The 140347-nt window shown below is 43.1% G+C and overlaps 4 protein-coding genes and 1 long non-coding RNA gene across 7 annotated transcripts in view; 2 read left to right on the top strand and 3 right to left on the bottom strand.

The window, feature by feature from the left end:
• Window positions 1–33823: 33823 nt before the first annotated feature.
• Window positions 33824–119344, bottom strand: LOC110378086 (tau-tubulin kinase homolog Asator). The gene is made up of 30 exons (XM_064042560.1): window positions 119186–119344; window positions 85763–86039; window positions 69240–69310; window positions 67682–67767; window positions 65786–65847; window positions 64134–64272; window positions 63381–63531; window positions 63116–63257; window positions 62462–62534; window positions 61915–62044; window positions 61290–61429; window positions 60641–60838; window positions 58225–58299; window positions 57660–57788; window positions 57134–57211; window positions 56700–56790; window positions 53789–53878; window positions 53285–53356; window positions 52432–52520; window positions 50740–50841; window positions 48113–48235; window positions 45529–45769; window positions 44887–45041; window positions 44105–44234; window positions 43345–43435; window positions 40413–40487; window positions 39824–39893; window positions 38832–38958; window positions 38391–38502; window positions 33824–37576 (listed from the first exon to the last, which is right to left on the bottom strand). Exons 2-30 carry the CDS (start codon window positions 85819–85821, stop codon window positions 37393–37395), a joined length of 3285 nt encoding a protein of 1094 aa, XP_063898630.1. The 5' UTR covers window positions 85822–86039; window positions 119186–119344; the 3' UTR covers window positions 33824–37392.
• LOC135119083 (uncharacterized) lies at window positions 77811–79398 on the bottom strand. Its single transcript, XR_010277973.1, has 2 exons — window positions 78685–79398; window positions 77811–78598 (listed from the first exon to the last, which is right to left on the bottom strand). It is a non-coding gene; the product is annotated as an uncharacterized LOC135119083 (long non-coding RNA).
• On the top strand, window positions 87930–89561 carry LOC110378064 (lipase 3). Its single transcript, XM_021337150.3, has one exon. The coding sequence runs from the start codon at window positions 88105–88107 to the stop codon at window positions 89500–89502; it is 1398 nt and encodes a 465-aa protein (XP_021192825.1). The 5' UTR covers window positions 87930–88104; the 3' UTR covers window positions 89503–89561.
• Window positions 119345–124021: 4677 nt separating the features above from the next.
• LOC110378079 (uncharacterized) lies at window positions 124022–132486 on the top strand. 3 transcript variants are annotated; one of them, XM_021337186.3, is made up of 6 exons: window positions 124022–124085; window positions 126271–126359; window positions 126835–126932; window positions 127664–127839; window positions 131678–131844; window positions 132266–132486. In XM_021337186.3, the coding sequence occupies exons 2-6, from the start codon at window positions 126271–126273 to the stop codon at window positions 132462–132464; spliced, it is 729 nt and encodes a 242-aa protein (XP_021192861.3). In that variant the 5' UTR covers window positions 124022–124085; the 3' UTR covers window positions 132465–132486. The 3 variants fall into 3 exon arrangements, with proteins under 3 accessions (XP_021192861.3, XP_021192862.3, XP_049707391.2); XM_021337187.3 differs by having other exon boundaries at window positions 124045–124192; XM_049851434.2 differs by lacking the exon at window positions 124022–124085 and adding an exon at window positions 124990–125139.
• A 2619-nt stretch (window positions 132487–135105) lies between these two features.
• The window catches only part of LOC110378068 (glia maturation factor beta), a 5366-nt gene continuing 124 nt past the window's right edge, over window positions 135106–140347 (bottom strand). Inside the window, exons 1-4 of the mRNA XM_049851461.2 lie at window positions 140260–140347; window positions 138486–138595; window positions 137251–137338; window positions 135106–136547 (exon numbers count right to left, since the gene is read on the bottom strand). The exon at window positions 140260–140347 is cut by the window's right edge and continues 124 nt beyond it. Coding sequence (XP_049707418.1) covers window positions 136428–136547; window positions 137251–137338; window positions 138486–138595; window positions 140260–140347 — 406 coding nt within the window. The 3' untranslated portion in view covers window positions 135106–136427. The remainder of the gene's footprint in view (window positions 136548–137250; window positions 137339–138485; window positions 138596–140259) is intronic.

Below are 140347 nucleotides of genomic sequence, written 5' to 3'. Positions count from 1 at the left end.
GGCCTAACCTGGCCTGGCCTGGCCTGGCCTGGCCTGGCCTGGCCTGGCCTGGCCTGGCCTGGCCTGGCCTGGCCTGGCCTGGCCTGGCCTGGCCTGGCCTGGCCTGGCCTGGCCTGGCCTGGCCTGGCCTGGCCTGGCCTGGCCACGGCCTGGCCTGGCCCTGGCCTGGCCTGGCCTGGCCTGGCCTGGCCTGGCCTGTTACAAGCCTGGCCTGGCCTGGCCTGGCCTGGCCTGGCCTGGCCTGGCCTGGCCTGGCCTGGCCTGAAGGCACAACCTGGCCTCAACCTGGCCTGGCCTGGCAGGCCTGGCCCGGCCTGGCCTGGCCTGAGCCTGGCCTGGCCTGGCCTGGCCTGGCAACAACCTGGCCTGGCCTGGCCTGGCCCTGGCCTGGCCTGGCCTGAAAGCCTGGCCTGGCCTGGCCTAGCCTGGCCTGGCCTGGCCTGGCCTGGCCTGGCCTAAGCCTGGCCCCTGGCCTGGCCACAGCCTGGCCTGGCCTGACCTGGCCTGGCCTGGCCTGGCCTGGCCTGGCCTGGCAACCTGGCCTGGCCTGGCCTACAGCCTGGCCTGGCCTGGCCTGACCCTGGCCTGGCCTGGCCTGGCCTGGCCTGGCCTGAACCTAACCTAACCTAACCCCACAACCTGGCCTCTTCAACCTAACCTGGCCTAACCTAACCTGGCCTGGCCCCACAACCTGGCCTAACCCCAACCTGGCCTGGCCTAACCTGGCCTAACCTGGCCTGGCCTGGCCTGGCCTGGCCTGGCCTGGCCTGGCCTGGCCTGGCCTGGCCTGGCCTGGCCTGGCCTGGCCTGGCCTGGCCTGGCCTGGCCTGGCCTGGCCTGGCCTGGCCTGGCCACAGCCTGGCCTGGCCCCTGGCCAACCTGGCCTGGCCTGGCCTGGCCTGGCCTGGCCTGGCCTGGCCTGCCTGGCCTGGCCCTGGCCTGGCCTGGCCTGGCCTGGCCTGGCCTGGCCTGGCCTGGCCTGGCCTGGCCTGGCCTGGCCCACAGCCTGGCCTGGCCTGGCCTGGCCTGGCCTGGCCTGGCCTGGCCTGGCCTGGCCTGGCCTGGCCTGGCCTGGCCTGGCCTGGCCTGGCCTGGCCTGGCCTGGCCTGGCCTGGCCTGGCCTGGCCTGGCCTGGCCTGGCCTGGCCTGGCCTGGCCTGGCCTGGCCTGGCCTGGCCTGGCCTGGCCTGGCCTGGCCTGGCCTGGCCTGAACCTGGCCTGGCCTGGCCTGGCCTGGCCTAATGGCCTGGCCTAAACCTGGCCTGGCCTAACCTGGCCTGGCCTGGCCTAAACCTGGCCTGGCCTGGCCAACCTGGCCTGGCCTGGCCTGGCCTGGCCCAACCTGGCCTGAACCCTGGCCTGGCCTAGCCTGGCCTGGCCTGGCCTAGCCTGGCCTAACCTGGCCTGGCCTGGCCTGGCCTAACCTAACCTGGCCTGGCCTCTCAACCTGGCCCAACCTGGCCTGGCCTGGCCTAACCTAACCTGGCCTGGCCAACCTAACCTGGCCTAACCCTGGCCTAACCTGGCCTGGCCTAACCTACCTAACCTAACCTAACCTAACCTAACCTAACCTAACCTAACCTAACCTAACCTAACCTAACCTAACCTAACCTAACCTAACCTAACCTAACCTAACCAGTCTGCTGGCAGCCACGACCGCGCCGCCGTTTTTCCACGCTCCGCGACTAAAAATCCGAAAAATAGGTTTTTTCGCGCAAACATATAAGTGCTTTATATCAGCGTACGCGTCTCAGTGAGAAGAACACGACTGTGAAAACCGCCCGGAAATTGGAGAAAGTGAGAGAAAGTTGTGCTCAAAAAACGTGATTTTTCGAAGTTTTTGTGAAACGCTGCACGAACGCGATCGACGACCCCCAACTTTTTTGGAGTCAAAATACTCGTCTCAGCGGGTTCTATCTCCTGGATTCTTTCCCGGATTTTTCCGGTGAAAATTTGCCGAGATAATCTCGGAAAACTCGTCAACACGTGCCACCTGCTTCAACTTCCAGCACACCTGGAAAGGTGTGCTATAGAAGCGCCTTGACAAGACGAGTCTCCTGACACCTCGACCAGGAAGATCGGACAATCCTGGACGGAGCTGCAGCCCTTCAAAGGTCGGCAAAATTGTGGTTCTCTTTGGTGACATTTTTCCAAAAAAGTAAATCGACAACCCCCCATTTTTTAAATTTGCCTAGATAAAACAACACCTTCACTTTATTATTCCACATTTTTAGATTTTTTCGCGAAGTAGTTTTTTCAAAATTTTCTTTTTAAAATACAGTGTAGAATCAAAACTTATCAATTGTTCAATTAACCCCAAAAATTATTAAAAATCTTATAATTTCTTGTACATTTATCATAGCCTGATAGTGACCTTATCGTTCACGATCGTCAAAACCCACCTTAATTTAAATTTAATATTAAAACAAGGACCTTTGCGGTCAGACTGGGAAAGTGTCACCAAGAAAACCCCTCAGAAGAGGGTGAAAACATCCCTGCGCGCAGACGAAACTTAGACAAATAGTTAGCTTAGGCCTTAGCAAATAAGTTAGTGTTTGAATCATAATTTTCCAAGCGAAATTCGGGTCGTGGTGCTTGTTAACGTGTTTGTAAACAAACGGTCTAAACCGCATAACAACGTTAAGAACGAGATCGCGATCCGAAAATCGACTTTGTTAATATCAAAAAATTTGCAATTTTGACACCGGGATACGATAGGACGTGGTTAAAAACCACCCCCTACGTTTTCAAACACTCAAAAAATCCCCTGGAACAGGGAATAAAATTAACAAAAACTTTTGTAAATAACAAAAAATTAACTTCGCCCTAGGGGTAGAAATTTAAAAACTAACTAGTTAATATTGAATGGGGCACCTTTATAGGTTATTTTAGTACCCTTGAACCGACCTCACCACACGCCAGCCTAATCCACACCCAAAAAACCCAAATTCTTATAACTAATCTAAGGGTAGTTATTAAGGGGTGAAAAATTTTGGGCGCATTCAAGGTGTACCATAAGCGTCTCGACGAGAGCTTTAAAACAAGCCCACCCACGTCAAAATCGGTCCAGGAGAAATCGAGCTATTTTTGTTTACACATTTTTAAATTTACCCGACATATCAGGTGGTGACTAAAAGGGAGGTTATGCTTTTTATAATAGCATATCTCATAAACCAGGGGAGATAGACGATTTTTGACTTCAAAACCGGCCTTTGTGGTGTCGAAGACACCACGGTTAAAGTTGGGTATAAAACGTCCATCCCCCCTTGTTTGGACCCCCTCCCCCGCACACCCTGAAATAACATCTTACAAAATCCGATATCTCGGAAACTAAGGGAGATAGCTCGATTTCGACCTCAAATCCTGCCTTTGTGGTGTCGAAGACACCACGGCAGAAGTCCTATAAGAGGAACCCCATATATTTGACCCCCGTAAAAATTTACTTATTATTTTATTTTACTTTTGTTATTATCTTGTTGTTAAACCCTAGAACCGAGCTAAAATTGTTGATAAAGTAGAAATCTACATTTATTAACATTACACTGACTTTATATTTTTACATATATACACATATTGACTCTGACCCCTCTATACAGGGTCAGACCAAACATATTGACAACGTTCCCCGTCTCACTCGCTAGGCCTACCGCACACATACACTATACATACACACACAATCCGCATAACAACAAATACACATTACACACGCAACACTATGTACCGCACACCGACGACCTCCGGCGCCGCCACAAAACCAGCTACCCCCAGCCCCTCTGCAACTACCACTGCGTCAGTACCAGCACAGGATGCCGCCAGAACCTTCATCCGGAGACCAGACCGGAAACGGAGATCACTGGATAATATGGCGGTATACCAGACGCAAACAGAGGATTACGCAACAAAAAGCACGAACACACTCCTTCAGGAAGTCATGAAAACCTTTGAGGACATTCCCTCAAAGGTGAAAGAATATCCTCAAATGAGGAAAGATATCAAGACCTTCCTGGAGGTACAGTCTGACAGGGGCCTCCGCGTCCTGTTTGAGCTGAGCAAGCGGGTAACAAGCTTGGAAACAGCGGCAACCAGGACGCGGGCGCCTAGTACAGCCGGACTGCAAGATAAAGACGTTCGCATCATTGAAAGGCTGGAGGATGTCGAGACTGAGCTGCAAACGCGGCTGAACAAGCTCGAAGAGAAGATGGTGCTGTGCTTCGACCAACAGACAGCTCTTCGAGACGACGGCGGATCCGACATCATCGACAAGATCGTCGATAAAATCGACGAGGCTAAGGCGGCCATCAACCAGACGACGCAAGGCGTCATGGTGGTGAGCCGCACTCAGATAACCCTCGACGAGAAGCTCGACGGTATTGCCGGTGATGTCGCGGCTGCCAAAGCAACGCTGTCTGAAGTCGCCAAGAAAAGCAGCCATCCGAGCCTAGGTCGTACGCGAGCGTCGCAGCAGCCAAACCCGGGTACCGGCCGGCACTTCACTCGATGGCCGTCACTCTCGAAGGCAATCAGGAGACTGCCGACGAGGTGCTCGAGCGAGTGAAGAAGGCGGTCGATGCCCGGGGTACTGGCCTAAAAATTAATAAGGTGAGAAAAGCAAAAAATCAAACCGTCATCTTAGGGTGCGACACAAGAGAAGAATTAAACAAGGTGAAACAAAGAATTGAAAGTCAGGGTGAAGGTTTGATTGTATCTAATATGAAAAATAAAAATCCGCTCGTCATTCTAAAGGACGTCTTCCTGCCCAGCGACGACGAGGACATAATCAGGGCGCTTCATATTCAGAATGAGGAGATATTCAGAGATCTCTCTCAAGAAGACAGGGAAACAACGATTAAATTTAAAAAACGGACGAGAAACCCTAAAACCGCGCACGTCATTATCCAGGTTGGTCCCGTGGTATGGCGGAGGATGACGGAGGCTGGAGCCCTCTACCTGGACCTGCAAAGGGTCAGAGTGGAGGACCAGTCTCCGCTCATCCAATGCACGAAATGCTTGGCATTCGGGCACGGCCGGAAATTTTGCACGGAAGGTGCGGACAGGTGCAGTCACTGCGGCGGCCCGCATCTGCGCGAGAAATGCGCAGATTTTATGGCAGGCAACGAACCGCGGTGCTGCAACTGCTCGCACTCTAGGCTGCAGAACACTGAGCACAATGCCTTCAGTGCTGATTGCCCCGTTCGCAAAAAATGGGACTACCTGGCTCGTGCAACAACAATGTACGTTTGACTCACCACACATCACCCACACAATTACACAAATAAACACACAAACCACATACAATTACACAAACCGGGAGTACAAAAAACACTGGAACACAATAGTGGTTAAAACAGAGACATGGAAACCGGACAAACAAAAAACAATTAAAACACGATATGAAAAATATATAGTGAATATATATACACATATCAAAAACACACAGAAACATCTGACACATACCCCAACAAAGACAAAAAAGTTCCAAAAAAAAATAACAGTCAAAGAAAAGTGAATAAATATATATAAAATGAGTTTATATATATATTATTAATACAAATAAATAGAGCAAGTAAACATAAAAGTAAATACATGTGAGCAAACTACAAAAGAATATAAGACCATAACCCTAGGGTTGCATCCAATTATAGCTACGTATGAAAAATTATAACTATGTAAGGTATAAACACAAAAACACTACAAAAAATATAAAATATTAGGTAACGAAACTTAAAAGAAATGCAAAATTAAAACTTTTTCTACGAAAAATTTAAAATTAAAATTGTAAGTAGAATAAGAAAGAAATAAGAATACCATCATATAACTAGAGTATACTAATGAATAAAAAATTAAGTACCCACCCACCTACTAAAACATAAAAGCGCCCAAAACCACCTCCTTGTCACTGCGACAGGAAGCGCGCCAGGAATACCTAAATTTTGTAACAGCAATGTAAAAGTTGTCATGTCATCACACGCTAGAAATTATATTTCAAATGTGTAAATAAGATAACAAGTAAAGTGTCAAATAGCTTAATGTAACCAAGTAGTACCTAGATTGTAAGAACAAAAATGTTAAATTAAGAAAAATAGAAAGTAAGTAACCGAACTATTGTTATGTTATCATAAGCTAAAAGTACAGTGTAAAACCATCTGTAAGCAATATAAAAATACAAAATAAGTTGCAAATGTCGTATAATTAAGATAACTAGTAATACTAAGAACATAAGGATGTGAAATGACAAACTGCTGTCAAGAGATAAAAATTAGAGTAAAAGTTTATGTAAGAAAAATAGATGTTAAGATGCAATTGTAAAAAGTTTCATAAAATACTGTTGAAAGTACATAGAATAAGGATACAAAATGTAAAATTAGAAAACTGTAAGAACATAATAATATAGTGTCAATATCTTTATTTGAAATAAAAGCCAGAACCCGAATATTAATCCCTGAATAAAATAAATAGTAGAGATTAGCGGGAATCCCACCCGGCAAGGAATAAAAGACGACGAATGAATGAGTAAAGTATGCGGCTTGAAAGTGCAGAGAGAATATATGCGAGAACTGGTATGCATGAGACTCTAGAATAAAAGATCCTGCTGTTCTTATGAGCGGAAAAGCAGCAGAAAAAAAACCTAACCTAACCTAACCTAACCTAACCTAACCTAACCTAACCTAACCTAACCTAACCTAACCTAACTAACCTTTTTTTTTTCTCGGGGAAATCCTCATGGACTTCCTCCGCCTGGGGAGAGGCGGAGGGTGTGCCGGACTCTTACCGGCTAAAACCCCCTGTCCTCCTTACGTGGGCGCGGGGCCGCGGGAATCCAAATTCTTCCGCAGCCGCACTGGTGCTGGCCCGCCTTGCGGGCCTCGCCTCAGGCACGGGGGTGAGGTGTTAAACTCCCCGTGCAACGCCTCAGAGGCGCGCGTCGACACCCGCGCGCGCCTCCGCCTCGGGTCCGTTGAATAGGGGCGGGGACTTCCCCAAGTCCTTCGCCCTGGACCCGTTCATGGGGGCGGAAGAGGGCGTTGTCTGCCCTCCTCCGGCGCCCGGAGCGCCTGCTGCGGGCGGGATCGGCAGTTGAAATCTCCTCTCCCGTTCCGCAGCTTCCTTCTGCGACATCACGTCCTCGCAGAAGGACACCACTGCGTCCCACGACTCTGCGCTGCCGACCATCTTCCGTACCACGGCCGGCAGCGACAGATCGCCTCCTACTTCATTTGTGAGGACACGGCGCTGCTCCTCCCAAGCAACACACTGAACGAACGTGTGTTGCGCCGTGTCCCCGCCATGGACGCAGTGGTGGCACCGAGCGTCCGGCTCCTGCCTATGCGACACAGGTACTTGCCGAAGCAGCCGTGCCCCGACAGCACCTGCGTCACCCTGAACGACAGGGAGCCGTGCCTTCTCCCGAGCCAGTCGTCGAGCACTGGCCGGATCGCCTCGACGGTGGCGAGGCCGGCGGTAGGGCGCAGAAGCCTCTGCCGCCATTCCGCCACCAAGACCTGACGGAGCTCTGCTCGGCGCTGCGCTATCTGCCGCTGCACCGGCCTCGAGTCCCGTGCCCGCTCTTCCTCGCGCCACCGATACAGCGACGCGAGTACTTTAGCCTCTAGGTCCCAGGGCGGGGATCCGGCCAGGACGCAAGCCGCCTCGTAGGAAATCGTGCGATACCCGCGGACGACTCTGACGGCCATCGCCCTCTGCGGTCTGCGCAGAATGGCTAGAGTGCTGGCCGCCAGGTCCATCGCCCACAGGGGCCCCATATAGGGCCATGGACCGCACGATTCCACGTACAACCGCCTACAGGCGGCGCTCGGGCCCCATGTTAGGAAGCAACGTTGACAGCGCGCCCGCTGCACCCATCAGCAGGCACCAGCCGCCGGAAGTGGGGCCGAATTCCCATCGGCTGTCGAGCACCAATCCCAGATACTTCATGGTGGACTCGACAGCTATCCAGCTCCACCGACCACGATGTGTGATCCCGACGGCGGCGCGCGTCGGGGGCCATGAAACACCATGGCCTCCGACTTGTTGAGGGCCACCTCCAGGCCCAGGCGCCGGATGCGGTTCACCACCTGTGACACCGCAGCCGTGGCTATCAACGCTGCTTCCCTGTGCGAGCTCCCCCGGGCAGTGACAAGCGTGTCGTCCGCATAACACGTCAAGTCGGCGCCCGACGGGAGTTCGCCTCTCAGCAATCGTAACCGATGTTCCACAGGAGCGGCCCCAGCACCGATCCTGTGGAACACCGCACGTCATGAGGTGCCGACCGGCACCGTCATGTGATATGTGACGCATCTACCTTCTAGGTAGGCCCCTACTGTGCGACGGAGGTAGGGAGGCACGCGGTGATATCTCAGTGCCTCCCGAATACAGCTCCAGGGCAGGGTGTTGAACGCGTTGGAGATGTCTAAAGACACCGCCAACACCACCCCACCCTGGGACACCGTCTCCTCCGCCAGGGCTCTCACGCGCATTATGGCGTCTACGGTGGAGCGCCCGCGACGAAAACCAAACTGGTTGTCGTCCAGGTCCGGCCCCTCTCTGCACAAGTGGCTGACGAGGCGATCTGCGATGACACGCTCAAAGAGTTTGCCCGCCTCGTCGAGCAGCACTATGGGCCGGTACGCGGACGGCGAGTCCGCGGGGCGCCCCTCCTTCCTGAGCAGGACCAGCCTCCCCTCCTTCCACACACTGGGAAACTGACCCTGCTCGAGACATGCCGTGAAGAGCCCTCTCAGCTGGGGCTCTAGCTCCTTCAGAGCCAGGACGAGAGCTCGGCCAGGAACTCCGTCGGGTCCGGGCGCCGTGTTCTTAGCCCGGAGCCGCGACACGGCCGCTCTCGTCTCTGCTTGCGTCACCTCGGGGACATCGGTGCTCTCCTCTTCGGGAGAGTCTGTGGCCGAGGGTGAAGCCATCGTCGGGGGAACGTGTCCCGCTCGCTCAGGGAAGAGCGCCAATACGACCGCCCCTAGCAGCTGGGGCTGCATGCTCTGCACCAGTGGAGGCGCCCATGCACGCAGCTTGCCCCGTACCCAACGGTAGGGGCGGCCCCACGGATCCCGATCCAGGGACCCCAGCAGCTCCTCCCTGGCACGCGACTTAGAATCGCCGATGGCCAGCCACAGAGTCTCCTTGGACGCGCTGTACACCTCATACAGCGCGTCCTCCTCGGCGGAAACCCGTCGACGTCGTCTCCGGTATCGTGTGTACTGGCGGCGAGCCGCAACGCACGCGATGCGCAACTGCGCAATCTCGGCGGTCCACCAGTACACCTGGCGCCTTGCGGACTGTTGGCGGACGCGGGGCATGGACGCGTCGCAGATCTGCGTCATCGCCCCGCGAAACCGCAGCGCCACCGCTTCGACGTCGACGGGGCCGTCCGTCGCCGACTCCCAAATCCAGGACTGGACTAAGGCAGCTTCCTCGAGCAGTTCCTTGTCGATGCACTTAGCGCCCAGCGCGGGCCGTCGTTGATCGGGGCTGTTGGATGGCGGCCGCTCGCGGTCTGGGCAGAGACGTCGAACCGGATATACCTGTGGTCCGACAGCGTCTCCACCTCCACGGCGACACGCCAGTCGCGGACTCGGCTGGCGACAGAGGGGCTAGCGAACGAGACGTCCACTATCGACCCGCCCGCTGCCGCACGCACGTGTATTCCGAGCCCCGATTCAGGACGACCAGACCGGTCGTCACCGCCCACTCTTCCAGCACCTCGCCCCGAGGGTCAGTGACCGGAGATCCCCACGCCGATGACTTGGCGTTGAGATCCCCGAGCACCAGAACGGGCGAGGGTGATGGCGGCCTACGACGGCGCCCAACTCGACAAGGAAACCCTCGAAGTCGGCGAGACTCTTGTTGGGGAGAAATACGCCCCACAATGACGATGCCGCCCGAGACCGCAGCAACCCAGCCACGGCCCCGAGACGGGTCGGTCAGAGTCCCGCCAATAATGGCCACCAAACCGTCAGCGCACCCCAGCCAGTTGTCACGGGCGGGGATGAAGTACGGCTCGGCGACCACAGCCACGTCAATCGACCACTCTGCCATGCTCTGGAGGAGAAGATCCTGAGCTCTGGCACAGTGGTTGATGTTGCCCTGGAGGAAATGGAGGTGCCCTATTATTGACACTCCATTCCCTCGGCAACGGTCCTGGGCCGGGAGTCGGCCGCGGAGCTACTGGCCTGCGGGGTGGCGAGGTTCCCGGCAGGCTTAGAGCTCCTCTTCTTTTTCTGGCCTTGCTGGCAGGCGCGCCACAGGCCCTCCGCCCACTTTGTGTCCCGCTGGCTTCCCCACAGCCGAACACAAGCAGCAGTTTGGCGCCGCGGAACACTGGGCCGCCTTTGGCCGGGCTGACCGCAACGATAACAGAGGTCGCTGCGGTCAATCTCGGCGGTGCATTTTGCCCGGACGTGCCCTTCTCCAGGCACCGGAAGCACCGCAAAGCCCGGGGCTGCAGGAGTTTCACCCTCGCTGCAACCCAGCCAACCAGCAATCTGCCACTATCGGCGATCTTTTCGCCGACGCTACAGGGCACCGAACCCAGACTACGCCGAGTCCGGTAGCGTCAACGCGTATGTCGCCGGCCCGCACCTTGTCCGGCGGACACTCTCCGCCACGAGCAACGGCCGCCGCCACCTCCTCAGAGGTCACGGAGTCGTCCAGGCCAGCAATCCGCACTTCTGCGGTTTCATTGGCCTGGAGACCCGGACGTCCTCTGGGTTGAGGACCTCCTTCATTTTGCGGCCAGAGCGTCCGCCTTCTCGACGCTGTCGCTCGCAGCACCAGCCACCTCAAACAGCCGCGCACCCGTGGCAGCCTGCCTGAGGGTGACGGACTGGAGGCCAAGATCTGCCAATTTTATCTTGGCCTTGGCCTCGGCAATCACCGACTGGTACGTAACGCCGCGCTCCGCAGCTCCGGGCTGGAGCGTTAGCGTAACAGCCTCAGAACGAGGCGCACGTATCGCCGGCGCATTGCGACCGCCGGTCTTTGGCAGTCCGTCGCGCAGGCTGCGCAACTGCGGCGCGCGCTGCTGCTGGTGCCGCGGCCTTTGGCGGCTTTGCGGGTTCTTGCGGCCCACGACTTTCGCCCAGGTCTCACCCTTGGACCCGGCAGTCGTGGGCTGAACACGACGGGGTTCCCTCCACGGGCTTTTCAACACCCTCCGCGGGCTTCCCCTTTGAGGCGCAGGTCTCGGCGGCTCCTCCGTCCTCCGTTTGTCCGCCGCTAATGTCGGCCGGAGGATTGGCTCCTGCGGAAGGCGCCGAGATGGCCTCGATGCGAGCGTTCATCATGCTCCCGCACTGGAGCATGCAGAGCCGAACAATGCGCTCGACCTCATCGTCGGTGTGCGCTTGTCGGTCCCGGTGCGGGAGTGGGAGTCGCCATGGGCGGAGTGGCGACGGCGGCAGATTGTGGCTGCTGCTGCTCGCTCAGCGCAGCCACTTGCCGCCGGAGATCCTCCAGATCTCTTCGGAGGCGGCTGTTCTCCTCCTGCAACTTAGTGACCTCGTCTGAGGCCGTTCGGTTGAGGAGGTCTCCAACCGCCTCCTTGATGTCGGCGGCTGCCTCTGAGGGCGCGGGTGAATGTGCCCTTCAGGTTGCCGGACTGTGTGGCAACCTTCAGGACGACATCCACGCCGCCCAACACTTGTTGGCTTAACGCCACCGCCGACATCTCCCCGAAGCCGCCAAAGCGGCACGTCGCTCGCGAGCGCGTCGGGCCATCTCTGTCACCTCATCGACCGCGACCGCCCTCCGCTGCTCTCTTTTGGCGGCGTTGAGCTCTGCTTTCGTGCTTCCTGGAAACACAGCTCACGCCGCCAGGGTCCTCGCTCCTGACCCCAACATCACTCTCTTCGCTGGCCGCCGGAGTAGCGGAGCGCAGAAACCGCCCGCGAATCCTCGGCGGCCGCAAAGAGGCCCCTCCTGTTGGTGCCGGTTTTCGGCCCCGCCGAGCTGTCGGCACTTTGGGGCCGATAGGTCCTCCTCGCTTGAGGATAGGCCTATCGACCCATCTCGGTCGAGACTTCATCGCGCGGACGCTTCCTCCAAAATCTGGAGGCAGTTCCGCGCGACTCCCCGTCGGACAGGACCACACTGCACGGTCTGCAGCCCCTGGCTCAAGACCGTGCCAAGATTGCTTCCAGTAGCACTATCAGCAGCAGGGGCCTGGTCGCCTACCCTGCGCGTCCGTCGGTCGCCAATTTCACACTCACAGGCCCGGATACCTGTGAGCGCCGGTTGTCAGCCGGGTCACATGACATAGAATCGGTGCTTCCAGTAGCCACATCCGCTACAGGGGCCTGGTCGCCTACCCTGCGCGTCCTTCGGTAACCAATTTAACACTCGCAGGCCGGATACCTGCGAGCGCCGGGCGTCAGCCGGATCGCAAGACAAGACACACTCTATATCTGACATTTCCATTTACGATATGGGTGGTACACCCATCGCTTCCCCAAGGCGATGCGGCCACTCTTTTGGGAGGGTATTTAGTCCCCGAGGCCAGCGGATGCCTCCGGTGCAGGATACACCGCCCGCTGCTCGGTATCTACAACTGGGACACTAACCTAAGACTAAACCTAATATTTTTGTATTTTTGTTATTTTGTAACCTTAAACCAATGCCAGCACCGTGGCTCAGCACCTCGCCACGGATGCCTTACCGCAGGTTGAGGAGCAACCTGCGGCCTTCCTCGGTCACGACGAGCACGCCGCGGAGACCCGTAGACCGCGGACTGTACAACGGCCCGCGATCTACCCTCCGCTCCTAGTCGTGCACTCTGCTGCTGCAGGGTGCAGATAGAGCCCTCGGGAGCGACTCCTCCGCTCCTGTCGAAATTAGCCACGGACAACAATCTCCTCTATCCCACCCCCCGCGAAGAGATTATTGTCCGTGCCCAGGGTGCACCGGCCCGGTGACTGCTCTTCCCTTAGGACGTGTCCACAGGGACCAGCAGTTGCCGAGCACACGGGGAGGTTTTCTGACAGGCACCCCAACCTAACCTAACCTAACCTTTTTTTTTTTTTTTTTTTCTCGGGGAAATCCTCATGGACTTCCTCCGCCTGGAGAGGCGGAGGGTGTGCCGGACTCTTACCGGCTAAAACCCCCTGTGTCCTCTTACACGTGGGCGCGGGGCCGCGGGAATCCAAATTCTTCCGCAGCCCCGCACTGGTGCTGGCCCGCCTTGCGGGCCTCGCCTCGGGCACGGGGGGGTGAGGTGTTAAACTCCCCCGTGCAACGCCTCAGAGGCGCGCGTCGACACCCGCGCGCGCCTCCGCCTCGGGTCCGTTGAATAGGGGGCGGGGACTTCCCCAAGTCCTTCGCCCCTGGACCCGTTCATGGGGGGCGGAAGAGGGCGTTGTCTGCCCTCCTCCGGCGCCCGGAGCGCCTGCTGCGGGCGGGATCGGCAGTTGAAATCTCCCTCTCCCGTTCCGCAGCTTCCTCTGACATCACATCCTCGCAGAAGGACACCACTGCGTCCCACGACTCTGCGCTGCCGACCATCTTCCGTACCACGGCCGGCAGCGACAGATCGCCTCCTACTTCATTTGTGAGGACACGGCGCTGCTCCTCCCAAGCAACACACTGAACGAACGTGTGTTGCGCCGTGTCCTCCCGCCATGGACGCAGTGGTGGCACCGAGCGTCCGGCTCCTGCCTATGCGACACAGGTACTTGCCGAAGCAGCCGTGCCCCGACAGCACCTGCGTCACCCTGAACGACAGGGAGCCGTGCCTTCTCCCGAGCCAGTCGTCGAGCACTGGCCGGATCGCCTCGACGGTGGCGAGGCCGGCGGTAGGGCGCAGAAGCCTCTGCCGCCATTCCGCCACCAAGACCTGACGGAGCTCTGCTCGGCGCTGCGCTATCTGCCGCTGCACCGGCCTCGAGTCCCGTGCCCGCTCTTCCTCGCGCCACCGATACAGCGACGCGAGTACTTTAGCCTCTAGGTCCCAGGGCGGGGATCCGGCCAGGACGCAAGCCGCCTCGTAGGAAATCGTGCGATACCCGCGGACGACTCTGACGGCCATCGCCCTCTGCGGTCTGCGCAGAATGGCTAGAGTGCTGGCCGCCAGGTCCATCGCCCACACAGGGGCCCCATATAGGGCCATGGACCGCACGATTCCCACGTACAACCGCCTACAGGCGGCGCTCGGGCCCCCCATGTTAGGAAGCAACGTTGACAGCGCGCCCGCTGCACCCATCAGCTTGGGCACCAGCCGCCGGAAGTGGGGCCGAATCCCATCGGCTGTCGAGCACCAATCCCAGATACTTCATGGTGGACTCGACAGCTATCCGGGCTCCACCGACCACGATGTGTGATCCCGACGGCGGCGCGCGTCGGGGGCCATGAAACACCATGGCCTCCGACTTGTTGAGGGCCACCTCCAGGCCCAGGCGCCGGATGCGGTTCACCACCTGTGACACCGCAGCCGTGGCTATCAACGCTGCTTCCTGTGCGAGCTCCCCCGGGCAGTGACAAGCGTGTCGTCCGCATAACACGTCAAGTCGGCGCCCGACGGGAGTTCGCCTCTCAGCACCCAATCGTAACCGATGTTCCACAGGAGCGGCCCCAGCACCGATCCCTGCGGAACACCGCACGTCATGAGGTGCCGACCGGCACCGTCATGTCCCCGATATGTGACGCATCTACCTTCTAGGTAGGCCCCTACTGTGCGACGGAGGTAGGGAGGCACGCGGTGATATCTCAGTGCCTCCCGAATACAGCTCCAGGGCAGGGTGTTGAACGCGTTGGAGATGTCTAAAGACACCGCCAACACCACCCCACCCTGGGACACCGTCTCCTCCGCCAGGGCTCTCACGCGCATTATGGCGTCTACGGTGGAGCGCCCGCGACGAAAACCAAACTGGTTGTCGTCCAGGTCCGGCCCCTCTCTGCACAAGTGGCTGACGAGGCGATCTGCGATGACACGCTCAAAGAGTTTGCCCGCCTCGTCGAGCAGCACTATGGGCCGGTAACCTAACCTAACCTAACCTAACCTAACCAGTTTGCGTCCGTCCGCGGCCACGAACGCCACGTTTTTGCAACGCTCCGCGCTAAAAAAATTCAAAAAAGTGGTATTTTTTCGAGCTACAGTTAAGTGTTTGGTATCAAAAGTTGCGTCTCACTGCAGCGCACCCAGTGGTGAAAGTGCCATAAACCGGACTTTGTGCAGTGAGGAGATATTTGTGAAAAACTGAAAATCTGTGGACTTTGAAAACTTTCAAAGTCCGATAACTTTGGATCCAGATCGGTGACCTGCACATCTCATCATACCATCTTGTGAGGCGCAGCAAGGAGCATCTCTGAACACCACTTTCGCGAAAATCCACCCACGCATCACGGAGAAATTGTCAAAAAACTAAAAATTCTAACCTCAACTTTGACCACGAGGCCGAAGATCCAGACCTCGCAGCGACATCACCTTTTGACAGAAGACGGACCCCAGTAAGATAAGTACAATAGCGTTTAGACCAGATTTTTATCTCACCTGGTTACAAAGATAATAAATATTGAAAGTTGGAACTTTGACCCGCTGTCCTGAAAATTCTTCAGGCAGTACCCCATATTTTTTCTGCGGATCCTGCTGCGCGCACGCCCGGACAACAAGACTGCAGTTAGTTTATATTTTTAGCAATATTATTTTCAAAAATATAGCAAAATTTTCAATTTTTTCACTTTTTCAAAATTTTTTTAAGACAAACTTTCCAAAAAATTTAATTTATTAATTTCATTGTAAAGCCCTATAATTATCATAAATTTAACAGTTTTTACTAGATTTTTATGTCCTTTGGTTCTCGAGATATTCAATTTTTTGTTATTTTATTGAATTAATTAAAAACAAACTGTTTTTTAAATATTTTGACCTCTGGATAGGGTTCAGGACCCCTATCTCGTCTTATTTGAACCCAAAGTTGGCACCTTTAACCTCATAAACGGCGGAAATAGATTTTTTCGGCCATTTTGGTTTTAGCGGTTCGTACATAAATGTATTAATATCTCCAGAACTATTGGGCCTATCAAGTCCGGGTTTTCACGGATGCAAACAGCCCAATTACTAGAATATTTTGTATGCGTTTTCAGGAGATTTCAGGACCTGAAATTTTTCAGCCCTGAAACTATTTTCGGCGGATAGAGGAAGCCAAGCCAAGCACCACATTCGAAACCGCAGGTCTCTGTGATGAACGGTTGCGGAGTTATAGCCAGTTAAAGTTGGCATTTGACAGTTGGGCGGCCATTTCGGAAACCTTTGGGCCTTCATAACTCCGGAACCAAGGGTCGCAGAGAGTAGCGGATTTCACAGTGGTGTTTGGGAGATAACTTCTACCCGATCCACCTGGTTTCAAGCGTTTTGGCGCTGAAAAATTTCGGGCGCCTGGAAACCACCCTGCGCGTCGGGGCGGGACGAACCAAGCAAAATAAGCCCAAACTCGAGTATTCTGCGACCTACGGAAGGCAAGTTATGCCGGTCTGAAGATTGTCTTTGACAGTTCTCAAACTGTCAAACCAATTTTCATAATCCAATAACTCCCGAACCGGAGGTCGCAGAAACCTCGTGTTTCCTTTGGGGGCATCGGCTGGACGTTCCCTATCCGACCTGTGGGTTTCAGGAGTTTTCAGGACCTGAAAATTTTTCGGCCTGAAACCTACCCCATCGGCTGGGTCTCGGCGAGCCCATCCAGAAAAGTCCAAGCACGGTAGGATTCGGACAAACGGTTCCGGAGAAAACCACAGTTAACTGGATTCTGGCCGCCATCTTGTTTTGGCAACCAGAATTTTGGACCGGATTTTCTCGGGAACCTTTTGAGCTAGGATAGCCGTGTTTGGGTTCGTTGAAAGGGCTCGAGGAGACCTACCCGGCGAGGGATAGAGATTGACTCTACGTAGAGTCGAAAATTTTCGACTCTATATTTCAAAAATTTTTCGACGCATTAGGGTTCCTGAGCTCTTTGACACCAGAACTGGTCCTGGTACCAAATTTTCAAAATTAAATTGACAGAGCAAGACTCTACAAGTATTGATTAAGATAAAACTTTGTCTTATTGTTTTAAAAAATAGTAAACCTTCACCTTGTACGTGGCTACATTCTCGCAGACGACGTGCTTGACGCACTAGATTTATTGGACAATCCCTCTACCTCCCCGACCTCTGTTCGCTCTGGGGCACAAAATCATGTTGAAATAGGTAGAGTTAAATTAACGCGGGAAATAGAACTTTCTAACTTACCTTGTGCGTAGATCCATCGATGAGCGCCTGGTGACCACACAGCCGTGTACGTGATTGCATCTGAAACAAAAGAAATTAATTAGCGAACATACATTGTTTAATATTTTGTGTTTTATTATTGCTCACCTAAATTCTTTATTTTACTTATTTTTATATTTTTCTTTAATTGTTATTATACACTTTATATACAGACAGGGGTACTCTATACACTACCCCCCTTTTTGACGTTGTACCAAATCAAAACTTTTCATACCAGCAATATGATGGGTATCAGGACACCAGTAAAGAGGGCAACGTCGAACCCGCCAAACAGAAGCCCACCGAAGGCAGGACCTTCGCAACACAGTGTTCGCAGGAGTGTGGGCGAATGGGAGGCAGGGTTCGAGGAGCAGCGAAAATCCGTATCACCAACTAAAATTAATGAGCCGAAACAGGGAGCCAAACCATCCACCTTGACCAGAGGAACGGTAATGACAATACCACTTGACAGCCCACCCGTGCCACATACCAACGTACGAAACCCCAGAACCGCTGAGGCGAAGAGGTGCGTCACGAAGGTGATGCAGCAAATGGCACTCTCTAAAAACATCAAGAGAGAGATTAAAGAAGATGTCACAATTCAGGTGCAGAGGCTCTTCTCTCTGGTAAAGGAGGCTGAGGCTGACGGTGGGCGAGCACCCTCGGTAAGGACGCAGGACTCAGTGGCTGTCCCCACCCCTGCTCAGTGACCATGGAGACTGAAATGCAGTCCCTTAAGAAGGTGATGGAAGAGCACAGCAAGAAGCTCGCCGAAAGCAATGGAATGATGGACAGACTGAAAGAGGCACTACGCTCTAGCCAAGACAGTATTGAGAAGATCTCATATGCTAGAGTAGCGGCAAGTCAGTCTGGAAATCCATTGCCTAGGCAGACTGCTCTACATTCCATAGCCGTCACCACCGAGGATGAGAGCAAGACTGGAGAAGAAGTTATAACTAAAATACGGGAAGCAGTGAATGCAAAAGAAGAATGGATCACGGTGGAAAAGGTTAGAAAAACGAAGAATAGAAAAGTTATAATGAGTTTCGGCACAAAAGAGGAAAGGGACAAAGTGAAGGAAAGACTTAAGAAAAATGGAACTGACCTCACCGTGGAGGAAGTGAAGAACAAGGACCCGTTGCTGATCCTTAGGGACGTTCTCTTGGCTAACACCGATGAGGACGTCCTTAAGGCACTCAGGAACCAGAATCCGAGTATCTTTCACGGCCTCGACGGTGAGGCGGATAGGTTAGAAGTTAAATATAGGAAGAAAGCAAGAAACCCGCACACAGGACACATCGTGCTTAGTACCTCGCCCAGCATCTGGAGACGGGTGACAGAAAGAGGATATGTTTATATCGACCTCCAGCGGATACGGGCCGAAGACCAGAGCCCTCCTCCAATGTTCGCTCTGTCTTGGATACGGGCATAGCCGCCGAATCTGCACGGAAACCGTAGAGAAGTGCAGTCACTGCGGCGGACCGCACCTAAGAAATGACTGTCCGGATTGGTTAGCGGGTTCAACACCGATATGCTGCAACTGCACACACGCAAGGCTAGAAAAAACAGAACACAATGCCTTCAGTTCGGATTGTGCAATTAGGAGGAAATGGGATATAATAGCAAGGACGGCAGTAGCATACTGCTGAGGTTGTCCCAAGAAACACTCCCGTCCAACAATCAGCAAGACCTTACCGTGTGGCCCAAGCAAACTTACAACGCAAGGAACTGGCTACCACCGAACTCTTATTAGAGGCCAGTGAAAGGCAGATCGCATGGGCGCTGATTCAGGAGCCGTACGTGGGGGCGAGGCGAAGTATGAAGAACTACCGTGGTGCGAGAATCTACCAGTGCGAGGATGAAGGAAGTGGGAGGGTTAAGGCAGCAATAGCTGTCTTTGATGATGACCTTGATGTTATCCCCCACCCGAAACTCACCACAAACAACATCGTCGTGGTGGGGATCCGAACCAAAGCCTGGGAAATCGCAGTAGTCTCATACTATTTTGAGCCAGACCAACCGATAGGGCCATACCTGAACCAGATCGCCCAGATCAAAACGGAAGTGGCCAACGGTGGATTGCTGATGGGTGGCGACGCCAACGCAAAGAGTTCCTGGTGGGGCAGTACTGTAGAAGACCCCAGGGTGAAGATATGTCCGGGACCCTGGAAGAGTTAGAGCTTCAGGTACTGAATACTGGCGACACCTACTTTCGATACCATGAGAGGTGGTAGAGCGTTTAAAAGCCATGTAGATGTCACGGCATGCTCGCTCAACCTCTTTGACCTGGTAGACGACTGGCGGGTCGACACAAGTGCAACGTCCTCGGACCACAACACGATATTTTTTAATGTTAAGGTAAAAGGGAAAAGGGTATGAACATAAGCAGGACGACAAGAAAATTCAACACAAGGAAAGCGGACTGGGAAAATTTAAGACAAACTTAGAGAAACTGAAAGAAGAAAATCACTTAAATTTAGAAAGTATAAAGTTAATTAATAGCAAACAAAAATTGGAAGAGACAGTTATAATATATAGAAAAATAATTCAAGAAGCATGTGAACAAGCCATTCCACAAGTTAAAAACAAATGTAAACTTACAATTCCGTGGTGGTCCGAGGAGCTCGCCTTGATGAGAAAGGAGGTAACAAGAAAGAAGAACCGCATCCGCAATGCCGCACCGGTCCGGAGAGCGATGGTCCTTGACTCGTACCTGAAAGCAAAAGAAGAGTATGAGATCGAAGAAAAGAAAGCCCAAGTCGCCAGTTGGAAGGAGTTTTGCCGGAAGCAAGATCGAGAGGGAATGTGGGAAGGTATCTACAGGATCATAGGCAGAACCACCAGGAGACAGGAAGACTTGACCCTATCTAGCGATGGTGCATTCCTAAACCCAAGAGAATCGGCAGCCCTACTTGCAGATACGTTCTATCCAAAGGACACAGAAGAAGAGGACAACGCAGACCACAAGATGATTAGGGAAGCAGCCAGTCGAATAAACGGGTGGACTCATGATGAATACCATGATCCACCGTTTACATCACTGGAGCTGAAGACCGCCGTGGCAGGTTTCAATCCGAAGAAAGCACCAGGAGGGGATGGATTAACATCAGATATCTGCAGTCGAGCAATCTACCAGGACCCGGACGCGTTCCTTGCCCTATACAACAAATGCCTAGAACTGGCACATTTCCCGGACATCTGGAAAGAGGCAACGGTGGTGGTCCTCAGAAAACCGGGCAAGGACAATTATCAGAGCCCCAAGTCGTATAGACCGATAGGTCTGCTGCCGGTCTTGGGGAAGGTCCTGGAGAGGATGATAGTAGCACGGATTAAATGGCAGCTCGTGCCGCGGCTCAGTACTCGTCAGTTTGGCTTTATGCCCCAGAGGAGCACCGAGGACGCCCTCTATACGCTAGTGAAACACGTACAGGACAAGTTGAGGCTGAAAAAGCTAATTGTCTTGGTGTCATTGGATATAGAGGGAGCGTTCGATAGCGCCTGGTGGCCTGCCATTAGAGTCAGACTGGCTGAGGAAGGGTGCCCGGTAAATGTCAGGAGGCTACTAGACAGCTATCTCGACAGTAGGAAAGTCAGGGTTCGATATGCCGGGGAGGAATGCACAAGAGAGACGAACAAAGGCTGTGTCCAAGGGTCAATCGGTGGACCAATCCTGTGGAACCTACTTCTGGACCCACTACTACAGGACCTGGAACGGCGTGGGAACTTTGTCCAGGCGTTTGCGGACGACATCGTCCTCGTCGTGGATGGGGACACTGCAGCTGAAGTCTCACGGATCACCAATGCAGCCCTCGCCCATGTTCGGGAGTGGGGAGTCAGGAACAAGCTCAGGTTTGCACCGCACAAGACTTGTGCGATGCTCGTAACCAATAAGCTTAAGTACGACACCCCAATCCTGAACATGGCCGGGGTCGACATTGGTATGGTGAAGAAGATGAAGCTTTTAGGACTCACCATCGACGAAAAACTCACGTTCAACGAACACACCGCAAACGTTTGCAAGAAGGCAGCCGAAATATATAAGCAGCTTTCCCGCGCCGCAAAAATCAGTTGGGGACTACATCGAGACATAATCCACACCATTTACACAGCAACCATCGAACCTATCATCACGTACGCGGCTGCCGCCTGGGCTCCCGCTACCGCTAAGCAGGGAATACGGAAGCGGCTTGCCTCTGTCCAGAGAGGATTCGTCCAGAAGCTCTGTAAATCCTACCGTACTGTCTCTCTCAATGCCGCACTGGTGCTCTCTGGGATACTTCCTCTAGACCTCCGCATACAAGAGGCAGCAGCCCTGTATGCGGCGAGGAGAGGGTCGTCCCAGTTTGTGCCGGGCGATAGAGAGATAGAGAGTATGGTGAGGTTTGCAGAAGCCCCTCATCCAGCCACGCAAATGCCCCTGGAGTTCGTGTGCCTTGCTGATCAACAGCAGGTAGACACATACAACGTGCAGACAGTGCGAATTTTCACTGACGGCAGCAAGATTGAGGGGAAGGTCGGAGCCGCATTATCCTTATGGAATAATGAGGGCGAAGTCCAGAACCTCAAACTTAGCCTTGCCGCGTACTGCACGGTCTACCAGGCGGAACTCCTGGCCATTTGCAGGGCAACAGACGTAATCCTCAAACGCACGGAATCGAGCTATGGTTTGTACAGCGACTCAATGGCAGCATTGCAGACGCTGTCAAACCATGGCTCGCTTCATCCCCTGGCGGTCCGCGCGCGAGCAAATTTGTCTCAAGCCTTGGACCAGAGCAAAGCTGTGTCTCTGTTCTGGATCAAAGCCCACGCGGGCCTGCCAGGGAATGAGCGTGCGGACGAGCTGGCGAAGGAGGCAGCATTGTCGTCACGGAGGAAGCCAGACTACGACCAATGTCCGATTTCATACATCAGGCGACAAATCCGTCAGGATTCGCTTGGTGAGTGGAATCGGAGATATGTGTCGGGCGAGACGGCCTCGGTGACGAAGATGTTTCTTCCTGACGCCATCGCCGCCTTCCGTATTGTGAAACAGGTGCGGCCAACAGGCGTTCTCACACAGGTATTAACAGGGCACGGTGGGTTCTCAGAATACTTGAACCGTTTCAAGTGTAAGGAGAGCCCATCGTGCGTCTGCGACCTAACCGCAGAAGAGAGTGTCCCGCATATAATTCTAGAGTGTCCCATTTTCTCACGGGACAGATACAACATAGAATGCCAACTAGGCATCATATTGACAAGGGACAACGTGAGAGACGTGATGTCGGGCAAGTCTAGAAATAAATTTTTAGAGTACTGCGAGAATGTAGCCAAAACCGTTGTAAAAAGAAACAGTAGTGTATAAAACTATGTTTTATTTATAATATAGATTATAACATAGAAACATAGTAATAAGAAGCAAAAAACTGTAAGTGTAGTACATAAGAAAATTAGAAATAGTCATAAGAAAGATAGAATGTGTAACATGGTAGAATATAAGTGAAATAAAACAAATAGTATATAAGAACGTAAAATATTATTATAATAAGTTGTAAAATAAAAAAGGAGTAAGAGAACTCATTTCCCCTACTAAATTTTTAATAAATATAATAATAGAATAGGAAATAGAATAGTAAAACAAAAGTGGGAGTCCCACCCACGAGAATGAATGAGGAAGGATAGTAGAAAGACACTGTATGAAGCATGAAAGTACGAGAGGAAAATCAGCGAGAACTGGTATGAAAGAGAATTAGCATTACTTAGGCGCCAATAAATGTGGCGGATTTGGTACAAAAAACCTAACCTAACCTAACCTAACCTAACCTAACCTAACCTAACCTAACCTAACCTAACCTAACCTAACCTAACCTTTTTTTTCTCGGGGAAATCCTCATGGACTTCCTCCGCCTGGGAGAGGCGGAGGGTGTGCCGGACTCTTACCGGCTAAAACCCCCTGTGTCCTCCTTACGTGGGCGCGGGGCCGCGGGAATCAAATTCTTCCGCAGCCCCGCACTGGTGCTGGCCCGCCTTGCGGGCCTCGCCTCGGGCACGGGGGTGAGGTGTTAAACTCCCCGTGCAACGCCTCAGAGGCGCGCGTCGACACCCGCGCGCCTCCGCCTCGGGTCCGTTGAATAGGGGCGGGGACTTCCCAAGTCCTTCGCCCCTGGACCCGTTCATGGGGGCGGAAGGGGCGTTGTCTGCCCTCCTCCGGCGCCCGAGCGCCTGCTGCGGGCGGGATCGGCAGTTGAAATCTCCCTCTCCCGTTCCGCAGCTTCCTTCTGCGACATCACGTCCTCGCAGAAGGACACCACTGCGTCCCACGACTCTGCGCTGCCGACCATCTTCCGTACCACGGCCGGCAGCGACAGATCGCCTCCTACTTCATTTGTGAGGACACGGCGCTGCTCCTCCCAAGCAACACACTGAACGAACGTGTGTTGCGCCGTGTCCTCCCCGCCATGGACGCAGTGGTGGCACCGAGCGTCCGGCTCCCTGCCTATGCGACACAGGTACTTGCCGAAGCAGCCGTGCCCCGACAGCACCTGCGTCACCCTGAACGACAGGGAGCCGTGCCTTCTCCCGAGCCAGTCGTCGAGCACTGGCCGGATCGCCTCGACGGTGGCGAGGCCGGCGGTAGGGCGCAGAAGCCTCTGCCGCCATTCCGCCAACCTAACCTAACCTAACCTAACTGTGTGAAACCTAAACGCTGCAAGCTCCAGAACAAGAGTGTCTCCTTGTTCTGGATAAAGGCCCACACAGGATTGGAGGGCAATGAGCGGGCTGATCAACTCGCAAAGGAAGCTGCCCTAAAGTCGAAGAAGAAGCCGAACTACGACCTGTGCCCCATCTCATTCGTCAAGCGGCAGATACGTATGAGGTTTTGACGTGCTTGACTTGACGTGCTTGACGAATGGAATGGGAAATATAAATCCGGAGAAACAGCCTCCGGCACAAAACTTTTTTCAAAAGTTTTTCCCCGACGCAATATCCGCGTACGGTATTGTGAGAAAAATTGATCTCACATACATAAGGACACAAAACTTCACTGGACACGGTGGATTCTCCTCATATCTGACACGATTTAAATGTAAGGAGAATTCATCGTGCGCCTGTGAACCTGGAGTCGAGGAAACCGTTGCCCACATCCTCCTGGAGTGCCCAATTACAGAGAGAGCACGTTTTGAGGCGGAGCAAGAGTTAACAATGAGCCTTACAGCAACAAACCTCCCATTTCTAATGAGAGCTAAAAAAGACCGGCCGAAGTTTTTAGACTATTGCGAAAAAGTAGTTACTTTAGTAATAAGTAGAAATAAGTTGTAAATATGGATACTTACCTGTATATTGAGTATATAGTTTAAGTACCAATATACGGAAAAAAAAAAAATGTATAAATATATATATAATAATAGATACGGAAAGCTCCAAACAAAAGAAATACTGGGCCATGTGCACTGCTTAGCTGTAAATTAGACAATAAATAAATCACCATAGATATTATTTAGTTCAAAGATGTTAGCTATGTAAATGTGTGTAAGATAATAATTAAACAAATCGCAATAAAGAGCTCTGACAACGTTAGAGGACAACTTGCGAGGCAGGAGTGGGTTTTAGCCGGTAAGAGTCCGGCACTACCCCTCGGGGTGTCCATGAGGATTTCCCACTCCTGCCACAAAAAAACTGAACTGTTTTAGTTTTAGTTCTCTGAAGTGTTTTAGTTTGCACACAGTTAGGATGCACAAAGTTAGTTTGCACACAGTTAGGTTTCACAAAGTTAGTTTGCACACAGTTAGGTTGCACAAAGTTAGTTTGCACACAGTTAGGTTTCACACAGTTAGTTTTCACAAAGTTAGTTTGCACACAGTTAGGTTGCACAAAGTTAGTTTGCACACTGTTAGGTTGCACACTGTTAGGTTGCACAAACTTAGTTTGCACACAGTTAGGTTGCACAAAGTTAGTTTGCACACAGTTAGGTTGCACAAAGTTAGTTTGCACACAGTTAGGTTTCACAAAGTTAGTTTGCACACAGTTAGGTTGCACATAGTTAGTTTGCACACAGTTAGGTTTCACAAAGTTAGTTTGCACACAGTTAGGTTTCACACAGTTAGTTTGCACACAGTTAGGTTGCACAAAGTTAGTTTGCACACTGTTAGGTTGCACAAACTTAGTTTGCACACAGTAAGGTTGCACAAAGTTAGTTTGCACATAGTTAGGTTGCACAAAGTTAGTTTGCACATAGTTAGGTTGCACAAAGTTAGTTTGCACAAAGTTAGGTTTCACAAAGTTAGTTTGCACACAGTTAGGTTTCACACAGTTAGGTTTCACAAAGTTAGTTTGCACACAGTTAGGTTTCACACAGTTAGGTTGCACACAGTTAGGTTGCACAAAGTTAGTTTGCACACAGTTAGGTTGCACACAGTTAGGTTACTTTCCATTAGTTTGCACACAGTTAGGTTACTTTACAGTTAGGTTGCACAAAGTTAGTTTGCACACAGTTAGGTTTACAAAGTTAGTTTGCACACAGTTAGGTTTATTAGTTAGTTTGCACACAGTTAGGTTGCACAAAGTTAGTTTGCACACACACAGTTAGGTTCCATTCCATTCCATTCCATTCCATTCCATTCCATTCCATTCCATTCCATTCCATTCCATTCCATTCACATTTATTCCATTCCATTCCAGTTCCATTCCATTCCATTAGGTTCACATTCCATTGCACACATTAGTTTCCATTCACACAGTTATTCACAGTTTTGCACAATTAGGTTGCACAAAGTTAGTTTGCACAGTTAGTTTGCACACTGTTAGGTTGCACAAACTTAGTTTGCACACAGTTAGGTTGCACAAAGTTAGTTTGCACACAGTTAGGTTGCACAAAATTAGTTTGCACACAGTTAGGTTTCACACAGTTAGTTTTCACAAAGTTAGTTTGCACACAGGTAGGTTGCACAAAGTTAGTTTGCACACTGTTAGGTTGCACAAACTTAGTTTGCACACAGTTAGGTTGCACAAAGCTAGTTTGCACACAGTTAGGTTGCACAAAGTTAGTTTACACGCAGTTAGGTTTCACACAGTTAGGTTGCACACAGTTAGTTTGCACAAAGTTAGGTTGCACAAAGTTAGTTTACACAGTTAGGTTTGCACAAAGTTAGGTTGCACAATGTTAGTTTGCACACAGTTAGGTTGCACAAAGTTAGTTTGCACACAGTTAGGTTGCACAAAGTTAGTTTGCACAGTTAGGTTGCACAAAGTTAGTTTGCATTCACATTGCACAGTTAGTTCACATTGCACAGTTAGTTTCACAGTTTGCACACATTCACAGTTTAGTTTGCACAGTTAGTTAGTTTGCACACAGTTAGTTGCACACAGTTAGTTTGCAGGTTGCACACAGTTAGTTTGCACACAGTTAGGTTTCACAGTTAGGTTGCACAAAGTTAGTTTGCACACAGTTAGGTTTCACAGTTAGTTGCACAAAGTTAGTTTGCACATAGTTAGGTTTCACAAAGTTAGGTTGCACAATGTTAGTTTGCACACAGTTACGTTTCACAAAGTTAGTTTGCACACAGTTAGGTTGCACAAAGTTAGTTTGCACACAGTTAGGTTTCACACAGTTAGGTTGCACAAAGTTAGTTTGCACACAGTTAGGTTTCACACAGTTAGGTTGCACTAAGTTATGTTTTACACAGTTAGGTTTTACAAAGTTAGGTAAGTAGGCGTAGAGTTCAGAAGATCTGGTTTTAGATGTGCTCTGTCTGTTGTTGTTTAGAAGGTAAGAGTACTGCAGATTTTGCATGTAATTATTTATCAAAAGTTATAAATTTGAAAATTCAAGTTTCGTCGAACTTATATTTTCATTATGATTATGTATTTGAGATAGTTGTCTTTAATTTTATCTGTGCTTCCTACTTGGGCTTTTGGAGTGCGAATTTTACGCTCCATTTTCGGCAAGTTATTCACCATTCTGTATGAAATTTCGTTCTTTATGAAAAAACAGTTTTTCGAGCAATACTTTAAAGTTTTGCTCTATTTTTACCTATTATTATATACCATTGGATAGCTCTCGCCGAGACGCTTCTTTTGACACCACTTTTGTTACGATATCTTTTACGAAACGTCAAAATTGCCCCGCCCACCCACCCGGTGTGTACAGGGCAGGTAAACTTTGCCTCAAGGTCATATTGTGATTACCGCGTTTTGAATGAAATTTGTCTCGAAATGGCTTGTAGTTGCCTCCACAAACATCTTTTGTTTTAACAAAGCCCTCATATTCGTACGAGGGAGTGTCAATTCGAGTGTTTTGATATTAACTTTTCGATATGTTGATCCGAAAAATAATAAATACTTATTAGTTTTATGCTCAAAGAAATATTTCTTTCTTTCTTTGATCTGAGGTTTTATGTATGAAGTTGTTCAACAGTAGATATTTATAAAGAACTAGCGGGCAACAGCCCGCGACTTCGTCTGCGTGGGCAATATGTTATTGGCAAAATACTACACATATCTACCGTACCTAGGTGTATTCTTTTACATGATATTATTATGCAATATATTGCTGATCTAGGGAATTACCTAGGTACTACTATTCAGCCGCACAGGTTGACCCATCAAGGTTGTGTTGTGGATATGTGGTCATGTATATTCTAAAGAGAGAACTAAAGTTGGTGAAATTCGGACTGGATCTAGTCAACCGTTTTGGAAAATTATTATCTACGCGTACGTAAGTAGCTCTCACAGGACGCGGGACGGGGCCGCGGGAAACAGATATTATAAGTATATAAGCTTTGACAAAGTTGCCATTTGTACATTTTCAGCTGCTGCGACTACTGTGTATACTGTGCTTCACTAACAGCTCACCGGTAGAATTTCGCCTCTATACATAACAGAAAGGACGGAAGACGTTTAATTACCTTACCTACTTCTAATTCACATCAATTCTAATCAAGAAGGACTTGACTTGACTGCCTCGTTGGTCTAGTGGTCGCAAGTGCGGCTGCTGTGTTCGAGGTCTCGGGTTCGATTCCCGGGTCGGGCCGAAATCGCTTTGTGGGTTTTCTTAAACTTTCACAAAGCAGCCCGTAGTCAGGAAGTTGTTGATTGATTCACCCGTGCATCGGAGAGCGCGTAAATGTCGGTCTTGCGCCTGATCTCTTTCCGGTCGTGTCGGATTGCCGTCCCATCGGGCTATGAGAGTGAAGGAATAGTGAGTGCACCTGTGGGCGCAAATGCTTGTGCACTATAATATTTCCTGCGCAGCTGGCTGATCTCCTTAAATGAGAACAGTCGCCGTGGCCGAAATCGGCCGTGGACGCCATTATTAGAATCAAGAAGGATAATGTTGGTTTTGTTGTGCTTTGCACTCCTATCATACACACGGAATTTCGATATATTGCACACAAAAAATTATGTAACTTTTTAAGATTTGATACAGAAAGGTTCGACAGCGAGTGATCTAGACACACGGCAGTGTGTCCGCCAAGTTCGAGCAAAAAAGGCGACACACCGGCCGTGGGTTATATTACACGAACCATTTCGGGCCAAATTCGACCCCCCGTAACTCAAAATCTATTTTATTTACGCATATCAAATTTCTAGTATCTGTTGAGACCCCCTCACTTATCTAAAATACAAAATTTCATTAATATACCTATTGTAGGTCTTGAGATATTGACGTCAGAAAATCGCTGTTTTTACTATACACTGATTCACTGATTCACTTATTCACTGACTCACTCATCAAAAACCTAGACCACTTCCAATGGTCGTATTGACTTGAAATTTGGCATGGAGGTAGGTCTTTATGTCAAGGTAAAGGGAAAAATCTGAAAATGGCCAAGTGTGAGTCGGTTTCAAAATAATGAAGGTGTTTTATACCCGGTGTAAATTTATACCCTAAGGAACTAAAACGAACTAAATTTATCTATATTTATATAATATATCTTCGAATGGTACAAAGGTTTGTATTTAGTCAAAGTAAAGTAAAAATCTGAAAACGGCCAAGTGTGAATCACTTTCGAAAATAACGAATGTGTAACTTTGATCCACGAACATAATATATGATAACATGTCATGTCTGTCAGTTGGTAAATCTAGTCATAGTTAATCTAGTTCATTTCTTTGTAAGAAACATAGTGCATATTAAAAAATCTAAAAGATAGTATAAATGAGACATTTCTTTAACTAACTTCATCATAAGAAAAAAATAAAATAAACAACCTTACAAAAATAAATGAAATCCCACCCAAAACAAAAATGTGAAAGACTGCCAAGTTCGATAATATGGGAATGCTTCGCCTATAAAGAAGTGAGATCTGAATAAGTACCAAGTTCCATACACATACCTCAGTTAAAATAGTTACTTTTTAATGATGATTACTTGGCAAGTTTTAATAGAAAATTAAATACTTGATTCATTGCGTTTAGTAGGTTTATAACAAGGTGTATGAAAACTTGCCAAGTAACATCATTAAAAAGTAACTATTTTTATCTGAGGTATGTGTATGGAACTTGGTACTTATTCAGATCTCACTTCTTTTATAGGCGAAGCATTCCCATATTATCGAACTTGGCAGTCTTTCACATTTTTGTTTTGGGTGGGTGTAACTAACATAAACAATCTGATTGATTCTCCGATAAACCACTAAGTGTTGGTATATACGTGATGAAGATGACCACATCCACTCTCCTGAAGATGACTGGCTGGTCTGGCTGTCAGTGTAGCGTGGGGGAGTGTCAGTCTCATACTGACTAAATCCCACCATGTTCCTTCTTAAGCCTGTGTATACCAGGACACGGGTAACTCTTTCGAACAATCTCGCAGCCCCGGCAGGATTTGGCCTTGTTGAGCCCCATTGGGGTTTGCTGACTCTCCTTGAGGGGTGCGTGGAACAACGCGCGCCGAAGACATGGGCTGTTGTCTACTAGGAGAGGAAAGGACGATGAGCCACCCGAAACTCACCACCCACACCCACCTTACTTTGTTTAATGTTAAACCAACTTAATGTACTTATCATGTTTTTTTAGAACGGTTCTTCGAACCATGCATGAGAAGTTCCATCATTTCTCCTTCCTCTACACAGGGCCGCGCCGACCCCCGGCAGCGCCTGTGTGCGAAACCTATGAAGCGCCTCTTTTTTAACGAATCATCATAAAACGAATTTAATTTTTGAATGAATATTTTTAATTGTTAAATTTGACTGAAATAAATGTTCTCCAGTCAGTGGCGGCCCTAGCCATTGCGAGGCTACGTGCGGCAGGTCTATGCGAGGCCCTTTGTTCTACGTGAAAAGTCTGTTGTGAGCTAGGAGTTATTTTCTTGTTAATAAAAGGACTTACAAGCGGCGCTACCTTCTAGGTTCGGCTAAAAAAGGATTGAAAAAATAAAAGAAGTGGAAAATAAAGCAGAGCGTAGCGAGCGCAAAAATTTTTGAGGTTTGGGTCACTAAAGCGCCTAAACTTGTATATTAAAGAACGGTGCAAGGAGCAGTCGCGAGCGCAGCGAGCGCGAAAATTTTTGAGTTTTGGGACATAAAAGTACTCTAATCATGTTAGAAAGAACTATACTGACAAGCGAACAGCCGCGAGCGTAGCGAGCGCGAAAATTTTAAAATTGTTTGTTAAAGTTAAGCGTCTACTTGTCGGTATCGTACGCAACGGACGTATCGCACGCAACGGATCGTAGTATTATTTATATAGAAACTCAAACAAGTGCGTCCACCTGTCCGCATCGTACGCATCGCTTTCTACCTAAGTTTTTATAAGTTTTAATTTAGACAATATATAAACAATTTGACAGCTATATGCCCTAACATTACAATAGCATTACGAATTATGCTAACTATGCCAGTTACAGTAGCAAGCGCGGAAAGGTCCTTTTCTAAACTAAAACTTATAAAAAATTACCAGCGCTCTACAATGAGTCAGGAAAGATTAACTAATTTAGCAACAATATCCATAGAGGAGGCCATACTACTAGTATTACACACACTTTCAATCAAATGATTGTTCATTTGTTTTGTTTTACCTTAGCTATCTCGTTCGTTAAAATCGAGGAATACCCGTGATCGCATCGGGCTGCGTTCAGAAACTCACTCATACTCATACAAACTCGGCGCCTCTACGGTTTTAAATAACTAGTACTTTTTCCCTGGTTCAAAGAACTGCCGCCGTTTTAACGGAATGTAAACTAGAACCCTAAACGTAAAATGAAACCATAAACGTGAATAATAATAAACATTTAAATATTGAGAGACTTGTTCAATAAGCGTTATAGATGTTTTGTAGTTTACAAGGCCTATGTTGCGCGTATTGTACCTACTTGTCGATACTCCACTACAAAAAACAATCATATAGGTAACAAAAATAATTTAGGTGGCAGTGGCGGCGCGGCGCCCCTATTGTCTTGGCGCCTGTGTGCGCCGCACACTTCGCACACAGGGGCGGCGCGGCCCTGCCTCTACACGAAGTGGTGAAGGACGGGTGATTTTAGGGACTCGGAAGTCGTGGTGGCCTAGTGGGTAAAGGACCAACCTCAAGTACGAGGGCGCGGGTTCGATCCCAGGTCAGGCAAGTACCAATGCAACTTTTCTAAGTTTGTATGTACTTTCTAAGTATATCTTAGACACCATTGGCTGTGTTTCGGATGGCACGTTAAACTGTAGGTCCCGGCTGTCATTGAACATCCTTGGCAGTCGTTACGGGTAGTCAGAAGCCAGTAAGTCTGACACCAGTCTAACCAAGGGGTATCGGGTTGCCCGGGTAACTGGGTTGAGGAGGTCAGATAGGCAGTCGCTTCTTGTGGCACACTGGTACTCAGCTGAATCCGGTTAGACTGGAAGCCGACCCCAACATGATTGGGAAAAGGCTCGGAGGATGGGTGATTTTAGGGACTGTCTTTTATGTTTAATGAGAATTTTTTTAATTAGTATATTCTTTTATTTTTAACGTAACTACATACTATAAAAGAGTGAATATAATCGCAGCAGCAACCAGCAGATACAGGCATCTTCAAAAGTTGTATTTTTTCAATTTCTGTGGTTATTGATCTGCTTTTTGCCCATTCACTTGTAAGGCTAATGTGACCAACATGAATGCTTACTTTCGACATCAGTAAATAAATCATGAGGTTCATTGATTTGATGGTGTGCGTTACCCAGTAGGCCAGATGTTGTCGACAATGGTCGTTTTAATCTTATAGATAATTAGTTGTGCGGCTTCTGTAATTGTTGCGCACATTTTTAAATTTGTTGCGCTTATAGTTTTTTAATTAATTCACAAAATCATTTCCTACTGGCGTAACATTACCCCAGCCGGACCTTTTTATTTCTAATGGGAATATTTAAATAAATATTACCTATAAAATGAGTTGTCTAGATACTTAGCCTATATTCAGCAGTATACGACAATTGGCTGACATGTGGTAATCATGTCCTCCTAGCCGATTATCATCGGCTACGGCGGCTGTCCTCATATAAGGCGACTAGTTTCCGCCCGCAATGTGGTTTGACAAAAAGTAGCCTATGTGTTTATCCAGGGTATCACCAATCTACATACCCAACCAAATTTGATTTTGCGTGAAAGAATAATGATGAGGCGTGTAAATAGCCTCATCGGGGAAAAATAATAAAAAAATAATGGATTTATTTATTGGGACAAATTTAAAAGGTGGAATGAAGAAAGAAAAGAGAAGTGCGGGATGCGGGAGCGGTGATTTCAAATCTTGAAAATCGAATGCGGGAAAAGAAATATGGCGGTGAAACTCAAATCGTAATTCAATTAAATCCCTGCCGATGATATTCCGTTAGACACCAATACCACTACAACTATTTGCAGCAATAAAGCCCACGTACCTTGTGAATCCAGGGACCTCACTTAGAACCATCGAGATGTGAAGATGCCTCGTTCCAGAGTGCGTGGTCGCGGTAAGGGCTGCCGGCCGGCGAGCTAAATCTAGGTTCATCCACCGGTGGACTGGTTAAAACTCGTGAAATCAGCACTGCACTATAAGTCCGCAATGTCTTCTAGCAGCAGGTTCAATTATTACACGAGAATCTTCAGGAAATCACATATAGGGAAATAATGACGCGGAGCGGTGTGTATTCGACACAATGCGAATGGCGGCGGGAGAAGTACTACGTCCGTCCTTGGCGGTGGCCAGACGCAACACTGCTAGCTTGTTGCGAGTATCCTCTAGAACACTCGATACGAACCAATGGGCGCTGCGGTAGCTAGTATTGTCGTTCGGATATCATCACCAGAGACTCAATTGGGTTATTATAAATATGAAAATGATCGAAATAAAGTTTTAAGTTGCGGGAAAAATAACTTATGTATTTAATTTATTATTGAATAAATATTTGCATTGAAAAAAAAGACATTGACGCTTCACCAAATAACAAACATACATCCAGACATTCCCACAAACTTTCATATTTATAATTAACTTGTTCTCCCATGCCAACCAACTTTTCTTTACCTTAAAACCCACAAAGAAATTGCGATCCGGGAATCGAACCCGAGAGCTCGTGCACAGCAGCCGCGCTTGCATCAGCCAGACCGACAAGGCAGTTACATGATGAAGGATTGAGGAGCAAATAAATAAAACTCGCACACAAGGACAATTACCTTTTATTAAAGTTCATTGTGCATTCGGTAGATATAAAATAAACGGCAAATGAACATCTCATGAGGCGTGCGAGTGGCGTCGGGCCTTAGAACATACATGTTATATATATAATATATATTTATATACACGGTGACTGGTCATTAGTGATTATAAACAATTCTACTCGTGAATACAACGAACATTACTAAGGAAACTTCATCATAATAGCTATGTAAAAGTTCGGGCCAAGTTCAAAGTTTGAGACAGCTGTGAGTTACTGAGACTGGTCACTAGTGCCCAGTCACCGTGCATACGAGCCGCAGAGGCGACAGCCGTCACCCTCCAGCCTCCAGGGCGAAGCACAGTTTGTTATACTCAATATATCGTAATACTTAATCTATTCATATTTAATCATATCATTATACGCAGCGTCACTAAGCGGCGAGACTAGAATTGAATGGCGATGGCGTCTACTTCAATATATATGTATTTGTGTATACGTCTGTATATACACTGGTATCACTGTACTACTGTATGCTCTGGCAACATTGACAGGTAAATATACGTTAAGATATGTTGCTCTCTCTCTTGTATGCAGTGCGATAGAGATAGAACTCATTATGAAATTGTTTAACAATCGCTGTGTCATGTAGGACGCATGCTATCGTCAAATGACGCATCACTTGTCTATTACTGAAATAACCAAATTCACTTACAAGCAAATGCTGCCAAAACTACAGTTTTTAATCTCAGTGTTGCCACAGAGTATACAATATTACAGCAACACGTTAACAAGTCGTGTCAAGTTCAATAACTAAACAAACGCCCAATTTGATAGTTTCTATCAATTTCTTTCCGGTTCCTATGACAAAGGATCTGTTTTGCTTACAAACGGTAGTTAGACATAAGCTTTATAGAAAACAGAGTGACTGTCCGTAAGCAAAGCGGATCGTTCTCTGAACATAGGAATCGGGAATTAGTGTAGGTACATTACATACACCGTTGAGTTTTAAAACTAATATTATTTCTTCTCTGAACTATTGATTCTGAAAGCGATATCATTTTTTGAGTAAATAAAGGAGAGATAAAATTGGATATATTTTGTCTAAGAAACCCCAATCAATAGTCATAGAGATAATTTTCAAAATAACGACAGTTATAAGAACCGCTGGCAAGTGAGACATAGACTAAAAGAACTATGTTTTATTTTCCTAGTAATAAGTTTGATTTTACTTATATAACTTGGTTTATTAATAATGTAATGTGTGACTGGAATTGATATCGCTTACAAAAGCACAGTGAACAGAAAATCGTCGTGTTCTATCTATTACAGTTTGTTTGTCTCGTGTCAACGTTTTCAATGTCGATATATTTGTGTCTGCTCATTTCATTTCGGTATTCAGTATTTTTCTGTGTCTATTGGAATATTAGTTTTCATCTGCTAGTGGTCTTCTATACTTATCAAGGTTTTTGATATACCATTACTAAATAACAATTGGTGCGAAAAAGAGACGTTGCTTTTAACATTGTAGACCATTACCTCACTCTAAAAAATACGATTTTAACTGAAATTGTTTAAAATTTTTGGAGATTGATAAACAAGTTAGTGACAGAAGAATAATTCGATTCAAAGTATAGCCTTGATAACGATAACTATGAGAATGCCATCAGACTATACATCATTAATATCAGTTGCCATGGAGATAACAAAGTTTGACATAAAATACATCGACTTGAAAACATAACAAAAATGCGAGACAGTCGATACGTTCCAAAGCATAAACATTATTTATACCTTAACCATATCTAAGTAATCGTTTAAAAATTACGCTATGAGTCAAGTATTAAAATATTATCTTCCGTTCAGCCGACACATAGAGTTATCAACAAATTTTGAACTATTTTGCACCCATCGGGTAAAGTATTAGAATTTCACAATTCGACGGTAGAAACGAATTTGTACAACATGCTCGATTGATTCGTAACAATTATACAGAGTGAGGTTATGTCAGTCCTACACCATAGCTTTATAAAACTACTAATCATATCCATTTTAATTTAATCTATTTCATAAATGATGCTTCGAAGGAAGCGAAAATAAATAATTTGAAAACTATGATTCCATTATTCCTTATTCTGAGTAGATTTGGACGATCGACGCATAGAATTGACATAAACCCACCGAACGATCTGTACATAATTACAAATATATGTTTTTAATTATAACATTCGTGAGACGATGGCTACTGGCAGATATTTAGCCGTTCATAGCACAAAAACAAAGTGAAACATTATAATTAGAAACACATATTGTGATTAATTAGCGAAACATTAAGACGTGTCCTAAGTTACTGATAATAAATATAGCACTTTGCATTCCAAGCAATCGTATTATGCTTGAAATATTATTTATTATAATAATGAGAATCACCAATCCGCCAACTGAGATACTAAGATAATCTCACAAATGTTGTTTAACCGTCGATTTCTATAACGTATCACTACTATACGATTACATATTGAAATACGGCATCATTTGTATGGAGCTAATGCCAACATTCAATATCTAATCAAATATCGGATGGATAGGTTATGGAAATCCACGTAAAACAATTACAGTTTCTAGTATCGTAGTCGATTGGAAACTCGATAAATAGTTATGAAAACTTGTTGGTTGTGGGTAATTAATTCTGAGGTAATCAGCAATCCATGTAATTCAATAATGTTTCTCCTATTGAAGTGTATATGGATATTTTGATATAACGGTATCTGAATCGACATTTCCAATCGCTATCGGCACTAGGAGCGCGTACAGCTAAATTCCCTTGTTTGATTACTTCGATATTCATTGAAACGTTTATCTAACTCGTACAATATATTAACATCGCGTCGTCAGAGAGACGCCCGCGTCACTATGATTCACTTAAATGTACATTACAGTAATAGAGAGCGTTGAACAGCTTAGTTTTACAACAAAAAAGCATCATTATACATACGTGTAGATCTCACTGAGTCTCCCGTGTAACCACGTGAGTGTCTCTCTGACAACGCCAGCGTGACATCATGTCACTTTGTATGTCACGCAACCACTTTAAGTGTCAACGTGACTTTTCATCGTAACTAATAAATAATTAAGAGATACAACACTATATTAAGCATTTTATAGCAAATAAATGTTTTTGTGCGCTGCAGTGTTGAGTAGCAATGTCGGTACTTATAGTTCTGTAAGATTAGTCATTGGAGTAAAACTGCCGGCTCGTCACGCAACACTGCAGCGCTTGGATAAAAAATAAATAACGCACCGCATGTAAAAAATTAACTCAATATTTACAAAATAAAACATAATTGTAAAATTTGTCAATGTCTAACACAAATATACAGGTGACTATTCCTTAAGGCGTGACAGTGGACAACAAATGCAATCACATTCAATAATAAGAGTGTGCAGTCGGAGTTCACGTAGCTCTGCTCGTCCGAAGCTAGCCGCAAGCCATGCTGAGACAAGCAAGTCTAGTGAGCGCGGCCCGGCGTGACGTCGTATCTGTAGAGTGGAAGTAGTACGGGGTGGCGGCAGTGTTAGGGCGCGATGGACAGCGGGCGGAAGCGCCGCGCGCGCGCCGCGTTGTGCGCCGGCGCCGCGCCCGGGGGGCCCGCGGGCGGCGCGGGGCCCGCCGGCGGCGGGGACCCGGACGACGACGACCCGCCCGACGCGGGGGGCGACGGCAGCAGCAGCGCCGGCACCCCGCGGGACCCGCTGCGGCTGTAACCAGACTCGTCACGTTACCTTGTGTACTAAACTTATTCTTACACCCATTATACACCTTCACCCATTGTACACAACTTTACCCCGTGTACTCAACTTCACCCAGTACACAATTTCACCCATTGTACACAGCTTCTCCCGTTAGAAAGAACTTCACCCATTGAGCACATCTTCACCCATTGTGCACATCTTTACCCACTGTACACATCTTCCTCCACGATACACAACTTCACCCTGTATACTTAACTTCACTCTGTATACATAATTTCACCCATTATACATATCTTCACCCATGATACACAACTTCACCCAGTATACACAACTTCACCCATTATACCCAAATTCACCCGTTTTACACAATTTCACCCATTATATACAACTTCACCCTGTATACACAACTTCACCCATAAAACACATCTTCACCCAGCATACACAATTTCACCAATAATACTCATCTTCTACCCACTATGCACATATTCACCCAGTGTACTCAACTTCACCCATTATACACAACTTCACCCTGTATACACAACTTCACCCATAATACATAACTTCACCTAGTATACACAACTTCACCCTGTATACACAACTGAAGTTGCGGGTGTCAATCGGTATGAAATAATCAATGCTTTTAAGAGTAAAGAGAAACAATGAAAATACGAAACTACTAAATGAAAAAGAAAAAAACAATATATCTCAATCACCAAAACATAAAACTATAAAGAGGAGGTGAAAATTAATTCATACCATGACTATTAAGTATACTCAATTCACCTTGTATATTACTGAACTACATAATATGATAGTATACCTGGAGTGATGGTGCGGCGGCTGCCGGTGTCGTGGCCTGGCGAACCTCAGGTTGAGCTCCCGCGCCGGGTCCACCGCGTACTTGTCCGCGTTCTGGCGCCGCCGACGCAACGCTGTCCGACAGATATCACATTATCACGTGCTCAAAGTGATAGTGGTGTTAAGGTGATGCCGCGGTTTCGATACAGTACAAAGGTCTTAAGGCGAACATACGACGGCATAACGGGACTATCAACGCACATGTAGCAGTGGACTTGCGTCAATGCGTACTGATTTTGGTTCGCGATTAATTGCGATGGAATCTGGTCATTAAAAGGAACCACTTTGGTATAATTTATCATTAGAATGTATGATGACCAGTGTTATCGAGAAGTATCACGTTGTCTGGATCACTGTGTTGAGGAGGTCAGTGAGGCAGTGACACTGCAGTGCGGGTACGTACCAGGGGTGAGGTCGGTGACGTCGGGCGCGAGGGCGCCGTCGCCGCTCCAGCTGGCGCACTTGGCGAGGCGCTGCTCCGCGCCGCACGCCACCGGGATGCGCGACGTGCTCGCGCTGCCTGACGACCGCTGCCAACACAACCATCACCATCATCATCAGCCTCAGGGCATCTCTCACACGGAGAAGGATTGAGCGGTAAGGCACACACATGCCGGCGGCAGCGCCACTGGGTTCATGCCGAGCGGCTATGCCGCCCTCACAAGCCATCACATAGAACGCTACAGAAGTGTGTTTTTGGCGCTAATGAAGTGTTTTATTTGGCGCCGGATATGCCGGCGGCTCCTTTGTGCCGCAAAGCCGGCGGATTCGTATGCCACCGGGTGCAAAGCGGCTTGCCATACGGCGCCGCTGCCGGCACTATGTATAGAAGCTTTTAATCACTCCGCTTGCTTAGGGCTCCCACACAAGACTGCGATGCGATGCGAATTCGCAAACATCCCTTAATGCGGGTTGGCCGACTCAATACACACAGTATCATATTTTATCTAAGCAAAATTAGTTACTTTAATGCAAGAGGGCACATGCTTAATTCGATGACCAAGCTAGCAAAGGATTAAAAAATTGAATCACGAGAGACTTAATCATAATATCAAAGTGAAGGAAGGAGAGAAAAACCATTGCATTCGAGTGCAACACGTAACTTTTCATTCCCTTTCAGCGAGGAAATTACAAAAAAATGGCACATGTAAAGAACATAAAGGAAACCTTGTCGCGGGTCTTGAGTTTTTAACTAATTTAAATAGATTGGTATGGTAAATTCATTCCCATGAGGGTAAAATTAAATATCTTTCTATTTTAAATTCATCAACTTAATTTACACAATATTCTAAAGTCACACTATATCCTCTAGCAAGTAAAAGCTATTTAAGACAAAGAAATTTTGTGCAATTTACAGACTAGGGTTCCAATTGGCTAATATACAATAGTACTCACATCTCTCAAGCTCTGAGAGCCGTCGCCGGCTGCACTGGACACTTCCTTCTTATTAATTGCTATAATGCTCCTGTCGACAAAAAACACAACTATTGTTTTGTTTGTTGACAAAAAAATAACCCGATTTCGAAAGCTGTGAACGGATTAAAACACAAATTGAAATTGTACATATAAGAAGTGAAAATTCCCGATCTGCTTTGTGATGTTTTTAACTCAGTGACTACTGGACCGACTTGAAAAAATCTTTCAGTGTTAGACTGGCCATTCATCACAGCAGGCTGGCTTTATTCGGGAAGGTTACCTAGGGGAGGCGAATGAACCTGGATGTAGGGACACTCACATATACACCTATGTAAATGCATGTGCATGGATGTGTGCCAATGAAAACGAGACCAGTCTTCGTGTAACGGTGATGGAACTTTTATGTAATTGAAACATTTTTATGTTAATAATTTCATGTGTTCATTATCATATCATATCATTTTTAGTGTCGTCTATTGTGTCCTTGTGTGAACAATACAACTTATTAGTTAAAAATTGAACTTTTATTTAACTTCGAACATTAAAACTTGGAAGCTAATGCACTGACCTGTCCGGTATAGCGTCTAACCGTGTCCTCTCCACCGCTGGACTCTGACTCTTCTCCGCGCTGCGCGTCGACGACCTGCCCACAGACATACACTTCCTAATCAAACTTGCAATCTGCTCTCTGTTCAATGCATTCAATTAACTAATAAACGTAATAACGTCACCCTATATAACACAGTGTCACCATGTATAACACATTGTCACCCTGTATTACATAACGTCACCCTGTATTACATAACGTCACCCTGTATTACATAACGTCACCCTGTATTACATAATGTCACCCTGTATTACATAATGTCACCCTGTATTACATAACGTCACCCTGTATTACATAACGTCACCCTGTATTACATAACGTCACCCTGTATTACATAATGTCACCCTGTATTACATAATGTCACCCTGTATTACATAATGTCACCCTGTATTACATAATGTCACCCTGTATAACACAATGTCACCCCGTATTACACAACGTTAAGGCTAGCCGCACACACTCAATAATATTGTCAATGCAAGATTGTCAAAATCTTCATCAATAAAATGATCCCCGCACACTACACAATATTATTGTCAATTTTTCATGGTACAATCTGACTCAGTCGCTCCGCAGCTAGATCCATGTGCGCACGTTGAACATAATGGAAAGAAAGAAAAAAGTCGTTGCATTGAGTATTTATTAATTTTACTAACTAAAAAAAGGGCTTATTATTTTCCGGGTGACTAATAACTTAAAAGTCGACAAATGTTGGCAACAAATAAAATAACTTGCCAGCGATTAAATATTTTTGCGACTATTATATTATGTAAGGTTCAAAATTAAGGGTGTTATAAAAACTAAAAACTAGCAGCTGCGTTTAGGTAGCAAATAAATTGTACCAGTCAATTGAAATATTAGGTGAGGTGCTATTTATAATGACTTAGCGACTAATAATGTTAGTAGGGTGGCAAAAATAATATATTACCAACTATACTACTGCCGACTAAAAACCCAATTTCAGGCTTCGCTTTGCGGATAGCTCTAAATATTAAAAGGAGTACAATAAAAAGGAATAAGAGTTAATTATTAATATTTTGTTATCATAATTTCATGAAAACGGCGGAAGGTGCGGTGGTATTATCTCACTTGGCGCATATGAAGATGGTAGAATTTAATTTGGATTCATTTTATTTAGCATATTGCCAGTTATAATAACCTTCAATTAAAAAACATTAAAAATTGAAGTTAGTGACAAAAACGAATCGCTGCAAAACCGACTCCACGTAGTCTTGTCTGCTCTACCGCGTTGGCGCGGAGGGGCGAGGCGGCCTGCGAGCTGAGGCGCAGGTAGTTTTAACGCTCGCCGCTGCGGCTGAGGCTGGCCGGCTGTGCCGGATTGAGTGAGCCGAATTATATACCTTTTACTTATAATGATACACCTTATTAGCTGCCAACCCATTATAAATGGTACCCACTCTATTATTTTTTTAAACCTATATTCGTTTTACTTAGTCGCCGCGTTAAATACATGCCTAAAAAAGGGCAATCAAGAAAGAAATGATGGATTAAGGATTGGATGAGAAAAAAAGCTGAGTTAAATCACTTTAATCTAATAAATGAACTACAATTATTGAGTTTCCCATGTTTTAATAAACACTGACAAATAGTGTTTTTCCGTAAGGGTACCATCATCAACAGTATCAATTAGGGAATGCAATCCCGATCCCGCGGGATCCCGATCTCGCGAGATCTCGTGTAATTTTTCGGGATCAATCCCGACGCATCATATGACGAGATACCGTTCGAGATCGTTCGAGTCAGCGAGTCGCTGACCACTGCTGATTTGTTCGAGTGTGGAGGAACAAGGGGGCGATTTTATATATTTTCGCTTTGGATACTGTTTTCTTCTTCTTCTCCTTCCATTTTGAACAAAGAACACGAACGTCCGCCTGCCTTGAAATATTTTCCTCAACTAAAATATTGCCGCGCGCCCGCACACGTCAATATGATTGACAATACCCCTGCCTCCCCCCGATATTGACGTGAAAAAATCTGAATTTCTGGATAATCTACAATATTATTGAACAATACCGCAATACAGGCCGCACACACACAATATTATTGACAATACGTACTTTATTGACAATATTATTGAGTGTGTGCGGCTAGCCTAATATTTGACATTTCCTAACGTTCAAAGAGTTTTTTCTTGCAGCCAAGTTTGAATTAACGATTTTTGATTTTGACATTACTGTACAGGCTAAAGGCTAATGTCAAAATTCTATCTCTAGTAAAGCTTTGGTTTCCTAGGAAAGCGGTGCCGTCATATAGCGACCGTAATACAGCGGTGAAAGACATCACCAGAACGTTGTCTATGTAAACAAAATGGGGCGGTTTCCTAGAGAGCGGTAACTGACGCCGTAACTTCAAAAAGCGGTGCCGCCATTTGCATGACGGCCGTCTTGACGGTGTCAGATAGTTTGGTGAACGTTTTATTGAAAGCGGTGAAGCTTTTTTAATACGTATTTGTGTTTTTTTTTCGGAACAACGTCAAAAATTTGTTACAACTCTTGGAGCAGCGAGGACGACGAAATTTTAATAGATTTCGTTCGAAACCACGAAGGCAATATCTAACATAAAAAGTAAAGATTATAGAAAAGTTAACTAAAACAGAATTGGTGTTGTGAAATTTGAGAAATATTAAATAAAACAGGTTAGTAAGTATGATACAACTAACAAAAAGTTTCATGACGGTGTGTTAAAACGGCCGTGGAACTTTCCACATGTAATCACCGTAAAGACGACCGTCTATTTGCGTCCGTAATAAGACGGCCACTATATGACGGCACCGCTTTCCTAGGAAACCCAAGCTTAAGCAAAACAACCGATGGATCGAATATTGAACTCCATCAAACGAGATATTGCGTAATAAGATCTGTGTGGCACTGACCGTTTGTCCCGGTGGTGTTCCGTGGCGTCGTAGTAGACGGACGCCTCGTCGTGGTTGCGCGGCTCGCCGCTCACTACCGATTGAATCTTCACTGCAACAACACAAGGAACTATTGTATTTACTATTATTTACTTTAAAATCATCATGTTAAGTCCAGCGTTTAGTAAAGCGAAGAAATAGTATTGATTGTTTAAAAAATGACCACTTTGGGTAGAGACTGGGCCCTGAGTCCACAGCTGAACATTATGAGAATCAATCCCGACTCCATTTCGATTAAAATAATTGGGGCATTTTGTAAATATATACTAGAATATAGACTCAATTGAGTCGAAATAGAATCGCAATCAAATTGTTGAATAGTTGTTGATCTTGCCATTCAAATCCTACCACGAGGTTTGATGCGTGAATGAACTATTCTTTTCTTTACAAATAAACGTTTTTAACTCTGTGATGAATTACAGGAGTAATCACATACTGGAAAGTGCGAATTATATACTTTTCACTTGCCTTAGTGACAAAACATGAGTGAGTGAGATCAATACTTTTATTGAACTGTCAAAAACGGTTAATTATTTCCTGTGCAATTTGGATGAAAACGAAAAATATTATGTTGCAGATTTTTAACATCAAACTGAGTGATGTGTGAAAGTGTGATGTTAGTTCGAAATGCTTGACTAAATGTATATGATAAAGTAATATATTTTTGTATGTATGAAAGCTGTGATTGTATAGATAGTGTGTGTGTATTTACCGCACGCACCGGAGTGTCCGGGCGAGGCGGCGTCGGGCGCGCGCACGCGGATCTCCAGCCGGCTCGACACCGTCGCGCCCTCGCCGCCCGGCGCCGGCGCCCGCGGGGCTGCGCCGCTGCTCGACGAGCTCGATAGACTCTGCAGGGTAAAAGACACAATTACAACGTGAGAATGGCGAGTAATCATCATCATCGGACTCTGCAGACTGCATCATGCCCTTATCACAACGTTATTTGTGATCGACGCAGCATATTTTCTTCTTCCATACTCCTGCTATCATCTCACAAGTAACATTATTTCTAATTATGTCGTCTTTCACACAACCTGTCCATCGTTTCTTTGGTCGTCCTCTTCCACTATTCCGTCCACATTTATACACATCACCTTCCTCATTCTTCCACATCACATGACCATACCACATCAGCCAGTTCCCACGCAGCTTCTTAGTAACCGGTGCCACTTTCAAACTACTTCTTACATACTCATTCCTAACTATCCATTCGCGTAACACCACGCATTCCTCTTGACATTCTCATATCTGCCGCGTGCAGCACCATTCACTCGTATCAACTGTTTCTATATTGACTCTGTTTTTTTTTAACGACGTCAAAAATCATCAAATGACCCCTCCTGCTGTGTGTTAGCAGCGACGAGGGAGTGTCAGACTCTTACTGACTAAAAACCGTCGTGTTCCGTCGTAGGCCTTTTATGTGCCAGGGCCGCGATATCTCTTTCGAACAACCCGCAGCCCCGGCAGACTCTGGTCCACCTGACATTGAGGACTACTCACGGGTGCACTGAGCGCTCGCTGCGGCATGGGCGGCTCTTGGTCGTGGCGCGCCGCCACGCCGCGCATCACGTCCAGGCGGTAGCGCACGCAGCCGCCGCTGCCGTCGAACGACGCCTGCTGCAGCAGCGGCGCCCGCAGGGAACGGACTCGGCAGCCTAATAGACAACATCCATTGTAAGACTTAAATACCACAAGTTGTATTCATGACCACGTCTTTTAATTCGCTGTAGGCAGCTGCACGCAAGATAAACATGATGTATGCGGCGTTACGTCGCTCTGAGGCGTTCCATTTAAGTCCTGATATGCAAGCGAAAGCGCGCAACGAGCGACAAAGAGGCACAATCCATCACGATTTTCTTATTACGTTGTCACCTTCAACTATCGTCAGTAAACCGACATTACAGACAACCGATTTTTTTTTTCAAAAAGCTAAAAAGTAAATACATAATCAGGTTTAGAACAGTCAAATCATTTGTTTTTATAACAGAAGGAGGGATTTAATGTTAAAAGAAGCTGGTTTGTACTGTTGAGCTAGGTAGTTTTGAGAACTTTATCTACTACCTTTTTGACTCGCCAAATCATATTATCTAACTACCCAAATTCATGTAAAAAACACCTAAATAGTATGTATGCGTGACTCACCGATAGCAGGCAGCGACCAACACCGTGGCAAGCTAGGCTGCAGCTTGGGGTACGCGTCGATGCCCGGTATATACAGGCAGTGCAGCTTCTTGCGCGGCGGCTCCGACACCTGCCGGACTACCCGGGGCGACGCCGCCGGGGCTGACACCACCGGCGGGGGCGGGATGGGGGCGGCCGCGGTGGGCGGCGCGGGGGCGGCGGCTGTGGGTGGAGGCGACGTCTTCTCTGTTTGTTGCGCCGCCTGCAACAACGTGCCTTGATGCTAGATTCGAGTACATACATTATGTTGGATTTGTGGTGTGAGTATAAAAGAGGTGCTAAAGACAATAAGCAAACTGGAGTTTTGTGCTTTTTCAAGACAAAACAAAAATAATAAATGAAGTCACATTTCAAGCTAGGAATTTGTTGAATGCGATAAGAATTTCAAGCCTTTTATAATTCAAGTGGAGAAGTTATAACAGCCAGTCAAACGTATCCTCTCATGGAAATTATTGATTGGGAGACCAGATTATATAGGTATTTAAAAATGACGAAATTATATTGATTGTTTGAAAACTTCTCCGCTTTGTGTCCGGCAGCCTCAAGCATACACATAAATAATAACGCAAAAAAATCGAATAAACATCACATATAAAGGCAAGAGAAATAGTAATGTTTTTGTGTTGAATTAGCACTCGCCACCTTGTTGTTAAGTGTTCTCCACCACCGATCACCATGCATTGCTGGTACAATGTAAATTATGTGAGTATGCCATAATATGGTGAGAGTGTGTTTGGTGATTGCTGAAATCTAAGATGGTATTGTTCTATCTGATTGATAATGCAATGAAACGGAATGAGAGTGGTGATTATTACGAGTGAGAGTGAGTCATCTTTCTTTTCATTCGGTGGTGATTATCGTCAGTATGTATTTCTGATTATTGTCATGATTGTGGTTTCTGAGTTGACTACTATAAAGTGTATGCGATGATTAAAACGAGTGGATATGTTGATTACAGCTTTTGAGTGTGGTGAGTATACAGTGTGTGTGGGGATTATGATGTGTGTGTGTGTGTGTGTGTGTGTGTGTGTGTGAGTATGGTGATGTGCATGATACCTGGTGCAGCAGATGGTGTTGCACGGTGTGCTGGTGGGTGGTGGAGTGCGTGTGTGTGTGTGTGTGAGTATGGTGATGTGCATGATACCTGGTGCAGCAGATGGTGTTGCAGGTGGTGGAGTGCGTGGTGTGTGTGTGTGTGTGTGTGTGTGTGTGAGTATGGTGATGTGCATGATACCTGGTGCAGCAGATGGTGTTGCACGGTGTGCTGGTGGGTGGTGGAGTGCGTGGTGTGTGTGTGTGTGTGTGTGTGTGTGTGAGTATGGTGATGTGCATGGGTGCAGCAGATGGTGTTGCAGTGTGCTGGTGGGTGGTGGAGTGCGTGGTATGTGTGTGTGTGTGAGTATGGTGATGTGCATGAACCTGGTGCAGCAGATGGTGGCACGGTGGTGGAGTGCGTGGTATGTGTGTGTGTGTGTGTGGTATGGTGATGTGCATGATACCTGGTGAGCAGATGGTGTTGTGTGCTGGTGGGTGGTGGATGTGTGAGTATGGTGATGTGCATGATACCTGGTGCAGCAGATGGTGTTGCATGGTGGAGTGGTGTGTGTGTGTGTGTGTGTGAGTATGGTGATGTGCATGATACCTGGTGCAGCAGATGGTGTTGCACGGTGTGCTGGTGGGTGGTGGGTGCGTGTGTGTGTGTGTGTGTGAGTATGGTGATGCATGATACCTGGTGCAGCAGATGGTGGCACGGTGTGCTGGTGGGTGGTGGAGTGCGTGGTGTGTGTGTGTGTGTGTGTGAGTATGGTGATGTGCATGATACCTGGTGCAGCAGATGGTGTTGCACGGTGTGCTGGTGGGTGGTGGAGTGCGTGTGTGTGTGTGTGTGTGTGTGTGTGTGTGTGGTGATGTGCATGATGTGCAGCAGATGGTGTTGCACAGTGTGCTGGTGGGTGGTGGAGTGCGTGGTGTGTGTGTGTGTGTGTGTGAGTATGGTGATGTGCATGATACCTGGTGCAGCAGATGGTGTTGCACGGTGTGCTGGTGGGTGGTGGAGTGCGTGGTGTGTGTGTGTGTGTGTGTGTGTGTGTGAGTATGGTGATGTGCATGGCAGCAGATGGTGTTGCACGGTGTGCTGGTGGGTGGTGGGTGCGTGGTGTGTGTGTGTGTGTGTGTGTGTGTGTGGTATGGTGATGTGCATGATACCTGGTGCAGCAGATGGTGTTACACGTGCGGTGGAGTGCTGTGTGATGGTGATGTGCATGATATGGTGTTGCACAGTGTGCTGGTGGGTGGTGGAGTGCGTGTGTGTGTGTGTGTGTGTGTGTGTGTGTGTGTGAGTATGGTGATGCATGATACCTGGTGCAGCAGATGGTGTGCTGGTGGGTGGTGGAGTGCGTGGTGGGTGCGTGTGTGTGTGTGAGTATGGTGATGTGCATGATACCTGGTGCAGCAGATGGTGTTGCACGGTGTGCTGGTGGGTGGTGGAGTGCGTGTGTGTGTGTGTGTGTGTGTGTGTGTGTGAGTATGGTGATGTGCATGATACCTGGTGCAGCAGATGGTGTTGCACGGTGTGCTGGTGGGTGGTGGAGTGCGTGGTGGGTGCGTGGGTGCGCGGCGCGTGGGAGCTGGACGACAGCGCCGAGCCGCGCGCCGCTCGCTCCGGCGACTAAACACACACATACATACACTACTGGCTGACCGTCTTATAGCTGACGAGTATACTTTACAAGCTGATTCTACTCTAGCCACAATGAGGAATTGAAAAAACACCATCAAAATCAAACAAAAAAATTGCATTCTGATAGAACGCGTCCTCCTGAGCATTTGTTACTGTGGTGTCAAACCTGCAGCACCACTGTGCTTGACAGTATTTGGGTTCTACAAGACTGCCCTTCAAAACAGTTACAAGTTAATGTACTGTCATTCATATACTTCATACGCGTAGGTGTCATAAAACAACCCACTTATATGGTAAAATCTCATCAACACCAATTAAATTAGCCCAAACACAGTTTATTGCTATAATCCTTTGAAGAGTTCTCTTTAATGTACTGTGTCTCCATTTTAAAAGTCACGTTAGCTGTCAAACCCAAGTTTAAAGTATTCGTCAATACGAACAAAATATGTCTGAACATGAGGTAGTTGGTCCCCACGTACCATTGAAGAGTTCCCTCGTCTCTCTGTAGTCTTCATCATTAGGCTAAACTTTCATTGTTTTGTGTAGTTTAAGTCATACAACTGAATGTCAAGTTATACCCGATTTCTCAGTATTTCCATCATCAGACCGACCGACCTCGACTTGATGACGATGGTACCATTTAGGTAGTATTGTCAAGCAAACGAATTGAAACGTCTCGTTCGAGCAAGATATTTAATAAGTCACAAACACCCGTACTCAGCTGCATCTGGTTAGACTGGCGGCCGACCCAACATATGAGGGCAAAGGCTCGGCAGAGGCAGGCAGTGATATACGCGAATGTATAAAAAGACAGATTTTAGAACTCAAATACTGCCCAGCACAGTGAGTGGTGCTATAGATTTGGTACCACATTAACAAATAGATGTATTCTATCGGAATATAGCACTTTTTTGTGTTGACTAGCGCCTACGACTTTGGCCCAAAAATGTATGGAATGTGGATGATGTCCTTAGCCATAACTTATGACCGGTACTATATTCGACCCATATTCTGAAGTAAAAAAGTAGGTGAATGACTTTGTATATACCCCTGTTCTATTTGATCCATACTTCGAAAGACACCCTACTATTGACTACACATGTAAAGCCATTTAGTGGGCTAGTATGGTAATTTTTTATTATTTCATCTGTGCCTGTTAATAAATGTTCTCGGTTCTATTTGAAGCTTGAAATTGTCGTTCTCTTGGTCAAATTCATCAGCTATTGCTGTCTGACACATAGGTACTCAGATAGTATATTATAAACTTAGCTAATAAGAAAAGCTACTCATACTTATACCTAAGATATTGGTGTTTTACCGTCTAGCTAGGCCACCAACGACTTCCTATATTTAATAGAATTTCACGTTTTATCCTACAATTAACTACGTATTTCTAATTTCTCAACTAGCAATCTAACAAATCTTTAGGCCTCTCGTCCACGGCGACTTTTTACAGCGAATTTAGTATGTTGTAACAAGACCTCCATCACAGCCGAATCGCGTTGGTATCGCTACAAAACGTCGCCGTGGCCGAGGGGTGTAAGGGTTGGACCACATCTGGCAGCACGGAATCGCATTTGTTCCGCCTGTGCTACCATGTGCTGCAGTATGCATACTGCGAGCTGGTGAAACCGATACTGTGAACTGGTGAAAGGATGCGTTAAGCTTGGGTTTCCTAGGAAGGCGGTGCCGTCATATAGCGGCCGTCATATTACGAACGCAAATAGACGGTCGTCTTTACGGTGATGACATGTGGAAAGTTCCACGGCCGTTTTAACACACCGTCATGAACTTTTTGTTAGTTGTATCATACTTACTAACCTGTTCTATTTAATATTTCTCAAATTTCACAACACCAATTCTGTTTTAGTTGACTTTTTCTATAATCTTTACTTTTTATATTATACAATTGCTTCGTGGTTACGAACGAAATCTATTAAAATTTCGTCGTCCTCGCTGCTCCAAGAGTTGTAACAAATTTTTGACGTTGTTCCGAAAAAAAAACCACAAATACATTAAAAAAGCTTCACCGCTTTCAATAAAACGTTCACCAAACTATCTGACACCGTCAAGACGGCCGTCATGCAAATGGCGGCACCGCTTTTTGAAGTTACGGTGTCAGTTACCGCTCTCTAGGAAACCGCCCCATTTTGTTTACATAGACAACGTTCTGGTGACGTCTTTCACCGCTGTATTACGGCCGCTATATGACGGCACCGCTTTCCTAGGAAACCAAAGCTTTAGCATGCTACCGCGCGCTTCAGCGTTCCGGAGTCTCCCTGCTGACAATTGCATTTTGACCGTGATGCCGATCGCCTCGAGAATTCCGCCGCGTGCTATCGCATTATGCTTTCTGTCTCGGTCTAGCAAATGGCAGTTCTAAGCGACAGAAAGAGAAAGGGCGACGGAAAAAGGCGATTCCGTGCTGCCAGATGTGGTCCAACCCTTAATCTAGTAAACTATAAATACATAAGACATTGTGTAAGCCTGACCTGCAGCTGCTCCTGCTTCCACTCGTTGTCGGTGGTCTCCTCGGAGTCGTCGAACTGCGACTTCCACAGCGACACCAGCGTCAGCGCGCCGCCCTTCGTCACCTGCAGGAACAACGGAACAATATGGTTTCACTAAGGGTCGCTCAACAACGGATGCCGGAGTTGCTCTACTGAAGCACATTTACACCGCGTGGGAGAAGTCGCAGAATGCAATTGGGGTGTTCTGTGATCTTTCTAAGGCGTTTGACTGCGTCCAACGTGAAACGCTTACCCAGAAGTTAAATTACTACGGAGTTAGAGACAGCGCATTTAGTGTTATAAGTTCCTATTTGCTGCAGAATGCAGTGTGTAGATGTAAATGGCGTCAAATCTTCTAATGTACCCCTTCATTGGGCGTACCTCAAGGCTCGATTTTAGGTCCATTTTTGTTTTTAGTATACATTAATGACTAGCCATGTTATTTAAAATCATTGTGTGATGTAGTATTGTTTGCTGACGACACTGACTCGTGTGCGATACAACACATATACACTCATAGAGAAGCGACTGACCTGCTGCAGCGCGGAGACGTTCTCGTCGTCCATGACGGCGAACTGCGTGTAGCTCTGATCCGCGCGGCCGCGGCCCGTGCGACGAGCTCCTGTACAACACATATACACTCATAGAGAAGCGACTGACCTGCTGCAGCGCGGAGACGTTCTCGTCGTCCATGACGGCGAACTGCGTGTAGCTCTGATCCGCGCGGCCGCGGCCCGTGCGACGAGCTCCTGTACAACACATATACACTCATAGAGAAGCGACTGACCTGCTGCAGCGCGGAGACGTTCTCGTCGTCCATGACGGCGAACTGCGTGTAGCTCTGATCCGCGCGGCCGCGGCCCGTGCGACGAGCTCCTGTACAACACATATACACTCATAGAGAAGCGACTGACCTGCTGCAGCGCGGAGACGTTCTCGTCGTCCATGACGGCGAACTGCGTGTAGCTCTGATCCGCGCGGCCGCGGCCCGTGCGACGAGCTCCTGTACAACACATATACACTCATAGAGAAGCGACTGACCTGCTGCAGCGCGGAGACGTTCTCGTCGTCCATGACGGCGAACTGCGTGTAGCTCTGATCCGCGCGGCCGCGGCCCGTGCGACGAGCTCCTGTACAACACATATACACTCATAGAGAAGCGACTGACCTGCTGCAGCGCGGAGACGTTCTCGTCGTCCATGACGGCGAACTGCGTGTAGCTCTGATCCGCGCGGCCGCGGCCCGTGCGACGAGCTCCTGTACAACACATATACACTCATAGAGAAGCGACTGACCTGCTGCAGCGCGGAGACGTTCTCGTCGTCCATGACGGCGAACTGCGTGTAGCTCTGATCCGCGCGGCCGCGGCCCGTGCGACGAGCTCCTGTACAACACATATACACTCATAGAGAAGCGACTGACCTGCTGCAGCGCGGAGACGTTCTCGTCGTCCATGACGGCGAACTGCGTGTAGCTCTGATCCGCGGCCGCGGCCCGTGCGACGAGCTCCTGTACAACACATATACACTCATAGAGAAGCGACTGACCTGCTGCAGCGCGGAGACGTTCTCGTCGTCCATGACGGCGAACTGCGTGTAGCTCTGATCCGCGCGGCCGCGGCCCGTGCGACGAGCTCCTGTACAACACATATACACTCATAGAGAAGCGACTGACCTGCTGCAGCGCGGAGACGTTCTCGTCGTCCATGACGGCGAACTGCGTGTAGCTCTGATCCGCGCGGCCGCGGCCCGTGCGACGAGCTCCTGTACAACACATATACACTTATATTATTCATTATCACAATACGCTCAATCCTCCTCCGTGTGAGAGGAGGCCTGTGACCAGCAGTGGGACGATACAAAGGCTGTAACGAACAACACGTCCAAAGCCGATTTCGACTACAGCGGTTGTTCTCATATAAGGAGATTAGCCAGCTGCGCAGGACATATTATAGTGCACGAGCATTAGCGCAGACACAGGTGCACTCACTATTCCTTCACTCTCATAGCGCGATGGGACATAGTGATTAATCTATCAAACACTGAATTTTTCAAATTCAGTGCAATAGTATAGATTATAAAACATGCAGTTAAATCTGCAGAACACACTCACCAGTTAACATTGTAGTTAGAACTGTATGTTTTACTCTCGTCTCACTAATGACTTTTCACGTATTTATTTATAAACTAAGATTTTAGAACGAGGTCATTCTTATTGTTTTTTTACATACCTATGGAAAATAGAGGTCAAGAACAAGTGGTACTAATTACTAATCTATGAAGTTTTACTAGCTGTTAACCGACATCTCATGCGAACAACTTAACGCACATGGGCAAAAATGTTATTCTCACATATAAGCTATATTACTACCAGGTTTCATCAACATCCATTCAGTGGATTTAGTTTAAAATAATTATCCTTACAACTTTCACAATCATATGCCTAATTCGTGAAAATCAATCATTTGGCTAGCTTTTTCCCCAACTATGTAGGTGTCGGGTGAATATAAGATGAAGAGTGTACATACCTCTCTTGAAGTGTGTATCGGAGTGAACGCTGTCGACATCGGCCGCTATGATCCGCGGACTCACCGCCTCACCTGTACACAAATACAATATTAACTTCCGTATGAACTCATAACGAAACCAGGGGCCTGATTCTGCTAACTTAATCATGTGACAATTGGATAACAATTGAATCTCAATTGCAGTTTTAACTTCAGCGGGAATTCTGCTACTAATATAAGACTAATCGTATCTACCATTTGGTGTATAGGGTAGTTGTTGTAATCGTATGTCGTTTAAGTAAAGTTGGCAGAATCGAGAAGAGGGAATATTGTGTACTAGCCGTTTTCCCGCGGTTTCACCCGCGTCCCATGGGAGCTACTGCCCGCACCGGGATAAAATATAGCCTATGTTACTCGCAGATAATATAGCTTTCTAATGGTGAAAGAATATTTAAAATCGGTCCCGTAGTTTTTGAGTTTTCCTCTATATAATATTAGTATAGATGATATGGATGTCATAGTTACCGGGCGTGTTGGGCGAGGCGGAGGCGAGCTCCTGCACGCAGGTGGGCGGCGCCGTCACCACGCGCAGCCGCGCCAGCGTCGGACCGCCGCCTGACAACCATTACATATACTTTACTACTACACAACTATATTAATCATCACTCGAGCCTTTTCACAACTATGTTGGGGTCGGCTTCCAGGCTAACCTGATGCAGCTGACAGTCAGTATATGTATAACGTCGAAATAAGAATTAATGAGCACGTAAGATTTAATGAGATTTGACTCGAAATCCTCAATACTCAATAACTTTATTGCATTCCATAATGTGTACAGGCTGGTGGGTAAAATTAAAAGAAACAATTATGGACCCTGTCGGGCACAGCAAAGTTAGTTTTTACATTTCACGTATTTTACAAACGCAGAAGATTTCACGTTATTACATCTTTTTTCTCCGATGGGAAATCATCAAATGCCGGCTCCCGCTGTAGGTGCAACGCTGGGGAGTGTCAGACTCTTACTGACTTAAACCCATCATGTACCTTCTTAAGCGTTTCATGTACCAGCGGAGCGGTCACTCGCGGGAACAACCAGCCCCGGCCGGCCTAGGCCCTGCTTGGCCCAACGTTATGACATTTCCAAGTGACTTAATTCTGTATGAGTGATGTCCATACTTAAGAATATGTATATAACTATATTATGTGGTACATACCGGGTGCGGGCGGCCTGGGCTTGCAGGGCGGCACGCTCTGTCGCTCGGGCCGCGTGCTCGTGCCCGTCACCGCAGAGTTGCTCGTCTCTTGCTGTACATATATGCAGTGGTACATACCGGGTGCGGGCGGCCTGGGCTTGCAGGGCGGCACGCTCTGTCGCTCGGGCCGCGTGCTCGTGCCCGTCACCGCAGAGTTGCTCGTCTCTTGCTGTACATATATGCAGTGGTACATACCGGGTGCGGGCGGCCTGGGCTTGCAGGGCGGCACGCTCTGTCGCTCGGGCCGCGTGCTCGTGCCCGTCACCGCAGAGTTGCTCGTCTCTTGCTGTACATATATGCAGTGGTACATACCGGGTGCGGGCGGCCTGGGCTTGCAGGGCGGCACGCTCTGTCGCTCGGGCCGCGTGCTCGTGCCCGTCACCGCAGAGTTGCTCGTCTCTTGCTGTACATATATGCAGTGGTACATACCGGGTGCGGGCGGCCTGGGCTTGCAGGGCGGCACGCTCTGTCGCTCGGGCCGCGTGCTCGTGCCCGTCACCGCAGAGTTGCTCGTCTCTTGCTGTACATATATGCAGTGGTACATACCGGGTGCGGGCGGCCTGGGCTTGCAGGGCGGCACGCTCTGTCGCTCGGGCCGCGTGCTCGTGCCCGTCACCGCAGAGTTGCTCGTCTCTTGCTGTACATATATGCAGTGGTACATACCGGGTGCGGGCGGCCTGGGCTTGCAGGGCGGCACGCTCTGTCGCTCGGGCCGCGTGCTCGTGCCCGTCACCGCAGAGTTGCTCGTCTCTTGCTGTACATATATGCAGTGGTACATACCGGGTGCGGGCGGCCTGGGCTTGCAGGGCGGCACGCTCTGTCGCTCGGGCCGCGTGCTCGTGCCCGTCACCGCAGAGTTGCTCGTCTCTTGCTGTACATATATGCAGTGGTACATACCGGGTGCGGGCGGCCTGGGCTTGCAGGGCGGCACGCTCTGTCGCTCGGGCCGCGTGCTCGTGCCCGTCACCGCAGAGTTGCTCGTCTCTTGCTGTACATATATGCAGTGGTACATACCGGGTGCGGGCGGCCTGGGCTTGCAGGGCGGCACGCTCTGTCGCTCGGGCCGCGTGCTCGTGCCCGTCACCGCAGAGTTGCTCGTCTCTTGCTGTACATATATGCAGTGGTACATACCGGGTGCGGGCGGCCTGGGCTTGCAGGGCGGCACGCTCTGTCGCTCGGGCCGCGTGCTCGTGCCCGTCACCGCAGAGTTGCTCGTCTCTTGCTGTACATATATGCAGTGGTACATACCGGGTGCGGGCGGCCTGGGCTTGCAGGGCGGCACGCTCTGTCGCTCGGGCCGCGTGCTCGTGCCCGTCACCGCAGAGTTGCTCGTCTCTTGCTGTACATATATGCAGTGGTACATACCGGGTGCGGGCGGCCTGGGCTTGCAGGGCGGCACGCTCTGTCGCTCGGGCCGCGTGCTCGTGCCCGTCACCGCAGAGTTGCTCGTCTCTTGCTGTACATATATGCAGTGGTACATACCGGGTGCGGGCGGCCTGGGCTTGCAGGGCGGCACGCTCTGTCGCTCGGGCCGCGTGCTCGTGCCCGTCACCGCAGAGTTGCTCGTCTCTTGCTGTACATATATGCAGTGGTACATACCGGGTGCGGGCGGCCTGGGCTTGCAGGGCGGCACGCTCTGTCGCTCGGGCCGCGTGCTCGTGCCCGTCACCGCAGAGTTGCTCGTCTCTTGCTGTACATATATGCAGTGGTACATACCGGGTGCGGGCGGCCTGGGCTTGCAGGGCGGCACGCTCTGTCGCTCGGGCCGCGTGCTCGTGCCCGTCACCGCAGAGTTGCTCGTCTCTTGCTGTACATATATGCAGTGGTACATACCGGGTGCGGGCGGCCTGGGCTTGCAGGGCGGCACGCTCTGTCGCTCGGGCCGCGTGCTCGTGCCCGTCACCGCAGAGTTGCTCGTCTCTTGCTGTACATATATGCAGTGGTACATACCGGGTGCGGGCGGCCTGGCTTGCAGGGCGGCACGCTCTGTCGCTCGGGCCGCGTGCTCGTGCCCGTCACCGCAGAGTTGCTCGTCTCTTGCTGTACATATATGCAGTGGTACATACCGGGTGCGGGCGGCCTGGGCTTGCAGGGCGGCACGCTCTGTCGCTCGGGCCGCGTGCTCGTGCCCGTCACCGCAGAGTTGCTCGTCTCTTGCTGTACATATATGCAGTGGTACATACCGGGTGCGGGCGGCCTGGGCTTGCAGGGCGGCACGCTCTGTCGCTCGGGCCGCGTGCTCGTGCCCGTCACCGCAGAGTTGCTCGTCTCTTGCTGTACATATATAACAAACATGTACATTAATATCACTCTTATTACATTCTAGAAGAGGTAAAGAAAAAAATTGGATGAAAATTTTCAAACAACCAACTGAAAAGGCACGAATAAGCAAATGTTTCAAATTAAGTTAATGTCTTAGGATCAAATTACAATGTCGCTAAATGAAATGGAAATCTTTAAGCATTGTCCTGCTAATTATCGGCAATGGCTAAGGAATTCGCGGGAAGCGGCGCGAACAGGGAGTTGGTCAACTCGGCAATAGTGCAATATAATTTATATCTGTAAACCTATGCAAAGACAAGCAAAGTGAGGTAAATAAAGTATAGAGTAGACTTACGTGTTGCAGCTTGGCGTGTCTGTCGGGCGAGGGCGCCGCCTCCACTTCCTTCTCTGCCACGCCCTTGTCCGTGCTCGACTGCAACACAACATTATATTTACTGCGCTAAGTAGAATAAACACACATTTCTACATTTTATAAAAGTTGAGCTAGCATAAATTGAACAAAATAAGTTTGCGCAGATTTTGCGCAAAACTTCAAACATCGTTCCTAGCGATAGAAAACGTCTAATTGAGTCTACAATTGTTGTCACGCCACAAAACACAGTTGCGCAACTTTGCGCAACCACATTTTTGATGAAAACAATGTACAAAGAAGCTGTTTTGCTATTTATACCTATTTATACCTGGAATTCTAAGATACAGGCTTCGGCTTAGTTTAGACTCCAGATCTCCTACAAATTACGACTGTACCTACCAAATTGTTGTCAACTGATTTTTTGTAATTTATTATGTAATTTGTGGAGATAAAATAAATAAATTTATTATTATTATTTTGATGATTTCTATTATTGTATTATACATACATATCCGTTGAGATGGTGCGGCTGGTGGCGCGGCGAGGCGGCGTGGCGCTTGTCGAGCTTGTCCTTGTGCGGCGTCTGCGTGTCCGTCGCCACGGCCGTCGTCGCCTCCGTCTCCACGCGCCGACGGGTCTGGCAATATAAAGAAATATATAGTCAAGATAATAATAAAGTAGGGATAAATAAGTGTGAATGTGTGAGTAATAAGTTCGACAAATTAAAATAACATTTTGTTTACCTAAGCTGTTATATGTTGAAAAAAGCCAAAAAAATGACTTTAAAAGATGTAACTCACACCTTTTAGTTAAAAAAAATGAATTTATAATTTTCAATAACGTGACACATGTATAGGAAAAACACATTGCTTTACTTTCCGTCAGCGCGTATAGTATCCCGAGAATTAAATTCACTCGCCGAGTTTTGCTCCGAGAGATATTTGCGTTCATCATATACAATACAATACCTCTTCCTGCTTGACTAGTAATGTAGTAACATTTTATACAAGACGAGAGTTTCAGACATGTGTTCTGTGTGTATGTACATATGTATGATAGTAGTGTATACGTACAGTATCAGGCGCGAGGTCCTGCGGCGCGGGCGCGTCGGGCGCCGCGTGCGCGCGCGTGCGGGACAGCGGCACCGCCTGCAAACCACATAGCGATATATAACACAAGCATTATACTACCAAACTAACTTATATGTATTATGAGTTTGCCGCAATTTCGTGGACTAGTGTAACAAACCGTCTATGGCGAATCTCATGATCTCACATACCAATGCAGAAATAATAACTATAATTATAGTCACATTCAATTTGTATGAAAATGCAATCTATGACGACACAGATTTCAGATTTCATATCGAACTCTTTACTTCTTTTATGTCATCAATACGAAAATTTAATAAAACTGACAAAATGAAGACGATAATATTTCCAGATTTTCACCAAATATAAGAAAGATCAACAATCAAATTAAAAAAAACTTCATTTTCACCGATTATATGATAATATTCCTTCATTTTATTCGAATTCAATCATATATCATTGCAAACACGAATATTCCATAAAAAACAACACATTTTCCAAATAAAACAGACGTAACACAAAACATCACAAACATATACGATGTATTCTAAGTATACATATTAAAGATTGGACAAATATCCCTTTTACATATCCAACTATCCCGGAACGGATAGTCAGATAATCATCTACTCTACTATGCTACCGGTGTGCCACATGAAGTGACTGTCTATCTGACCTCCTCGACCCAGTAGTTTCCCAGGCAACACAATAGCATTAATAGAACCATAACAACTGTCAAAGAGGTTTAAATGACAGTAGTGGCCACCAATTTATCGTGCCTTCCGAAACCTAGAGGAACTCGTCATAACAAGATGGTCACCCATCCTCGTATTTACCGCGACAATCAATGCTTAACCTGACCATCGATTAACTCGTGCGGCTGTTACTTAACTACGAGCTTCTCTCGGATAGTCAGATATCCTTTTGAAATATCCAACTATCCCAAAGGGATAGTTCATAAGGGATAGTTGCCAAATCTTTAATACATATTGAATGTCAAAATATTTACAAAATGATTTGGCTATTGCATTTTATTTAACAGTACTTTTCTCACCTATACATAGATACTTTAAAGATGTTGTCAAAACAAATACGCCTGAAAATGTGATAAAAATAACTGTTTTATTTTCAAATTTCGGATTTAGTTTTGAGGTTTTTATAAACCAGTTTCTCTGCTTTTAAATAAATAACTTTGTCTGCATTTTTTTATACGAAAATCTTACTAACTCAACCATAGAGAGTATCCATTTGATTTTTACCATTTTCTGAACCATTAAGTTCGAAATTAATATAGCCCGTGTATCAGCAATAAAAAAAATTACATGTGTTCTTACATCCTTCTCCCAGTCGTAGGGGTCAGTATCCCGTATCCCGCGGCGCTTGCAGCATCGCTCGAGCAGGGCTGCCAGCATGGCGTAGTCGGTTACTTACATCCTTCTCCCAGTCGGGGTCAGTATCCCGTATCCCGCGGCGCTTGCAGCATCGCTCGAGCAGGGCTGCCAGCATGGCGTAGTCGGTTACTTACATCCTTCTCCCAGTCGTAGGGGTCAGTATCCCGTATCCCGCGGCGCTTGCAGCATCGCTCGAGCAGGGCTGCCAGCATGGCGTAGTCGGTTACTTACATCCTTCTCCCAGTCGTAGGGGTCAGTATCCCGTATCCCGCGGCGCTTGCAGCATCGCTCGAGCAGGGCTGCCAGCATGGCGTAGTCGGTTACTTACATCCTTCTCCCAGTCGTAGGGGTCAGTATCCCGTATCCCGCGGCGCTTGCAGCATCGCTCGAGCAGGGCTGCCAGCATGGCGTAGTCGGTTACTTACATCCTTCTCCCAGTCGTAGGGGTCAGTATCCCGTATCCCGCGGCGCTTGCAGCATCGCTCGAGCAGGGCTGCCAGCATGGCGTAGTCGGTTACTTACATCCTTCTCCCAGTCGTAGGGGTCAGTATCCCGTATCCCGCGGCGCTTGCAGCATCGCTCGAGCAGGGCTGCCAGCATGGCGTAGTCGGTTACTTACATCCTTCTCCCAGTCGTAGGGGTCAGTATCCCGTATCCCGCGGCGCTTGCAGCATCGCTCGAGCAGGGCTGCCAGCATGGCGTAGTCGGTTACTTACATCCTTCTCCCAGTCGTAGGGGTCAGTATCCCGTATCCCGCGGCGCTTGCAGCATCGCTCGAGCAGGGCTGCCAGCATGGCGTAGTCGGTTACTTACATCCTTCTCCCAGTCGTAGGGGTCAGTATCCCGTATCCCGCGGCGCTTGCAGCATCGCTCGAGCAGGGCTGCCAGCATGGCGTAGTCGGTTACTTACATCCTTCTCCCAGTCGTAGGGGTCAGTATCCCGTATCCCGCGGCGCTTGCAGCATCGCTCGAGCAGGGCTGCCAGCATGGCGTAGTCGGTTACTTACATCCTTCTCCCAGTCGTAGGGGTCAGTATCCCGTATCCCGCGGCGCTTGCAGCATCGCTCGAGCAGGGCTGCCAGCATGGCGTAGTCGGGCGCGTCGGCGTACTCCAGCGCCTGCACGTGCTCCAGGAACTGCCGCAGCTCGGACGGCAGGTGCTTCAGCAGCAGCCGGTGGTCGTACTTCTCCTTCATCAGCCCCACCTGCAACCATCAGAGACGAGGGTTGGCAAATTATATGGGAGATTACGGGGTGTTGAGTGCAAACTACACGGTCTACTCAAAAGACTTTGGTCTACTACATGGTCTACTCGGCCTACTACGCAGTCTACTACGTGATCTATTCCGTCTACTACATGGTCTACTCAGTCTACTACATGGTCTACTCAGTCTACTACATGGTCTACTCAGTCTACTACATGGTCTATTCAGTCTACTAAGTGGCCTACGTGGCCTATTAAATGACCTACTCAGTCTAGTAAATGGTCTAGTCACAGTCTACTCCGTCTACCACATGATCTATTCAGTCTACTACATAATAATATATTCACTCTACTACATGGTCTATTCGCTCTACTACATAATCCATTCCTTCTACTACAGTATACTGCGGTCTACTACTCGGTCTACTCGGTATACCACAGTCTACTCTCACCTGCTCCTTATCCTTGATCTTCCTCCACGGCAGCTGACCATTGACAAACTCCACGAGCATATAGAAGAGCGACCATAGATCGTCGTGTCGGCCCATCTCCTTGTTCTTGTGAGCGTTTATCGATGCGTAGCGGACGGTTCCTGAAAACAAAATGGCGGACAATGGCATTATTTATAGATTTACATTACACAAATATTATACAGCAGAAGAATTTGTTGAGTCGGTAATCATAAGGTCAAGCAACGCTTGTTGGTCTATTAATCGGTAATCTTCCTATCATTAGCATTTCCTTCGTATTATGGAAGGCACTTGTGGGTCGGGCTGTCGTTACGGGTACTCAGAAGGCAGAAAGCCCAACCAGTCTTAGGCCGGCAATACACGGACCGCTTGAAGCAGGAGTGACAGCTTCTAGCTGTCGACCGCCCGAATCATATGCTCTAACTGCTCGTGCGGTTCGTGTATGTGCGTCTGTCAGAGATCACTGTGCAGTCGGCAGCCTGAAGCAGTCGCCCGTGACTGCTTCAAGCAGTCCGTGTATTGCCGGCCTTAGTAAGTCGGATTGCAAAGGTAACTGGGTCGAAGAAGTCATATGGAATCGGCAAAAGCCTAAGTGGATGGTACATACCCCGGAAGCCGGCAGCAGCCCTGGGCGGCCGCACCTGGCCGTTGCTGGTGGTGTACTGCCGCGCCAGCCCGAAGTCCAGCATGTACACCTTGCGGCAGTTCGACGGGTGCCGGCCTATGCTGAAGTTACTCTGCAAACCACACACAAATAATATATTAAACTAGCTAATCCCGTTTAAATCTTCCCTGGACCTCTATAAACATTTTAAAACCAAAATAAGCCAAATCGGACCAGTCATTCCCGAGTTTTAGTCAGACAGAAGCGAATAGAAGAAGACTGACGACCCACCTCAGCTTCGCACGCGATATCAGGATTATCCCACTATTTAATGGATGTTATTATAATATAAACCTTCCACTTCAATCACTCTATCTATTTAAAACCAAGTAAATCAAAATCCGTTGCGTAATTTTGAAGATAAAAAGGGATATAGATAGGAACAGAAAAAGCGACTTTTTTATACAATGTAGTGACTTGTACAAAACCTTAGGTGCGGAAAGTTGTTCCCTAGGGACAAAAATAAAAGTTAGACAATAACAATACTTACAGGTTTAATATCTCTGTGTAGGAAGCCTACGGAGTGAATAGAGTCTATCGCTTTGAGTATTTGCAGGCCCAATCTGAAATATAAACATATTACATTAAACCATGTAAGAAGCAGAAGTATAGAGGGGCTCGTGGCTAAATAACAAATATGCCACAGGATTCTATTGATTGATCCATGTATGGGTGACCATCTTGTCATGACATGACATGACATGATATGTCCTCCGTGTTTCGGAAGGCACGATTAACTGGTGGATCCTGGCTATCATATGAACATCTGTGGCAATCGTTACGGGTAGTACGGTTGAGGAGGACAGGCAGTCGCTGGTACTGCAGCTGCATCAGCACGTAGTTGAGGAGGTCAGACAGGCAGTCAGTGCTGCAGGGTATGTCACCTGAGGGTGGTGGAGAGCGAGAAGGCGCCGCGCGGCTGGGCGCGACGCAGCTCGGCGAGGTTGCGGCCCTGCAGCTGCATCAGCACGTAGTTGAGGAGGTCAGACAGGCAGTCAGTGCTGCAGGGTATGTCACCTGAGGGTGGTGGAGAGCGAGAAGGCGCCGCGCGGCTGGGCGCGACGCAGCTCGGCGAGGTCCTGCAGCTGCATCAGCACGTAGTTGAGGAGGTCAGACAGGCAGTCAGTGCTGCAGGGTATGTCACCTGAGGGTGGTGGAGAGCGAGAAGGCGCCGCGCGGCTGGGCGCGACGCAGCTCGGCGAGGTTGCGGCCCTGCAGCTGCATCACCACGTAGTTGAAGCGAGCGTTGCGTCCGCACCCGATGAAACGACACACGTGCTCTTTGCCTGCAAAGACAAACAAATTATACATCGAAAAACCCACAAGTGACACCAAGGAGAAAGGAAAGATGAGCGAAGATGCCGTAAGGACGATTCTCAATCACAAGATTCATCTCCATAACCGCTAACCTTGCAATTTCTTGAGCACAGCGACCTCCATCTTGAGCACCTGCTTGGGCTGCCGCGCGGACTCCACCTTGAGCGCCACCTGCTCCTGCGTCACCAGGTCCAGACCCTCGTAGATCTCGCCGAAGCCGCCGCCGCCGATCTTCTTCACTACCTGAAGGATTTCGTGACAATGTAAGAGGAACTTGTGGCTAAGTAACATGGTCCATTGATCGTAAGGTTAAGCTACGCTCAGCGACCGTCTTATTGTGACAAGTTCCTCCATGTTTCGGCAGACACGTTAACTTGGTCGCGGCTGTCATTTGAACATCTCAGGCAGCAAGAAAGTTTGACAACCAGTCTTACCGAGGAGTATGAGATTGCTCAAGTTACAGGGTTGAAAGTCAGATAAGCAGTCGCTCCATATGGCACACTGGTACTCTCTGGTTGTTTCAAACCCCACCTTTCACGCTGAAATTGAACCGGCTGGAAGGCATATAGCCTTAATCCCGATCCTGTCAGGGCTGCGGGATTAATCGCGCGAGTTACCGCGGCCCTGGTACATGAAGGATTTAAGAAGGAACATGATGGGTTTTAGTCAGTAAGAGTCTGACACTCCCTGCACCCACAGCGGGAGGGATCATTTGATGATATCCCTGAGAAGAAGAGGGTTCTGTTAAATCAACCGTCTCTTTGAAGCGGGGTTGAACAAAACCTTAATCCTTGCGAGGCCTTGCAGACCGGCGGCCTCGTAAATACCTGGTGCTGCTGACATACCTTCCACCTCTCCTTGACGACGTGTCCCGGCTGCAGCAGGTCCTCGGACGCCATGGTGATGTGGTGAGCGCGGCGCGAGGTGTCGCAGCGAGACGCCTCGCGCGACTGACGACCCCCGAAGTTCGGGAGGGTGCGAGACCTGACCATATTACAAGATGGGGAATTCACAACTATGCTGCAAAACTTTTAGACCCCTATATAGAGGTTTATTTTTCTCTTTTGCGATCGGTTAGCCCCATTTCTTTTTTAAAACAACTGTTTACTTTGACGTGAATATCCATAGTAAACGATAAAGAAAGAAAAGTGTTTCTTTTAGAAAACTGACGTTTATGTAACCAGTGAACTTGACCCTCATTGAAACTGCGTCAATCCTCATAGAAACTTTTGACATCAAATTGGACATATAGCTATTTTGCTTTTATAAATAAACTTAGGTACATCCATTACACACCGACTTTTAGGAAGATGCACCTAAAATTAGTGTTTTTGGAAGACTTTTCAAAAAAAGAATCATCAATATCGATTGATAAATGGCGGAGTAATCGCGTAACAAATATACAAAAAAAGTACGGTCGAATTGAGAACCTCCTCCTTTTTGAAGTCGGTAAAAAAAGCCATCATGTTATAGCTTTTAGTACCATAAAAGTCTTAAAAGCTCAGGGACCCTAGGTTTAAACAGGCGTTCCAACAAAGTTTGAAACCCTTAAATCGTTGACCGTTAACAGACGCTCAAGTGAGCATGTTATGCGACGAGATTATTTATACCAGCCGCCGGTTTCCCATTGATATTTTAAGGGTGATTTGCTTATAATTTTTATGAGGAAATTCCACCTAAATTGTTGTGAGTATTTTTTTTCACAAAGAAAAATGTGTACTTGATGTCGCAAGTCCACAGCTACCATGTGTTCGCGGGCAGCGGTTGCAGTTTCGCGGACAATGTACAAATGTTCGCACGCAAGTTTTACTGTCTGCTAGAGCGAGTACACCACAAGATACATTTGGTTTGGTGTCACATATCTGTGGAATCTCGCTTTTGGTGTTCCATGGATTTTGGTACGTACTGTCTATTCGTCTATCTATCAATCAGTACACACAACAAAGTCACTTTAATAGGGTCCCGTTTTACTTTTAAAAAGCTAAAGCTAAACCAAATATAAGTAGGCAGATGTGAAAATATTCTAAGACAGTACATAGCCGTCCTCAGTCCGCGTCATTATTAATGAAGGCACCTTTTCACAGGCGTCGCGAGTGGAATATCAAAGAAAACGCCGGGAGACCTTAGACACTAGTTAAACTGACCGAAGTTTTTGTAAAGTCCATTTTGGTTTAAGCTCGACAAGTTAGTTTTAACAAGGTCAACAATTGTCGGTTTGTTGTCCCTTGTCAATCGTTGACAGTCCTTCACTTCAAAAATGAAAGACTAGACTTTGTCCGAGGTTTCACCTACGTCTCAAAAACAGTCTGTTTTCCGTATCCGGATGGGGGCAAAAAATCCTATAATATCCTACATAGGTGTCTTGGTTCCAAGTCACGCAGCTCACAATTTTTTAACCAAGTAGGGTATTTGAAGATTTGCAATTTTTGAGTCGCCTTAACATTACCAAGGCGTTTATCAAAAGGCTAGGCATATTTACTATAGGCTATGCATTTACCTCAATAAAGGGTTGGGTTGTATGCGCGGGGCGCTAGCCGCTTCCTGCCGACGTTCCTCCCTCTGCGAACAAAACACATTCTTATTGACATCATATCACTTCTAACTGTACCTACATAGAATAATGGCCTAATTATGGAGTCCAAGTTGGGCGGCCACGGCGGCTGGTCTCTCTACTCTAAGAAGATCAGCTGCGCTGCGCAGGACATATTATAGTGCACAACCATTTGCTTGGACTGCGGTGCACTCACTATTCCTTCACTCTCATAGCGCGATGGGACGACAATCCGACACCACCGGAGAGAGTCACCAGCACGACCGACAGCAACGTGCGACACGATGTACCGGTGTATCAATCATCAAATTTCGGACTACGGGTACGGGACTACGGGAAGTATTTTAAAACGCTCAAAGCGGTTTGATGTTGACATGATTGTCTTAGTATAGACTCATAATAACCACAAATAAATAACTTTTACCCCAAAAATAACAAGTTAACGTTAAGTTTCAACTTACTGGAATAACGCATTTCATCATTTTCAACACAGCGTGCTCGAAACTTTTCATCCTCATCTTATTTGATTTTGTTTACAAAATGGAGTTTTCAAATTACATCACCTCGATTGATTTAAAACATGTGGCATATTGAGAAGCCGAACCACTGAGTAGCCGAAAATCGATCTCAGTGGCGTGCACTTGGAGAGGCCTATGTCCAGCAGTGGACTGCGATAGGCTGATGATGGATATAGAGGAAGAGGAAGACCAAAGAAACGATGGAAGTATTATGTAAAAGTCGATATGACTGGAAAGAATGTTACTTGCGAGATGACGGCAGATAGAAGAGTATGGAAGAAGAAAACATGCTGCGTTAACCGCAGATAATAAATTAGGACAAGGTCAGAAGAATGATGATGAATTTGTTAAAACCACAATAACTTTATGCACATTCATTCATATGGAATTCCATTGATAAATCATTCAAGCAGCATTTTCCTCAAACAATTTCACAACAACAAATAATCACTATTTTGACACTTAATTGATAGCATTTCCTACACTTTCTTCATGTACTATTTTATAAGAAAACACTTTTTTACTATCACACACTTTTAAATAAAATAACAATTTAGTTTTTTTACAGACACAAGTTAATTCCAAGATAGTTTAAACAACACTGAAGGTTCGTTTTGACAAATCCTTATAGAGACTGGAAGTAAACAGTCAATTAGTAAGTTTATCGCTCACTCGCGTCTGATATCAATCTATAACACTTAGATTGTGCTGGCACAGATAAACTGTAGGTATATGTCATCAAATATTTGGGCCTTCAAGGAAATTGTGTATCAATAGCATTCATTTTCCAAATAATAGCTTACCCGATAGGAAGAATTGCAGATAAAATTCATTCATTTCTTTTAGGCTCAAGCAAAACAATAGTTTACTTTTAGACTAATATACAAACACATTTACTATGTTTACAATTGTATTGAATTTATTGTGTACAATTGTTTTTAGAAATGACGTTTATGTTGTCAGCGTATTTGGGCCTACAGAGAGATATACATATAAGTACAGTTCGTACCAAGTAACTTAGAATTTTGAAGTACCTAATCCGTTTGAATCCTCAGTGTTTTGTATTTTATAATCTTTTTAGACAAGAAAAGCTCTACTAACAAATGCACAAGGTTTCGAATGGCTTTTGAAATGCCAAGTTACTTGGTGCGAACTGAATTTTGGGTAGGTATACATATTATGGATTCGACTAACTTCATTCTTTATTATTTTGTGTCATTACAAGTCGTGTCTCGTACTTTGACATCATTGAAGTTGTCGGCCAGCACGAGCTGCAGAAGGCCGTGGTGGCTAGCGGTAACTACAAGCAAGAAGGTAGTGTTACCTGTGGTTCATGTCGCCTCGCTCTGTGCGCGGGGGCTGCCGACCCGGAACCCTGCGACGCGGTGTCCGCAGACGACGAGCTCGACTCTGTAACCATTCACAACCGACACCTGAACATCTAAACATATACATTGTAGACGTGGGCAAACAATACATGACTGCTTAAGGTTACTTTAGATGAGTTTCACAAAAATCCTGCATTTTCAACGTGGCAGAGTAATGGTGCATCTACGCCAGTGGTTCTTAACCTTTTTGACATGAGGGACCACTTTGACCAAAGTTGTCTTGCCGGGGACCACCTCATCGGTTTACCTAAATTAGTACTCATTTCTTTAATATTTACAAAAAAAAAAATGAATTTTTGGGTCAGCTTGGGTCAACTCAAAGCTAAACGCATGTTGGTAGTTGTGTAGGTAAGCAAATGCAAATAAAGAAGAACTTGCCTATGTAGTTTTCCAAATGCGCGAGCGAAGCGAGCGCGGAATTTTTATCGGACTTAAACCAAATATTACGTACAATGTAGCCCAAACGTACTTAACTTTTTGTTTGTTGAAAAATTCAAAAATAAGGGCATATAGTTTCTGAATACGCGAGCGAAGCGAGCGCGAAATTTTTATCGGACTTAAACCAAAAAATACGTAAAATGTAGCCCAAACGTACTTAACATTTTGTTTGTTGCCAAATGCAAAAATAAGAGCCATAGTATAGTTTCTGAATACGCGAGCGAAGCGAGCGCGAAATTTTATCGGACTTAAACCAAATATTACATAAAATTTAGCCCAAACGTACTTAACTTTTTGTTTGTTGACAAATGCCAAAATAAGGGCATATATTTTCTGAATAGGCGAGCGAAGCGAGCGCGAAATTTTAATGATTTTTTAAGACTCAAAACCAAAATTACGTAAAATGTAGCCCAAACATACATTTTCATGAATGGGGGGGACTAGGTACGACACACCCGATATATGTACGTCCATGCGAAAACCCCCGCTCGCAATTATAAGTCGATAAAAATTAAGTTAGGTAACGTATAGCTACGTCGCGAAGCTAAGCTTCGCGGACCACTTGGAATGCCTCCAGGGACCACCAGTGGTCCGCGGACCACCGGTTAAGAACCACTGATCTACGCGGTGCAAGTAGCCTGCGCATGTTGTTACATGCATTTTAAAAACGTGCGGGCCCAGCGACTCGTGCATGTACCAAAGCAACATAGGTACCCACCCTTGTGCTCTTGTCACCTGCCAATTGTCACTTACGCATGTAAAACTTGCTCCAGCTACTTGCATCGTGTAGATGCACCCTAACAGACCGACATACATTATTTCCTAACATTCATATGTAGTACTACTAGCTGTTCCCCGGCTCCCAGAGGAACGTCTTTCCACACGCGGACAAAACATAGCCTTTATTACTAAGGTATAATGCAACTCCCTGACAGTGAGTTTTTTTGAAGGTTTCAGTAATTTCGGGGACTTTATCGTACAAACAAACGATGTTTCCTCTTTATTATATTAGTACCTTTAGAGTATAGTATATTAGTACTAGAAGGCTAAAATTACCTGATCTGTTAGACCGGTGCGGCGCCTGCTGTTTGAAAGACGCCTCCCTCTCGCACGTGGGCTCCTGTTCCCTGCAACAAGCATACATGGTCTTGTTAAAAACATAGCCAAGTTCTTTTGTAAAATCATGATTCTTGTTCGGCATTGTAACTAAGGCGGATCCAGCCCTCAAAATGGCATTAAATTCACTTAGGTACATTAGGGAGCCAATTGGTACCCCTTTTATATAGAGGGAGTAGATAAGGGAGTACATAGGGGTAGTACATATGGAATAGTAAACAAGGGAAATACATAAGAAAATACACAGGGCGACCGCTGGCGGAGTATATTCGCCTAAATGGGTGTGCAGGAAAGGGAGGGATTAGATGGATTATTTTGTCAATTCCGCAAGCTCTTCGGTATATTAATATTACAGTTATGTTCATAATAATGTCAAAGGCGCTTTATTGTATCTTTGTAACGCAGTCGGCACTCCTCGAGCTGACCTTCCCGGGCTCACAAGCGTAACGACCGCCTATACACGTAGCTAGGACATCATTCGGGTCATAATTAGCGGAACCAATCATGTCGTATTTAAGTTATAATATAAACAAGAAAGATTGGATGTTGTTGTTGGTCGTCTTACATGCAATACATACTCAATCGTTTTAATGAAACTTTGCAGTACTATAGCTCACACACCAGAGTAATGTGTGGGCTATGTAGTGCGTGGAGGAATTAACTCGGGACGTGGAAAAAAGGGGGGAAGCCAGTTTCTTCATATGCAATAGCCTTAGTTCTATGGGAGTTCCCTTAATCATTTTACAACTTTTAATATACGTTGTTACACGGCAACAGAAATACATGACCTACGTCTCCGTCTATGTCTACCTGTGTCGTTATCACAGTTCATGACATAAACCTTGGCCACTGAAGGATGGACGAACAGTAGTCTTGGTAATAGAAGAAGTAACTATTGAGTCATTTGAGGTAATAGGGTAAATGTCTAACCCCCGACGCTAAAGATGCGTGTTTTGACTACGTGTGTCTGTCTATCAGTTTGTAATTCAGTTGTTAGGTACCTGCTCATATTTAGCCTAATATTCACACATCAAACAAATCGATAGCCCTACAAGTACCTACAAGTATGTATTGAAATTTCAAGATATTACGCCATTAGGTTCAAGCCTAGCCATGTAGAATGTATCACATGTTCAGCCAGGCGTGAATAGCCTTGGATGTTTCTTTGCTAAAAACTTTCAGGATTCATGATTACATTTTATCAATTTTCATACTTAATTAATCTTTAACTTCAAACATACACACTTAAACATCGGTTCAATAGTTTTGTCGTGAAAGCGCGACTGACAGTGTTACTTCAAAATAATAGTACCAGTATTTTACAAAGAGCGACTGCCTATCTGACCTCCTCAACCCAGTTACCTGGACAACCCTTTGGTAAGACTGGTTGTCTGACTACCCGTAATTTGGCCTTTACCGTCTGCTAAAAAAACAAGTGACACATTTATTAGTTGTGAATAAGAACTTGGCTGTTACTCTGCCGTGCACGTATGCGTTCACAGGCCACAGCTAATGATGAATAACAATCAATTAATTTGGCCTCAATAGATAACTCCAGCCAGTGCATATAGTCGCCAAGTTAATTGTAATTTATTGAGTTATTTAATTGAATTAGAGGTTTATTTGTTAAGATATCATTCATAGTTTCAAACCGTGTTATTTCGTTGTAGGTTAGAACTTTCTGTGTTACATGGAATGCTACAAGGACTGTGTCTAATGTGTTAAGTATGAAAATGGATAGATAGAGAGAAGGAGGCAGACCGAAGAAAAGTAAACAAACTATCTGAAAGAGGAAATGTCTGGAATGAGAAGGAGTAAACGTTAGTATGACGGCTAATAGAGAGGAAAGGAAAACACTCCGAAAAAAACGGGAACAGGTCAGAAGGAGTTTTCTGAATTAAATGCAGTTTTTTGCATCGAGGCCCTACTTTAAGGTAAAAAATCCAGCGAGAAGACCAGCAGTTTTAAAGTCAGCAGTCTATTAATTTCCATTGTCAGTTCAAGCCCTTTTCTCGGGAGTTCATTGGCATAGCCATAGCATTGGCATGGCTCCTATCCTGTCCTAGGAGCGTCCTCTGACGAGCGTCAGTTTCCGAGGTTGCTGTTTTGAGGAAATAATACTGATTGTTTTAAAACAAAATACAATAGTCAATGGACAAGCCTAATGTGCAATTCCGTCTCCAAATGATGCATCTGCTTATCCATTCGTAAAATACGGCAAATACTTAATGACAGAAGTTGTACTTACTTGTCAAGCTGAAGACCAAGCGATATACTTATTGCGTGATAGGCACAAGTAGTACTGTGGTTTAATATTGAATAGGCTGATGATTTTGTAAATATCCTATATGTTATTCCCATACATCAGCTATATTACTACCAAGTTTCATCAAATATTTAGATTTTGAGTGAAAGAGGAACAAACAAACATCCATACATACAAACTTTCGCATCTATCATATTAGTAGGATAAGATGATAATAAATATTGAAGTAAACACGCGGGCTAAACTAGTCCATGTAACGAATCAATCAATCAGATTGAACCGAGTTCCAAAACTAGGCAATTAATGGTATTCAAATAGATAATAATCGTAAATCAAAGTCAGGCGAGATAACCTAAGTACGATGTTATTTTCATGCTTAGTAACTCGCAAATAACACAGTTCATTTACTGAGAAAATCATCATAGACTCAACTCGAGATCATGGCTAAGTAACAGCTACAGAGGTCGACAGATCTTAAAGTTAAGCAGTTATTTTTTCCGTTGGTAAAAATCATCAAATGACCCTTCCCGCTGTGGGTTAGCAGCGGTGAGGGAGTGTCAGTCTTTTACTCACAAAAATCTATCATGTTCCTTCGTAAGCCTTTTATGTACCAGCGCCGCGGTAACTATAATATATCGGGACATCTTTTCACACACCTTTCCAAATATGCGGAATAATTCCCTGTGTAGGTTTAGTCGAACGAACAGTGATTTGCAAGAATACCCCAACTGCGACATTATCCTAGTTAAAAATAACTACAAAACTATCTAAGAAAATGATTAAATAAAATCTTACAAAAAGACTAGCATCAAGAAAACCCAACTTTCACATCAGCTGTAGTACGTTCCAAGACATGGCACAAGATAATTATCTGACCCAAATATACGATGTTCACAAATACTTGCGAAGTTCATGCAGTTGAATATATGCTGCATATCAACTATCATTCTCACTCAATATAAAAGCGAGATTCCAGAAATGTATCTCGTGGTGTACTCGCTGTAGCAAACACTAACACATTGCGCGCGGACATTGTAGAAATGTTCGCGCGCAATGTGTGAAACTGCAACCGCCGCGCGAACACATGCTAGCTGTGGACTCGCGACACAGCGTACATCACGCACAAATGTTCGCGAATTATGTTGGTGGAAAATCATCATAACAGTACGAGTTGGTATAGTTACGTACGTCTGTTGCCAATATGCTATCTATATTGTTGATTTGCTTACTGGAGGAAGGAATTTGACATTACTCGTATGTGTTTAATTAGGGAATTGTGGCTCTCTTTAAAAGACAGAATATTGTAAACGGTCCTCAGTAAACTTGCAGCACATCAGTAAGATTAAGAAGCTAGAGAATAATATACCTACAGAGGAGAATATAGATAATAATAGATAGGTAAGTAAGACAGTAAGCAATGTTACAAATAATATGGATTTAATAGACGAACAATTTCCTTCTCAACCAGCACTATGAAGGAACAGCACTATGTATTCGTGAGCAGTAAGTAGGTTATCAGTCACGACAGGGGTTCATCCACTTGCTATTCCGCCCGCAGTCACATTACCATACCGCCACGTGGATCACGCATCGATTACACTACTTCACGCAACTGGATAACTTGCTACTACTGTAAAAGACTCTTTGATTGAGTTGATTTGAGTAATGTAAGTTCACCGATTTCAAACATCTTTCAGATGTCAAATAAAATGTTATCTACTAGTTTCTCAGCAAAACTGCGTCAGTAAAAGCCTGCAATTTCGTAATGTTGAAGGCCAGACCCTATTACCAGAAAACAAATAAAACGAACAATGTGAACACTCAAGATCATAAAAAGCGAAATACCTAAGAAAAGGCATCGAAAACCTAGAAACGTTTCACAAAGACCTAGGCCGAAATTGAGGCTGAAATGACAGCCTGAGAGACAAGGTCAGGTCTTAGAGCATTTAACAACAGGAGTTGCCAAGAGGACAATGTGAATGGTAAAAATTCTGTCAATTTGAGCTTGGGGCGAGGTAACGCAACAAACTGATGCATTTTCGATCTACCTACGACAAAATTGACAAATACAAGCATAAACTTGGCGAACTCATGATACGAGTATGACCTGTGGTCCCGCCCCTTTGGCTGGAGGTAAGGTAAAGCATGGCAGTAGCTTCTCCCGTTGGATAGATGATCTAAGGAAGGTCTCTAAGATCGATACGGGAGAAAGAAAATGACGCAAATGCAAAATAGCACAGATTTTTGAGATTAAAACCCGCCGAGGCGGGAACATTAAACCTAAATTAGAGGATTACCAACTTCCTTTGAGGTCGACAATAAAAATAATATTGTGGCTTATTCAAATTCTGGATAAGTCACGAATAATATTTCGTTTTGATTTACTTGCAAATATGAGATTACAGAGTGCTTAGTGCGAGTTTTCGTGAATTTTTTTACGGACTCACATGAGAGCGCGTATACTAAGATTTGTATGGAACAAAAACAGCTCCACCTAGTGTCAAAAATTGGAACCTGTTTTTGTTCCATACAAACAGTGTTGCCAACAGTTGTAGAAGCTTACCACCAGATGAAACTTTTAAAACCACCAGAAAACCACTAACAAAAATTTATCCCACACTTAAAATCACCAAATTCTCCACTAAAAATATATTGTTTATATTTTATTGTAACCTAAAACAATTTAATCATCCAAAGATGTAACTCGGCAACGATAGAAAATTAAAACAGACAAAGCATTACATCTGTTTAGCAATTCATCCGACCCGATCCGAATCCTTCACAAATTATAATCGGCGTAGTAGTTTCACAAATTGTTTAGTTACGCATTTGACCAATGAATGAGTACTTAATATAATTATATAGTAGTCGTTCACCTTTTTGTTTTGTAGATGCTTTTTTGACATTCCGTGAGACTTCAAATCTCCATACTCCTTAAAGTTGTACCACAAAACTTACATTTCGCTACTTGACCCGCAGTACTTTCAACATTTCGCCACTAAATAGGGGACTTAAACCACCAGTATTAGTGGAAAATCCACTAAGTTGGCAACACTGCATACAAATCTTAGTATACGCGCTCTCATGTGAGTCCGTAAAAAAATTCACGAAAACTCGCACTAAGCACTCTGTTCTGTGCGGTTTCATTCGCGCGTATCTTGCGAGTAGTTCCCACGAGACGCGCATCATCTCATCAAAATACGTTCAGTTCTTTTTGTGAAGAAGTAATAAACATATTCACATAATTTTTCCTTAAAAGGACAAGATTCCACCGATGTGGAGCACACACGAATGCAACCTTTGTCCGCGAACACGTGCTTAACGCTCGCACAGTTCGCGAACAATTGTGGTGGAATCTATTCATAATATTGGTGTAATGATGAAGCTCATTTATTGAAAGATTCCGGAACCTACATAAATATGAGAATGTAGGCGTGAAAGCCTGGGCCTAATGGCTTAATCTAGTTCCAGTAATGGTCTAGTTTATAGGCCATATCGGAGCAATGTCGGAATGCCATTAATCATTTGATACAACACCTATGGATGCCAGCATGGTTGCGTATCAATCAGTTGTTCGGCTGCTGAGCTAAGAGACGCGGGTTCGATTCCAGCATGGATACTCTATACTTGTTGATGTTGGAACTTTCTTTTCAGGTAAGCTTCAGTTAATTAAAAGCTCTGCAACTACAATTCAAATCTGTCAGCACTTATGTATCTCAGAAACTACAGGCCCGATTACAATAATTCTTTGAGCGTTAGATAGTCCATCGAGGCTTACTTTTTATTTGGGTAGGCGAAGTAGTTCTCACGGGACTCGGACGAAAATCGAGGCCGTTTTTTATATGAATTATATCCAAGCATACATTTTCTTAGCAAGAAATCTGCTACTCATAGAAAAATAAACATCCAAGCATATGATAAGGTGACAAAAACCATAGCTAAACTAGATTAGGTCCAATCAGTGTTCACTACAATGTAACAATCATTCGCCACCTACGACACGCCTACACTATATGATATTTGCCATCGTGGTCTATCCGCTTGGACACTGCTAATTATTGCGTACAGACCCCGTGGCTAAATCCTTTATATATGTACTAGCTTTCCGCCCGCGGCTTCGCCCGCGTGGAATTCGGTTATATCGCGGTATAAATCACAACTATAAGAAAACTTCTCATTCCCACGGAAAAATCTAAGAAGCGCGATGAAACGCTGGATACGATTAATTGTTAAACCAAAACTGAATGGTACACTATATTATACGTTTTCCCTTGTGGAGCAACATGCAGATTTTGGGCACCGCACGGGCACCCGGGGCGAACCCGGACGTGTTCCGTCACAGAGTACTTTTTATATTATGAAATAGAGGTCCAACTCGACTACCAAACTAAGTAAGACAAGTGGCGCCTTCTGAACGCAGGTTTAAGAAACTATTTGTCAATATATATACATATAGCTACATAAAGCAGTGGTTACTGGGTCTAGGTAGATTTTTGTTTCTTTTTGTTTAATATTTATAAGATGTTTTTCAATAAATAAAACACTGATAACCTTTAATATAATTTATTTTTTTCTTTTAAAACATTTCATGTATAATTTTTTCGCTTTTAGCTTATAGGAATCCGTATCATCATCACACTCTCTCCTATTTATTAATATTTTATTAATATCTTTACAGTAATTGTAAATAAAGAATCTGCAGGATATATTGATTAAAAAGTCTATTAATTTTTCTTTATGAATTTCACATTTTATGAAATCGAATTTCAAATGTATAAATATTAATGTTTTGATGAAATCTTTTAAATATTTTTTTTCCAAACATTTTTTAATTATTGTGTAATTTATATCCTGCAGATTCGAAACACAATTTAAGAGAGAGTCGCTGGGACTGCAAAGCCATTTTTTATTAGCATACTCTCTATATTTTAAATAATCGTGTTCCTGATCGGACATTAAATTTTTTTTACATTCACTACAACCCTTGAAGACTTTCTTCTTAGCGGTTTTAATAAAATAACCGCTAACATATTGTAGCCCCCCAATTATACGGGGTCGCTTTTGTCTTCAAGGGCTGTAAATTCAATGTCCGGAATCTCAGAGAGCTCACAATTTATTTGTTCTTTGCAGGCCCCGCTTGTGATGAGAACTTCATGCAAAGCGTGGCAATTATCTGCCTCACAATTTGTCCCTGGGGCATGGACACTAGATAGGCTGTTTATTAAAAGGCTGCTAAATGCTGCTTCAAATCCATCTGGAGTAGGGTTTACGTTGCGGCATCCTTGACTCCTTATCGATCCAAAAAAATTTTCTATTGGATCCTGATTCAGATGCCGCAACCAAACCGATGTCACTCCGTACTTCGCAGCAATTTTTTTTAAAAGCAGTTCTATTCCTTCTAGTGTCCATACCCAGTTACTTAAGGTGGGAACATACTCCACATTCGAGGTTTTTACATTCACAAATTTCATATTTTTAAAAATATTTTGCCTCCATCCATGTTTTGTGATGTATTGAGTTCGGCGTCGCAGGTCCCAGCAGTGGTTTACTGTGCTTCCTTTTCCCGAAGCTTCCGTTAATGGAGTCAAAAAGTTTGTCAAAAAACAAGATGACGTCCGCTGTATTTTGCGCATCTTGAGAGATTATTCCTTTTCTGCAAAAATAAGAAAAAATATTAATAAATATTCCTCACACGTTCTTACAACGCAATCTAGTCCCAAACAAAGCATTGCTTGCTTGTAATTTGGGTACAGCAGACAACCAATAAATGAACTTATATAAATATAAATATTTTATAAATAACATAACATAGTGTACATATGTAGAAACACCCACACACATAAATGTTTGACTTATGCGGGAATCGAACCCGCGACCTCCTGTGGCAGGCAGATACACTGGCTACTATGGCATCTAGTCATCAATAAGAAACTTGTTATTATTAAATCTGAACTGGGAGCAGTTTTAATTTGTGAAAACTTTTACTATACAATCTTCCGCCCGCGGTTCTACCGCATCCCGTGAAAGCTACTTCGCGCACCCAGATTAAAAGTCACTTTTAGTCTTCCTCAATAAATGAGCTATCTAACGGTGAAAGATTATTTCAAATTAGACCTGATCGACCTTGGTGATTGGATTGGTTCTTCAGATTAGCATGGTTAAGAAAACATACAAACAAAAAAATCTTCAGCTTTATAATATATAAGTATCGATAAAATAATGCAATGTGAAAACATTATGTAATAAAGTTTATTTACCTGCTAGGTAGCCCATATTTGATGCTACAGTTTGGCTGAATAGTTGCGTAGCAAATTTAACTTTCATCCGTGGAATTTTACTGGGAATGCAGTGGGAGTCTGTTAATTTTGGCACCAGTCTTATGCCTTTGTAGCCTGGGTTTTCTTGGTGCAGTGCAGTTATGTGTTCCCACTTTGCCATTAGCATTTTGTTGTCTTTTTTATATAGTAGATTTTTCGTTATTAAATTATTTCTTATACATTTCATTAAGTGAGGTGGGTCATACAAGGGAATGATTTCCTGTTTATTTATTAAAATAATATTTCCCTCAGGTTCTTCTGATTTTCTTAACAGAATACCTCTTGTTTCTTGTAACAAGAATTTAATGCAGTTAACATTATTTGTTCCTTGGTCGCACACTGTTGCTACCACATTAAGACCAGCATTTTGTAGTTCTGTGATGACAGCCTTTAATTGTTTTGCCAGTTCTGGTCCCTTTCTAACATCAACTCTAGAAATTTGAGACTTAGGTACTCTTTAAGGTAAACAGGTACCTTAATTTGGGTATTTTACTAAAACTAACCTGGCATGTTTTTTGTAGGTACAGCTCCTTTGGCAAGTCGGTTATTCCGGCACCAATATTTTGGTTCGAAATGATCATTACAGACGCGGCGGTATTTGAAAATATGGTTATTTTCAAGTTGCAAAATGTCACCACCAATATGAAAGACCCATGTATTAAATAGCTGCCTATCCTTATCTGGATTAGGGAATTTATGTAAATACCCCGTAGTGTCTGAAAAAAAGGGTAACAAGTTAGAATTCAGTGGAGTCGTGACAAAATGACGACTATTTGTTTTAAGGATGTTGATAAATGCTTACCTAAGCCATTTGTACATCCGGGAACACAACACTTTCTATTAGACATGATAAATATTAATTATCACAAAACGGGTCAACGAGTCCTATCTCAAGCACAAAATTCACAAGATTTCGATCACCTCAAGCACAAAATCGACACGGCCGAAGGAGCAGAGGCTCAACTTAACGGACTTAGGTGGATAAAGCACTAATAGGGATAAAAAAAAATCTGGAAAAACAAACAAGACACCGAAAAGCACTTCAGCGCAAACCGGCAGCCAAATTTGTTTGATTGACAATTTTTGCATAATGTTGCATGTAGAAAATGGATTTAATGTTGCCAGTAGAAAATAAATTCTTGAATTTTATTTTATTTCTGGCTAATTGATAATAAACATTAAATTTTAGTAATTGCTTCAATATGCAACTCAAAATTTTTATTATTTATTTTTTTATTTTAGCTGAAAAAAAAGATAGGGTAAGAGTAGAACCAATAAAAGATGTGATAGCGCCCTCTTACACACCTAAGCATAACTACTACGCAATCGCGCATCATCGTCATTACAAATAACGCCATCTATATTTCAGTTTCTTTAATATCTTACATTATAATACTACCAAATTAAAATGACACTTCCATGTAAGGACCTCAATGTATTTACTGTCTCACTTCATTTTGCAGACCTATAATGATACGTTTTCTCGTTTGCCACTATTAAGATTGTCACCCCTGTGTTCCGTCCTAGACCTTTTATATACCAGGGCCGCGGTATCTCTTTCGAACAACCCGCAGCCTCGGCTGGCCCTGGCCCTACTGGGCCCCACTGATTTCAAAACACCTTAAGACTAATTCGCGGCGAACCTTAACACCGCGATACAGAAAAGCACAACGCCATCTATCGAGCTATCGGGAAGCTCGCGATTGAACAATGAGCTACAGGTTAAAGCGCGAGATATCATTGCACTTCTTACTTAAAAAAAACAACGTCACCACGTTTTGAAAAGCTATCATTCCACTTCTTACGTATTTTAAAAACACATCGTTACCACGTTTTAAAAACACCCAGCGCCATCTATCGCATACCTCAAGAACTAAATAACTTAACTAATACTTATACCAATTAGTAATTCGTTGAATTATAGTTATTTCAGGATAAGTAGATGTAAAAAAAACAGTTAAGACGATAAAACAAATTGTACGTCATCCCTCGGGAATTCCTCATTTTCGAGGATTCATTATCGGATCATTTAGCTTCTAAATTTATATGTTTATATTCGATTATTGTTTTAAACGACACACAGCGCCATCTACAATCCATCCATCAAGCAAACAATATTTTTGTTTTCCCTCGGGAATATCTATTTTTTTCGGGATAAAAAGTACCCTATTATTTAATCCGGACTTCTAACTTTACGTCTGCAAAATTTCAAAGCAATCGGTTCAGTAGTTACGGCGTGAAAGCGGAACAAACAAACAAACAAACAAACTCACTTTCCGATTTATAATATTAGTAAGGATGAAAAGCAATACTTCTTATTTAGTGAGCTGCAGGTCTAATCACCTAGCAAGCCCTCGTGTCTAGTGTGTCAAATCGAACGGCCTCTGACGTGGAATGGTAACAACGACTGCTGCTGAGCAGCATTAGGAGAACAATATTATGCTGAGTGAAAGCAGAGTTGTTTACCGAGTGCGTAAGCCCTGGTACATAAAGGGTTCAAGAAGGAACTTAGTGGGTTTTAGTCAGTAAGAGTATGACACTCCCTCACGCTGCACCCACAGCGGGGTCATCTATTGAATTCCCAACTTATGAAAAAAGATGTTATCAGATTCTGACTTACATAAAGCTCTGACTACGATCCATAGCCACAACAGATGAATAAACTCAGGCTCAGCAGTCATACTAAACAAGCCAATTAGGTACTAAACTAATTAAAATACCTTTCAGCATTAAAAGAAAATAAATTCAAGGTCATTCCACTTTCGAGCTGCATAGTAAATGTGTAAAGTGACCTTGACATACAAGTACCAACTATTACTAAGTAAGAAAGTATGAGCCAACAATTTTGGCAATATGAAACTAATTTAAAACTCATTTTATTCAAATGAGGTTGAATATAAGAAGTTTCTGAAGTCTCAATTACATTGTGATGGCCAAATAAAACACTGGCTAAATTACAACAACATGGGTTGATATTCATAACATTAAGCACCACCTGAAGCTTTGTGGATGGGAGACCAATGTCAAACCCAGACCGGGTCCTGGCTATCATTTGAACCATTGGCAGTCTATATGGGTAGTCAGAAGTCAGAAAGATGAGGTCCTGCCTGGGTAGCTGGGTTTAGGAGGTCAGATAGGCAGCTACTCTGTGTAAAACTGGTACTCAGCTACATTCAGTTAGATAGGATGCCAACCCCCTCATAGTTGGATAAACGATAATTATTCCACACCTATAAATAAATGTAACCAAAACCAATGTTTACAAAATCAATCTAAAAATATAATAATAATTTCATATCAAGTTAAAAAACTTTCCATTCTGACGAAATCTAGTCAAAAATAAAAACAAAAAGTCAGATAAGGCAGTTTTTAGTTGTTTTTTATCTGCATAATTATGTTTACATGTTACTTGTGCGACTACATTAAACCAGTTTTTTTCTTCAGCTTTTTTACAAGTCAAGCTACACACCCACCTACTTATGAAACAGATTCTAAATTGATATTAATGTCTATGCAAATCCCAGCTTCTTTTTCACTGAGAAGCTAAAAATCTTGAATCAATGGAGATAAAATTTACACTGACATCATGTGGCACACTGGTACTCTGCTGCATCTGGTTCAACTGAAAGCCAACCCATGTCGTTGGGAAAAAGCTAGGAAGAAGACAATTAAATATTCTTGCTTCACTGGATACAAGCAAAACCATAGGATATAGTTTACAATAAACATACAGTACTCATTGCTGTATATTGTACTAAAATACAGCCATTGATGCCGCTATCAAATTCAAGTACTACTTATTTGTATGGGCATTATTATGTTAATTGGCTACCAGCTATTTTTGCCTGTTAACAGTGGTTTTCAATTTATTTTTATACTGGAATCAGATTACAATCTGCATTATATAGAAGTCATCAGCCTTCTGCCATTTTCTAAATTTTATTTGTGATCAGCGCACGCAGCATATGTTCTTTCTCCATACTTGTAACTGACTTCATCTCACCAGTGACTCTTTCCAGCCAGATCATCTTTCACACAATCCAACTATATTTTTTCTTAATCATAGAGAAGTTATCCCAAAAATTTGGACTCCTACTCGATGACTGAAAGTCAGATGACGTCAGATAGAATAGGATGGAAGAAGAAAATACACTGTGACAACATGGAATAAAATTTGTTAAGGCAGGAAGATAATTATGACCCGGATAAAACATACTATTTAGTCTTCCATAGAATCCAACCTATCACTATACAAAATTCCTAGTATAATAGGTGAATCTAGATGGAAGTCATACACCAATTTCTTGCCTTATTATAAATATCATGTATCCAAAAGTACCAGGAGAGCATACCAAACAAAGAGATAGAGGGACCATTAGCAGTGCCCTTCAAAAAGGTCATATTTGCACACAGAATATTCTACAAATTGATGACACATATTTTTTATTGAGTAAATGGCTGTATTTTATGACTGCCAGCGTTCAAACAAGTACTCATTAAATGTCTGGTATTTTTTTATTATAGTCTAGCAATGTCTTTTCAATACACCATTAATTTGTCTGTGAATAGAAAAAAGTTTTTAGAAAGAGGTTTTATAAGTTTATTATTGCAGGTAAGATATCTGCAGTAACCTTTTGACCTTATGTCTGGTTAATTTAAATATTGGAGTATTTTTGGAAAGGCTCTGGACTGTAAATAAGCAAGGAATCAATGCATTTTATATAAAGTACACAAGCAACTGGTTTGACTACAAAAAAGTACAAAAAAAGAACTGTTCTGAAATTACTTCCTTGTTGCAATGAGAAACATTATATTTTTTATAATAATCAAATAAAAACAGTCTGTTTCGCAAGGTCGTACAGAGCTTGACATTCGTTATTTTATCGTAAAAAGGGTGGACAGGGCAAGTCAAGTAAACAGCCAAAGCCTTTACCTATTAGAATCTTATCAGGTATTTTATTGTTATTTCTAAAGGATAGAATAAAGGTAGAGAGACACACCTGTAGTAAAGCGACACTCCTTCACCACGAATTAATTAAACCCTCGCCAAAATCTACAGTTTATTACTTTTTGCACTCGCGACATTTTCCAATATTAAAAATATACACGCAACTATCGCTCTTACAAGAGTCCGTCCGATTAGATGAACAGTGCTCATTATCGATTAAATACAACGATATTTAAGACGAAAACTGTCGGCCCGTCTATCGCGGATGACGCGCAAACTCCTGTAGAATCTATTCGTAACGTGAATCATTTCAGTTTTACTTAGAAAACTGTGAAAGATCCCCGAAAAAAATTACTAAAATTAATAAGACATTACGCTAGAAAGGAACGGATATGGTTACCCGACCGAATTGAATACACTGCGACGCGATGCAGACGTCGCATTGTTACGTCACTTTCACACGCAGCCGGGTTATACACAAGCGAGACGGAGACATGTCCCAGCAATCCCACCCACTTATAATCGATTTTTATTCAAGCAAAAGACATTTTTTCTCCAATTAAATACACATATTTACTAATAGAACACATTACTATATTTTATAACGACCGCCTACGCACACGTGAGCTTCGCAAAAAACACAAATACTCACCGTGAAAATTTTCACGACTGGTCCCGTTTGACAAGGAACAAAATTAGATACGCTCGAAATTCACACAATAAACACTTTACTACAATAAAGAAACATTAAATATAACTATTATAGTTTTGCGAAGGCGCGAGCGACTTCCTTCACCGTTCGTAGCGGCATATTTTTTATGTTTTCCAGTAATTTTTAACTGGGGACTAGCATCGATCGCGTAGCCATGACAGATACATTTTCAACTGAATGAAGTCGGCTGCGGTCGCTCAGCTGACGGACAACTTTTTTTTCTGGTTGGCGCAGTGAAGTGAGCGGGTATCGCTGTAAGGAGGTTAGTGACCTGTGCGGTGTAAAATTAGGGTTCCGCACGGTACCGCAATGTATGGTCTGCAGGTGACATTTGTGATTGTGCGGAATTATGCAAGACTTTTTCTATGACTCGCGCGTATACATAATACGCGTTGTCAGAATATAAGGCAGTAGTTATATAGAAGTATTCTCATGATTATTTTTACTAAAGTATTCCAGAATAAAATATAATAATAAATATAAAATAATGTAGACTAGGTATTTCTTTAGAACTCTGAGTTTTTTAAAAAGAAATAGATACACAGCTAGGCTCGCTAGTCGCTGATCCTAGGAATAATTTATGCTTGCTGGTTTGATAAAGTTTTAAAGAATACAAAAACTTTTGTTACCAAGTTCACTATTTCACCTATTATGTATTTTACCTGATTATGTACCTGTATTGTACTTGATTATGTATTTTGGATTTGGGATTTGTCGAAAGATAAAAAATATAAATAGTTTTTTTTAGCTAGGTATGTAAATGGCTAGTTGAAGTAAGACATAGGTAACACATTGCTTAGAGCAAATTATTATCGGTGAAGAAAACAACAAAGGATGCTGATACACATAAAGTGGTCAGATTTTGTTAGAACTTGTCTACTTATAAGTTGTTTTATCGTACAAAAGAGTATGATATATGTAGCATACCTATCTATGCTTCAAAAAATTACCAAAGAATTGTGATCATGAAGCTACTGACTTGATAGGACTTAGGAGTCATTGTTTTAATTCCATGTTGATACGTTGGGCGGGTTTGAACAACCTGAAGTTTTTTTTAAGTTGGTTAAAAATACAGCTAAAATAGTTTTAGCCCTTAAATACCCTTATTTGCTGTCCAAATAAAGGCAGAGCACTGCGCATGACTAGGGCAGAGATATAGGAAACTAGGATACACCTTGACCCAGTTCCCCGGGAAACCCGATGGCCGTCTAAATAGGTGTTCCACGGTATTCCTTGGGGAGTATACCTTCATTTGATGGTAGACTTTACAAGATCCCATGTTTACAAACATAGCACCAATTGAAAGGTTTTGAGGTATTCAAGTAATGGCCCGTTTTACCAACGACTGATAAAGTCACTGATAGCCTATCAGCAAATTAAGTAACTGACAGATACCTACTACTTTTGGTTTCACGGGCCTTGGATAGCAATATCTGGAAGAAATTATAAGCAGCCTCTATTAGGCCCATAGCAATAACTATCTATAGATAACTAATGGATACTAGCGGTAAGTGTGACAGAGTTATTTAGCTAGATTTCAAGAAAAAGGGAACCATTTCAATTTATGGTCCTGAAATTCAAAGGACAGCGAGATTACCTATACCTAGGACACGGATGGGTTTCAGTCGAGAGTCTGAATACTTCAACTACAACACACACTACTACAAAATATGGGTAGGTTCTACGATTTTTAGGAATGTTAGCCTGTTACCATTTTGAGGTAATAAATGCCATAGCTTCTGGTCTTCTTGACTTTTCGTTCAAGGGTTGATTTACCTTCATACAAACTACATGCAAGAGATCTCTCATAGGTACTTACTGAACATAATTTAGTTGTTATTAACAGATAATAATTACTATATTAGCTATGTTACGTGACGATTGTTAATCGTTCAATGAAATAAATAAAGTAACCAAAATTTTTAAAAAAATCTTCGACATGTTATTTAAAAAGTTTAAAAAGAACTGTCAAAAGATGGCGCTGTATTAAAATGATGGCACCTTGTGTTTTCCACTCTCGAAGGTTGTAATAGTGTATGAGTAAGGCAAAGGTTTGGAAAATAGTGTAATATTTTGAAGATAGAGGGCGCTTTCCAAGATATTTGAGTTTAGTTTTGTTCCTAGTTTAGTTACATAATGAAGAGCTAGTTAGCCATTTGAACATTTTGAAATAAAGTGAATTTTGAAAAGGAACTGAATCACGCTGGCATGCTATCTTACCACGGTATGATCGAAGGAGCCCAGTCCAGCTGGACCCTCCGCGGCGCAACCAACGACATCTTCTCTCCTTTTCTGTCAGCCACACTCGGTATAAATCTATCCCTTTCGCACAATCACTTATTTTACTATTTTTCTTCGTACAAATGCCATTTATTTTCGTGTATATTAAGTATCGTAACTAGTTTAATTTAAATGCTTATTTATTTATATTTTCTATAAATAAAAAGTAGTCCGCTTGGCATTTGAGCGCGAAATAATTTGCTTGGTTCTGTCATGCCTGCAACAAAAGAGAAACATTATTGTAACTTTTTTTCTAAATAAGGTACCTACCTAATCTTATTTTATATTAGAAAAAAATATATAACTTAATAATGACCTGCAAATTGTAGGTAGGTAGGTACATAATATTTTTTATTTTGCACGGGGAACTCTGTAATATAATACCTAATTCATTTAAATTAAAGTCCAAATACGGAACCCTCTTACAACTTATGTATGACAGATGCATTTTTGCCGCCATTTTTAACAAATCAAATTACATATAAAAACTTTTTACGAGTTAAAAAATAATAAATATTCAGTAGCTATTGATAAAATACGTCGCTATTCACAAATTACTGTACGAGCAATGTTTTTAACTACATTGCTAGAGCGACAACAGGCAGTACTTTTATTATCATTAAGGCGATTATCACACTGCCCCGCATGATGCAGCGTAGTGCGTGGATGCGTTTTTTTTTCGTTGTATGGAAATATCTCCGTTTGTATGGAAAACACGCATAGTCCAACACACTGAAAATGCATCCACGCGCGTTCATGCGGATCACGCACATACATGCGGAGAAACACGCACCCCCGCGCGTAGGTGCGGGGCGAAACGCAAGGTATGGCACACTGATCCCGCAGTGCCGCGCGTGATTTTGAATGGGATTGACGTGTATATTTGAAAATGGAAGCCGCCGTGCGTGAATTTACAAAACGCAACCACGCGCGTGAGTGCGCGAAAATCCCGCACGATGATGCAGATCTGCACTCCCGCAGGAACGCGCGTAGGTGCGTCGACACGCAAGATGCAGCGTGATGCAGTGTGAAGATCACCTTATTGTCTAGCTTCTGCCTGTTTTTTTTAGTATTACTTCGCGCTCCCGGATAAAAGTTGCCTATGTATATCCTACATCGATAAATAAATGACTGCCTGACACTGAGATAACTTTTTGAATCAGACCACAGTTTCAGAGATCTAGCTAAAACCATTAATTAAGATAAGACTCGCATTTTATTGACATGAAAATTCTTTATAGTTAGTGGTTCTTTTATGGATTGAAACAAACAGACAAACGGTCGTCAAACTCGTCAAGATATTTAGGACAATGTAGATATTTGGGACGAACTATTTCTTGCACAAATCGCCTCCAGCAGGTAACACCTACGCGAAACGAAAATAGAACCAAATGATTTTAAACTTCGCGTTGTGACAACCAACGTTTCAAAATGGCGCGCATTCATTGTTGTTCAAACTAATCGTTACGCTTTAAAGATCTCGTAAGTTTAATTAAATTCACAGCATATCTTAAGTGGGTATGTATTGAACAATTAGGCATGTGTTAGATTAATGTTTTGGTTTTTAATTAAGCGCCTACTATTTTACAATGAGCCGTAAGTTGCGAGTATAATTTTATCAGGCGCTTAACATTTTGGGAATCTTGCGGAAAATTACACTGTGTTTAAATAAAAATCTCTGATTCATTAGTTTTTCGAGTAAACCCACATGCAAACATGTTTTAGGAACCAACATATTTTTATAAATAACTTTTTAGAAGTTTGAGTTACTTTCAGTTACACGCAGTCTTTTAAGTTTTGTTTTGTTGTACATCTATATAAAATGCAGATGATATTCAGATGTTGATTTCCCCTACTTACGCGAATATTTTGTGATTAACTAATATTGATAAAACCGCAATAAAATCCCATCCAGATATTTGTTCACACATTAGAGTGTTTAGGGATCTATCTTAATCACTTAGGTAACCGTGCACCCGTTGAAAGCCGTATTAATAGACAAACAGCCTTGTTTTCATCCTCAAAATACACATCCGTAAAAATTTTGGACGTTAATTTCCCCGATCTGTAAAACAATCATATGTTTACACTACCGGCTCCGAATTGAATGGTCCACGCGAGCATCTCACTATGAAAACAATAGCATAACGGAGATGCCCGTCATTATGATCCAAATAAACAGATATACGAGTAACGTGATGTCACAACAAATCAAGGTCAGCCACGTATTGTGCTAAACCCTTCAGTATGACTTCAATCGGAAGCTAGGCACAACGCGGAAAATGATGAAGAAACATCTCTTTCTCATAGTGATAGTGCACGTCTGTAATTCCGAAACACCTGACTTTATCATACAGGCCTTCGTTAGTACAATCAAAAGGAATATTGCCGAAGCAATCGCACGCAGTTCAACCGTCGGAAGGTCAAACTTGTTGGCGAAGACGCTGAACCCGAGCACATGGATGCCGCAAGCCATCGCCCGAGCCCTGGGACCCGTGTCCTTCCACATCTCCAGCGACCCCAACAGCGGCAAGTTCATCGACCAGGCTGTCAAACAGTACAGAGAAGCGAGCAAGAACATGGACGCGATACTCGAAATAGATGAACTGATCGTGAAATACGGATTCCCAGTGGAAGTGCACCGCGCACTAACACAAGACGGTTATGAGCTGACCATGTACAGGATACCCAGCAGAGGGTCTCCCGTGTTCCTCATGCACGGCTTGCTGGGCAGCTCTGACGACTTCATCGTGGCGGGGCGGGAGAGCGCGCTGGCGTACCTGCTGGCTGACGAGGGATATGACGTGTGGCTGGGCAACGCGCGCGGCAACAAACATTCCCTCTCACATACAAGATTTAAACCTTCAGAAGCGGAATTTTGGGACTTTTCCTTCCATGAAATTGGTGTTTTCGATCTACCAGCCATGATAGACTACGTATTAGATGAGACCAATGAAACTGCTCTCACATACATCGGCCACTCGCAAGGGACCACCTCGTTCTTCGTGATGGCTTCGGAGAAACCTGAATATAATAACAAGATACACCTGATGATCGCGCTGGCTCCCGTGGCGTTCATGTCGAACGTGAAGTCTCCTATAGTGCGCCTGATGGCTCCCGGGACGTTTGTGTTGCATGGATTTTCGAAGAGCTTGGGCATGCATGAGTTTCTACCGGACAATAAGTTTGTGAGGGTGATGAAGCTGCTGCTCTGTGAGGGGGGGCCGATAGCTGAGATAGTGTGCAACAATGCGCTGTTTCTCGTGGCGGGGTTTGACTACCAGCAGCTGAACATCACGAACCTGCCGGTTATATTGGGCCACGTGCCCTCGGGGGCTTCTATAAAGCAGTTCACGCACTACGGGCAGGGCGTGCTGAGTGACGAGTTCCGTCAGTTCGACTACGGGTTTCAGGGGAACTTGAAGCGGTACGGGGAGGGCGTGCCTCCGACCTACGAGCTGGAGAACGTGATGGCTCCGGTGATGCTGTTCTACAGTGAAGCAGACTGGTTGGCGCACACGAAGGACGTGGCGCGCCTGCATCAGCGGCTGGGCAGCGTGGTGGACACCTACAAGGTGCCCTTCGATGAGTTCAGTCACCTGGACTTCATCATGGCGCGGGATGTCAAGGAGCTGGTGTACAACCGAGTGCTCAAGGTTATGAGGGCAGTTAGAACATGAACATTATTAGTTGAAGGGACGTCTCTACATAAACGTTAAAGTACTAAATTTTTTTTTCCTCAAGATGTGATGTTTTGTGCATGGTGAATGTGTGTTTGTGGATGTGAGTGTGTAAAGTGAATATTTTAATTAGGGTAATTTGGTTTAGTTATAATCATATGATTGCAAAAAGTACTATAATAGCTAGGAAGGACATAAAACGCTCGAAACATGTTTGTTTGAAATACATCAAGTCATGCTAAATATGTATTTGTATTGTTAAACGGATAAATATACATTACAGCATGATTAAGTTTTTGTTTGTGAGACAATTGCGTGTGTATCATTGAACATGGATGTATTGTTTTTATACAAATTTATTGATGTTTACGTAGTGGTTACATTTCTAAGATTTCGATTAGTTTTTCTTATGAACGCTTGTGAATAAAGTGGGAATGTACCTCTGTGTGTGTGTTACGCAATCACGTTAAAACACCTGAACAAATTGAAATGAACCTTAGCACTGAGATAGCTGGTACCGTGGAATTAGATACAGGCTACTTTTCCCTAAAGCTAAGGATAAGTAGTTTCATGAACACGCGTAGAAAAATTTCAGATAGAAGCTTGTACTTACGGCCGTCCCAATATATTATATCTATGAGCTGTTTTGTTTACCAGAGATAGGAATCTGATGTTACTTGTATGTGGCTAGTGACGAAATCCCATCACCAGTAGGTAAACCAACAAATATATAGAACTAGCTGGTGCCCGCGACTTCGTCTGCGCAGGTTTAGTATTTCGAACAATATGTTTACAAATTGCAGCCTATGTGTTATTCTGATGTATAAGCTATATTATTGTAAAGTTTCATTAAAATCCATTCAGTAGTTTTTGCGTGAAAGAGTAACAAACATCCATACATCCATACATACAAACTTTCGTGTTTATAATATTAGTAGGATAGTAATATTTAGAACGGCCGGTACCCCAAAATTGAATTTTCTTCAGCTAGTGAGCATTAGGAAACCTCCGGAGAGAGCCAAGCAGCTAAAAGAGAGAAATACCGCCAGTGTGAAACCAATCTTACGAGAAATTCATTCCATTTACGTCTAAACTCCGAAATAAAATAACAACAAACGCATTTTGTCGACAAACAGTTGTTTTGAGCCACAAGACGTAAACAACGCGTTATATTAATATCAGCTTTAGGTAGGTTACTACTACTACTTATCTCTTAAAATACTGCTTCTACGTACGTAATAGTCATTTCGGGATTTAAAAACAATTCGAAACGACAATTATTCATTGCTTGCAATTTATTTTGTTGTTAATTTTAAAAAATGGGAAATCCCAACAACACCTTTTCAAAATTGTATTCAGATATACGAACCAGATCATCATCATCATCTCCCGAGCCTTTTCCCAACTAAGTTGGGGTCGGTTTCGAGTCTAATCGGATGCAGCTGACTGGTACTCAACCAGTGTGTCACAAGGAGCGACTGCCTATCTGACCTCCTCAACAAAGTCACCCGGGCAACCCGATATACCTTGGTAAGACTGGTTGTCAGACTCACTGGCTTCTGAACACCCGTAACGACTTACAAAGACGTTCAAATGACAGCCGTTTTCATCAGTTATTTATGAAATTCAACGTATTATTTATTAAATTGTCTAACAATTTAGGTACCTATTATTTGATTCTAAAGCAATCACTTATTTTTTACTCAAACAACTACTCGGCTTGGGTAAAGAATTTTTTTATATAGACTTTGTGCTTTGGGTTTTAGATGGGCAGTCGCTCCGATCAAAACACTTCTTCCTTGCTAAATGCTAAAACTGGAAGACTACTTTGGGAAAATGCTAAGCAGATGAGTCATATCATATATAAGTAAGGATAACTGAACCCGGAACACATTTTGGCCTACATCTGAGATCATTTAGGGACATTTAAAGAGTTCATAAAAAGCCATTTAGGTAAGATCGTTACTTTAGAATCCTAAAAAGCGACTCGCAAAACGGAGTTTCCTGAAACATGACTGTGGGATATAATTTTATCTTTTCTTCAAAATTTCAGTTCAACGCACCTTTAAAACTCAAAATAAAAATAATATCATAATGATATGTTCAGTCTGGCTGTCACACGTTGTTTGTCACGTTTCTTGTAATAACCATTATTTATTTGATCGCGGCATCTTATTTAGCTTTAGAAGCAAAGAGATGATTGAACTGAAATCAAATGATTTACATCTTTACTACAAGATAATGACTTTAGGCAGACAATAATACTTTTGTTTTGAGTTTTGTAAATCTTTTATTATTTTGTTTGTCTCTATGAATTCAGTTACAAGTGTACGAGTCCTCATATGTACCTACCTATTGACTGAATTGTAGATACAGTTTTCGTCAACAATCTGTTTTGTTTTCATATTCTGAACACTTTAAATTCACACTAGTTCCTTATTCTGTTTACCACTTAGTTCTTCGTTGGTAATTTTATCCTCTAATTATAAAACCTGAATCTCTTGCAGTCCAGCTAATTTCCTCTATCCTCCTCCAGCACCACGAATAGAGGTTATAGGTAAAATAATAAAATTTCCTCCCCCCAGTCCTTATATGAAACTCAAATAAATGAATTGAATAGCAATTTGAGAGGAGGTTTGCTTATAAATAGCAATATTTACGCGACTCTGGCCTTACAACCAGAGGTTATGTTGTACGCAGGAGTTTACGTTAAACTCTGTTTTGCTAAACTTAGGGTTGTCGGTTAGAGGAACAAAGGGCGTATAAGACAAAAAATTCTATCTCATAATGAGGCTGAAATCATCAAAACACTTCTTTATTTCACATAAGACCAATGTGGTTTGCCTGAAAATTAGCACTGAAAATCAATCTCAAACGGTCCAAACAAGGCTTCGTTTTTAAGTAGTTTACATATATTTTAAGTTGTAAAAAAATCTACTTAAACTCAGAATCATACGTTAATTTAATAGCACCATTTGAACGTCATTTACAGAAGAGCCCCCCAAATACCCACTCTTCATCATTTCACATTATGTTTTTGCTGTGAAGAACCTTTAAACAATGTTTTCTTATACAATGAGCTAAAAAATGTTATTATATGCTAAGTATTGCTATTATCCGTATGACCCCCAAAATAATTCAGAACAAAACAAATCCAGGGAAGACCCGCCTGCCAGCCCTAACGAAACATAACCGAGTATCGACGGACGAGAATCAGAAAGTAATATTTTAGACTGGCAAGGTTGGGCAGTGTTGCCAACCTGTACAATCAGGTCATTGTTGAGAAGCTGTCGAGAGATGGATGATATGAGCACATTGTCGGGACGGTTGGCGATGCAGGGATGCAAGCGATTCAACAAGGATAAGGCTGGTTTGGTGACAGGAGTGAAGATCTGAGTGTTATGTCAGCCTAACCAAGGGGTATCGGGTTGCCCGGGTAACTGGGTTGAGGAGGTCAGATAGATAGTCGCTCCTTGTGGAACACTGGTACTCAGCTGCGTCCGGTTAGACTGGAAGCCGACACCAACATACTGCCGTCGTAAGAAAAAAGGGCACAACTAACATTTAAAAAAAAAATGAGTTACATACATATTTAGAATCAGAAAAAAAGGCGCATCTGCTCAATTTTTTGTAGAATTTTATCTTTAAGGAATTCGGAGATACAGAGGGCTTAAAAGGCACAAATGAGACTAATATTCATGTTTTATAAGATGAAAAGACACATTTATTTACAATTTTATTGAAAAGGCACAAATACGTAGATGTGACTATAATTTCATATAGATTTTAACTAAAAACTACTTTGAAAAGGTACATCTACAACATAACATAAAGAAAAGGCTCAAATGCCAGATGTGCTCTTTCTACTAAATAAATAATCCATGTATTTCTCAATTAATTTACGGATAAAAGTCACAAAGACCCAGTTGTGCCTTTTCTTTAAATTATTTACGATTAGGGGTGAGGAAAGGAGGGCAGGGTTTGATTGAAACGCGTCAGTTGTGCCTGTGACGTCGAAGCTATAAGCGACGAATAAGCACTAATAACATAGCTAATAACATAAAAGGTTGAAAACCAAAAGAAGATGGATCAAAATTGCCCCACGTCCTATAACAATGTGACGTATCTCAAAAAAAAGATAAAAATGTTAAAAAAATATGGCATACTCTGTAACTTAATTTTTTTACACCTTCATACAAAAAAAAATGCTTTGAAAATTGTTCAGGCGCTGTTATGAAAACATCGATCATAAGACTATTTATGGACCATTTTTTTAAATTATATTTTTGTTTGATAGTGTGTACCTCACAGGTGGTCCCATATTCATCAGGTCAGGATCTGATGATGGAAACCCTAAGAAATCCAGGGCAACTTTTAAAAGTTGTAGGCATGCGCAGGATAAAAACTTGACAATGAGGTGTAGGTATGTCTGATAACACTATGCAACAGTGAAGGTTTGGAGCTGACCTGATGATGGAGACGAAAGAGGGTCGAGGGAAATCAACAACTGAATATGTAAACTACCTCGTGTTTGGGCTTATATATTATTTGTATTGAATAGACCTTTGCAACAGTGAAGTTTTGGAGCTGACCTGACGATGGAGACCAGAGAAGGTCAAGCGAACTCGACAATTGAATATGTAAACTACCTCGTGTTTGGTCGTATATTATTCGTATTGATGAGAACTTTCCACTTAGGATAGTAACAACTATGCTTGTCACTGAAAAGCCAAAAATAAAAAAAACTTTTTACAAAAAAATAAGACCGACTCCCAAAACACTGAAAAGCACCGACTTCTAGGCCGATGCACCTAATAGTTTTTTTTTTTGCTTTTCAGTGTTTTTTTGGGCGTCGGTTTTATTTTTTTTTGTAATAAGTTGCATCGTGTAATCAGACATACACCTCATTGTCAATTTTTTCATAACAGCGCCTGAACAATTTTTGAAGCATTTTTTTCGTATGAAGGTGTAAAAAAATTAAGTTACAGAGTATGCCATATTTTTTTTAACATTTTTATCTTTTTTTTTGAGATACGTCACATTGTAATAGGACGTGGGGCAATTTTGTATGGATTGTGATCCGTCTTCTTTATGCCCCTATTACTACCTCTATTAATATAGAATATTTTGATTTATTTTCTATATTGTAATTTAGAGTAACTATTTTTTTATAGATTTTTAAATTGGGTCCAACCTATTATTTATTAAAAAGAATATAAATATTAAATTTTGATTTTCCTTAGGTATACTTAGGTAACTAACTAAAAACTGTAATTGAGTTTAAGTATTAGCACTTTTTCTTTCTAATTTATAAGTTCTATTAGTTAACCAAAATTGAAGGATGAGATCCCTAATAATTTAAAAATAACTATTGAATATTAAGAAAGGTTCTTTTTTGTTTAAATGTTGGTGTCCTAGAAGATTTGTTTCAGTTATTTCGATAAGGATAACCAGAAATGGCATGACAATAAATATGTTTTATAGTTTATTAAAGTTTCCTCGCATGATTATTTGTCTTTTTTTGTAGAAAAAAATTAGTAAATTTGCATTAAAAAAGCGCAATTAGACAAATGTGCCCCTTCTTTCAGACTCAATGACTAATTTTCTTGAAATATTAAAAAGAAAGGTCACATTTGGTTAATTATGCCATTTCTTTGTAGTAAGTGGTATTTTTTAATTATTTTTTTTTAAGTTGAAAGGAATAATTTGAATTTATTTTAAAATTAACTATATATAAAAACTAAAAAGTTAAAAATATAATAGTACTAACCTTCACGCATATATCATCAGTAGTTTTTTTTCTTTTAAGCTATAGGTTTCCACGCTATGGAGCAGAATATGGTAAAAACTTTAATCTCAATTATCTCAGTTTGACCAAAATGGTAGATGTGCCCTTCTTTCATACGACGGCAGCATAGTTGGGAAAAGGCTCGGGAGATGATGATAGTGACAAGAGTTAAGGAAGGCTCGGCTTAGGTAACAGCCAAAAATATGGAAATTGAACAGAAGAATTCGTAGAAACCATAAAGGTTTTATAGTCTTTGGTAGAAACAGTTGTTTTAAGAAAACTGATGTTTACCTTGATAGTGAACTTGGGCCTAATTTGGCAAGAACTGTTTACCATGAATTTCCACGTTTAATCAACAAAGTAAGCAGTTGTTTTAAGAAAACTGAAGTTTATGTCGTGGTGGTTGGTGAACTTGCACCTAATTGTTAGGTTAAGCAACGCACGGATGTACAACGAACGCGCTAATCTCAGGAACTACGAAAAGACTTTTTTCTCCAAAAATACACGCAAATAGTCTAGCCAGCGCCTGAAAAAGGGCAGATGCCTTTTTATTCGAGTGCGGAATATGGTTTCCTCGGGACGCCGGAGAACAGCTAGTGATAATAAATTCGTGAAAAGTACATAATATGTAGAGACATAGTGCAAAACAGTTGTGGTCAGGTCACATATGATTGCCACTCTGAAGCGCTCTATCACAATGCATGCATACCATGTCGCTTGTGAGATGAAGTCAGCCAGAGAAGAATGTATCAATAAAAATCTGAATAAGGACAGGAGGATGCTTTTGAATGCCTATTCAAAGCGTTCCACCTGTTAATGTTATATTTATAGTTATTCTTAAAGGTACATAAGGTTTAACAGTAGTACTGAGAAAAAGAAATGTCATATAAACACATGAGTGAGCTGCCAACACTTGGAGACATAACACGACGCGTATGAATCGCTCCAGTGAACGTTACGACTGGCTTTCACCTTCAGACACCATTTGATATTATAATCATTTCCTGTTATTGTTCCAAAATAGACCAAACTTCGAGTCTGAAATAAATTGCATCGCAATTAGACTTTTCTCAGTAAATTATATCTAGCTTAGCAAGATCTGGAATCGTTCAGAGGAGAAGTGTACGCGCGTACGCTGATAACTCACATGGTTTCTGCTTAGCGGTTCGCGGGAAGTTTTTCCGAGCCGCCATAAAGGTTGGTGAGAACTATTCATACTATCTAGTATAAAACATCAAAAACATGGAGTTAATCTGATAACCAAGGGTATTGGATATAATGGGCTTCTTAGTAAATTAGATCAAAATTAAGTGCTCTCTAGGTAACGTGCTGTCCAAGACATAAACATATACTTATGTAGCTTAGTGAGCCTCAGTTTCGTAACTTATGTTTTGAGGAAAAATTGTTTCAGATCCCCGTTTTATTTAAATTCTCTTTTTCAAAACAAAAAAACATAATTTTAGTTCAATGCACCTGCTTAAATAAAAAACAAACAAACCTTGTTCCAATTTCGGAAAATAAAGAAAACGAAAGCGCATTCCTGACGCAAAGACGCCATCTTAAATATTTCCCGCGCAACTGAACATAAACTTTCATAGTTCTTGCGAAAACGACACATAATTTAGAAATAAAAGTTTAGCATTTAAAATAGAGAGTTGAAATTCATAAATCTGTATTTAACATTTCGAATAATTTCACCTTTAGCAATATATTTTGGTATCCAAACATCGCATCGTAACAATCCGCGGCCATGTTGGATTTGGTCCAAGCTGCGTTCTCGTTACAAATGGCTTGTCAAAACCGTAAGTATTTTGATAAGATGCTATTATTTAAATTGATTAAGATAACATAATGTAGTAGATGTTAGATGTATGGCTTCCGTGTTCCTATTTTGGTAAGTTACGAGATTGATACTACCACACACATAGGTACCTATTAGTTTTCGCATGCGGTTTCTTTTGAGATCCGAGGGAACTACTTTCATCAGCCGGATAAAAAGTAACCTTACCTAGGTACATACAGGCTTATCACCTATCTGTAACATATAACGACATATAATAACTGGCTCAAATATACAGAGTTACTTTTACATTTATAACTAGAAGTCAAAACATGATTTTCGACTCGATATTCGCGAGTCAATAATAATGTTTTCATAAACAAGTAAAAACGGGCAAAAAACATGAATTTTCCCCGAAGGAAATGCAAACAGATCAAACGTATTCCACGTAGTTTGTATACATTGTGCTGGCTACCTCCTAAATGACTAAGTTCGGTATAAATAGATTTATTAATTAAACCGCAGCGCGCACATTTCAAAGAAACCGCGTAAAGTTTATTTTTACTCGTAATTAAATCGATAGATGTGAAGAAGCATGTGTTTTGCATCCTAAAGATTACTTTAATAGCAGACACAGGTGACTTTCATGCTGTCATTTATAGACCCACTGCTGGGTACTCACATGTGTTGCTGGGGAGTTTGTTGCGCCACTTCTTCTTCACAGCAATAACAAATAGGTAGTGGTGAAGGGCGGGCGTTTTTGGGGACAGTCTCATGTAATTTTGACGATTGTAAAGTGGAGTTTTTCAGGCAATTTTGAATCAATGTTTTATTATTGTGGCCTCTTATCACCCAGCGCCTTTCGTTGATCTACAACGATGACTTCCAAATAAGCCTTACTAATATTATAAAGCTGAAGAGTTTGTTTTCTTGTCACCTATCCACGGAGGAACCGTCATAAATCAGGTCCAATCGTCCCGTGTGATTTTTTCTTAGCCATAAGCCCCTCTTCAGAGAGTTAGCTTTGTATACAAGAAAATAAAAAGTAGTAGTATACTAAGAAGAGGATTACATAACGGAACATGATGATCTCATCGGATAATGCAAGAAGTAGTGTTTATTTGAACGTCAGCGTGCCTGATGGAAGCAGTCCGCAATGTTTTGGTTTGTTTTATGTAATTTGCATTTTCCTGCAGCAGGTTGCGGTGGCCTATTGATTAAAGCACCAGCCTCTCAAGTACGAGTGGGCGGCTTCGAAGTCAGGTTAAGCAAGTAGAGGTATTTTCTAAGTAATTCTTAGACACACTCCGATAATGACTGATTCAAGGTGAAGGAAAACATCTCGAGGAAACCCAGACTTGCACCCGGAGCAAGCACAGAGATTTAACGCTCGGCCCTTCTCTGTGTGAGAAGAGGCCTACTATATCCTGGAATGGGACGATAGAAAGCTGATGATGACGACATTTAAATATTCATTTTTAGAAAGAGATTGTTCCAAAAATATGAATGTCTGATCAAACGTTTAAAATTATGCAACGTTCAGATAAGAATAGCAGGATGGAGTTTTCATACAATTTACATTCTGCTGTTAGGTTTACTTCTCTTCAAATTACCTTGGCCCTCTGAAGTGAGCCACTACCGTGCAGTCACTATAATTGAAAACTTTGCAACGGCAGATATATTTGGTGACATTGTGAATATGTGTGAAGCTTCAGGCTAAGTAGGATCACCCGGGTAACTGAGTTGAAGAGGTCAAATAGGTAGTCACTCTATATAGCACACTGGTACTCCGCTGCGTCCGGGTAGACTGGAAGCGGATCCCAACATAACTTGGTAAATTATGCAGATGATGACGTGAGTGGTAACCGAATTTGCAAAAGTTCTACTGAGTAACTTCTAATGCATTTCTAGACCGACATTCCACTTGCAACAGACATACAAAACCCATTTATATTCCGCTAGAAAAAATATAAACAGAAATATTTCGGGAAATATTTACATGTTTCCAGTGAAGAAACTTTCCTATTCTATTAATATTTTTATGTTTCTACACAACAGACACGTTTCACGATGTGTTTGACTTGCTATCGGTTAGTAAAACTCAAGATTAACCGGCTGTTATTTTAACAGTGAATTCTTAATTAATTAGCATTATTTAAATAATCCATTGGATACCTATATGCAACCTTAAAGAATTTAATTTTACACTACATGTATTATGTATTAATTTTGTATAGAACCGCTTGTTTAAATCATACAGACAGAATTGTGTTGCTGGGGAGTTTGTTCCACCAGTTCTTTATCCCAGCAATAACGCATAGGAAGTGGTGAAGTTAGGGCATTTTTGGGGGTCCAAAGTGATGATTGTTAAAAGAAACAAACTAACAAACCATTAGTTAATAATAGTAAGTTTAGAATAAAAAAGTCGAAAATGCCAAGAAGCTTTTTTATTTACGACTCTAGCCCAACGTAAGAAATATTTTTGTAATTCTTCAAAATTTTAACAGCTGTCATGTTTCTGATTATGACAGAAGTGAGAAGCCCAACAGTGGGAATGTCATCGGTATTGTACGAATGTCTATATTTTTTCTGTGTTAGATGTTTTTTGTTGAATACGTAACCTAATAGATTTGCCTCCCACGTCGGCGCGTGAGTTGAAAGACGCGAAAGTTTCGTCAAACCACGTTAGAATACACGTGACGGTGTTGCTATGTATAACTAGAGGGCTCGTCTGACTGTGCAACTGTTTATCTACTATTGTTATTATACCTAATAATAGCAGCTGAATTGAGATATTTATGAAACTTGTGCAAATCTGGATAGCCTCTTCCCAACTATCTGGAGTCGGCTTCCAGTCTCACCAGATACAGCTGAGTACCAGTGTTTCACATGGAGCGACTGCCTATCTGACCTTCAATATGTCGTAGTGACAAATAATTAAGAAGTTACATAACAGACATAAAATTAATCTAAATTCGCCAGAGCAAATAAAAATACTTTCCACGTGGAATGAAAATAAAAATTCCTAAACGAAAGGGAAAATATGTCATCAAATCAATTTATAAACTAAGTCTTAGAGCATTGAACCACCGGAGTCGCCATGAACACAATCTCCATGCCAAGTCTGCCAATTGACGCGCGAGTGACACATAGTGATAGTTCACTCATGCATTTTCACGCACACATACGACGAAATTGACAAACACAAGCATAAACTTACCGTGCACATGTGTAAGAGTGTCGATGTCATAGTTTTTGCATAGAGAAAGGCACTGCAATGACGTACCTGGTTGGTAAAATGCTCTAAGACTAAATCCAAGATGGCAGCTTCTAGGCTATGTCAACAGGAAACTAGGCGAAAATAAAGAAATATACGAAGTGTCGCAGGAAAATGTTCATAAAAACAATAATGATCATTATATTTTTAAACGTTTTTAACACGGAGAAGCGAATAAATCAGGGAGACTAATACATATGTGTTTCGTACTCGGCTAGGGCTGGCAAAAAGCGTAAAATCTTTTTAACTTTTGGCAGGCAGGAAAATAATAGTCCATACTCCATAGGCCTATGTCTGTAAGTACATAAGTTAACTATGAATCGTAGGTATAAGTAGGTTGTAGGTAAGTGTGCCATTCGGGCTGCTCGATGCTCATCATCCTCCGAGCCTTTTCCCAATCATGTTGGGGTCGGCTTCCAGTCTAACCGGATTCAGCTGAGTACCAGTGCTTTACAAGAAGCGACTGCCTATCTGACCTCCTCAACCCAGTTACCCGGGCAACCCTATACCCCTTGGTTAGACTGGTGTCAGACTTACTGGCTTCTGACTACCCGTAACGACTGCCAAAGATGTTCACTGACAGCCGGGACCTACAGTTTAACGTGCCATCCGAAACACAGTCAATGGTGTCTAAGATATGCTTAGAAAGTACATACAAACTTAGAAAAGTTGCATTGGTACTTGCCTGACCTGGGATCGAACCCGCGCCCTCATACTTGAGGTTGGTCCTTTACCCACTAGGCCACCACGACTTTTTTCGGGCTGCTCGATGCTACCCTAAATATAATCTGTCCCTATCAGGACCGTTAAAGTTCGTCTTGATGCTTCGTAGAAACTTGCTGGGACCCAGTTTTAGAGAGACAAGCTAGCCCTCTGAGTGTTCAAATGAACTTATAACTAATTGAAGAAAGAGAGTAAATATTTTGAGAGGAAAACACACATTTAAAGACCATTAAAAACTAAATTACTAGACTGAAAAACGAATCCCCCCACAATAAACTTAAAAAGCAGTTTCTATCCTCAAAAATGCGTTAAAAATCTCATCTCAATCGTTTTCTATTTTCCCAAAACAATGTCGGTTGTCTAAAACCACAGACAACCCTAAAAATACAGACTATTCGTAACTCAAACGTACATGACTTGACATTGACCTTCACGACGCCATCTTAGATCGACCAGAATACGCGGGAAAACTTAATGTAAATTACGCAAACAGTTTTGAGGTTACAATATAAAATGTGCTGCTTTTTATTGGTTTTGAAAAGCTGTCGAATCATTTATCTTGTTCGCGGAAACAGAAAATGATTTATTCACTCATTCTATCAATGTGTGCCTACGAGTTTTTTTATTTATTTCACGTTTCGACGTTCAGAAATATAGTAAAATTAGCGGGAAATGTCGTTGTGTTTGGCGTTTAAGGAAAATTAATTTATTAGTGAAAAAAAACCTAATATACATAGTCTTTAGTTAAAAGAAAACTTTATAATTAATTAAGCATGTAGCTTTTACCCATATCCCGAAGGAACTACTTCCTGAAGCCGGATAGGATAATAAGAACCTTTCCTTTGAACTTTCCCAGGCTCTGGACTTTGTCCTCACTAGTTTTGGTTTCCAAAGCTTGACAGAGAGACCGAGTTACTTTCGCATTTTTTTTAAATTAGTGAGGATATGTTGGTGTGATATATTCAAGGTGTTAATCAAATTGTGTAAATATCATTCTAGAAACGATCTCATGCAGGAAACCAATTTATAAACAGCACAGATAGAAAGGAAACGATTTGACCATTCCTCCCACTGAACCATGAGGTGGCTGACCTGTAAGCCATTCAACTGAAATACATAGAAACGTGAATAATTTACAAAATATTTGCACTCTACTAACACAATGACGTCTGATGATCGGCCACGGTAGCTGTCCTTTAAGGAGGTCAGCCAGCTACGCAGGACATAATTACAGTGCACGAGCATTTGCGCAGACACAGGTGCACTCCCTATTCCTTCACTCTCTGCGCGCGATGAGACAACAATCCGACACCACCGGGGAGAGATCACAAGCACGACTGACAGAAACGTGCTAGTATGAAGCTCTACAGATTGCTACAAGAACTAGGGTCAGAGCGAAAAAGTTGTAGATGTTAACCGAAAATTGTACTTGTTCTAAACTCATTTTAAAGAATTCGCAAAAAAAAAGTTTTGGAATGCTTCTAGTAAATAACTGAACAGTTTTTGATAGAGATATGTCTCCGCCCACGACAGTGGAAGAAAACGTGTATTTTTAATTCACTTGGCGCCAATACAATTACATGCTGAAGTGTATTTGAAATATGCAAACGATTTGTGATAGGCGTTTGACTGTCATAGCACTTATATTTCCCAAATCTGCCAATCTGCTGCCAATCGGGGTAGCAATGGACTGTATATCAAACTTATGATAACTGAGACATGGCTTTCAGAACCGTTAACCATTGGAGTACATGTTTTTGATCAAATAACTTTGCCACTCTAAAGACAGCTATTTCATGCCCGCAAACAACGATAGAACGCTTTGCTTCTGTTTTTACATTAGTGAGAATTATCTATTTATTAGGGAAACAGTGATAAAATACTGCGAACGAATGCTCCTGTTCTACCTCTAGTTCTTTGGTCTAACGTTCCTTGTTTGTCGCCATCCCTAGCCTGTTTCTATGTTGGGCTTCGTCTAACTAACTAGATACAGGTGAGTGCCAGTGTGCCACATGAAGCGACTACTTATCGATCGATAAATGTATCGATACACTCAATGTATCCCAAGAATTTCTTCAAACTCACGACCTTTTCCAAAAATCCTATTTATCCCATTTCCGCTGAAAAAACGCATTTGCATCACCCAGCCAAATAGGCCATTTAGCAGCATCATTACACAGAGAACAGGAAACATCACCTCGTTGGTAGTTGTGTCTGCTCGTTGGCACGACAAGCTCAGTAGGTGGCCGACAGGGGGCATTGTCACACATACGTGAGTGGGATCGAATGACCTATGTTGGGAGATCTTTGCTCCTAAATGGGGAATTGTTACAGGTAATTTTGTGAAAATTCTACGAGATTTTCTAGATCTATGACGGTACAGTATTTTCGGAAGCGTCTTTGTTACAAAAGTAAAAAAGTTGTGCAAAATGTTGAAATCTTATCACTATTACTTTCAGTCTCCTTTTCATGCGACTAACTACTTAACGATATTTTTTTTAATTGTTGCAAATAACATTTCGAGGCCATCCAAAAGCAGAAATTGATTGTTTTGCACCTGTCTTAGGCGGTATGTTTGAGACATTGCCTACATATGCCAAAAGAAAACGTTAAAAAGAAAGTATTTAGTTTTGCAGTGAAGAAATACCTCAATATATACAGTTAAAAAGAACACAATTATGAGAAAAATTTACGATATTTCTATCCAAACGAATATCGTCAAAATTGTGCTCGTGCCAAATCTAATGTTTAGATCGTGAACGAGTATTCAAAATAGATGCAACTATTAGTAGGTAACGCTTTGTGTCTGATGGGGCAATTAGAAAATCTGTTTGACTTTCCAGGACACTGGGATATCATGGTGAGTAATCTGTACCTACAAGCAAGTCAATGAGTCTTTCATCAGCTTATTGTCCTTCAGATAAGCAGTGGTCTCTTCGTAAAGAGAGGGAGCGTGAAGATATCTTTATTAATGCATACCGGCTCGTCGTTAAGTAACTAATGCATGTAATAACATATGTTATATGTGTTATACATATATGTTATAATGTCTCGTGCTAATTGAATCGATCATAAGGTGAGGTAAAAATGCTTGGTGCGATTGGTTCGTGGATTTGATGAGTTATGACGAGTGGCTTATAGCTGAAGACAATTTAAACTGCTGCGTCCCGACTATCATTCGTTACGGGTAGTCGGAAGCTTGTTTGTTAGGGTTGAGCTGCTCTTTGTGGCATATTGGAACTCAGCTGCATTCGTGCAGACTGGAATCCAATCGCAACATAATTAAAAAGATGAAAGGAGGCTAAAAATCAGCACTTTTTTAAGGTCAAATTTACAAAAGACGCCCGCCCTTTACCACATCCCATGTGTTTTTGCTGGGAAAAAGAAATGGTGGAACAAACTCCCCAGCAACACAATTTTGTCCTAGTTGGGGATAGGCTAGGAAGATAATGATCTTATTGATCTGATTGTGAGTAAAAATTCAAGCAATATATAGGTACTACACAAGAAGAGAAGAAAGGACTTTGTATCCCAAAAATACAAACAAACATTGCGAATAATATCCCCCGCTAATCCGTCTGTTTGGCAATGTTCGCGTGGCAATGTATTGCCCTTAGCTTGCCAAGCACTGCGTCGCACTCGACGTTCCGTCATTGCGTGACATCTCCCTGATGTACGTTGATTGTAACACCAAATGGGGTTATTCACTTATGGATAGGAATTTCACTGTTGCAATATTTGATAACTAAGGCATTTTGGTAATAAGTAGGTGGGTCCTGTGATTTTTAAAAGTCTTTGAGATTTGATTGTTTGGGGTCACCTTCAAGTCTAACTGGATGCAGCTGAGTACCAGTGTGCCACATGGAGCGACTGCCTATCTGACCTCCTTAACCCAGTTACCTGGCCAATCCGTTTTGGTAAGGCTGTCAAAATTAACATTAAAACAATACATTAATACTGTTCAAACAATTAAGATTTGAAAACGGCAACTCATGCGCATTGAAACGTATCCAGCATTTATTTCTGTTTGTGTGTCGAAACGTAAAGCAATGACCTTTCAGGTGCCTTCAGGAAACAATTATATTATCTAGGACGAACTTACAGAAGCTTTGTTTGTGGAAATGACTCAGAGTTACAGGAAATTATTTCAGGTGAAGATTTTGGGTCGTTTCGTGTCTTTTGATGTTTAGTTCCGGGGAAGTCGGTTTTTCTGTGGATATTTGTTCGACAGTTTTTGCGGAGGAGAAATACCAAAGGGTTGTTAGTCGGTAACTGGGTTGAGAAGGGCGCACGAAATACTGTCTTCTGTTGACGAGTTAACGCGTGTGTTCACAATAAAGTTGCATGTTGGAAGCGAGCTGCCGACTGCAACTGTTGACAGCACTTACAGCGGCTACAAGATATCGGCCGCAGTTGGCATACATTTATTTATATGAAATGGTTTTCTGACGGGGTCACTTCCAACTTTAGACTTCACTCAACATAGCTGAAGAGGTTGTATATGATTAATAGGTCTTTGAGAATGTATTTAAGGTAACCTGAAATACCCCACACTGAACTATAGACTTGGGGAACTTTACACAAGTTTTTCTAAACTATTCAGAAGAAATTTTGAGCGATTGGATAGAGCAAGGAATAAGCATGTAAGGGGAAGTTTGAAAGTGGCACTGGTAGCAGAAAAGCTGCGTGGAAACCGGCTGTCATGATATGGGCATGTGATGCGGAGGAATGAGAGTCATGTTGTGAGGAAAGTTTTGAGCATGAACGTGGATGGATATAGTGGAAGAAGACGACCAAAAAACGATGGATGGATTATGTAAAAGACGAGAAAATGTTACTTGTGTCTTGATGACGGCAGATAGAGGAGTATGGAAGGAAAAAACATGTTGAGATAAAATAAAATTGAGATAAAGGCAGGAGGATGAAGATGGTATTCAAAAATGCCTACCAACTCTTTGGCTACTAGGTCAACCGCTTAAAACTCAGACTGTATTGTATATTGACCTAGGTAGTATAAATAGCTTGGCCTATATATATCAGTACAATGACCTTTAGCAGTATTTAGTATTGATGTACCGTGGCAATGTGTCAAGTAATCTGAGCTACGATCGACGTGCGAGAGGAATATCGATTTAGTATTGTTGAAATATTAATGTATGGTAGACTGATGATACAATTATAATGTTTCGTAATGCACTAGTGTTACCTATGTGCATAGGTAACTGGGTTGAGGAGGTCAGATAGACAGTCGCTGCGTGTGGCACACTGGTTCTCAACGGCATCAGGTTAGACTGGAAGAGGACAACAATGTGGTTGGAAGAAGGCTAGGCAGATGATGTCGAGATGTTTCAAAAAGTGCAGTTGTTGTCTTATGTTTTAGTTAAGACCCTGTATAGCATTTTGGTACATAATATGTATATTCTTTTAAATATCTTGAAGACGTCGTAGAAATGAAACTCTGTCTTTGCAGATTTTCCCACATTTTTTATGTTGAAGGTGCCCTAGAACAATAAAATCGGAAGATCCTTCCCCTTCGGGCCACAATCAATTCAAAGCAATAGATTGTTTTGTAAAACTTAAGTAGATTCTAGCTCAGATTGAGTTATGCAGATATGTACATAGTGATGATTGAATCAATGCGAGCTCACCTCACATATTCGCTGAATCTTTCAGCAGCGGCTGCAGAAGCCACGTTGTTTGGTATCAATAACGACTTATATATAGTCGCGGCGTCACTCGGGGCTTGCCAGCTCGTCTGTCCGCGGCAAGCAATGGCGCTTAACATGTAAACAAATATTACCTGTGGTTTTGTTCGATTGTGTTATTCTTTTTCTTCTTGTGGCTCTCCAGTACAAGAAGTTTTCCTATCTTGTCTTGTCATATGTTCTTGATGCCATGCGAAACAGTTATTCAAGGCTGGCAATACTCATCCACTCTCGGATGTCGCCACGATTTCTTGCGCCTTCCAACGCGTCGTTTAAATCTATTACTTTTAAAGTTCAAGTTCTGTACGTCGATTCTATAAAATTCGAACAACAACTCGCATCTCACTTCACTTTTCACTTCGCTATTCACTCTCACTTCACATTCGGTTCAAAACGTTCTAAATGTCATCTCATACTTTACCTGTCAAAATCTCGAGTTTAATTTAGTTCAACTCGCAAACACGCTCGCAAGAGTAGCGCTAGTGTAGTAACTCACGGCGGATTCAGATGTAAAGTTTAGAGTGAAGCTTATAGAATCACACTGCTGTTAGGATATGTGCATATTCTTCTTCTTCTTCTAAGCGTTTATCCCGTCTCGTGAGCGGTCCCGCTTTCCGTATCTTCTTCTTCCACTCCACTCTCGCCAGGACATCTTCCTCTTGATATGTGCGTATTATTGTACAGAAAAGTACCTATCTTTTGTTGTATTTTAGAGTATAGCCTACGTGTGTGTTGAATTTCGTTCAAATCGGTTTGATAGTTTTTGTGTGAGAGAATTACGAAGATTCTTAAAATATTTTCGCGTTTCTGCTTGTTTTATATGGGTGTACTTCTTCAGTCAGAATGAGGAGCTATGATAGGAATTTATACATGATGGTTTTTTTTTGTAGCTTTTGTGCAAGTTAAAATTACAAGGGACTTAATAAAAAAATAACATGGGACTTATAAACAGTCAGATCGACGCCACTTCTACTCATAACATTTTGTATTATAACATCTTAGAACATCTTAGACAAGAAGAGATGAGTGTCAAAAGCTCTACATTTCTCTTTCTAAAACAGTGATAATTTCAGACATTTACTATCAACATGTTATTTAATTAAAATATTTGAGCAGGGTACACGTTTCCCGCGCCATCTTATAAATACATAACGACACTTGTGACGTGAATTAATAAATAAAATCCTAAAACGAGAATAAACTGCATATTCTGCAGCTACAGATGTTTGTGCTTATCATGAAAATACATGTTTATATGCAATTTGCTAAGCTGAAACCTGAAGGAAATTGTGGGCAGGCGTTTTTGTAATTGACATTTATTATTTGTAAAAGTAGTAATCATCATCAGTCTAGTCTATTTACATATTTGTAGATAGGGAATAGACTAATATTATAAATCTGAATAGTTTGTTTGCTAGAACGCCGTAATTTTAGGTACCCATTAGGTGCTTATTTACTGATTAGAGAAAATATTTTAATCGTAGATATGTTGTATTTACGCTGAACCTATAAGCACAGATTTGGACGCCGAAGGGGTGAAGAGTGGAAGGGGTTGCGTCGCGGCACGGTTCGGGGAGATAGTTGTTGTGGGGGTATACTTCTCCCCGAACCGAACTCTCGCCGAGTTCCACAACTCCCTCCTGGAGTTGTCTGTCGTCGTCGGAAGCTACACCCTCCCTGTGCTAGTGTTAGGGGACTTCAATGCCAAGAACTTGGCCTGGGGTTCCCGACACACGGACGCGCGGGGAAGGATGGTGGAGGACTGGGCGCTGGAATCAGGCCTGGTCGTCCTCAATCGGGGTTCTGTCCCCACGTGTGTACGGATGCAGGGCGACTCGGTAGTGGACATCTCGTTCGCCAGCCCCGCTCTGCTACCGCGTGTCTTAGACTGGCACGTCGAGGAGGGGGTGGAGACCTTTTCCGATCACCGGTATATCCGGTTTGACGTCTCCGCCCAAAATCCAAACGCGCCGGTCCTGCAGACCCCGAGTGGTCCACGTTGGGCGCTAAAGCACCTTGACCGGGAGCTTCTCCTGGAAGCCTCAGTCGTGCGGGCTTGGGTGTCATCACCGGACAGGCCCGCCGACATCAACGACGAGGCGGAGTGGTTCCGGGAGACCATGTCCGAGATCTGTGACATGACCATGCCCCGAGTCCTGCCAGGACGCGCCCGACGCCAGGTGTACTGGTGGTCCAGCGAGATTGCGGCCCTTCGTGAGGCGTGCGTCGCTGCGAGACACCTGTACACCAGACACCGCAGGCTGCGCATCCGCCCTCCGGATGCAGAGGCCAGGGAGGCGGAACTGTACGAGGGATACAGAGCTGCGAAGACCGCCCTCCAATTGGCCATCATCCAGGCCAAGGACGTGGCCAATACAGAGCTGCTGGGGACTCTGGACAGAGATCCGTGGGGGCGCCCTTACAAAATGGTGCGGGGTAAGCTCCGCCCATGGGCCCCCCCGCTGACCCAGAGTCTTCGGCCTCAACTGGTGGAGGAGGTGGTTAGCGCTCTGTTCCCTTCGCGCGGGGAACACTCTCCCCCGCCCATGGTTCTGCAACCCGCGGTGTCGACTGTGGACCACACATCCGACGACGACGATGTCCCCGAGGTGACTGGGGTGGACCTGAGAGTGGCGGTAACCAGGCTGAAAGCCAAAAATACCGCCCCAGGGCCTGACGGCGTGCCTGGCAAGGCCTGGGTTCTGGCCCTTGAGGCTCTCGGGCCTCGACTTAGGGGGCTTCTCAGCGCATGTATGGAGAGGGGCCAGTTCCCACTTCGTTGGAAAACAGGGAAACTGGTCCTCATTCGGAAGCCGGGGCGCCCTGCGGACTCTCCGTCCGCATACCGGCCCATCGTGTTACTCGACGAGGTGGGCAAGCTCTTCGAGCGAGTTGTTGCACACCGCCTCGTTGCGCACCTTGGGGGGATGGGGCCGGACCTCGCGGACAACCAGTTCGGTTTCCGCAAGGGGCGCTCAACGGTGGACGCCATCATGCGCGTGAGATCTCTCACGACGGGGGATGCTGTGTCCCGGGGGGGGGTCGTCTTGGCGGTGTCTCTTGACATCGCCAATGCCTTCAACACCCTTCCCTGGAGTTGCATTAGGGAGGCACTCCGGTACCACCGGGTGCCGACCTACCTTCGTCGCGTGGTCGAGGCCTATCTGTCGGATAGGTCCATCATTTACCCCGGTCACAATGGGGAATGGAACCGGCGAGAGATGTCGTGCGGTGTTCCGCAGGGGTCGGTACTGGGGCCGCTCTTGTGGAGCATCGGCTACGACTGGGTGCTGCGCGCCGACCTCCCTAGCGGCGTCAGCGTGGTTTGCTACGCTGACGACACGCTGGTACTGGCACAAGGGAGGTCGCATCAGGAGGCAGCCGACATAATGGCGCGCGGGGTTGCGATAGTCGTTGAGAGGATCCAGCTGCTGGGACTGGAGGTGGCATTGCACAAGTCCGAGGCCATGTGCTTTCATGGGCTTCGGAACGCGCCACCTTCAGGTTCCCAAATTACGGTGGGAGGGGTAACCATCGGCGTCGAGGGGGCGATGAAGTACCTAGGACTCGTCCTCGACGGCCGGTGGAACTTCGTCGAACATTTCCGACGTTTGGGCCCCAAACTGGAGAAGACAGGTGCTGCCTTCAAGCGGCTCCTGCCCAACCTGGGAGGCCCAAACGCCCCCTGCCGTAAACTCTACGCGGGAGTCTTGCGGTCCATGGCCCTTTACGGGGCCCCGGTATGGGCACGTTCGGTACGGCCGCGAGCTGTACACTACCTGAACGTGCCCCAAAGGGTGATAGCCATTAGGCTAATCCGGGGGTACCGCACGATCTCCCGCGAAGCAGCTGGCCTACTAGCCGGACTACCACCGTGGGATCTGGAGGCGAGAGTCTTCTTGCGCCTGTACGACTGGCGCGAGGAGGCTCTGCGCCGGGGGGAAACCCCGTTGCCGCGACAAGTTGTCGCGCAGCGGGCAGAGCTCCGGCGGGATGTCATGGTGGCCTGGAGGGAGCGACTGTCGCAACCCAGTGCAGGGCACGCCACCATAGTGGCGGTAAGTCCCCTTTGAGGAGTGGCTCGGAGGAGTCACGGCGCCCTCACGTACCGCATGACGCAGGTCCTCACCGGACACGGTTGTTTCGGGAGGTATCTGCATCGAATCGGTCGTGAGGAGGCGCCCGGGTGTCACCACTGTGCGGATAGCCCCGAGGACACGGTGGACCACACAGTCCAGGAGTGCCCTGCGTGGGAAGGGCACCGCCGGGTCCTCGTCGAGGCTGTGGGCGGCGGCGACCTCTCGTGTCCGGCCCTGGTTCAAGCCATGGTCCGGGGCGAAAGGGAATGGGATGCCGTCGCCTCCTTCTGCGAAGCAGTCATGCTCGAGAAGGAGGCGGCGGAACGTCAGAGAGTTCGCACCTCTCATCCCGGCCGCCGCGCTGGAGCAGGTAGACACCACGGGCGCCGGGTGTCGCGAGACGACTCCCGGCCACCGTAGGCGTGGGTCTGTGGGCGGTGAGTTCGGGTGGCTCATCGCTCATGTCTGTTTTTAGACAACAGACCCGTGTCGGCGGCGCGCGTTGTTCCACGCGCTCCTCAAAGAGATGTCAGCAACCCCAGAGGGCCCAGCAGGGCTGGCCTGCCGGGGCTGCGGGTTGTTCGAAAGAGGTACCGCGGCCCTAGCACATAAGGCCTACGACGGAACACGACGGCTTTTAGTCAGTAAGAGTCTGACACTCCCTCACCGCTGCTAACCCACAGCGGGAGGGGTCATTTGATGATTTTCTACGTCGTTAAAAAAAGGTAGCACATTAATTTAAATATTTACGTGCATTTACTTTTAAAGTTGCCCTTTTCACTATATTTTGTAACAAAACAGCGCTTTCTCTCAACGCTCCTATATTAAGAAACACAACAAAGTTATTTCGTCGCCGCCCGCGCCATCACACTCCGACAATTAACCCACTCGCGCGCATTCGACATTAAACTAAATATACACAAGTAATGTTAAACGTCTTTATTATTATACGGGATACTTTTCACACAAGAATACGACCGGTTTTACAGATATGTATCTTCTATATATATCTCCTTTCGTAGCTTTTAAGTCCAAAATGCAATCATATACGTTTTAGAGTCAGCAATCCGACGCTTTGCGCGCGCGCAATATTCTGAAGGCACTATGAGCTAAGGATGTACGACAAACTCATAGCATTTTAGTGAGCTTACAGTTACAAATTGGTCCATCCATGGCAATAGGCGAGCACCTTGGTATATCAAACTTGGTAATCAGCTGACACCTTCCGTTGACTGATTTGAAAAACTTGTGAAGGTAGCGCAGAGTACCTAGTTCCTATGGGACGCGGTTGAAACCGTTGTTGAAAGCTAGTAACATATCTCGATGGTGCAGCAAATAGAAGTGTCAACTCTTACTTACTAATGGATCTGGTCTAGAGCCCTTTGAGTCCAGAAACAATCCTTCAGCCATAGAAAGCACGGAAAGCTCTGAAATGATACTCTTCAGGATGAATCATGATGGCATTCTGATAATTAGTTAGAGCAGCTCGTGTAAAAGTAATTAAACGGAGTTGGCTGGAGCACGTGTCGCGTATATTGTATGATTAATTGTTCTCTGCTTGTAAATACACTAGTACACACCACAGGCGTCACTACTAATAGCTTTAATCGTACTATCATCATCATCCTCTATTTCTTATCCCAATTGCATTTGTGGTCGGCACAACATGTCTTCTCTTTCCGTACTTCTCTGTCTGAAGTCATGACCCCAGTAAAATTCTAGCCACAGATCATAACCATGTCGTCTTCAAGACTACCCCACATTATGTTAATCATCATTCTCCATTCAGCCGCTTATGCCTGAAGAAGAAGGTAAACAAACACACATTTTACACACAAACTTTCGCATGTAAAATATTAGCGGGATGTTGTAAGTATATCTACTTTACATACGACAAAAAAAAACAGCCTCTTCATAACCATTATTACAAACCCTTTGCCATTGATAATATAATACATGTTTTTACCATATGAAAGAGATATAAATATTTCCATGTTTCCCGAGTGTATCTCCAGTGAGTCCGGCGCATGCTATCGCGCACAGATCAGTGTCGTGTGTATGTTTATGCCAAGAGTACGAGCAGCCGCGCTGCCATTAATTATATCGTGTTTTGCGCGTTTTTCTGCCCTTTCTCCGAACCTTTTGATGTTTCATATCAAAACTGTAATCTTTGTAACCGTTTGAAAGAGTTATTGGGTAATCTTGGCAATTTATTTTCTTTGTTTTTCTTCTATGAACTCTAATTATCCCATTCGGTCGCAGTATTCGCCAGGGCTCGATTCTTGGACCGCAAAAAAACGCTCGATATTTTTTTGGTCGGTGTTACACCCCCGTGCCTGGGAGGGCACGTGGCACCGGCGTCCCCGAATGCTACTCAGTAGCAGTCGTTGTTACAATTCAACGTCAGAGGCCGTCAGACGGAGTTGAGAATACTTTGACACTAGGGCTTGTTAGGTGATTAAACCTGCAGCTCACTCGATAAGAAGAAGATGTGTGGACTAGCTCAAGGACACTTTATCGATGTATTTTCTAGCCCTGTTGCTAAGCAACCAACTAAATAAACTGCATCTACAAATATCCTGGCAGATGTCTACTACGATCATAAATAATTAGCTACGTAAAAACACGCGTTTCATGACGTAGTGTCTCCAAGTTAATGCAATGTCATTAGACGACATTAAATGCGTAGTCTTGTGTGTTTGCAGATTCTTCGCGAAGCAGCCATGAGAGTGGGCCTATGTCAAGTGGATGGTGAGCTTTGGGAGTTACCGCGGTGCTGGTACATAAGGGGCTTAAGAAGGAACATGACGGGTTTTCTCGGTAAGAGTCTGACATTCCCTCATGCTGCACCCACAGTGGGAGGGGTCATCTGATGATTTGTCATTCCTATTAAGAAATGGTCGATGGTGAGGGCTGACGCTGATGAGATGATCGACGACGATCGACGCGGTCATCTCATGTGACACCTCAAGACTTTCCTAAACTTCAAACCTGATTGGAATAAACGTTTTTTTTAACAAACATGTATGTGTTTCATTTCTTAATTAAAGGTTAATTATACATAATAAGTAATGCGGAATAATCTACTTAATATTTTCAGCTAAAGATTTGTTTTGGTACAACAAAGATTCATTGATGGAAAATAAGAGTTTTCCTCTTTTACCAGACGTTTTTACTGCCTAATCCCACATAATTAATTGCCTATTAGTAGGCTCAAGGTCATCGTGTGTATGGCACAAGATACAAAGACAAATTAATACAGTGTAGGTAGTCATGCGTATACGCAGATTAGAAGATAGAGTAAACAAACATTATTTAAGTATGTTTTTAAATATGACTCTGACCAATTGGTAATGAGTAAGTAATTGGTATTAAATTAATGAGATAGTAAAGAGATCCTGGGTTCGACTCCCGGATGTAGTACCTTCGAAAGCGATCTAAATTTTAACGGGCTGGATAATAGTCGATCATTTACCTTATCTGAATTGACGAATATCTTTTTTAAGATTAAATAGACGAAATACATAGCATGATAAGTAAGTTATTATTAGCATATGTATGGAAATAAATAAATCATACAAATAAATAAAGTTGTCGTATAAATCTGTGTCATATTTCGCTGTCAGCACCACAGACAAAAGATTTATAATAAACAACAAGTTTGTCTATGGCCAGCTGTCTATGATCTATCAAGCTTAGATTTGTGACGTCACTGTCTACAGCGGCAGACATGTCTGGCTTGGATTGCATCGTAATTGGACGAGCATTGTTTGTTTGACGAGATGATAACAGATATGAAACATAAAGATAAAGTAATACTTTCTCCGGAAGAGGGTTGAAAAGGTTTAGGTGTGGTATGTAGGTAGGCAGGAGGCATGTCATCCAGGAGACAATTTGCGGCCCTTATTGCGATCGACTTTTGAGAGTCAAGGAATAGAGAGTGCACCCCACCTACACTATAGTATTTGGTGCTTTTGGCTGATCTCCTTAGAGAAAACAACCGCTGTGGCCGACAATTAGTCCAATTGATCGCCAGAATTACTTCCCTTAACCCTTTAAAAACCGAGAAACTCCTGGCTAAGTAACAGCCGCGTCAGCAATCAGTCTTGCTAAGAGTTATCGTGATGGCCGAGTCACTAGGTTGAGGAGGCAACCGCTCCCTGTGGCACACTGGTACTCAGCTGCAATCGATTAAACTGAAAGCCGACTCCAACATAGTTGCGAAGAGGCTCGGGATGTGATGACTGCTATAAAAAGTACTTCTATCCTAGTCAAATATGACCAGGGCCAGGACCTTCGACAGCAGACAATACGGAAACACTACATTACTAACACATGTACTTACAAACACTAGTTATTTTCAGCGACGGCCGTATTTCTCGAGCGAATCAACAAAAAAACATTATGTTTTTTGCCAAAAGACATTTGTGACACGAAGCCGGTTAAAATAGAATGGTAACTAGCTAGTATATACTATACTGGCCCGAGAAAATCTCCAACATAGAACTGTGGGAACGCTGCGGGGAGCCACCGATCGACCAGCAGATCAAACGCCGCAAGTGGAACTGGATCGGCCACACGCTCCGAAGGGACCCCGATCACATCCCGAGGCAAGCCCTAGACTGGAATCCCCAAGGGAAGCGGAAACGTGGCCGCCCTAAACAATCCTGGCGGCGGTCGATCATTGCAGAGGCGGCGACTATGGGCAGAACGTGGAGCGAAATAAAGCGCGAAGCTCAAGACCGAACGCGATGGCGGAGCACTGTGGATGCCCTCTGCCCCATCTAGGGGACATAGGACTCTAAGTCAAGTAAGTCAACTAGCTAGTAACGTGGAAATGCATAGTTATTTTGTTAGAAAAGTTTGTTTGTTATACTAGACTATGTATAAAACAGAATTCTTGGTCGCGTCTGTCTGTATGTTCGCGATAAATACAAAAACTACTGAACGGATTTTCACGCAGATGCTACTAATAAATTATTTATTTATTGATAGAGAGATTCACGAGAAAGGCTTTGGTATATAATATTTATACCTGAACGAAAAAGTATGTATATGTATGTATATGAGCATTCCTCGTTAGGTTTAAATAGACCCTCAGTGCCGCTACGGATTTTGGTACGACGCGCTACGAAGTGCTACGCTGGAAAAGTATTAATAAACAATTATGTAAAGAAACTGGTTTATTTTTATTTGATAAACTGAAATATGGTATCGTATGGTATAAAGCCTATATAATTGTAGGTGTTAAAAGTATGCAGTATGCACTTGCATTTATGTACTTGCTATCTCTACCCAAGTAAGTATGAACATTTTCGAACTATTCCACAGACATCGATTAATTGATTAAATTCTTTATTATCAAGACCACTTTATGTAGATATATAATTTTTTTTATGTAAACTACGCCTATGGATTATGTACTAAAACTAACTAGGTGATTGTAACATTGTTTACATATTTGCAAAGCATAGCAACCGCCGAAATGATCCATAGATCATAACATTCAGTTGTTACGCAAACCTGCGCACACGCCGCCGCTGCCAGGTTAACGTACACATTCAACAACGATATATATGAGTAGAATCGGTGAAAATAGATATATTTTAGTAAGTAACAGCTGTTTTCCTTAGGGGAAGATTTGTAAGCTTGTGCTTAGACCTACTACCCTGTAGGTATTACGCTGTACGCAGACCATAAACTGCATTAAATTACGATGAGAGTGTTAAGAGGTGAGAAATGTGCAGGACATTTCAATGACAATTTACCCAGATGCAGATGCCAGACAGCCTTTTCCCAACCATGTTGGGGTCGGCTCCCAGTCCCAGTGTATGCAGTTGAGTACCAATCTTTTACGTGGAACCACTGCAACCCAGTTACCCGAGCAACCCGGTACCCCTCGGTAACATGGTTGAATGAAGAACTCGTCAGGACAAAAAGGTCATCAACCAATCCCTGTGGTTGCAACCTAGTACGAACACACAGCGATTTACCTAGATACTTCTAAACAATAATATATTGACTGCATTACAACATACATATTACTGAACAAGAACTAAGAAGCTTTGGTTTCTAGAGTGCAGAGTGCACTTTATCAAGTCCGAATTATTTTGAACATTAAACAAACGCAAACAGACAAATGAATCATTGGATAGTTAGAAGGTGCATCATTCAATATGACTATACTTTATTTATCTAAATCGTACTGAAATCAGCTTTGCCTAGGCTTGTCCCAACTATGTTGGTGTCGGCTTCAAGTCTAACCGGATGTAGCTGAGTACCAGTGTGCCACAAGGAGCGACTGCCTATCTGACCTCCTCGATACCTGGACAACTCGACACTCCTTGGTAAGACTAATTGACAGATTTTTCAGGCTTCTGACCATATCTTGCATGTATTACCGATTTAACGTGCTTTCCGAAACATGGAGGAACTCGAAGAGTCATACATGGTCACCCATCCACGGAGTGACCGCAAGAACTGCTTAACCTTGACAGCTCGACCCGTGCGTTACTGAGCGAGTTTGGTAGACAAACAAACAAATAATAATGAATCATTTGCTAGTTTATCATGGGTTTTGGCGCTCTCTCTGTTTTTATCTAAATTGTTGGTGCTCCATTGATTTAGATATATTTATAGGACATTAATCATTATTTAAATAACTGATGGATAGGTATGTGTTGCTGGGTTAAGCCAGTTCTTCCTAGTAATGAGATCCTTACCTGCTCTGTTGACAAAATAGCTGCCTAATAGCTTCACAACGACTGTAGCATATTTTGAAAACATGTGTCAAAACAACCCCTTAAATAATTTTAATAGCCTCTTACTAGAAGACTGCATTCAAATCAGTTCATAGGAATACTTCATACCACCATAGGAATTGTAGCTTCCATGCCAGAAAGAAAATTACCTGAAATCAGAGAACTGAAAGTCGCTGAACACAAGTTTTACAAAGAAATTTTAGTGTTCAGGAATTTTATAAAGATTGTAAGAATGGATTCGTTGCAACCTTTTCCTTATTTACGCAATTGTATATTGTTTTTAGCACATAAATAAAGCACATTGTACACAAACATATGTTTTCGATCTCGTAAACAAGCATGTAGCCATTTTAATGCCAAAACTCTTCTGGAAAACAACAACTGATGAACAACTGATACACGCAATATTTTTATTGTTCTTTGTTATAAAATGCAACAAAATACAGGAAAAATTATGTATTTTATAACCATATTAACACTTCATTAAGACAGTTCACCGAAAACAGAAACGTCCGTTTTTCTTAAAACAATATCATAACCATCTGCCTATCTTTATCCCAACTATGTTGGGGTCGGCTTCCAGTCTAACAGCATGCAGCTGAGTACCAGTGCTTTACAAGGAGCGACTGCCTATCTGACCTCCTCAACCCAGTTACCCGGCAACATAGTACCCTTGGTAAGACTGGTATCTACTTTGAAAATTGACAGTGAAAGTTTATAGTAGTCAGTTGTTTTAAGGAAACTGACGTTTATGCTGTCGGTGAACTTAGCCTTAGTTACAGACGCTGTAAAAATGTGTAGAAACAGGTGTTTGTAGTTCTTTCTCACAATTTACGATTCAAGAACTTTACAATTAGACATAAATTATAATAATGTTATTTATCCTGACATTTTTGAGTGCAAAAACTGTGGATTAAAGGAGTATCTTCGTTATCTGACTATTTGTCAGTTTGTTATGTTGTCATAGTGAAATTACGAAGCCGATATTATTGAAATAAGTCATGAAAACACTTTGTACCTGTACTGTTTTTGTGCAGTTGACAGTAGCTGTCAGTCAGGACAGACAACGGTATTTTCCTAAAACTAACATCTGTCAACTACACACAATATTCGGTTGGTACCCTCTTAAGATGAAATTGTCATAAAAAGTTTATTCAGAATTCAAGAAAAATGCAAGTCACTGCAAATAGCTTTATAAACACCTGCACGATGTTCAAGTACATCGTAAAAACAATAATTTGTAGTAAAAAGAGTGAAAATGTTTGTAATTATTGCTGAAGTTATAAACGTGAAAACTTTTAGAACCGTGTGCAATATCAGATCTGTTAGTTCAAACGAAAGTTCACTCTTAAAGTTTGTTTTTAAACTTAAACGTAGAAATTATTTTAGATAATATTTCAAAGGATAAAATAGCTAGAGAAAAGTCAAAGAAAACATCTGAAAATAACATAAAACCGCGCTCAAAATATACCATCAACAGGGCAACACAGATGGGTATCTGTGTTGTATCCAAAAACTTTCAAAATGGAGTCTTAAACTACGAATTTTCAAAATGAAAATACTCACTTACCCATACAAAATCATATTCCACTCACAATACACTAGAACTGAAATAGCCGCATGTATTTTTAACCTGAATATCGCGATAAGTGCTCGGACAGCCACGAGCGGCGCGAGCTCTGACCGAAACGCGTCTGACAAGGCGCGGGAAACTATAGCGAATCGGGGAAATATAAAATTACGTTTGGGATAAGGATGGGATGGGCAAATTATCGATGGATTTTTTGCAAAACGTTCATTAGTGTGGTGCAGAAGTGTTCCAAAAGAGTAAAGTATAAGTAGGTAGTTGAAATGAAGGTTTGAACAATGTGCAGTGCCTTTAAAAACGACTTTCATTAAGTTTTCATGGCAAAATAAGCTCTTCAGCTTCTATGTCAAAAGCTAATTTTTATATGTCAGTGTATTTCAGTCCTTGCTGGTACTTTGTATGGTGATGTTACATCATCATCATCATCATCATCAGCCTATCGCAGTCCACTGCTGGACATAGGCCTCTCCAAGTGCATGCCACTGAGATCGATTTTCGGCTTCTCGCATCCTCCTCCTACATCCAGATGTTACATATTTCAGCTAAATGCCCTAAGCCAAAAAAGACAAAAGAAATGAAAGTTGAAAGCAGTCAATTTATGGTCGTGTATGAAAAAGTTTATCTTAGTATTCATAACTGTGCATAAAAAGATGTGATAAAGTATTTGAAAAGAACTGTACCCTGGCAGTCTCTTTTCTGAGCTGGGATTATACTCCCTCCTGCTGGGGCTACCTTTGTTCCTTCTGCAGCCCTTTGTGTACCAGCGCCACGATAACTCGCGTGAACAATCCCATAGCCACTGCAGGCTTTGGCCCCAAGGTCAATAAACCACCTCACACGATTAGAAGAAAAAATCAAAATACTGACTAATGAGTGACAAATCATCGATATAAATTCCATCGCCTCCCCCCCTCCCTATAAGTCTAGCACCTGGCATTGCCCGGCGCGTTCCCAGAAACGATTGTTTATTTTAGAAGCATCATGTATATTTTGTTTTAGCATCAACATGTATATGGGTTTGTTTTCAAATGGTTTTTATTGTCTATTGGGTCATGGCGTGACCTCTGGGGTGAGTTGACCCCAGGACTTAAAAGCTGCAAGTCTGGAAGTCCAATTGACATTCGCTTTAAGACTGCTTTTGTTTATCTGGTCATCAACCTTTTTAGTGTCCTATGTGTGCGGGCTGCGGCCTCTTCTCGTACAAAGAAGGAAAGAGCTTTCTCATCATCACGGATAAACATTCAAAATTGGTGCTTTCAGAATTGGTGGTTTCCTCAACCTGTTTTCTTTCACTTTTACTCAGTCATTGGTGTCCAAGATACACCCGAAAGTAGATACTAGAAAAACAAAGTTAGCTACGTACATTTTTATACTTTTCTGCACCTGGAATAGAACCCGACTACTAGAGAGCTTTAATCACTATATAGGCTACTACGAGATGTTTCGTGGTTGTAATCATCTTCGTTATGTTCATCTCATTTTAGCCTAGCCTTTTTTCAACTATCTACATATGTTAAGATCAGCTCCCAGTCTAACTGCATGATGTAAAGTGACTGACTATCTGATCTCCTCAACCCAGTTACCCGAGCAACGGTTGCCACATTTTCTGACTTCTGTGGCATTGACTGACAAAGCAGCTATATCTTACGCTGAGACAGAATCCAGAAAAGTCTGCCAATAAATCTTGTTTTGAAGCAAACCTGTTGCACTCACAAATGATAGAAAGAAGAAGTATGCTCACTATTGTAGAAAGCATTATAGTATTTTCAAAGCTCACTCAAAATTTGCTTACGAAGTTATAAAAGATTAAAGCTCAGTTTCAAAGGCTGCTTATAATTTCCACCAGATATTGCTATCATTTTTTTTTTAATTTTAAGAATTTTATATATGTATTGTTTTGCTTACTAGAGATGATTTGATTTGACATTACTTGTATGACATAACAGATAATTAAAATTAATCAGTAATCGGTGAAACTAAGCAGTACATAAGTGTAATAGATAGGTACACTTTAGAAAGTGCGTTTGTAAAAGTCACATTGGTGTTTGCTAAGATTCCAGCCTGCACATTCGACCTTAGACTCTGTCTAGGCGGCCAACACGACTGTCAACACATAGCCAACTACAGGAAATAAATTGGAAAAGCGCTGAAATTCAGTATAAGTGTAATGTTAACACAACAACTCTTCTAATATAACACAGTTCACAGAACATACCGTCAGTTGCACAAAGCCCCATTAAAGTTAAAGCTTCTTTAACTCTATTGCTGACTCTTTCTCTGTCAACAAGATATAAAGTGACAGCAATAGATTTAATGAAGCTTTAACTTTTAGGGAGCATTGTGCAACTGATGGAATAGTCTCTTACTTTCTCTTCTCATTTCGGATATTTTTATCATTTTATTTTTACTCCTGTTCGCCCATATCTGCTTTGTTTACCGACCTACTTACAAAACACTAAAAACGAAAAAAAGTTTTAGGAGCATCAGTCTAGAAGTCGTTTTCTTTTTAAGTTTTTTATACTATATTCTGTTTGATCAAGGATAACTCTTCAAAACATCCATCGTCCGACCATGACCACTCCTGCACACTTTGAAGTTGATCTCCAAATAAATAACAACGATGTTCAGCATTGATCCATTACCACTGGAGTCTGGAGCGATTCAATCAATATTTATTGTTCGTTACACTAATGTCAAGACAATTGACTTTCAATCAGGACATTTTGTTTTGTTCCAGAATGTTCCAGATGGTTATATTTAATTTATTAAGTACAAAAGGAGCTATATAACTGTCTATTGGGAAATGATTATCGGCGCCTTTGAAACCGGAGGAGTTGCAAGTGGACTGTGGGCCCAGCTTAAAATGGAGAACATAGGTAAGCTTCTAAAGCTTATATTACACTGTAAAAAAATTATGAAGATGACGTCCAAGACGATTACCTACCGGTTCTAAATGTCTGTTCTCATATAAAGAGATCAGCCAGCTGTGCAGTACATATTACAGTGCAGGCACATTTGCGCAGACACAGGTGCACTCTCTATTCCTTCACTCTCAGGGCGCGATGCGACGACAATCCGACACCACCGGAGAGAGATCGGAAGCAGGACCAACATTAACTGTCAAAAAAATACCACTACTGAGTCTCGAAAATATCTATCTGACAGGAAAAACTGCAGTAAACATAAAATAAGCTTAATAACCTACTGATAGTTCCTCCAATAGACACTCGTAGATCAGTAGATAGACAAGTTCTTGAGATAAATCACAAATAGATATGTTGGCGCGTCATGAACGTGTTTCGCCGTGAGTGAGTGCGCGTGTCCGTTGTACACACGACATGATGGTGGTGTCCGATACGATAATTTGTTAGGGCGATAGAGGGATTAATTTCAAATATTGTTTGTTCAGATCACGCTTAAAAATCACACGACCAATGATTAAATGTCACATTGAGATTATTTCCTTTACAGACTTTTTGACGACCAAAAAACTTTTCGCAATAGCATATTCGCCTTTGCGGGGAAAAAGCAATGATTCTCCAAAAGAATAGCGAAGTTTATCTTAATGTCTTGAGTACATAATGTGTTTGCGTACAAAGGTTGTAGTTTCGTTGACGTTTTCGAAATGTTTGCACGCAATTTGTTACTAGAGAGTACACCAGAATAAAAATTGATGCCAATTTTCATTACGGCCAATGGTCTAATAGCCAAGAGCCTCGACCAACACCTCAGGAGGCTCTCGTTGGGCGGCTGGATCAAGGGACTGATTCAGAAGGCAGTACTCCTTGATACGGCGCGTATTGTGAGGAGGTTTCTGTCTCTGGGAACCTAACCGCAGTCACCATTTTTTAATATTTTTGATTATTATTTTTTATTTTAGATAACTGAACTATAAAGTTGAATAATTAATTTTCCTCTACATTACATACAGGTATGTACCTATTAACTAAATACATATGTACTAAAGTATATTAAGGAAAATGCAGTAGTTTAAGAGATATGGCTCATTAAACAAACTGATTTTTTAAGATATTCGCGTATCTTTTTTGTAACAACATGCATTGAATGATAAGTATTATCAGTATTACGTCGAATTTTGTACGTGACAGCATGACGTGCGTGTCCATTGTCATACTCATATGATAACGTGACAGACGTTGCTTTTCTTACGCTTTAAAGTAGCTCTACCTGTCTGTCTGTCCCTGCTTACAAGCCAAAACTAATTAACTGACATGTACTGCACACAGATACTTATTTTTATCCAGTTGCGGGAAATAGTTTCCTTGAGACACGGGTGGTTCCACAGGCAACAGCTACCTACTACAATATTTTCCTCATCTTTGGTACAGTTATTCAATAAGCGTGTTTGTACATTTTCACCATCTTATTTTCCGCTGGATCCTAAGTTTCAGGAATTATAAACGAGTTACGTAATTAACTACGTAGTTAATCTGAGTTATCATATTATATTACCCCGACAAAACAGTGGATCAACTGGAATTATCAATCAGAATTTATTAAAAAAAGTCTTCTTTGAACCCATATACTAGAGTTCAAAAGCCGTACTCACAGCTACCGAACAAAAACAACAAACGCAAAACAAGTAAAACTATGTCAAATCTATTAGCATAAATTATGAATCATCTGTCTACAATGGAAACGCACCGCCACGCACACATGCAAACACACGATATATTTACATCCATTTTTACAATCTTAATCATGCTGTTAACATAACTCTTATTTCGTTAGCATAAGGTTGGTTTTCGATAGTTTTAGTTGTGTTAATAGTTGGTGATGGCTAGTTCTGTTGTTTGGGAGTGTTGTAGCTTGCAGTCACGTGGTTGAGCTGTCATAGTCAGCACATATACGAATTAATAATGTAAGTAAATAATAATATGTAATAGTGTTCTGATAATAGTTGTTAATTTTGCCGGTTCTTTTAGTGTTTGTGTGTTTTGTTGTGTTGTGTTTAGAAGTTTTTCAAAGGTATGAAATGTGTTTTTAAATTAATTATTTATTGAACTGTAATTTTTAAGGATACCTATGTTCTTTATTTACAAAAAAAAAAAACTATATGCATAGATGATATGAGTTTATTTTTAAGTTTATAAAAATAATATTAAAGTGTGATTTATTGAATTTATACAAAATAATGTACTGCATTCTTTTATCTATACAGAATTAATACATTATTGAGATAGGTTTAAAATATTTTGTTATCCAGATGTACAAAGTGCAGGCGCGGGAAAACCGATGACATTTTTTATAAGGAACCGCGAGAAACACAGTGGACAAAAAACTTCACTGTCCAAGTTACATTATGGCTCATACAAACAAAACAGAAGTAATTTTATGACTCAAAACAACGATAAGGAAATTGAAGTTTTGTGTATTTTTGATCGTTTTTGTCAATAACCATTAGTAGGACAAAAATACTAGAAAATCATTTAAATTATTTGGCAGCTTTCGGTTGCCTGAGTAACTAGGATGAGAAGGTCAGATAAACAGTCGCTCCTTGTGGCACACTGGTACTCAGCCGCATCCGGTTAGACTGGAAGCCGACCCCAACGTAGTTGGGAAAAGGCTAGGCAAGCATTAAGTACATAGAGAATCACTCTGTAGGTCGTCATTGGGGCGGATTTCTGCATATTTTGAACTGGTGTTAATTTGTAGTAGATCTGTTGTAAAACTATGGGAATTAGCCTAAACTAGTTCATGAAACCATCTGCTCTCTAGATGTCTTAACCCATATTTTGCCTCTCTAATGATACCACTTGAGAGCTATATAGGCTTACGCTATGTATCTGTTTCATGTCAACCGTCAAAGACTACAAGACACAAGGTCTTCAGAAGTATATTCACGCGTTATTATTTGGGAAAAGTCGTGGTGGCCTAGTGGGCAAAGAACCAACCTCTCGAGTACGAGGGCGCAGGTCAGACAAGTACCAATGCAACTTTTCTAAGTTTGTATGTACTTTCTAAGTATATCCTAGACACCATTGACTGTGTTTCGGATGGCACGTTAAACTGTAGGTCCCGGCTGTCATTGAACATCCTTGGCAGTCATTACGGGTAGTCGGAAGCCAGTAAGTTTGACACCAGTCTAACCAAGGGGTATCGGGTTGCCCGGGTAACTAGGTTGAGGAGGTCAGATAGGCAGTCGCTTCTTGTAAAGCACTGGTACTCAGCTGAATCCGGTTAGACTGGAAGCCGACCCCAACATAGTTTGGGAAAAGGCTCGGAGGATGGACATTATTTGGGTGATAGACCAGAAGCAAAAAGAAACAAATGCATATTCCCCCGGTGTGCAGCACTGTGAAGCACACAAGTGTATTTATTTTAATGGGAAATCACCAAATGACTTTTCCCGTTGTGGGTGCAGCGTGAGGGAGTGTCAGACTCTTACCCCTTCTTAACCCCTTCTGAAGCCCTTAATGAACCATCGGCGCGGTAACTCGCGCGACCAATCCCGTAGCCGCGAACACAAATGTATCTTCTGGAGTACTCGCTCTAGCAAACAGTAACAAATGATACAATTTTGGTCTTATCGAAGATATATATCCGTCCTTATGGACAAGTGCATCTCGCAAGATATTGTTGTCACGTAGTTGTGACATAGCGTGCGCATTGACCGGCAAGCCGACTCGTTATATTACTTAACACCTAGATGACTGTGCGCACTTGCAGTTCAAGTTGATTTCCTTTAAAAGGTAGACGTTATAGAATCACAACTCGAGAAATTTTGAACCTTAAGAGGTAAACTGGCATCTCATTTTCCGTTTGCCTCAAGTTCTCCTCTCTTAAAAAGCGACCTTATAGACACCCAAAAAGTAAACAAAAATAAAACTTCCACGAGTATATACATACAAGCATCCCAATTCCTTTTGATGAAAATCATATGAAAATAATTTCATAAGTTTTTGCGTTACTTCGAACAGACAGCAGCCTATTTTATTATGTGTCAATTGTCTTCAGAACCAAATGGCCCAGTGTTAAATGAAACACAAATAGTTCAATGAATCCCCTTACTAAACGTGATTATATTCAATTGTTACACTTTATAGATGCCGTTCGTCCGACCAGCGAGCGTGCCCATCGGGCAAGTGTGGAGCCGGTTCAAGGGCCGCGAGAGAGACGGCAAGCCGGCACAAATGTAATGTATTTAATACTTATTAACTTTAAAGGTAAAGGGATTTAGTCATATTTTAAGTGGTATATTTCACGTTATGAAGCTGAAGAGTTTGATAAAACTTGCTCATCAAGAGCTGATCCTATTTGAAAAAAAAAACAATAGCTCATTTTATATAGGAAGGCGTGAACTTGTTCCAAAATGTAGTATGGCTCACCCGCTTTTGTGAAAAAATTACAATCATTCTAAATTGATAACCTCCTCTTTTTGGGAAGTCGGTTAAGAATATCTACATTTAGCTAGCTATTAAAGAAGCAAGATATTTGTTAACACGTTTGTATTAGCTTTACTTGTATGTAAGAAAATATAAGAATCTTAGTTTGACACTTCCCGGTCTTCGATTAGGATAGAATTTTGCACACGCGCTAAGTTCTGATGACAATACATGATTAGAGTGTTTTTTAGTTTTTTAAACTATTAATTTTTCTTTTGTTTTCAGGTATCAAATAAGAGACATGGATGAGAGCACAAGAAAAATATGTTTGGATATGATGCAGGAGACGTTTCTAAGAGACGAACCGCTTTGTGCTATATTAGGTAAGAAATTCATTAAGTACTTAGAGTTATCGGCATGGATAATGAGCTCTCGGCGGAAGCGTGGGGATCGCTTTGCGCACCGTACACTTATGGCAATAAAGTTGTGAAGTTCAGGACTCAATATCCTTGCCGATAATTATACCTGCTTCCCTGAATGCTACTCAGTAGCAGTCGTTGTAACAATTCTTCTTAGAGGCCGTCGTTTGAGATAACTCTGACCTAGTGTAGCCTAGACTTGTTAGATGAACCAACTTGCAGCTCATTCGATAACAACATATATACTTATCTCTATATTATTAGTTGGTTTAGCCGATGTTATATGAATATACTCGGATTCGACTCCCGGGACAGACCGAGTTTGGATTAAAAAAAAACACTAAGCAGCCCGCAGTCTGGAAGTTGGTGTTTGTTACACCCGTGCATCGGAGAGCACGTAAATGTCGGTTCTGCGCCTGATCTCTGTCCGGTCGTGTCTAATTTCCTGTCCCATCGGACCATGACAGTGAAGGAATAGTGAGTGCACCTGTGTCTGCGTAAATGCTTGTGCACTATAATATGTCCTGCGCAGCTGGCTAATTTCTTTACATGAGAGAACAGCCGCCATAGCCGATAATCGGCTAGAAGGACATCATCACTGTTATCCCGTGCGAAGCCAGAGCGGATCGCTAGTTTAGAATGAAGATAATATGATACGTGAATGTAGATTCATATCCTACTATTTCGTATTTCAGGAATAAACGATGACCCGGTATCCATAGCAACGATCAGAGCGAACTGGGAGGCCTATGTATCTGGGAACACGAGCCTGGCGTGCTTCACAGAGTTGGATGGACAGCCCAAAGACCTGGTGGGGTTCAACATAGTCATTGTGAAGAGTAAGGATGATGAGGAAGAGGATTTTGATAAGGTGGGTCCTAGCCATTAACATTAACAACATTTTTAACTTATTAACATTTCATTTCATTAAAAAACGACTTTTGCGCTCAGATATCAAAGGGTAAAACTACTCTTTCCGAGATGGTGGGATGAAAATAATATTTTTTTTACGTATATCATTAAATATCAGTGCCCGGATCCAAGGGACGAAGTTCAATTCTTATCGCTCTCAAAATATGAATGTAAACACCTCGGAATTATCTTTGGTTGCCATCTTGAGGAAAACTTGACTTTTCATATCAGACGACATTACTCAATGATCGTATCATACTGATAGGAGAATGATAAGTGAAGACAAAAACTCTAAAAAGCAAAAAAAAAACTAAGTTTGTAGGTTAGTTATTGATTAAGTATTTCAGCTATCAATCAAGGATTATTTTAAAGATAAACTATTTCATAACAATATATGTACCTAATCAGAGTAATAAGCATTAACTAACCTAAGTAACTATAGGTATTAAGACCGGCTTAAGTACCTAATTATCTATTTTAAAACTTTTGATTTTGAGTAAATGTCTATGGGTTTTCTTGTCGATGCTTCTCCATGAGGCCCAATCTTAGAGCAACTCCTTGGACTCGTGAAACTAGCTTGACGTTTCGAAAGATTCTAGGTCTATTTGTAACATATTCTTTTGAACTTGAAAACAGTACGAATAAAATAATAATGATTGCACTTGAATACTTTATCAGCACAGTTACTTTTATCTAGATAGATGCGATATATATATCTATTTACTATCTACTTTACCTCCTATATACCTACTTATTTACCTGAACCTATCTATTAGGCCGGCAGCACACATCCGGTTTCCTGACCCGGATTCCTGATCAGGAATCCTGATTCGGAAACCGGAATGCTCTTTTTTCATACAAAATGTTCACAAGAGCGCACACGTTCTTACTTTTTCCGGACGGAAAAAAACCTGACATTCGGTTTAAAATTTTCTCCGTGCGTTCGGGTACTCAGAACGGAATAAAACCTGATGACGTCATTCCGAACGCAGCGCTCGCGAACAATTTGGTTTGACCGCCGCACACATACGGAAATTTTCATTCTGAATCAAGGTAGCCCTGTTCCGAATGGACGTGTATCAGAGCATTCAGAGCCCGCCTGTGACTGGCTTTTTATATATGTTTTTATTCTTGTATTAAATATTATTTTAAGAAAACCTGTTTATTGAACAATTAACAAACGTACACATATTCACATACCTAAATAAACACCCAAAAATAATGAGTTTTTTTTTATTTATCTCATATCTATAACCTTTATAATAATAATAATCAGTTTTTACTCAGATAATACAATCCATTATTGTTAGTAAAGACATTTATGAAGTTCATCAAAGGATTTAATGGACTTTCTATAATACTTAATAAATAATTCTTCTGGGTATGCTCGTAATTTAGCTGTTTTAACATAGAATTGACTTTCGGATAATCTTTGAGCATTCGACGGGTGTACCCAGTAACGTCGTTTCCTCTTTTTCTTGTTTAGTGCCAGTAAAAGTGCAACAGCAATCAATTCGTCATAGTCCATAATGTCGTACCTTCAATATAGTTCCTCTTTACGTACTGGCCATGTAAATTCCGAATGAAAAAAACCGAATGTGTGCGCTAGTGACACGGAATCCCGAATCTTAATTCCTGATCAGGAAACCGTATCCGGAAACCGGATGTGTGCTGCCGGCCTTAATGATCACCTGTTTCCGTATCAGTAGGTACCTACCTAGGTAATATTTATACTTCGGACAAGGCTAGGTACTTTAGATTTAGATATTATGTATTGATAAAATTCAGTGATTTTCCAAAATCATTTAGTACATTAAGTACATAGGTAGCTATGATAATAATATTTCACAGTCATCATTTACTAAAAAGGATAATAAAGTATCCTTCAAAGAAAAAATAGCGGAATGCCACATACGCTTCAATCGTAATTGGGTCGTGATTGGATCTCAGTTGGATATTAATCGTATAATGCTTAACCCCTCTGCTCGACAAGGTTTTATTTGACATATGACTTTACCGTTGATTCGGCGGGATATTTTGAATCGCGACATGGACGTCAAAAATTTGTACTAACTTTCAACAAATGAATTCTAAGTCCGTAATGCCTGATCAGAAGTATTTTAACTAACTTTAGAGCTCACTTATTTGACAACAACGTACGAAGGTCAAATGGGGGAAAAAGATAATAATTACGGTGTTTTTAAGTCTATCGAAAAGTTAGGCATTTCAAATTTGGTGAAAACTTACCAATAAATAATCGCATCACTTTCTCAAACACAACACAAACGTCATATTTTATAACATTTTCAATCCGTTGCAACTCATTTCGTGCACTTATTTATGATTCATAACTAAAAAATCAGCACTTAAAATACACAATAAAAATGAACAATTTACAAGATCAAAGTCATAGACTAGAGTTTGGAATAGAGTTTTTTTTTTCAATCAGCGGTGTGCATTCGATACCTAAATCGGATATTTATTATAAATAATCGAATACCAATTTTATATATTTTTTTTAATAGCAACTTATTTCAATTTTATTTATTAATTTTAAATTATAGGTTCAATTTGTTTTTGTTGTTAAGAAAAAAGATATTTAAGTTTTATGAAAGTTTTTAGCATTAAATTTTTATATGTATTATTTATTTTGGTGTTGCGTCATTCGTAATAATTTTTAACTTTAATTGAATTTTATTACCTATTACGGAATTTTAATTTATTCTTATATTATTTCTCAACAATTCTAAGATTTTTGTTTCGGCGGAGGGTAAGCCTGGCGTTCTGAAATATAATGCAATTTGTAACTACCAAAGTCATGTACTTATTTGATGTTGAGAAACAATAAAACTGATTGATTTTAAAGTTACCAAATATTTTTAACCGAATCCCAAAAAAGGAGGTGGATCTCAATTTGGATGTTTGTTTTTGGTGGAAAGGGTATATTCCCCATGTTTGTTATTAGGTCCAGTCTTCATTTGCCGACTTCAGAAACCCTAAAAACCGAAGATTTTTTTTATTCCCGCTACAACGTATTTACTACCACTGATTTTCTAGCATTTTTTTTCAAAATAAATTAAGTCATTTTACTTTTCCTAATTTATTTTCAGATTATGGTAAGTATACAAAAGTGCAATTTAGTAATAGTATAATATCAAATAATATAAAATTATTAAATCGATTCTTTATTTTAACGAATCGGATCATTCGATGCAAAACTTCTATCACCGTCGCCATCTTGTCTATGCGTCTTCAAATTTAAAAAAAAACAACTAATGTAAACAAACATGGCGAGTTCGATCAGAATTCCCGGTAATTACGATTGGATTTTAAAAAGGTATATTTCTAACGGGATGCTACATATGAAAGGTTTGAATGCGTAAAAATAATTTAAATTTATTTAGTACTCACAAATGCGGTTTGATTGGAAAGAAAATAAATATGAGCGTAAATAATTAGGAAAGTGTATGACTGATTCGCAGACCCCGATTGGGGTCTAAACCGAGCTTACGGTGACATTGATGTTTAGACCCCGATTGGGGTCCGCTACGGATTTGACGGTTAAGTAAAATTAGCAGACTCTAGTCCCTACTGGTACACTCCAGCCATCTTCTCTATTGAAAGATACGCCTTATCCCGCTGTGGGTCAGCAGCGGTGTGGGAGTGTCAGACTTTTACTGACTAAAAATCCATCGTGTTCCTTCGTAGGCCTTTTCTTTTCGAACAATCCCGCAGCCCAGTAATAGTGTATACCTTTGCTGCATCTGAATATTTGTGTATATATGTTTCCACTCTAGATCCAAGGCGAGTCGTGGAAGAAGCTCCTCCGAACCCTGATAGCGGCTGAGGAGATGTGCAACGTGTTTGAGCACTACGGCGTGGACCAATACCTCACGTCCAGTGGCCTGACTGTGTTGCCCGAGCACAGGGGACAGAATATCGGCGCCAGGCTCTTTGAGGCACGGTGAGTTGATACAGGATTGACCTTAAGAGTGTAAATGGAGTTCCTTAAATTGCCATCTTGCGTCATTAATTTCTTCTAAAGTTCGAAAAAATCTCCCTGCCGCCATCGACTGGGAGCGTGTGCCCAAGAGGCTGGCAGCATTGGTGCGTTGAATTGCAAACTTTAGGTTTTTGGTCATGAGAAGCGTCTACCAGCAGCTTAGGCCATTTCAGAAGCCAGTAAGTCTGACACCAGTCTAACCAAGGGGTACCTAGGTATTGGGTTGCCCGGGGGTAACTGGGTTGGGGAGGTCAGATAGGCAGTCGCTCCTTGTGGCATAACGGTACTCAGCTGCATCCGATTAGACTGGAAGCCGACCCCAACATAGTTGGCAAAAGGCTGGGCAGATGATGGTTAAACAGAGCCCTTTACCATGTTCCAGGGAGCCTCTCGCTAAAGCGCTAGGCATCACTGCCACGGCGACGGTGTTCACAGCGTCGGCCTCGCAGGCGCTGGCTGCCAAGTGCGGCTACGAGCTGCTGTCGGAGCTGCACTACAGCGACATGGCGGCGCAGGGAGTGTGTCTGGCCGACTGTCCGACACCCACTGCCAAATATATGGGGAAGAAGTTTAATTTTTAATAGATTTTGTTGTTTTTGTTAATGAAGTGTTTCATTTTTTTACCCACGTCAGACTGGAGGACAGATTGCTATCAGTATTTTCTATTTTTCTCTTAAAGAAATCGGTCACTAATTTTTATCCGTCATAGGCAGGGAGCCTTCCGAAAACGAGTAACACATACTTGTGTGTAAATAATGTACAGTTAGCCAACGTTAGGTGTGACCCACTTTGTCAAAAAATCGTTTTGAAATGTCAAAACAATAAATACTTCTTTCTTTAATCCTTTATAGGCTAAAAAGGGCAAATAACAGACGTGTTTTCGTACCAATAATATAATTTAAAGGTGTCTACACACCAAAGCCGCTGACGCCGGCGGCCCAACCCGCCGGCCGTATTTTGTACAATCATGCCGCCGGCTTGCGCCCGCGCGGGCAAGCCGGCGGCATCCCTCTCCATTCACTCAGTCAGTTGCCCGCCGGCTTTCATAGAGAATTTGACAATTACTAGAACACCACATGCCGCGGCAGTCGTGCCGCCGGCAAAGTCGTTCGGCTTGGACATTCTGAAGCCGCCGGGTTAACCCGCCGGCACTAAGCCGCCGGGCTGTGCCGCCGGGTCAGCGGCTTTGGTGTGTAGACCCCTTCCTTAATACAATGTCTTTTTATACAAACATTACAAAATAATATAAATGCATTCAAAATCACTGTTTTCTGTCTTATTTTACAATCGTTACTTATTTGTAAAATATTGTAAATTGTGTAAATGCAGTAAAGTAGGTATTTCACCACTTTTGTATATGTATAACTTGCCGATTTATTAAAAACAAAAACATTGGAATTGATTACCTCCTCCTTTTTGGGAAGTCGGTTAAAAAGATTGAACCACATTTATGACATTAATGAGACATTATCAAAGAAATATTGTTGACATTTAATTTAAATAAAAAGTCTGCGCAGCAGAACTAAATAATTCTTGTTTGTTTAAAAAAGCCAAAAATAAAATACTTTCATAATTCGAGAAGTTTTTTTTCTAACAATTAATTTTAAATACATACGTACTTTAAAATGTATACTCAGACACTTAAAATATAATTTAGTTGCACATGCACGAAAATATATATCTTTTATACACGAAAACGACATGCAATTTGCTTATTTGGGTAAAGTGTTGTAAAAATGCATTATAAATACATACATGGCTATTAATTACTATTTTAACTAAAATATGGAAATATGATGTTTCAGTGCTCGCCTGCATAAAAATACTGCAAGATCACAAATACTTTTCTTACAAAAATATCTACTTAATACAGGTTTACACGTCAATAGCAGAATATAATAAGACAATCCAATAGCATTAAAGTACGTTTTGGAAGTGAGCAGACGACCGCAGGTATCGTAGCTGCACTACTGATTTGTATGTGTTTATACGAAAACCCTTTTGGATCGAAGCGGCAGCAGCACGTGCAGTCGTCCTCAGATGGTATGTGCGGTCAGCAGTTCTCTTCTAAAATGTACTTTTAAAGTCCCGCATGCGGGCACCGTATGCTACTGACTTTAGGAGTAAAATTGTGCGCATTCAAAGTGGAGTTACCTACATGTACAGTCACGTGAAAAAGATGTAATACACAAAAAAATATGGTACCCTTCTTATGTTTTATTTTTTTTTTGTTTATGTACTCGTCTCTTCTTAATTATAAAGAAGGCTTTTGTTAATTACTTAGTACAATTAGTTATAGGTATACGGTTTTGATATTAAACACGACTGCTGTTCATTATATATTATCTATCTATTGATTTACATTAGCGATAGAATATTGGAAACGGTCGTAAATAACGCCACAATAATGGTAAAGTATGAACTTGCGAATGGAAAAGTAAAGTAAAATTCGCTTTCGGCAGAAGCTACATATTTTTGCATTTGACTGTACTTCATAATTACTCCATTTACTGGTTACTTAGTACTAACGTTGCCATCTACAAATACTAACACACGTCTAAACTAAATACTTACTTCCTATATATTATTAACTAGCTGTTTTCCCGCGGTTTCACCCGCGAACTACTGCCCGTACTCGGGTAAAACATATAGCTTATGTCACACAAATGAATTGTGTAATTTTTCAAATCAGTTCAGTAGTTTCCGAGCTTTTAGGGCACAAACTAACAAACAAACAAAAAAAGTTTCTTTACTATATTAGTATAGATTATAATATTACTTTTTTTTTATATACCTTTGGCTTAATATACGTTACAAATGGTGTATAAAAATTATAGTTACACATATTACTGATGTTAAGTGAAAAAAAATATGGGTGACTTAGAGTGAGTTGCACCATTTAACTATAATGACAACCAAAGCATAAAGTTGCCCGGGTAACTGGGTTGAGGAGGTCAGATAGACAGTCGCTCCTTGTGGCACACTGGTACTCAGCTGCATCCGGGTAGACTGGAAGCTGACCCCAACATAGTTGGGAAAAAGGCTCGGAGGATGACAATTGAGCAAATTGATGATTTGACAACTGCTAATGATTCGGTTATCGTTATAGTTAAATGTTGCAAATTACCGTCAAATATTAAATTATATATTTTTGAGTAAACAATGAGACTATTATGACAATAGCCCACCCTGTGAAGTTTTAATAAAATTATTATTTTACAAAAAAAAAATAGAGTATTTGACTAACATTTAAATATGAATATTATTGGAAATAGTCAAACACTCTTCAGTTATATGGCAAGACAGTCTTGTCATGATGAAATCTGAACAAGATCAAATTAACTTAAACGAGGAAAAACTATACATTTGAGAAGACACTTAACTAAAGATAAACAGTATTGATAAGACTTTTTGATAAAAACTCAGTTGTAAAATAAAAAACGTAAATACAATAATAATGCTTACTTAGTCTTCCCATCACAATAGCCCAAGTAGTTTTCATCCATAGTTATAATTGCCCATAGTTAGCAATAGTTTAGCACAGAACCGGGGATTGTCCTTGGGTACATTTCTATAGTGTATACAGGGATAATCGTCGGTTTTGTGTCACCATTTCATTAAAGTTGTCTCAAAAGGGCTTCAGCGTGTTGGCTTCGGCACAACGTTCGCCTCCCAAAAATTCGGGTATCTCTAGTCCCGAGGTCTGGTAGAGACATACTTACTTAATAAAGTGAATCATTATTTTAAGCAGTAGTATAATCATCGGCAGGATATTGAGCCCTGACCTTCACCTGCACAGAAGTGATTTATTGGTTTATTGCCTTAAGTGTACAGTGCGCAAAGCGATCCCCACTCTTCCGCCAAGAGCTCAATATCCGTGCCGATAACTATATATTTGTTTAATATGTATTTGTGTAACGTCCTATCAAGAATGTTTACCTTTAGTAGTGCCTAATCAAATGGAGTATAGATATAATTTAATTTAGCGAATAATGGTGAAAATTGGCTTTAATCACTACACAAAATGGCAGTTTGATTATAATATAATAATACATTTAGTTTTAGGAATGCTACGAGGACTCACATTGATATTTAATATAAAACATACATCCCTTATTAATAAAATCTTATATTATTCTCAAATGAAGGTCCCTTTCTCTTAAATAGCATTTTTGACTTGATAGAAAGAGACAAAAATATGGACAGTTAAATCAAGTTTTATTATCAAAATTACTATTACTTAGTACTATCAGTAACAAAATTCCATGAATACACAAAAAAAAAACTAAAATTACCACTTTAACGACTGATCAACAAATAATTTGAACAGCAGAGAATTACTGAAGTCGATGAACACAGATTTTACAGTTTAAAAAATTGTATAATTTTTATTGTGTTCCACAGAATTATGCTGCCGATTGTACATAAAAAAAGTTGACTCAAAATTCAGCAAATGATTACTTACTGTATACCAAAAAACATCTGCATACGACTTTGACTCACCACCACAAGGACATAAGGTGTAATTTCGTGTGCACTTGTGTTTATTTCTTGAGTTTCTCCTGCAGCCAGTCGGCGGTGAGCTCGTCGATCTCCCGCACTTCTAGTAGACGAGGGGCTCCTACTGCGGCCGCCAGCGCCCGCTGCGTGCCCGCGTACATTACCTGGAAAATAAATAGTACTTATGCTTAGAACTGGATACCTATAACCTTACAATATATTGTAGGTACTCATATTATTTCAAATAATAAATGTTTCTTTCTTCCAAGATGCCGTAAGTATTACTGTTTTTTGTCGCCTGCTTGTAAAATCTTAAGTAATTGAGGGATTTTTAGGTGGAAAGTGCGATGAAGATGTTCTGTACCTAACTATCATATTCTGAAAATTGAAAACATGCTCATGCTCCGCAACTGAGCTTTATCCAACGATAATCATAAGGATGACAAAACATCAAGGACAAAAGATCAAGCTACTCAATCTCCCGCCAGCGGTTTCACCCGTATCCCGTGGCAACTACTCCGCACACCCGAATAAGAAGTTTTTTACTAAGGCCTGATAACATCTATAAAATATAATTAAAGCTGCATCCGTTTCAGGTGGTTTGGCTTTGGCACTTGCGCTGATGGCTAACAAGGTCTATACGGGAGCGACATCGCCGGTCGCAACGTCCGCAGACAAATTGAGTTCCTGGTATAATAAGAAGTAGCCTATCTAATACTGTAACAATTTTTCAAATCCTGAAATCCTGAGATTTGCGAATTTTCAGTCTCGTAAGACGTAGTTCCTGGAGATTTGCGAGCTGAAGCAAAAAACGAACAAACTTCAGCTTAGCAATATAAAATATTAGATATAGTGGAGTAGTGATACCTGCAGCTCCATGTGCGCGTCCCGCGGCGTGTAGAAGATGAAGCACATCGGGAACGACACGCGCCCGTCGTCGTGCTCCAACTTGTAACTGAAAACATATTAGTTTAGCCTGTAATATGGCTTTAACTTTATAAGCTTGTGTCTGTTAAACTGGTGTAGGTGTCACTCACGAAAGTGGATGAGCCATACTCGTGTGAGTAATGCACAATGTAACAACTGTCAAATAGATTGCCTATAACCTTCCTTGATAAATGGTCTCAAAATATTTATTCGCTTGTTTGTGGTAAGTTTATATTACAGCGTGAGGTATAATTCTTCAGTGTTACAATATTTTTAATATCTAAAAATCTTTTCAGTCCGACCCGGGAATCGAACCCGAGGCCGCCTGCATTACAGTCGCTCTAGCAACCACTATATTAACGCTACAGTTGAGATAAGAGTAGGGATGCCATTTCGAATTTCGCCAAACCCGGACAAATATTTAAAAAAACCCGGACATTTGGCGTAAATCGCATTTTTTCCCCGGACGAGTCCGATTTTTTATTGTTTAACAAAACAAGACCTAATTTTTAATATTACCATATTACTTAAATTCAATGAGGTCCTTCCTTACATGAAAGTCAGGGCCGTCTCTAGCTCATGTAGTACCTAGTCATACCTAGTATTGAAAGATTGTGACTTAATGTATTTCGAAGGTCATAATTAAGAAAGCACATATGGAAACTAGGAGTTACCTTTTTGACAGGTTAGACAAAAAAATGTTGAAAAATACAAACAACTGTAAAGTGAACTCGCCGCGAGCGCAGCGAGCGCGAAAATTTTTGAGTTTTGGGTCACTAAAGCACCTAAACTTGTATAATAAAAAAAATCCGCAAAGTGAAGAAGCCGCAAGCGAAGCGAGCGCAAAATTTTTTGAATATTGGGATATTAAAGTAGCTAAACGCAAAAAAAAATGTGTCAAGAAAAGAAGCCGCGAGCGAAGCGAGCGCGGAGTTTTGGGACACTTCGACTTCTGCATTATTAGGCGCCCGGGTAATTCGCATACCCAGGCACCATAGGTTAAGATGGCCCTATAAAAAATGTCCGGGTTTTCCCCGGACACTTCTTGAAACCCCGGCCGGACGGTCCCCGGACGGCCTCCAAACGAGGACAAATCCGGGGAAACCCGGACGGATGGCAGCCCTAGATAAGAGTACACTTGCGATATATCAAAGGCTCAATATGGTAGTGCTCACCTGTACACAATGAAGCGTGGCTGATGCGAAGGCAGCGTGTCCTGCAGATCCTCAAGTTCCACATTCTCCAACTCCTCGTCCACCTCCAGCGTCTGCTTCTCTCTGTTCACCTGGAAATTGGGACAGATTACAGTTGTACTAGCTGTTTGTTATTACTGTTTAATGTTTCACCTGTTTACTGAGGGAATTACTTACATAATGCATAAAAATAAAGCCTATATATCATTCCCATATATGTAAGCTTGAAAGATTTTGCGTGAAAGAGCAACAAATATTCATTTGTATATCTATACATACAGACTTTCACATTTATAATATTAACTAGCTTCTGCCAGCAGTTTAACTTCTCAACGAATCTGGGCAAAAAGTAGCCAATAGCCTTCCTTGATAAATTGGCTCTCTAACACTGAAATATTTTTTTAAATCTGAAGAGTAGTTCCTGAGAGTAGCTTGTTCAAACAAACAAACTAATTATAATACATTAGTATGTACACATAGATAGTATAAAAGCATAGATATGCAATAAGTAGAGACACAAAGGATTACACATTGCTAGACCACAATGCCTAGCTATTTGATATTAGTAAACATATCTTGACATAGCCATGACTAATGTTATATTAATTATTTAATTGTTATTCATCCATCCAGTCTTTTCCCCAACTATGATGGGGTCGGCTTCCAGTCAAACCGGATTCAGCTGAGTACTAGTGCTTTAGAAGGAGCCTATCTGACCTCAACCCAGTTACCCGGGCAACTTAGCAAAGTTGCATTGGTACTTGCCTGACCTGGAATCGAACCCATGCCCTCATACTCGAGAGGTTGGCTCTTTACCCACTAGGCTATCACGACTTCTCTTGTTATTATAACTCAGAAATAAAATATATTCCTCCCTATCAAGGTCTTAAATATGTATTGTATTTATTACATTCAGCCTACCCAAGGGCTATCAGAATGCCTGGGCAACTGGGTTGAGGAGGTCAGATAGGCAGTCGCTCCATGTGGCACACTGGTACTCAGCTAAGTATATCCAGTTAGACTGGAAGCCAATCCTTAGATACTTAAGAAAAGGCTAGGTAAACCCCAGTTTTAAGAAAGTTAGTAAATACTCAGTAGTTATATAGATCTGGGATTATTCATGTCATTTACTATGGCCCTGGTACATATAGGGCTTAAGAAGTAACATGGTGGGTTTATGTCAGTATCAGTCTGACACTCCCTAACTGACATAAAATATGTTATCTTTATTATACACACAAGATATATATTTGTGCTTGGCATAACAACAATCAAACATTATTTACTTAGTTAGAAATGGGCACATAAGATGTATAAATAATTGAGATAGTTGTCAAACTTATTGTTACTACTACTTTTTCTATTCCTCAGGATAAGTAGGATTACTTATAAAATAGTTATTAGTGAATAAATATAAGTTTGTAATGCAAAATACAGGCCACAAAGTAACCAATCATGGACGCAGAATAAACCAAAGCCTAGGTACAAAATAAACTGCAATCTCACTATGATTCATTTGTACTAAATAAAATAATAAGCAATTCCTGTACAAGTACTTTAATATCACGAACAGTGACGTAAGTACGAAGATATGGTCGAATGACTCAGGCCCAATAGACCTGAACAATTACGGTAATTACGGACAAATACACCCAAAAACTTACTGTACTTACAAAAGAATAGTTATACAACCGTTCTAAGACCTTCTTAGAGTAGTACAACAAAAAATAAATAACAAAAACTATCTCAAAAGTACCTTCAGTATCAGCGCAGAATTAGTCGTGTGTTTCTGAAATCGGAACTTCTTCAACACCTCCTTGACGTCGTCGGTGATGTCGCAAACG

The sequence above is a fragment of the Helicoverpa armigera genome, chromosome 29 (genome assembly GCF_030705265.1).
Source record: "Helicoverpa armigera isolate CAAS_96S chromosome 29, ASM3070526v1, whole genome shotgun sequence".
Taxonomy (NCBI): domain Eukaryota; kingdom Metazoa; phylum Arthropoda; class Insecta; order Lepidoptera; family Noctuidae; genus Helicoverpa; species Helicoverpa armigera.
The sequence above is the reverse complement of the archived record's forward strand: the minus strand, read 5'-3'. Positions and strand labels throughout refer to the sequence as shown.

What these genes read in the sequence shown, in the direction of transcription:
- LOC110378079 (XM_049851434.2), top strand. Translation starts at nt 125,005, where the DNA reads ATGTATCTGTTTCATGTCAACCGTCAAAGACTACAAGACACAAGGTCT. An exon ending in TCTCGAGTACGAGGGCGCAG is followed by an intron (nt 125,140 to 126,270) that starts GTCAGACAAGTA and finishes TACACTTTATAG; the next exon opens with ATGCCGTTCGTCCGACCAGC. An exon ending in AGGAAGAGGATTTTGATAAG is followed by an intron (nt 127,840 to 131,677) that starts GTGGGTCCTAGC and finishes TTTCCACTCTAG; the next exon opens with ATCCAAGGCGAGTCGTGGAA.
- LOC110378086 (XM_064042560.1), bottom strand. Translation starts at nt 85,821, where the DNA reads ATGTCGTTGGTTGCGCCGCGGAGGGTCCAGCTGGACTGGGCTCCTTCG. An exon ending in GCACCGGTCTAACAGATCAG is followed by an intron (nt 67,768 to 69,239) that starts GTAATTTTAGCC and finishes GAATGGTTACAG; the next exon opens with AGTCGAGCTCGTCGTCTGCG. An exon ending in CGTCACCGACCTCACCCCTG is followed by an intron (nt 38,503 to 38,831) that starts GTACGTACCCGC and finishes TCTGTCGGACAG; the next exon opens with CGTTGCGTCGGCGGCGCCAG.
- LOC110378064 (XM_021337150.3), top strand. Translation starts at nt 88,105, where the DNA reads ATGATGAAGAAACATCTCTTTCTCATAGTGATAGTGCACGTCTGTAAT.